This window comes from Canis lupus, chromosome 29, assembly GCF_048164855.1.
Source record: "Canis lupus baileyi chromosome 29, mCanLup2.hap1, whole genome shotgun sequence".
NCBI classification, from domain to species: Eukaryota; Metazoa; Chordata; class Mammalia; order Carnivora; family Canidae; genus Canis; species Canis lupus.
In genome coordinates this window covers 10,883,057-11,027,235 of record NC_132866.1, presented here as the reverse complement: position 1 = coordinate 11,027,235, position 144,179 = coordinate 10,883,057, and the positions used below count along the sequence as shown (strand labels likewise).

The following is a 144,179-nucleotide window of genomic DNA, read 5'->3' as shown; positions in this document are numbered from 1 at the left end:
GGGCTGGAAGAGCCAAACACGAGATACCCAGCATCTTATGGAAGTAAGTTTGCCATCTTGAACCTCACAGAATGAACTCCTCTCAATGGAGAACAGAAAAGCATGCTGGGCAAACAAAAACTAAGGGAATCTTCATTCTCCACATTGAGAAGAAGCTGGAACCAACGTCCGTTGACATTGAGCCTTATTTTCTTCTCCTATGGTTTCCTGAGGTTTAGAGCTTGTTGTTGCTGTGACCACCGACACCATATTTTATCAAAACCTTTCAAAACTTACACCTGAAACTATATATGCCTGGCTTTTAAGTGTCTATAAATAGTTTCTTTAATTTGAGCATTCCTTACAAATCTGAGGACATTTTTAGTTATTTTTCTTCTACCTCCTATAGGTAATTTATCTTATGTAGTATTTAAAAATTACCTATAGAATGCCATGGCTCTTAGATCAGTCTCAAATGAATCTCTGGGTATACTTTTATATCTCTGGTGTTAGATTTATACTTTTCCCATTGGGTCCTTGCATATCCTCTTCTATAAAGTTTTCAGGTCACAACTGATGGGCTTTTATAGATATTCAATTCACTCAATCAATTTCACCTTGTGTAGAGAGAATTAGTCTTCTGAGTTTTCTGACATTAGCAATACATAAAAATCCTATTAACAAAGTATGCTCTCATCTCTTTGAAAATGAGTAATGAGGCATGACAATTTCTTTCTGAAGCAATAATCAAGAAAAAGAGCCCTGCATTTAATTCATTATGTGAACCCATAGAAAGAGCAAAGGAAAAATAAATATTTTCACCCATTTGAGTCAACTTCAAGCCTAAAATTATAGGTTCTTGCTACTTGGACTTAATTGCTGTGACAAAGAAGCACAAGTTGCTGTGATCAGATCTCTCATGGAATACAAAAGCACGAATCCTTGACATTTTGAAGAGTAATATAATATAATCATCTTTGCCTTAACCTGAACTGATTTTCTTTCATAGTGTTTTTTTTTTTTAATATTAGAAATGAAGACAAACCCAAACCTCAGGAAATTTAAGTGAAAGTCCTGTTACTGAAAGATAGTCTGTAATAGGTGAGAGGAACTTAGGTCATACCATTTTGCAGTACTCAAATTTATAATAAGTAATGAATATTCTTATGAACATCAGGATTTGGTTAATTTGAAAGTTGCACACTTTCTTAATACCCCCAATTTAAATGTCAGTCTTTGTTATCAGCATCAGTATGGTGGTTGGAACTGGGTGGGTCTCAGAAACAGTCTCAGGTTGAGGAGAAGAAAGGCCCCCTTACAGGGTCATGAATAACACTCCAAGGAGGGGCAGCAAGGAGTGTGGACAGTGGTGTGGGGAGTGGAGTTAGTCTCTCCTTGCCCCCTCCAAGTCTGTCCCAAGAGAACCTGCTTTTGCATCTTGGGGTCCTCTTCTGACTCTATCCTTGTTTTTAATGTCAGAGTTTCATTCTTTTTTAAGCTTTATAAAAATTGTGAAATAGTTCAAGCATGCAGAAAATTTCAGAAAATAAATGCATGTGCCTACCACACAACTCTCTCAAATATTATGATTTACCATAGTTGCTTCAGGATGTTTTTCTTTTATTAAGAGAAAAAGCCTCATTGTATGCCTGGTGTGGGGTGGGTATGTGGAGAGAGTAGGGCAGGACTTCTCTCCCCTACTCCTAAGGCTTTTTACTCCTGTAAGGGGCTTTTTCCTGCTCTTGTCATTAATGTTACTTTGGGGCTCAGCCAGCCCATGATCTTAACCACCCCATACCTCTTGGATGCCATCTGCCAACTCCTGGTCAATCGTGAGGCTGAGCATTATTCATTTATTTTTGGCAATTCAGGCTTTTCCCGGGTTGTCTTTTCTCCTTATTGATTTGTAAGGATAAAGAATCTTTAATCCTTCTGTGTGATAGGTGATAGATATTGATCCTTCGTCAGTGAAACAAGCTGCAAATATCTTCAGCTGCGGTTCGCCTTCTAACTTTATAGCATCTTTTCTTACCAAGACCTTTAAAGTTGCAGAGTGCTTAATTATACCAATCTTTCCTTTTATGGCTTCTTGTCTGCGTGTTCCTTCACAGGCTAGTGAGGGAAAGGCAACAAAGGTGCTGAGGCCGAGACCATGGTTGGGTCTTTCCGGGCTTGGGTCAGTGGGCTCACCTAGTGGCAGGAGCAGAGGGGTGAGCTCCATGCTGTCCTCAGAGCCCGGGCCTGCCAGGCATCAAGCTCCCAGCTCTCTGGCCACCTGCTCTGGGTCCCCAGCACCCCAGTCTGCTGGGCACGTGAGCACAGGAGTGGCTTGGGGGTCAAGCTTGTCCTTTGGGGGGTCCCTATGCTGTGCAGCCAATAAACTAACAGGCAGGCTGCACTTTTGGAAGCAATAAGAAAGTTGGATTCAAATGTCCTTGGGAAAAAGCCTTTATAAAATGCAGCCAAAGAATCTATACTGACAATATGACTTTGCAAGGCAATCCTAAGAAATCCATTTATGTAATCAGAGCATGAGCTCTCTCCTTGTCCCAAGCAGCTCCAAGCTCGATTCAGTCTGCACAGTGAATCGAGAATCCCACAGCCTCAATTTACTGCTTGCAGCCGAGGCCAAGGCCATTTTTCTCTCTTCAGAAGCATTCATATGGCCTTAATATTGCAGAGGTGAGGGGCTTTCTCTGCTCCCCCTGCCTGGTGGTGGATCTGTGTCAAAGCAGAGATTTCATCTCTTATCAGCTGCATGTCCCCACAGGCCCAGCATAGGCCTGGGGTGGGCACGTCGCAGCTGGCAGCCCCGCCTCTGGTCAAGCTTCCTGTTGCATTTAAGAGGACAAGTGGCTCCTTGGTGTTTGTAAATAATATGTGGCCTTGGGAATTGGTGGGACGCTCTGTTCTGTATGTGAATGCTGCCAGCAGTGTGACCTGATCAGAGACAATTTGAGCCCGGGAATAAGGGGTGATCTCTATAGTCACACCCTGTAATTTGATTTTGGTTTTCAACAGGTAAGAGGACCCTAACATTGCTTTATTTATCTTTTTAAGAAATTATTATTAGCTGATGTATGGGTGACCTGATGGAAACAAACCTAAAAGCGGGTGCTGGTATCGAATGTAGCAGAAGGAATGGGACAACATGGGACAAATAAGGACACATCGAGGAAGGCCAAAGTAGCAAGCCAAGGAGGCATCCATTCAACTAGCATTTGTTTCTGGAACTTTCAGCTAAGTTATCTCACTGGCTTCTTAAAGGAACTGACCTTTATTGAGAGCCTTGTACCTGCCACCTACCTCCCACTTACTCTCCTCCAGCCCTCCAACAGCCCGGTGAAGGAGCAGATGTGGTTCCATTTTTAAGATAAACTTTTAGAGCAGTTGTAGATTTCTAGGAAAATCACTAAGATAGTGCAGAGAGAGCCTATGCACCCCAGACCTAGTTTCTGCTATTGCTAACATCTGACATTAGTATGGTACGCTTATCACAATAAACGAATCAATAGTGATCTATTATTGGGATGCCTGGGTGCTTCAGTCGGTTAAATGCCTGCCTTCTGCTCAGTTCATGATCTCAAGGTCCTGGGACCCAGCCCTGTGTCGGCTCTGCAATTAGCAGGGAGTCTGCTTGAGATTCTCTCCCTCTTCCTCTGCCCTCCCTCTCGCTCACTGCTCACTTGCGTGCGTGCACTCTCTCTCTCTCAAACAAATACATACGCACATACATAAAATCTTTTAAAAAATATTGTTGTATTATTTATTATTATTATTATTTTATTATTGACCAAGGTCCATACTCTACTCAGATTTCCTTAGTTTTTTACTCAATGCCCCTTTTCTGTTCCAGGATCACATGCAAGACACCACATTACATTTAACCATCATATCCAGTTTAGGCTCTTTTTGGCTATGATAGTTTCTCAGATTCTCCTTGTTTCTGACATTAATGGATTTGAGGAGTATTGGTCATATATTTTTAGAATGTGCCCCTCAATTGCAGACGGTATGTTTGTCTGATGTTTTCCTCATGATTATAGGTTTTTGGGTGGAAGACCACCCAGGTAAAAGGCTGTTCTCATCATGTTGTATCAAGGACACTTCCTTTTGCTGACAAAGAAACTGAGGCAGAGAGGGGGCAGTGGCCTGCCCAGGCCTCCAGGAAGGTCCAGAACCCATTTGAACCTGGCTTTGTCTGGTCCTTTTACTCCATGACCTTGTTCTCTTGCAGGGCTCGAGAGGGGCATCGAGATTCCAGGAAGGTGGTCCCCTCCCTCAAATAGCTACCTCTTCCCATGCTGAGCCCTTGCTTCTTCATCTAGCCACTATAGGTGTTTCAAGTCTGTGAAGGAGGTGGAAGGGTGGGGAGGTGTGTCCTAAGTGGGGATGGGGTGACCCGGCCAACTGAAGAACCCAGATGTCCCCTCTGCCCTTAGTGAGGGCCCACCCCACCTTCAATGGTGTTTGAGATTAAAATGTTTATTTCCTTCAGGTTTTCTTTGTTTTTTTTTTTTTAAGATTTTATTTATTCATTAATGAGAGAGAGAGAGAGAGAGAGAGAGAGAGGCAGAGACACAGGCAGAGGGAGAAGCAGGCTCCAAGCAGGAAGACCAATGTGGGACTCGATCCCAGGTCTCCAGGATCATGCACTGGGCTGAAGGCTAAACCACTGAGCCACCCGGGCTGCCCTCCTTCAGGTTTTCAATTAACTTGATACACTTACAATCATAGTCTGACAGAGTTAATAGCCAAGGCAATGTCTTCCTACTACCAGTCATCTGGCAGGAGGAGTTCTGGATCAACTTTCTAGGCTGCTAGGATTCAGCTATGACTTTGAGAATCAGCTACAATGACTTCTAGTCTGTCTCTCTTCTTTCTAAGTTTCCAGTTCTTGAGAAAAACCATTAAACTGGCTTGACTTTGATAAGCTCCAAACAAGTGGCAGAGTCAAATGGCACAAACATAGCCTCTGGGGGCCCATCCTGTATACTGGGACCAGAGAGGGTTGGGGAATTGCTCTATGCTTACGTTTCTGATGTACAAATAATGGTTTTCAGAGCATCATCCCTGGACCAGCCGCATCAGTATCATCTGGAAACTTGATAGAATTACAAATTTATCTGCCCTGTTCCAGGCCTGCTATGTTTCAAACTCTGGGGGATGGGATCCAGATGTAGACATCATCGTGCTTAGCCTGTATTTGACTTTTTCATTTCGTGTCCCTGGATATTGCAAATAGAGTCTCCTTCAAGGCAGGTGCTCGGAGCCTTTGCGTTAGTAGATGTGCTGTTAGGGTGTGCTTGGTTGGCAGGAGTCCAGCCCTGCTATCTGCTCTGCTCCTTCCCATTCCCTCCTGGCAGGTAGCTGACAGTTTTTACTTGATAAGAACAAAAACTAAGCCAGAGCCCCACGGTCTACTTAAATCCTACTTGGGATGGTATGTAGGTCATATCTTTTCCAGTTATGGAAGGACCGAAACAAAGGACTTAAAATTTGTCAGGCCCCAAAGGGATTTTTCCACCCATGAATCTGAAAACTCCAGGAATTGGTTCTCATTTTAGGAGAATCTGGAGCACGGTGCTCAAATGATGTCACCAGTGCCCCTGCCTCTAATTTCCTTTTGTGCAAATTTCTCCTTCTGACAATTCCCTCCATGTGAAGATCCCCAGCAACTTCAGGCTTATATATTCGTCTGGCTTACGATCTCAAGGAAAGAAAGCTCCTAATGCTGCCTAAATCCACACTAGTCTTCTGGTCAAGCATCTCTGATTGGGTCTGTTTGGATTATGTGACCTTCCCTGGGACCATCACTGTCTCCAGGAGCTATACCCCCTATGTGGTGGATGTGGGACCTCCTGCTTGACAACTATGGAACCATGCCCACTGGAAGTGAGTTAGAACCAGTGGTGTCCTAAATGTCTACCAGCCCACACTGCTGAAGGGAAATGGAAAACCCTAATTTGTGTCATTGGCTGATTTCCACAGTGTAGTTGTTCTTACTGTGGCTGATTTCAAGTTACCAACATGGTATCACTGAAGGTGGGTTGGGAAGAAATGCACTATAGCACGGTGTTGTTATAGATCATTTTCTCTAGGCAGATACCTAGAGATCATTTTCTCTAGGCAGATGTAAACCACCTCAAAAGCAAAGATAATGAATTGCAAACTGTAGTAAAATAATTAGGAAGTGATGAGTTTGGAGGTACTGTTGCCTTTGTTTTTCCATAATTTGTTCAATTGTGAATCTACATAAGTTAGTTTTTCAATAATAGCAGTGTTTAACAACTAGCTCACAGAACTGGAAATTTTTTTTTTTAAATTTTTTTATTTATTTACTTATGATAGTCACAGAGAGAGAGAAAGAGAGGCAGAGACACAGGCAGAGGGAGAAGCAGGCTCCATGCATCGGGAGCCTGATATGGGATTCGATCCCGGGTCTCCAGGATCACGCCCTGGGCCAAAGGCCGGCGCCAAACCGCTGCGCCACCCAGGGATCCCAGAACTGGAAATTTAACGGTCACCTCTCTCAAGCTGGTACAAGCCAGGTCCAGCACACCACTGGTCATAACCCAAGAGAGCAGATAAAGAATGGTGTGACAACTCTACTAGCCATTTTTTCCCCTTCTTCCAGATGGGGACAATGTCAGATTTCCTCCTGGTAGGTGACTCATCAAGGTCAATGTGTATTAATAATTTAGCGCCCCCAGGTCCTTATAGATACCCTGGCCTGTAGCCAAGTGGAGCTCAGGTGTGAGAATACAGCATCAGTAGCTTTTGGGCATAAGGTACAGTTCAACATAAATTTCTCAGCAGAGAGAGACAGCATTACTTTATTTAAGTCTTAAATGCATTTCACAAAGTTTGAACTAAGCAGAAACCTCGTCTCTTGCCAGTGCCTAGCTCATCAGAATGATGAAAGTTGCCAAGATTTTCACTTATAAAAATTCACATGTGGAGGAAGGAGTATTGAACTTGTGCCTGCTAATCTTCTCATTGTTGGCAGTCTTGCTCTTCTTGAATTTACAGGGAAGGTGCAACACTTCATATCTCCTGTTTACTCCACCCCTCAAGCTTCCTCCCGCTTAGAGGGGCTGAGGCCAGAGGCCAGGAAACCAGTGGGAAGCTACTGCATTAGTCTCTGCAAAACACAACAGGGCCTGAACTTGAGCATGCCAGAGTGGATGGAGAAAGGTGCCGGATGACAGGCTGGGTCAGAGCAATGACCTAGTGACCTACCTTCTAGCCAGAAGAGAGCACAGGACACAGATTCGCATGCTTAAAAGAAGTAGATCACGTGAGTATGAATGTACTCTGTATTCCAATAAATTTAACACATTTCTTGGAAAAAGCTACTTACCAAGAAGAACTTAAATTATTTCATGATACAAGTCAGATCCTCTCCAGCCCCATCCCCTGCCTCCCATGCAGCATAAAAATTTCACTTGTACATCAGGTAATGTATAAGATTTAGAGATGCAAAAAAAAAAAAAAAAAAAAAAAGAATGAAGCACTATTTTACTGGGGATATTTTCAGTAGGTAAGAGAGTTAAAGAATTAATGCATACATAGTATGTGGTATATCTCAGTAAATATAGGACCACTTGCAGATGATTTATTATCTACAAGATACCTGGTAAAGGTCAACAGTAGACATTAAATCAAAGAAAACGTGTGATCAAAGAAAACTCCTAGGGCAGCTTGCTTAAAAAAGAGTATTAATGTAACAAAGCTGTGTTATTTTCCCTTGAATTGGCTGAAAGCATCAAACCATTTCTTCTATGGAAATTGAATCACCTCTTCATCTAGAGAACAAAGTGGTCAGACAGGGACCAAACTCAGGTATAAACTCAGAAAGGGCACTGAGTGTTTCTGCCAGAAGCAACACGGCTCCAGCTAAATCATGGTCGCATGATCTCTATTAAAGAGAAGTAAAAGGACAAAAGAATAATCCTTTAGTGCCTTTGAGAAACTGTTGAAAGTCTTTCTAATGTCAATCAAAAGCCCTGCAATGTACGTCACTGTACGCCACCAGCAAACACCCTTCCAGTGCACCCTAGAACAATCTTTATAAAGTGAAACCTTCTTGGGAATATGGAAATGTACCAGCAATATCTAACATACCAATAACTGAATTTTTAAAAAATGGCAGGTACATCTTTCCTTGGATCTTATTTCTAATACGTTAATGAATTAGTGTCAATTTGTTTATGTTCAGATTTGGCTTTGGGGTTCTAGGAAATTCTGCTTCTGCAGAGACCAGGTAGGATATTAGAGCTCCTTCTTTGGTTATGCCGCAGCTATTACTGGTTGCCACTGGCTGGATACCAAGTTTTATAAGCATTTTCTATGGGAGATATCTCATATATGTGGTAACTGGGTCCCAGAGAAGTCAGGTAACCCCTGAGTCAAGAATTGATGGCTTTGGGCTTTGAACTCACATGGATCACCCTAGAATTTGTCCTCATAATTACTACCTTATATATATTATACCTTGGTTTATACTACCTTATATACTAGTAAATAATAATAATACCTAACATAAATGGTGTACTTTATAGTTTGCAGAGTGCTTTGCCAAAGACGCTCAAATTTGAGCATAATTCCGTGACTGTGGTGATTTAGAATTAATTGCTGTAGCACTCATTTTAATTGTTAACTTCACTTCATCCCTGGGGGAGAAGGTGAAATGATTGGGCTCCAGAGTGAAGGGTGTGTGTATACTCACCCTGGGATGACAGGATTTTGGTGGGGCTCTCTGTGTCTCTTCCCTTATTCCTGTAAAGCTACCTCTCTTGATATCACACCCAGCTCTTAGGCATCCAATTGCTGGCTGACTGCTCTACTGTTTTCAGCATTGCCCTGGGGCATTGGTTGCCCCACATCTGTTCCAACTTAATTAGGCCAGGGCTAGTTTTGGAGGCCAACCTTTGAGGTTTGTTCTGTCCCCTGTAGGCTCTTCTTAGCTGCTTCTTTCCTTGGTTCTCTCTGATGAAGTGGCCGGCCTGTGCTTTAGCTTGTTTTCCTTAATTAAGAGGAGCTATCATCCCTCTCTTATTTTCATAGGATCAACATCTCCTTTGTTTCCAAGATGACCCTTAGGCTCAAACTTTCCCTTCAAATAAGGTCGGTTCCTTTGAGGACTGCCCCCCCCACTCCCCATTCCTTGCCCTTGCTGCCCCCTCCGCCCAGGCAAATTCTCTGAGTCACACTCCAGGCACTGGGTGGGCAGGAGCTCCTAGTCTTCTTGGCTTCCCTCTGTCAGCATGGAGCCTCTGCTCTCTGAGTGGGCTGAGTAAGGGCAATGGGGGCCCCACTATTCTTGCCCGATGAGCCCTGAATAGTGTCCACCCTATGAGCAGGGGATTTGTGGAGGAAAGAAAGACCCTGATCTTTTGACTGAACTCACCAGGAATTTAGCCTCTTCAGTTGGAATTGGAGAGGATGAGAAATGCTGGCAACCTGCTCCCCCTAGTGAGCTGTACCCTTGTTTAGAAGCTAAGGGGGAGGGGGAGTTCTCTTTTTGGCCACAGTGGACCAGAGTGGATGGGTTGGAGTAGGAGCTGAGATGGTGGGGGAAGAAAAAGGGTTATGGCTCAAGTACTATGGTCTTTTACAGTTCTTAGTAAGTTCCAGTAGATTTTCTTGAATAAATGTTTATTTGCTACATGCTCCTAAAACAATTTTCAGAGATTTTAAATAGTTGTCTGTTTTTAAAATAGTTTTTCACCGGTTACACTTATTTCACCAGGAAGCAGGTCTACAGAGTTCCTCACTTTGCTGTCCTGGAAGTGGGACTCCCCAGTACTACTCTTGTCATGAGCATTTTATAGATGAGAAATCTGAGGCACAGAGAGGTTAAGTGACTTGCCTAAAGTTACACAGTAAATGGCAAAGCTGGACTGCAAGACCATGCAGTCCAACTCATAAGTGGGCACTGGGCTGAAAGCAAGGAAATTTCTCCAGGAGATGGGACACCCATATCTTCAGGTGGAGGAGAGGCTTGAGAGCGAGTAATACATGGAAACTGTACTGAAACCTTTGCCCACTCCCCCAGCACATCTGTGTGTTGAGGCCTGTGTCACATCAGGCTGACTTCCTTTGATCAGCCTGAGGCATCCTGAGGGAGGCCATGTGCATTCGTTTCTAGCAGGCTTTTCTTTTCTTTCTTTTTTTTTTTTAATTTGAGATTTATTTATTTTTATTTATTTATTTTTTAAAATAAATTTATTTTTTATTGGTGTCCAATTTACCAACATACAGAATAACACCCAGTGCTCATCCATCAAATGCCCCCCTCAGTGCCCGTCACCCATTCACCCCCACCCCCCGCCCTCCTCCCCTTCCACCACCCCTAGTTCGTTTCCCAGAGTTAGGAGTCCTTATGTTCTGTCTTCCTTTCTGATATTTCCCACACATTTCTTCTCCCTTCCCTTATATTCCCTTTCACTATTATTTATATTCCCCAAATGAATGAGAACATATAATGTTTGTCCTTCTCCGATTGACTTACTTCACTCAGCATAATACCCTCCAGTTCCATCCACGTTGAAGCAAATGGTGGGTATTTGTCGTTTCTAATGGCTGAGGAATATCCCATTGTATACATAAACCACATCTTCTCTATCCATTCATCTTTTGATGGACACCGGGGCTCCTTCCACAGTTTGGCTATCGTGGCCATTGCTGCTATAAACATCGGGGTGCAGGTGTCCTGGCGTTTCATTGCATCTGTATCTTTGGGGTAAATCCCCAACAGTTCAATTGCTGGGTCGTAGGGCAGGTCTATTTTTAACTCTTTGAGGAACCTCCACACAGTTTCCAGAGTGGCTGCACCAGTTCCCATTCCCACCAACAGTGCCAGAGGGTTCCCCTTTCTCCACATCCTCTCCAACATTTGCTGTTTCATGTCTTAACTTTCCCCATTCTCACTGGTGTGAGGTGGTATCTCATTGTGGTTTTGATTTGTATTTCCCTGATGGCCAGTGATGCAGAGCATTTTCTCATGTGCTTGTTGGCCATGTCTATGTCTTCCTCTGTGAGATTTCTGTTCATGTCTTTTGCCCATTTCATGATTGGATTGTTTGTTTCTTTGGTGTTGAGTTTAATAAGTTCTTTATAGATCTTGGAAACTAGCCCTTTATCTGATATGTCTAGCAGGCTTTTCTTTAACTGACATCTTTGTCTCTGCAGTCAGGGATTCGGGCTGAACAAAAGCTGGTTTGGTTCAGGTACATGCAGGCCTTCATTGACACTCCTCCTGAGATACCTCCCACTCTGGCCACTTCCTAGGGCTGGCCTCAGACTTGTCTCTGGTCACCAAAAATGTCCCATCATGTGCCCTCCTCCCTCCCTCCCTCCCTCCAGGCTCACAGCCTCCTAAGGAGAAAGCTTCAGATCCCATCACCTGAGCTATAAGTACCCTGTGAGTCCTAGTACCCCCCTGGAGATCCAAAGCTTTTCCCCAATGACATGAGGCCAGCAGTGAGAATTTCAAACCATAGCAACTGCTGGAAAAGTCTTTTGGGGTGGGTAGAACTCTGTGGCATCATCCTGCCTTTCAAATCATACATGGCCTATTTTGCAGAGCTGTTTAGATACCTAATAGCCACCTTAGCAATGTTGAGCTCTTGAACTTCAGCCCCAAACCTGTTCTACCAGGTTTCCTTCTACCCTTCACACCTCCCTCTACCACTTGCCAATCCATCGACCATCTCCTCTAAAACATGTCTCGCATCTCCTCCTTCCCTCCGCTGCTGACCCCATCCCCACCATCGTGCTTCCAGAAAACCAGTCACCACCTAACTGGTCTCTCCACTTAATACACTTTTGCCCCTCCCCCATCCATTCTCTACCCAGCTGCTAATCATTAAAAAAAAGTGAATCAGGCACATCTCCCCTGCTTACAAGCCTTTCACAGCTTCTCATAGCCCTTAGAACAAGATCTCAACTTTTTTTTTTAAGATTTTATTTATTTATTCATGAGAGATACACAGAGAGAGGTAGAGACACAGGCAGAGGGAGAAGCAGGCTCCATGCAGGGAGCCCAATGTGGGACTCGATCCCGAGTCTCCAGGGTCACACCCTGGGCTGAAGGCGGCACTAAACCACTGAGCCACCTGGGCTACCCAAGAGCTCAACTTCTTAATGGCTAGCAAAGCTTGTGGACTCTGGGCCCTGGCCTCCCTCCAGCCTGGGCCAGCCCTCTTTCCTCGCTGTGCCATCTTGCTCTCCTCTGGCCACACTGGCCTTCTTTTAGCACCTGTGCCAGTGCCAAGGCCTTTGCATGCTTTGCTCCCCCTGCTTGTGAGGTAGGCAGAGGGGCTTCCAGAGACAACCTCTTCCTAGTCCCCAAACCTGTGAGATGTTTTTTGGATGGCAACAGGTGTTATTAATGCAGATGTTATTAATAACAGGTGTTATTAAATGTTTTGTATTTAAAACAGTGGCCTCTCTCATCCAGGTGGGTGCAATATAATCACGTGAGCCCTTAATAGCAGAGAACCATGTGGAGTTGGGGGTAGAAGGGATGTAGTATGAGGTGGAGATGATCATCGTGTGCAGACCCCATGTTCTGCTGCTGGCTTAAAGCTGGAAGGGGCAACAGGATGAGCTGAGAGGGGCTGAGCACTAGTGAAAAGAAGGGAACTCGGCCCTCTAAGCACAAGCAAGAAAGTTCTGCCACCAACCAGAATGAGCTTAGAGGCTCATTCGCCCCCGGAGGCTTTAGATAAAGCTCAGCCAGCTGATGCCTGGATTTTGGCCTCGTGAGATCGAAGCGGAGAAGCCAGTAGACGCCTTGGATTCTGACCTACAGAACTGTGAGATGGTAACTTAGCATTGTTTTGAGCTGCTAAATGTGTGGTCATTTGAACAGCAGCAATAGAAAACTCAGTTTTCTGGAATGTTCTCTTCCTATTTTCTGGAGGTAACCCCTTCTCATGCTTTAGGGCACAACCATTCTCTGATAAACTTATCTAGTGTGGGTGCACCTGTTTCATGCCCCCCTACTCCTTTTCTCCCTAACGTTTTAATCACATTTGGCCTTTTGAGAGGCAGTTTGGTACAGGAGAGCTCGTGTGGTGCCACGCAGCGCCCTCCTAGGTAGGCTCTGGAGCTGCAGGGCTCAAACCCTAGCTCATCCTATTTGCTACTTGTTTGACCTTGGTTTGAGTTATTCACCTTTCTATGCCTTGGTTTTTCCCATTTGTAAAATGGGCATAACACTAGCCCAGAGGGTTGCTGTGAGGATTGCAGGAGGGAAAATCTGCAAAGCATGTCCAACAATACTTAGGACACAACAGGCTCCAATCACTGTAGTTACTGTGTGTCTGATGGCCTTCTAGACCTGGGGTGTGACAAACCTACTTAGCCTGCAGGTCAAATCCAGCCACCACATAAAGCTTTATATGCCTGTTCATTTACATACTGTCTTCATTTACATATAGCACGTCCAGGTCCAGACCTGAGTAGTTGTGACCATGTGGCCTAGAAAGCCTAAGTTCTTCTTCTCTGACCTTGAACTGAGCCGGGAGGGTTGGGGCCACGTGTCTTGTTCATCTCTGCGTTCTCCGTCCTCAGCACACTACCAGGCACACAGTGGGTGCTTAGTGCTAGGGGCAGAGTGATGACTGGGGTGGGGGGTGGGGCTGGCGTGCTAATCCAGTATTCCCCAGCCAGGTGTGAAAGAACCTGAGCTGTGCAAATCTCCCCCCCCCCCCCCGAAACCAGCCAATCGTGGCAGGAGAGCTGGTTAGGGCCTCGCTGACGCCTAGGTGGTCTCTAGGCTTTGGCAGCAAGCACCGTCCCTACTTTCTAAATTAAAGCCGCTCTGTTGCTCCTAGTTAATAAGCTCTGTGTCCCTCGGCCGTTCATCTCCAGGATCCCTACCTGAGTTTCTGGGACGTTTCACAACGTCAAACTGGCCAAGTCCTAAATCGGTGGGAGTCCTGGAACATGAAGCTTTAATGAAACTCTGATAAGAGCTTTCAGTTGCCTGTTCAAGAGCTTTAAATCGCCCCTGTAGAGGCCCAAAGATAGCACCTGCCTTTGACCTGTGCTGCTGGAAGGGTGTCGCGTCTGAAGCTTTCCTCAGTCCCACCCCCCGCTCCGTGCAGCTGTGTTTTATGGGGCTGGTCGCCTGCCACCCAGCAGGGTCCGTTCAGGTTTCTATTCTCGTGCTCTTTCATTTTCCCCTGGAGCTTGGAGAGTTTTTAATGATCAAGTATATTCGACTCGCAGGGAAATCAGGTTAGAGACGGAGAAACCGCGGTTACTTAATTGAGTTGTTTGCCACCAGGATCTGTGGGTTCAACAACAGCCCCGTTGGTTTGAGGGGGTGGAGGCTGGCAAGGCCCCTTCTCAAGCATTCCCTCAGCTGATGCCAGAAAGGCTTCCCCTGCTTAATAATGATCTTGCATTATTCATTGTCTATTTATTTGTTAATAATGCTGATCTATAATAAGGCTTCACATCTTTCACTTCTAGAAATGTCTGCTCACACACAGATGGGTGCTGTCAAATACTGGTAACCACCCATGAGCCTCGGCTTTTCACTGAGCACACGCATTGCTTGGAAGGCAGATCACGTAGATAAATTAGGCATCACTTCCTCTGAGAAGCTGTTCCTTGTTCTCATGCCCCCCACTCCTCGGTGTGTCCTCACTATTTGCTCCTGTGTTTATTATTGTCTAGGGAGATTGCTCTTTAAAGATTCTTGGCATAACCCAGGGCGAGGTGTTTTAGAGTGTCTGCTTCTGGCCTGGCCCTGACAATAACTTGCGGTGTGACTTCAGGCATGTTGCTTTACGTCTCTGTGCTTTGGTTTCCATATATTTACAGCCTGTATGGCTTTTAGGACAAACGAAATAATTTTTGTATACCTTTCACATACACGTGCTGTTCTTCCGTATAATTTTATGTTGAATTAAGAAACATGATCAAGTATGCAGGAGGAGCTAATTTCCAACCATTAAAAAATGGTAAAAACCATTTTTTAGCTGTGGATCATATGAAAACAGTAAAAGGGGACACCTGGGAGGGTCGGTGGTTGAGCAGCTGCCTTCAGCTCAGGGCGTGATCCCGGGGTCCTGGGATTGAGTCCCACATCAGGCTCCCAGTAGGGAGCCTGCTTATGTCTCTGCCTCTCTGTGTTTCTCAGGAATAAATAAATAAAATCTTCAACCGAACAAAACAGTACAAGGCCAGATTTGCTGCATAGTCTGTAGTTTGCTGATTCCTAGTCATGGAGATGTTGGGATTGTGTTTTTACTGTCATATGAGATTTATATATACATTTCTATATACGTAAATCTCAACATGTACATGTTTGTTGGAATTTGGTATTAGCGCTAACTTTGAAGAAATAACTGGGAATTTTTGTCATCTATTTCTGTACTGTCCAAACTTCAAGCAGATATTGCTTATAAGGTTTACTAGAACTTGCCTATTAAACATATTAAGCCTAGAGTATATTTTAGAGTATACCTTTGACTACTCTCTGTTATAGTTGCTACCAGCAATTTGTGATAACTTGAATTTAAATTACAATTAAATAAAAATTCAACTCCTCAGTTGTACTTGTTAGTTAGCAATATATCAATTACTCAATAGTGGCTTGTGGCCAGTGGCTAACCCTTGACAGTGCATGTAGAGAATAGTTCCATCTTTGCAGAAAGTTCCATTGCACAGTCTTAGAAAATTATCATTTTAATTGGGTTTCCCAGTTTTTGGCATATAATTATGGAGTATTAAAAAAATCTATTGAATCTATTTAGGTGGCGTTGTTCCTTTTTGTGTGCTTAATGTTTATTTCTATCTTCTCTCTTTGCCAGTCACAAATGCCAAGTTTCTTTTCTCTTTTTTTAAAAAGATTTTATTTGATAGCACCAGCAGGAGGTGAGGGGAGGGGCAGAGGCAGAGGGAGAAGCAGACTTGCTGCTGAGCCCAATGTGGGGCTCAATCCCAGATTCCCAGGATCATGACCTGAGCTGAAGGCAGACACTTAACTGACTGAGCCACCCAGGCAGCCTGGGAATGCCAGGTTTCTTTACTGACTTTCTCAAAGAATGTTTGGTTTTATTGACTACTTAAAACATTTAATTCATATTTTAATTTTTAATATGACTCTTTTAGAATTTGGCTTATTTGGTTCTTCTTTTAATCTAGTTTCTTGAATCAAGTGCTTTGTTTTCTTTCATTCTTTCCTGGTTTCTTTTTTTTTTTTTTAATTAAACTTTTTTTTTTTTTTTTTTTTTTTTTTACGATAGTCACAGAGAGAGAGAGGGGCAGAGACAGAAGCAGGCTCCATGCACCAGGGAGCCCGATGTGGGATTCGATCCCCGGTCTCCAGGATTGCGCCCTGGGCCAAAGGCAGGCGCCAAACCGCTGCGCCACCCAGGGATCCCCTCTTTCCTGGTTTCTAATAAATAGTAGGAACTAATAAGCTAGGAACATTCCTTAATTTGTCTGCATGCTATGGACTTTGATATGTAGTGTTTATACTCCCATTCATTTCTAAATAGTTTGTAATTTCAGTTCAGTCTCTTTAACCAGGAATCCTTTAAAAGGTTTGAATAGTCTAAGAATAATTTGTTTTTGTCATTAATATTGTATTTATGGTCTGGCAAAGTAGTTTGTATAAATGTCAATTTGGAGAAAAAATGTTTTCATGGTTTCTATTGGTGGCCTGTTGTCACCTAACAAATTGCCCCCATACCTTAGTAGCTTAAAACATTTGTTATCTCTGTTTCTGAGTGAGGGTCAGAAACCTAGAAAGAGCTCAGATGAGCAGTTCTATATAAGGGTCTCATGAGGTTCCAACCAGGTGTTGACAGAACTCCAGACGTCTGAAGATTTGGCTGGAGATGGAACAGGAACTTCCATGGTTCATTCACTAGGCTGTTGGCAGGAGGCCCTCTGCGCCACCCCATACACAACCTTTTCTCACCTAGTGTGAGTCCAATGCCATCACATCTACCTTATCCTGTTCATTAAAAGGAAATCTTCTATTGTATTCACTAGAAGGGAATCACTAAGTCCAACCAGTATTTAGTGGAAGGGGACCACAGAAAGGCAGGATTCTAGGGAGATGAGGGTCACTGCGACTCATCTTGGAGGCCGCCTGCCATAGCCAGGTAAACATTCAATTTTGGATATTCCTAAGGTTTGAAAAGAACTTTTATTTTGGTCTCTGTTGGGATGTGTTCCGTGTAGGTCTGTTGGCTCCAACTTGTGTTAAATCCTCAAAATTATTTCTCATTTTGCTGGCTGTATCAGTTGATTTTGGTCTAGGATGAATATTTACCTTGTGGTACCTTTGAGAAGATTGTGCATTCCAGAAATGTTAGTGAGGTGAGTTGTTAGCTAGTATTATTCAAGTGTTTTCCATTCTTCCTGAGTTTCTATACTGCCCCCACCCCCACCCCTGAACAACCACAGAATGAGGAATGGCAAATTCTCTAACTAGGATGGTGGATTTATTTCTTCCTTTAGTTCTGTCCACTTCTGCTGAATGTGTTTTGAAGCACTATTATTACATGTGTCACATTTAGAATTTTTGATGAACTGACTGCCTTATCATATGAAATGATTCTCATTTCCCTTGTAATATTCCTTGTCTGCTCTGGCTGATTCTTATGATCACCGTTTGCATGCCATATCTTTTTCCATCTTGTTATTTTCTACCTGTCTGCATTTCAAAAATTTAAATTCTGTCTCTTAAAGCATGTAGCTGGAGCTTGCTTTTTTTTTTTTTAAATCCAAACTGATGATTTTTGCCTTTTAATTGTAAAGTTTAAGATCAGTTGACTTTTAGAAACAGATATATTGAAATCTCATACTGATGATTGCTTTTTTTTTTTCTTTAACAAATTTTGTGCATCTTTCAAAGCTAAATAGTTATACACCTTTTGAATTAGAAATTACATTTTGTTCCAGGTTCCAGGGTAATGGTTTGTTTTTCTTTCCTATAGAAGTCTGGCTGTCCAGGCCTGGTATGGTGGCTCTGTAAAGTCAGGAGGGACCTAGGCTCCATCTGGCTTTCTGCTCCACCAGCTCAGGATGTGACCTACCATCATCTCTTGAACACAAGATAGTTGCTGGAGCTCCACCCATTACACCCAGTGCAGAAGGGAAACGGCAAGGGACTAAAGAGAACAACCAACATATTAACCTCACCTAATGACTTTCATTTAAATGTCATTGCTGGGAATCCCTGGGTGGCTCAGTGGTTTAGCACCTGCCTTCGGCCCAGGGTGTGATCCTGGAGTGCTGGGATTGATTCCCATGTCGGGCTCCCGGTATGGAGCCTGCTTCTCCCTCTGCCTGTGTCTCTGCCTCTCTCTCTCTCTTTCTATCATGAATAAATAAATAAGATCTCTTTAAAAAAAAAAATGTCATTGCCTAAAATGTGGCCACTGTAGCCACACAGTCAGGAAGTGAATTTTAAGGTCAGGAAATAAATGTTAAGGGCTGGGTATATGATAAGTGATTTCTTTTCCTCCTTTGCTGTTTCACCATACACTTTCATGGACCTACCTTTAAAAAAATAGAACTTCATGTATTTAAGGAATTCTGTACATTTTTTTACTTGGATGTTTTACTTCCACTGGTTTGATCTAACCTAATCAATCATGTCGAGATTTGTGTGGTCTTTCAGGTTTTTTTCTTGCTGTAGTAAAAGAAGTTTATACAACATATATTTAATCATTTTATATAGGAGTTATTAAATTTTATATAACTTTTATATAACTTGCATCGAGTTGTAATACCAAGATTATGTAGATCTCCTCCACATCTCTGGTCTATCTGCTTCTAGCCTCGAGGTCTACACTGGGAGCTGGCCAAGACCTGTCCCCAGTTGGTGGGTTTTAATTCAATCTGGTACTGTTTCTCAGAGAAATTGGCTGTAAAGATACATGCTTTGGAATATTGCTGAGATTATGATGCATTTCTATCTGTATTATTGTCTGTCAATGTCCTCTACTAACTACTTAAATTACAAAATTGGGTAGTTTCCCCTTGTAAAATTTTTCAAGTGTTTTCCATGGGTTAAAAATGGTGGGTTCTTCAAGAGAAGGTAAAATAAGGCCTGACCTTCTATGGCATGATCTCCAAGGCAAGGTATCTCGGTTCATATGCCAGCACCCATTTTTCAGTCTAGAATGTATTGGGGAAGCAGGGGGCAGAGGGGAGGCCAGCATCCTTCCTATAGGGGCCCTTTAACAGTGGCAGTGATCATAGCAATCTTGCTTGAGGGATGCCTTGGGTTGCTCTGACACCAGGAACCTCTGACATACCACGCATGGGACACCACCTGGGAGTTGGGGGTGGGGAAGGAGGTGGATTTTCTTGGTAATGGACCTCTCTCTTTAGTTCCCGAGGACTCTCCTTTGGAATATCGCTTAACCCACTGGAAACAATTTGGATTGCAAAATTTAGGAAACATCCTATTGAGGCCATACAGTGCCTGTCAGTTGGCAAACAGGCCTTCTCTGAATAAACCCAGGTGACTGGAGGAAACATATGCCATCCCTAGCAAAGGATTCTCGGGTTCTCTCTCCCTGTTCTTCCTGATAGACCCAGGTTATGTAGCCATACCCGAGGGGCTTCTCCCTCATTTCCTGGGTTGATGGCTATAATTGGATAGCCAGTGGTCTTTTATCAGTCTACCTCAGGATGGGAACTTTAAGGAATATTCCCAAGTAACTGCTGAAACTCCTTTGTTTTGGGGAAATTCCCGGTCTTCTCCAGCCTGACATGGACTGCCCAGTCCCCCTTGTTAGCAGGGAAAACATGGTGTCTGCTCATCTGAGCTGACGAGGCTTAGAACCTGGAACCCTCTTTCTTCTGCCTTCTAGCAGCACCCCTCCTCTTCCGCCTCCCCCTCTGTTTCTCCATGACCTTGGATGCAGCCTGCATAACTGACTTCTATACCATCCTTGGTGTCTTCAGCACCACTGGCTCCTCCTCCTCCCCTTGCTATCCAGGAGCAAGAAGAGCACCCCCTGGACTTAACACTGCCCACTCTGGATTTCCCTATCAGTGTCTGAAGTAAAAATTAACCATGGGGAACAAACTGACTTTTAAAGTGGATCCAGGTGGAACATAGTTCATATTTAAACTAGTTTAGTTTGTTGCTTTAAGTTAGACCAGTCTTTAAAGTTATCAGCATTAAATGTGAAACTTATTCTACCAAGATCTACTGCAGGTCAAATAAGCCCATATTCTCTCTGTTGCAATTTGTTAGTAAAAAGATGACTCAAATGATGGTTGTCTGTCTCTAAGTTTTCCTGGGTAATTGTTAAGGTTGTTTCCAAAGTCTTTGGTAACCTGAAACTTTTTCTTGGATGATAAATGGGATCGAATTCACTGGACAGAAGTCTTTCAGAAGTAGGATGAAGAGCTAATGCATTGATTACTGAACAAAGATTTGTGCTTTTGGCTTCTTATTGCAGAGAAACTAAGGATATTTGAGTCTGATGGAAAACCTGCTTTGTGCTTTGCCATCTAAAGAATTCTGGTGTAGAAGTTCACATTGGTTACCTAGCTTTCACTAGAGACTAAGTTTTCTAAGAGTTAAAATTCTGCTAAATGTTATTAAGACTGATTAAAAATAAGGGAAGCAACACTATGTGTAAGAAAGATCTAAGGAGGGACGCCTGGGTGGCCCAGTGGTTGGGCAGTTGCCTTTGGCTCAGGTCACGATCCCAGGATCTGGGATCCAGTGTCGCATCAGGGTCCTACGAGGAGCCTGCTTCTTCCTGTGCCTGTGTCTCTGCCTCTCTTTCTCTGTGTCTCTCATGAATAAATAAATCTTAAAAAAAAAAAAAAAAAAAAAAAAAGGAATGGGAATACATCTTTGTTGAAGGTAAAAGAAGGTAATTTTGTCCTAAATAAGACTGGCTGTTTGGAGAGAAAGGACTTGGGATAAAATCTGAATGCAAAGGAAAGTTGTAGAAGGTTTGTTGTAGGGAAATCTTTGGAAAGGAATTTTATGTGGTTAGAACAGACTAAGATTAAAGTGAAGGGATTCTAAAAGTATGTTGGTATAAGATTGAAATCCTGCTTTTCTCTGTTAAAGACAAAGCTTTCTTGAATTATTGGTCTACTTTTGATAAGAAAATGTAAACAAAGTTTTTTTTTTTTCCCCCCTCTTTTGTTTGCCCAGAACACTACTTTCTGTTTTGTCTTTATCAGGTCTCTGATCACTTAGCTTCATTGATATGGAGTTCTTTTTTTTTTTTTTTAAGATTTATTTATTTATGAGAGACACAGAGAGGCAGACTCCCCATGGGAACCTCGATGTGGGATTTGATCCCAGGACTCTAGGATCACGACCTGAGCCAAAGGCAGATGCTCAACCACTGAGCCACCCAGGTGCCCCAGCACTGAGAAGTTCTCTTTTTTGAGAAGTTCTAACTGAATTTTGCTAAGAACTGTATAACCCTACATATTTGCCTGTGGAATCTCTTATTGTCACTTTGGTTAAATAAAAATGAATTTTATAATAATCTGTAATCCTATTCAGGCATGTGCTATAACTTTGAGGTGTTTTTTGTTTTGTCTTGTTTTGTTTTAAACAAACCTCCCAAGATTTCAGTCGTAAATGAAGTCTCTGACTCATTAGGTCTTTTTATAGGGTATGTTAAGTTAGTCTGGAAGCATTATTAAATAATAAGCCTTAGTTGTATTGCTTGGGTAAACACTATAACTACTCTAGAGATGATTTGCAATTCCTAAAGTTTTAATATTTTCTAATATAAGGTTATCACTTAATCTTTTGATGATTGAAAAGTTATGTGTCACAGAAATAACTGAATTTCCTTGTCAATTGTTTCATAACGACCCCTCCTATCAGCTCGTTAACAGGGTCCATGGTCCATTTCTGAGTTCTTGTCATTTATAATTGCTCTTATTCTCTAGCAAAATGAGTTTCATCTTCAAGGAGATTCATATAAAGGACTTTAGAACAAATACAGGTATTTGATATCTTGAAGATCAAAAGAAAAATGGGTAAAAATTTCCAGAACTAACTAAAGCTGCATTCAAACTGAACAAGAATAGTAATTTGGGATTAAGTGAATTGGGAAAAATGAGTTGTGTTTTGTTTTGTTTGTGACTCTAGTTTGAAACCTTTCTGGTTCCTTAATGTTTGTTCTTCCAGATTAAGGAAATTTTCTCTTAAGATAAAGTACTTTCTCTTAAGATAAAGAACTGTGATAAAGTATTCATTTGTGAACAAATTGAAGCATTTAACTTTTCTCTCTACCTGAACCCTCTGAAATTCAAAAGGTCTCAGTAAGTATTCTTTCTTCCATGGCAAGCAGAGTCCTTTGCATAAGTTCAATAAGAATCGGTTCTGCTTGTAACAGGACACCATTAGAAACTGGTTATTCTGTATGTTAGTAAATTGAACACCAATAAAAAATAAATTAAAAAAAAATAAAAATAAAAAAAATAAATAAAAACACACACACACACACACACACACACACACACACACACAAAAAAAAAAAAAAAAAAAGAAACTGGTTATTTTACCAAGGCTTGACTGCAACTCCTATTTGAGAGAGAGAGATGTGTAGACTCAGATGTGACCAACAGCTTTAAAGAAGTTAGGTTGACTTTATGAAACCTGGAGCCATAAAGCGACTTGGAACTGTTGGGCTGATATTACTTAGAGTTCTCAGCAACCTCACCAGGGGAGTAAAGAATGTCACTTCCTGGCAGGTGCAGGAACCTCAGGATATATTGGGGGGTGACGGAAGAGGAATCCACCCCACCCACATCTATAGGTATTGTAGGCATGTCTGCTGGCAAGCATTTGGCTTGGCCTCTGGCCTGGAGAATTTACTCAAAGTTCAATCTAAATTGCTTATAAAAAGTTCCAGCAAAGATGATTTGAAAAGATCTGTATGGTCAACTGCTCTTCTTGCTGAACTATAAGCATAGCAGTTGTAATAATTAGGCCTAATGTAAATAGGCCAAGTTTGTTAAAACTGCACTTGTTTCACAAATTAGTCCTGATTTGGCTGTCTCCGATTTAAAATGAGGGTTATAGAGAGAAAATGTTTCAATAACACATCTTTGTAGATAATTTTAATACTACTATAAACTAGACTAGATCCTGAATTCCAGTTTCCTCAAATATTTGGCTATTGCTCTCCAACTAAGGTTTCCAGTCTTATTCCATTCTCTTGACTTAGTCATTAAAAACTAAAACTGCCTTTTTCCCTAAAGCCCTAAACAACTGATGCTGGGCAACAGGGAAATTGCCCCAAGAAGTTTACCTCAATAGCTCATGTTAGATAGTTGTCTTGTTTCTTACTCTGTAGGTATAATAACAGGACCCCATGGGCATAGAGTTAAACAACTGGAAAATTGGGTCGATTCCCCAATGACCGTATAATTCAACTAGAACCTTGACCAATTCTGTGTAGCTGGGCTGATGAAGATTTTCCTTAAAAATCAGGGCATACCACACCCCATAGGGTTAACTATGGACTTGTGGAGATAATGGATGACTCCACTTTCTTCCTATTTGGATTTAATGATGCACTTGGGTATGCCCTTATCCCTTGAGACAAGTCTTCTCCCACTTGCCAGTGATTTCCTCCTTAATTAGTGTACTCTTAAGGCTAGACTTCAAACACAGAGGGCTTCTTGAAGTTTTTATCCCTAAAGCATATTTATTCCAGAAGCTACCTCTGAGTGCAAAACTGTGAATAGGGGTTTTAGTCAAGCATACAAGGACTACCTTTAATTAAGCCTGACATGCAGTCACCCACAAATAAAAAGGTGGCCCTCCAAAACTGAATAGCCCTTGATAATCCTGACTGCAGTTCAAGGAGACCTAGTCTTAGATGGCTGACTCTAATGGGACCCATGGCTATGTGGCTCTAACTTGTGTCCATAACTTTCCTCAGGCTGGATAGGCTGCTGTACTCTGGGCTTTGCCTAGATGCATGGACACATTATTAAAACCATTACCAACCAGCCAATCATCCATACTTGGAACAATGGTGGACACATGTTGTGTTACATTGGTATAACCACCTAGCATCCATCTTTGTTCCCTCTTTGAGACTGAAGATGTTTGGCCCATGAAGGCTCTTAGTAAGAACATGGTCAAAGCCCTAAATGACACGCAAAATAGCATTTCTTTATTAAATACTGAAGTAACACAAATATAGAAAGCAATTTTACAAAATAGAATGGCAGTAGATGTTTTAACTACTGTACACGGTGAAATGTGTACTATCATAAAAATGTGTATACCTTCCAGACTATCACAAAAATATTTCTGGGTTTCTGACCTGAATACTCAAAATCGGTGCTTTAAATAATCACTCTTTCCTTCAGTGATTGCTTTCCCTTTCTGGACTAGAAGAAAATCATGGTTAACTATTGAAGGCCTTTTATTCAGGCTTCTTTGTCATAATAATATTAACCTTACTTTGTTGTCATTTCTGGGGTCTCCCTGCCTGGTGCCCAGACCTCTTCACTGCCATAACTTCCTGCTGACAGATGATTCTTTCCACTCAAGGGGGTTCATATATGTTGTCTGTGTTGGGTTCAGCTGCCTCTGCCTTTTGTAACTAACTCCCTTATACGTTCCCCAACTGACCAATGGTGACCCACAGGTAGGGACATCTCTATACCCTTATTCAGCAGGAGGAAGTTACAGAAGGTGACACCTTCTACCCTCAGCAACCTTAAAGATTTAACGATCCTAACTGTTGGGGGGGGGGGGGGGAGAAGAATGACATGGGAAACCAAGGCAGAGGGAAGTGTAGATAGGATTTAAATGTCCTTATAACCAGCAGCCCATTGACAAATATTTGAGGCAGGCAGAGTATAATGCTCCTCCAGGAAGTTCCCAACTGTCTCAATGTTAATGCCTCACTAGATGGAAAAACAACCTTGGTTTGACAACAGCAAGGCCTTCTCCTTCAGCATATGAAAATCCTTTTGGAACTTCTCTTATCTTTCCTTCCCCTGACCTCAAAGATATAATCAGTTGCTCCTCACAATCCTGGGACAGCAGCTCCTTCTGCCAATAGGTTCTGTCCTCAATCTATAATAAAACCACCATTTTGCACCAAGAATTCTTTTTCGGCCAGTGGCTCCAGACCCCACCCACCTCACCTACATTTCAAAACTATATCTGGTGTGTTGTAATATTTTAACTAGTGTTCAAAGCAGAAGAGCATTAAGTGTAAGTGTGGTGTGAAGTTAATATTCTTTTAAATTAGAACAAAATCACATGGGACCCAGAGTATGAACTTCCCTCTTCCTTAGTTTTACTCAGGCTGTATTTGCTAAAACCTGCTCTCAGATCCCTCTGCTAATAAGGGTGACTGCCGTCTGTTTTTCTTCTTTATAAACAAAAGTTCTGTGTGAGAGTGCTGCTGTAGACCTTGTTGGAAGTGGATGGGCAAAGTGAATGCTGGTGGCACTGGAGGCTCCTTTCCTATAAGTTGGAAGGGTTCTGCTCCCCACTCTGGCTGAGTTCTTAGTGCTGGGCTTACAACATGGCAGCCAGCTTATGCTTGGCTTTTAGATCTAGAAGGGAATGATAAGTCCAGTTTATTTTAAAATCTTTCTCTTAATATGAACAACAACAACCACCCCTTCCCCCAACAACTAAAATGTCACCAACAAATGAAGTTGAAATGGCTCAGAGGAAATGGACCCACTTCAGTAGAAGATTGTGTGAGTCACTGACTTAGGGACTCTCAGCTCCAAATTCAGACCTTTTACCTTCCCTGTAAAGATGGATCTGGATCCTTTAAGTTTTTTTTTTTTTTTTTTTCTCCTTTGAGCCAGCCAACACTGACAGAGACTGTCCACAGTGGCTGCTGGAGAGCCTTTGCAGGAGGAAAGGATTTTGCCCCCTGGATCTGGTGAGCTTGCTTGGCATGCACAGCTTTCTCCAGCATCCACGGAGCTCCTGCAGCGTTGGCAGCTTCTGCAGCTCAGCTCAGTAGCACACAGCAGCAGGGGGGCTTCCCTGGTGTCCCCCTTGGGAGGTTTTGTAGCAGAGGGGCTTGGACTCTGCCACTAGTCTGCAGCCAGCAGCTTCCCCAGCACCTGGTGCTGACACAGGGGTGCCTCTGGCGAGAACAGGTTTTCCCAGCACCCTAGCAGCCACCCCCCCGTGTCTCCCCTGCCACCATTCAGCTACAGCTCTGCCCTTCCTGACAAGGTTGGATCTCAGCCCTTGGGGGAGCTGGGGAGAATGCTTCTGTCTCCTCTCCAGGGGTTGTGGCTCCTCCTTACATCTGCTATGCCTGTTTTCTTAATAAATTTATTTTATTTTTTATTTTTAAAATATTTTATTGGTGTTCAATTTGTCAACATATAGAATAACACCCAGAACTCATCCCGTCAAGTGCCCCCCTCAGTGCCCGCCACCCAGTCACCCCCACCCCCCACCCACCTCCCCTTCTACCACCCCTAGTTCGTTTCCCAGAATTAGGAGTCTCTCATGTTCTGTCTCCCTTTCTGATATTTCCCACTCATTTTTTCTCCTTTCCCCTTTGTTCCCTTGCACTATTTTTTTATATTCCCCAAATGAATGAGACCATATAATGTTTGTCCTTCTCCGATTGACTTACTTCACTCAGCATAATACCCTCCAGTTCCATCCACGTTGAAGCAAATGGTGGGTATTTGTCGTTTCTAATGGCTGAGGAATATTCCATTGTATACATAAACCACATCTTCTCTATCCATTCATCTTTTGATGGACACCGGGGCTCCTTCCACAGTTTGGCTGTTGTGGACATTGCTGCTAGAAACATCGGGGTGCAGGTGTCCCGGTGTTTCATTGCATCTGAATCTTTGGGGTAAATCCCCAACAGTTCAATTGCTGGGTCATAGGGCAGATCTATTTTTAACTCTTTGAGGAATCTCCACACAGTTTTCCAGAGTGGCTGCACCAGTTCCCATTCCCACCAACAGTGCCAGAGGGTTCCCCTTTCTCCACATCCTCTCCAACATTTGTGGTTTCCTGCCTTATTAATTTTCCCCATTCTCACTGGTGTGAGGTGGTATCTCATTGTGGTTTTGATTTGTATTTCCCTGATGGCCAGTGATGCAGAGCATTTTCTCATGTGCTTGTTGGCCATGTCTATGTCTTCCTCTGTGAGATTTCTCTTCATGTCTTTTGCCCACTTCATGATTGGATTGTTTGTTTCTTTGGTGTTGAGTTGAATAAGTTCTTTATAGATCTTGGAAACTCTTTATCTGATAGGTCATTTGCAAATATCTTCTCCCATTCTGTAGGTTGTCTTTGAGTTTTGTTGACTGTATCCTTTGCTGTGCAAAAGCTTGATGAAGTCCCAACAGTTCATTTTTGCTTTTGTTTCTTTTGCCTTCAGTGGATGTATCTTGCAAGAAGTTACTGTGGCCGAGTTCAAAAAGGGTGTTGCCTCCTCTAGGATTTTGATGGAATCCTGTCTCACATTTAGATCTTTCATCCATTTTGAGTTTATCTTTGTGTCTGGTGCAAGAGAGTGGTCTAGTTTCATTCTTCTGCATGTGGATGTCCAATTTTCCCAGCACCATTTATTGAAGATACTGTCTTTTTTTCCAGTGGATAGTCTTTCCTCCTTTGTCGAATACTGGCACAAGAACAGACACATAGATCAATGGAACAGAATAGAGAATCCAGAAGTGCCCGTTTTCTTTAAGCTGCCTTTCGCTTCTTATTGGCTGGTCCCTTGGAAATCCAATTGCTTTTATTGTTACCATTTATTTATTTAGATTTTATTTATTTATTCATGAGAGACCTAGAGAGAAGCAGAGACACAGGCAGAGGGAGTAGCAGGCTCCATGCAGGGAGCCCGACGGGGGACTTGATCCCGGGTCTACAGGATCAGGCCCTGGGCTGAAGGCAGTGCTAAACTGCTGAGCCACCCGGGCTGCCCCATATTGTTACCTTTTAACATTAACCTTTTATTGTTGAAATTACTGTATGATTTCCTCTTCCCTGATTCTACTGCTTTGGAAATCTTCCTAGTTAGATGATTAATCCCTGATCATTGTGCAACAGATTTCTGGGAAGTTGAAAAGGGAAGAAAACAATGACAAGAGCATGGAATGGGAGGGAAACAAAGAACCGGGCCTCTTTCTTTCTCAAAGTCACTGTTTCTGATTTCGGGTCATTTGTCACAGGATGTTGTTAGTCACTTTTATTGAATTCTGATCTGCAGTTGAAACCAAACAAAGGACCAGCGAAAGATCTGTCCCTGGATTCCACCCTCCGCTCTCTGCTTACCTCTCCTGAGCTGTCCTCGTCGCTCCCAAACTTCTGTCTCTAGCTCTGATTATTCTCCTAGGTCTCCCAGCCCCACATCATGAGCCTCCTGTTGGCAGTTGCAAAGTAGACTATAAAACTGTGATCTCCGTTCAAGTCCCTACTCTGCCACTCCTGAAGGTGACCTTGGCCTCTGTTCTCCCACCTGTAAAAAAAGGGATGCTGGGCTTCTCTCCTGGAGCTTCCTTGATGATTGCATGGGCTAATATGCACAAAGGGCGGAGAATGTAGTTGGCCCATGGTGAGCTTTGAATAAATGAGTGCTTTATTGCTGGACATTTTTCTTCTAAAATTTGCAATCATCATATTTACTCTGCTTGAATCTGAACTGTGTTGATTAATGACCCCAGTCATCTGGGTCTAAAAATACAGTGTCTGCTTTCTTCCTGTCTCTGTCCTCCCTATCCAATCTGTCTCCAAACCAGAACATTCCTTCTTTTCAGGATCTCTTAAACACCTCCTTCCTCCTAGCCCCTTTGTCACTGCTTTGGCTTACGCATGATCTACTTTAGTAGAGTTCTATCATTCTCCCCCCCTCCACCCATCCTGTATTTCATGTCCCCACCCCTGCATTTTGTACAGTATAGGAACATTACTCCTTCTAAATCCTGACTAAATCCTCCTAAATTCCTTTGCTCAGCCATCTGCTTTCTTGCAGTTGTCTCCAGGACACTACCCAGACTCCAGCATGGTGTGAAGTGTCCTTCATTCTCTTGTGTTGACTTGTAGCTCTAGTCCCTTTTCCACCAAAGTTTCACTCCAGGTAAAGCTCTTTGTTCTGTTCTCCATATCATTGTACTTTTTGTTTTCCTTATTCCCTTTCTCTCCAATGAAGCTTGAAAACCTCTCTCCAGTTCCTGCCCTTTCCTATTCCTGCCCATCCTGTCCTATCCAACCATACCCACCTCCCTTCTGACAACCTTGGAGGAAAAGGATCATTTATCCCGTATGCTGCTTTCTGTGGGTATCTTTTTCCACAGCTTCCTTATTTTCCCAAGTTTCACTGAGCATTCAGCAAAGATTTTACAGACCTCTGGCAGCAGAGACAGCTTTTCAATTTTGTTGTCATTCTGCAGTGCTTCACCCATTCTAGGTGTGCTGTACAAATTAGGTTGAATTAAAATTTCCTCTGTATCACATTGAATTTTAACCATTGATTGAAAGTCATTCCCCTCAGTATATATTAATTAGGTAATTTTACCTGCTGTCCTTCAAGCAATACCCATTACTACAAGTTGTGGAAGAAAATGAAATGTGAAACTGGGAAAATTGTACCTGTTTTTGTTTTCCCTTTACAAGTTAGGGAAAGGTAGCCAACATTGGAAGCATTTTAGTCTGAATCGCAGCACACCTGGGCACTAGAAGGCAGAACTTGGAAATCCCTGGTGTTAGGTACAGATTTTTAAAAAGTAATAAAAAAGGAGGGATCCTTAATTGCAGAAAACCTATTTAAAGTTATGAGGTAAAATGAAATGGTGCCAAAGAATTTTGGACTTGTGGTAGCAGAATCCTTTACATTCCTAATGAGACAGTAGGGAAGTTGTGTCTAGAGGGCTTTACATTTGCATCCAATAAACCATTGACTTGAGGGCGTTCTACATCTAGAAAGTTCCCATTTGTAAACATGAACATAATCACTGGCAAATGAGAAGCATCTTGAGCAATATTCCTGTAGACAGGAGGAAAGGACCCTGGGTTCTTGCTGGCTGTGAACACAGTGCAATGAAAAGTATTCTTAGTCATTATTTCAAAACAGATAAAGCCTGGGGTAAATCCCACCTCTATCAGGCCCTTGGATTTACTCTTAGGCTGGCAGACCGTGTGGATCTTCAACTTCCTAAAGGGACAGAAAGGTACCTGTGGTGATTTTGATTAATGAAATAACACCAGGTAATTTCCAAATTGAGTTTCATTAGAGGCTTAAAATTTTCATAGGGAAGTCTAGACTTGAGTGATTATTTTGCAAATCTAAATTACTTACTTTTTGTTTTAAATGGCTTCTGTGCTCAGTACGTACCAATGATGATGCTGACAACTGAGTTTAGAAAAGTTTTAAAATTACACAGATATTTGATAAAAAGTGGGGCACTCCAGAGGCCTCTGAGTGGCTCAGTCATTATGCCTCTGACTCTTGATTTCAGCTCAGGTCTTCATCTCAGGGTCATGAGTTCAAGCCCTGTGTTGGGCTCCATGCTGGGTGCAGAGCCTACTTAAAAAACTTTTTTAAAAGTGGGGCACTCCAGTGGAAATCCCAGCATGTAGCATTTGTTTACTGGACTAGGGCCATCTCTTTGGTGCTGGGAGGCAGCTGGAGCATCTACCACCATGATGAGCCCCCTTCACTTTCACCAGAGGAAGAGACCCAGATTCTTTCATGTATTACCATTGAACTTTATACCTGTGGGTATTGGAATTATGAATGGCATGGCAAGACTTATAAAAGTCTTACTAAAAACCTGATGACCAAGGAGAAGATATCTCTAGCAGGCATTTGAATTTTTTTCAAGTATGGATACGTTGATCATAGTCATGAAATTCAAGCATACGCGTTGTCAAAGATGGCTTTTGGAATAGGACTTAGGCTCATTAAATAGATACAACAAGTAAAATATACACCGAAAACACCTAAAGCACTCATAAAATGCAATCTTATTGCTAGGGATATTCAAGGAAAGGCTCCTGCAGGATATGTTTGGTTCTAGGACTCTGGTGCTCAGCCCTGTCCTGTAACCTTTTCATCCCTTAGCTATGTAGGGTGAAGCTATTACTTTATAACAACTCATTATTTTATCTGCCCATTTGATACAGAGCTGAGCACTAGAGATAGAGGACTAAAAGGAGTTCTTCCCAGAAGAATATGGTTATGGGGACCAGTCACTAGAGTACAGTGAACTAAACACTAAAGAGGAGACATGTACCAAGAGCCATGGAGTATAGAGAAGGGAGGTGAATCAGAGAGGGGCTCCCAAAGGAGATGACACTTACGGAGGCGATGTTAAGTCAGTGACGGCCTGAGGACTTCTATGAAATTAGCTTAAAATTAAGTAAAAGCTACAGAGATTTATAGAATCACCTGGAAAGACTTTAGAGGTTATTTCTTTATTTTACAAATGGGGAAAGTAACTCATAGCCACTTATCCAAGGTCACATAACCACTCCCTCTTAGATCTCTACTGAGACTTTTCTCTCTAAATTCTATGCTTAGGAATCCAATAAAATGACATCTGTTCTCTCAACAGCTCTATTTCACTACCAAATATTTTCTTTGTAGAAGAAAATAACTAAATTCAGTAAGCATTATGGACAGAAAACAAATGTAGTCTTGGGTTGTATATTAGTTTTCTCTTGTTGCTGTAACAAATTACCACGGACTGGGTAATAACATAAATCTATTCTCCCATGGTTCTGGAGTGCAGAAATCAAGGTATCTGTGGGGCCATGCTCCCTCTTAAACTCTACACTCTTCATTTTTCTAGCTTTTCTGTGACTCTAGGCATTCCTTGGCTATATTGCTCTAATCACTTCTACCATCTTCACCTTACCTCTTCTGTGTGTAGAATACCCTCTGCCTCTCACTTATAAATACTCTGGTGATGGCACTTAGGCCGCTCACATGATCTGGGATAAACTCATCTCAAAGTTCTTAATTCCTTAATTTCATCAACCTCTGTGAAGACCCTTATTCCAACTACATTAACACTCCCAGGTTCTGGGCTTTAGGATGTGAATATATCTTTGTGAGTCCTTCTTCATATCTCATAGGGTGCCTTAGTGGTTGTGTGTGGGGGAGTAGTGTGAGAACAATGCAGGTGCTAGTTCTACTCTCTTTTCCTCAAGCCTAGACATCAGCATGATTTATACATTCACTTCTGAGCCCCACAAACTTGAAGAACAAGGAGAACCTGGGGATCATTCAGAAGTAAATAGGATGGTAAAGGGCCTTTCCAGGAAAGGACAATGGGACATTTAGTAGGGAGAAGTGAAGGCTCAAGGCAGCAGGATGGGGCACATGAGTGGAAATACTGAATGCAGGTTGAGGGATGACCTCTGTGAGTGAGGCTGGAAAGTGGCCCGTGGCCTTTGTGTTTTTGCCGAAGTGGCCTTGTGAGGTAGAGTCCAGAGGAGAAGTTGGAGGAATGGACTTTGAGATTCCCTTTGGTCTCTGGTTCCTGTGATTCCAGAGGGTTTTCATCCATTAGGGAGCTCAGCTCATCACCTTAGTTTCAGGACAGGGACTGCATGCTGGCAACTTTTGGATGCAAAGGTATTTTCACCTGTTCTGGGAGAGTTATGGAGCCATCACAAATTGAGAAGAGAAAAGCAACAGTATTCAACATATTTTTTGCAAAAGTCTGTGACCATTTAAATAGGTGTATTCACTGAAGAAAGGACTCCAACATGAAAGCATTAAATACATGAGGAAGTGCTTCTGTACTAAGAACTGCCTATGGCCAAAAATGATTTTTCTAGCATCACTGGAGAAGTTTTAAAAGAATGCTCTCCTGAGAGCATAAACACTTTCAAATAACTATAGAATAATTTACTGAAAACCTATAACTAGACATAAAAATACAACTATATAAAACTATATGTAACTATATATATGTGTGCACATACTTTTTGCTCTAAAGATCCTCAGTGTAGGTCTTTTGTACTGAAAGCTGCACAGATGTTTCTGCGCATCTATCTTCTCCAAATAGAATGACTCATTCGTCATATGCCTGGCACTTGGTAGGTCATGGTGTCCCCTGTAGCAATAATTTGGAACCATTTCTGTGTTGTCATTCTGGCCACAGATTGGAGGACAATGGGGAAGTAAGAGGTCTTGGATCTTGGCTAAGAGACTGTTTCTGAGTGCCCCTGGTCTTGGTCTAGAGGCCAATTTCCTGTCCCCAGCTGACTGCATATTTGTGTGGTTGTATTGGGTGAGATTGGAATTTTAGCTGTGGAGAGATGAACAGAGAGAGGAGCAGCTGTCAGCAGTGGGTAGACGGTCTCCTAGGATTACCTGGGTGTCCAGCAGTGTTCCAGCAGCATTACTATATCTGCACAACAGTCACCCACCCCTGGAAAAGGTGTAATCTCTGAGCCCAAGGAGTCCAACTCATTTATTTGCTGAACTTCTTAGTGAAGGATTGCCCACTTTCAGGTAAGTAAATAAAGTCTAAATGTACAGCCTGAGCTTTTCCTAAGTGTACTCAGCCTTTCCTGAGCACACCTTCAAGTGAGAGAACACTACCATCACCCCAGAGATTGTTTTGGTCTCCTCCAGTTCCTGGACACCAAGAGTGATCAGTTTTTTGACTTTCTGACAGAGTATATTAGAACAATCTTACCTGTTTTTGTACATTATATAGATGGAATCATGCCCTAGGCACTCTTGGTTGTCTGGCTTTTCTGCCCGTGTATGCTGTGACATTCAACTGTGTTCTAGTGGCTGTTTGCACATTCTCCTGCAGAAGAGGAATCCAGTGGTGAGTATACCACAATTTATCCTTTCTATTATTGATGGAGTGGTCAATTTCTCTGTTGATGGCCAAGTACTGTTCGTTCTACTCTTTGGGTTGTCTCCGGTTTGGGGGATATTACAAAAACTATAAACATTCTTGCACATGGTAAATGTCTATACACATATCTGTTGGCTACATACCGAAGAGAGAACTTGCTGCCATGGTGTAGGACTATGGTCACCTTTAGTAGACATGGGGGCCTTACATTCATGGGGGCAACAGGGAGACCCCTCAGCAACACTAAATGTAAAGGATGTGAGGACAAAAAGTAAGTTTGATGAACTAACTGCATTCTTTTCCTTTCTTCTTGCACAGAGCTTTCCATCCTTTCTGCTGCTCTGATTTTTGGGCACTTACACACTGTGTCAGGGGCTGGACATGCAGTCATCTTGTTCAATCTTCATGATAATCCTAGGACTCTGGTACTACTTCAAATTTCTATTTTACAGATGAGAAAGCTGAGGCTGCTAATGACAGAGCCAGATTCAAATTTGACTATTAACTCATGTATATGCTACTTTAAAAAACCCCATGAGTTTAATTCCTTAAGACAGTCCAGGGGGAATAAGCCAGTGGGTTGTCATCTGTATACTTTCCTCCCTCCATTCTTAGACGTGTTTATGTAAAGATGAAATAGGATTAGATCAGTAATTAAGGCACATGTCAATTTTTAAAGAGAATTAAAACCATGACGTGAGCCCATTGGGACTTTTCTATCAGTCTATTTTCTTTCCAGCCACCATCCAGTTTTCTACAAACACTTTAGGATGATGGACATTTAATTATCACACCAATTTTATTGCTCAACAGTGCATGGGTGAAAGGGAGCCTTCACCTGCCCTTTGCACCTTTTAGCAAATTTGCCTTATGGTGTTTTGAGCTGGGAAGTGAAAAGATAATTACCTATCTAATAGAGTTTATAAGAATGAGTGCAAATATTTCAATGGCCTGTTTATGAAACAGGCCACTGAGATTTCAGGAGTCAGGGAAAAGTCACACTTTCCTTAATGCAATTAAAGTAGAATTATGCTTTAAGCTTGTTTTCTGTTAAAAGTTTATAAAATTTAACAGGTTGTAGTATCCTGCAATGTATCATACTGCATAGTAGCACCCAGATATTACTTACAAATGGAATGTATGTAATTTAAAAAGGTGGCCGGGGTTTATAGGAGAATCTTATGATAGTATAGTCCAGTTAATGGACTGCCTGGGTATGGTATAACCCAATCAGAAGAATGTCTCATTTGGCAGATGTGATCTAATTCCCTGGCCAAGAAACAGTTGTGGGCCTGCTGTATACAAAGCCCTATACTGGGAGCCCTGGAGTCTAGAAAGTGAAGAAGAAACAATCTCTTCCTTTAGGAGCTCATATTGTCTTTAGAAAGATAGGTGTGCAAACAACTAAAAGTAATATGAGGTACAAGAGTGTTGTACTAATGGAATCCTAAGGATGTTAGAATTTCTGCCCTTCCAGCACCCCTTTCCAGGGGAAAATGCCCCACTTGCATGGGTAGGGTTTTCTAGCAACAGATCTTGAGAAAAGAGTGTGACTGCAGGTAGTTCATTTTGGAAGGTGATCCTAGGACCCTGCAAGGAAGTAGGAAGAGAGACCTGGAAGGCAGCCAGTAAAGGGTGTTATTAAGCAAATAAATGATTCTGCTGGGCAGGTCTGGGACAGTGTGATAAACAGCCTGCATCATTATCCCAACAGAGCTCTAGAGCTGGGCTAGTTACTATTAGTCATTGGTTGAAAGTTTTGATGGGGTACCAGTTCCCCAGCACATCTGACCTTCTCTATGAGGCAGCCAGAGAAAGCTCTCAGGACAGTGCTTTAGGTGCTGGCAATAGGGCACCATTGGATTGGTGTGCAAAGGAATGGTGGGAGGAAGGGAAATGAGCAGGGTGTCCCCAGCAGATGGGCTTGTCTTAGGACACCAGTCAGTGGTGTACCTAACCTAGGAAGAGGCAACATTGGTGGGGTGAGAAAATGGGCTTCTCTCGGAATGTGAATAAGTGGCAGAGACCTGTTGAGGTGGCACTGGACATTAGTCTTCCAGAAGGGTGGGAGCTAGAGTAGGGACCACAAAAAAGATAGAAGGCTAGGAGAAGGTAGAATGTGGGCAGAGAGAAGAGCTTTGCTGAGAATGTCAGTCTATGGAGGGAAGCAAGTGATGGAGGAGAGAGAAGTAGAAGGGACATGGGGAGAGTCCAGGAGATCTTGGGGAGCCAGCAGCCTTGAATCCCCAGTTGATGGTTTGAGTCTTCATGTGGCTTGGCTGCCCTTTATTTCTTGTCCTAAGAAGCTGTGAGACTGAAAACAGTGTCCCCTGGTGCACATCTCCTTTACCTAAGCTACCTGGGGAGGGTTTCTGTTTTTTGTAGCTGGTCAGTCTCTAACTAGAACCATAGTGCCAACGCTGCCAGCACAAGGAGTGGACTGGAAATGATGTTTGTCAGTGTCTGACATCTTGTAAGTAGTCAATAAATGTTGTCATAATTTGATATCCTTATCTAAGAATTATGGTCTAAGAGTAGCTAGCTATTCCAGGAGGATGTAGAATGAATAGGATACTGTTGTTACTCAAATGAGAGCCTGAACTATTAGTGTGACTGAGAAGGAGGGAATGAGTTTGTTTTAGGATTACTGGATTGGGAGGAACAGAAAACCCAATTCAAATTAACTTAAAATATAGAGAGATCTAGGTAATCTAAGTGGAGTCCAGCGGGAAGCCTTCAGGCAAGGCTTGATCTATCAACAGTGTCACCTGGCTCCCTTTTCATATTTCCAATCTTCTTCAGGTGGGTTTCCTCCTAGACTGGCTGCCCATGAGGTCACAGGATGATCACTGGCAGTAACCAGTGGATAAGTGTTCTCTTATCCATCTAACAGGAGAGAAAGCATTCATTTCAGTAGTTCCCATGGAACACTGAGAATATTCCTTTCCCTGGTGCTTTCATCAAACATCTCACATTTCATTGGTCTGAACTGGATCTTGTGCTCACTGTTTATACTCCTTCCTGGGGCTGGTGGTGGCCAAATCCACCTAACTGAACAGCATGATTGGGAAATTCAGGGTCCTGTTGGGAAGGGGAAAGTGAGGAAGGGGAGGGTGGTGGGATCACAAACCATTCCAGGAGTTAAGACACATTTCCGAAGGATCCTCATGAGTATGACATGGGAACAGATTGGCTGGGAGGGAAGTGAGAGAGAGGTGGAAGACAAAATGCAAGTTTCCAGCATGGGCATCTGGTAAACAGATAGGTTATTGACTGATGATAAAAACAGGACAGGTTTTGTGGAGAGCAAGTAGGGAACAGGCTACTTTGTTTAACTTTAAATGTATTGATTTCTAGTTATCAATTGATCACTCTCCTTGGTCACAAAATATCAGATTAATTTTAATCAATGGAATGGACATACAAACCACCCTGAAGAAGTGCTTTGTATCACTTTTGAAGTAGAAATCCTAAATATATGAAGAGATGAGGTGTTCATGTGCTTTCTATTTCAAGCTTTCAAGGGCTTGCAATTTTAGAGCGAGTGTCCATTGGCACCTTAGCGTGGTGTTCCTCAGGGGCTTTTTGGCTTGCTCCTGTCAGGATTGTGCACACATTCTCTGAAAGGCTCAGGCTTTACAGAGATAGCAGGAACAGAATAGGTCCTCTGGGCGGATCTGTCCCCACAGTGAGCATTCCCTCTATGCCAATGGAGCTTTGGTATGGGGCTTTTGAAAACTGAGTGCTTAATGTGTTCTCATAAATCCTTATGTGGCACCTGAATGGTCTGAAAAACAGATTCTGCTTTGTAAAGGACCAGAGAATATATTTTTTTCAGTAGGTTGAAGTCCAAGGACATTGGACTCAAGTCATGCGGGGCAAAGAGCCCTGAACTAGGAATCTGAAGTCCTGACTGTAGCCCTGGTTTTACCACTGACCAGCTTACTGGTTTGGGCAAGACAGACGAGCTCTCTATGCCCCACTTTTACTGCAACACAGCAGCAACGAACTGGATTTCTACCGTATTCTATCTCTCAAGTGTGAAGGTCTATAATTCTAGTGCTTTTCTTAGACATAAAAACCTCACCTAGGAGAAGGTGAGTGATAAGTAAATGGGAGATATGGGCTGTTTGACACATATACCACCAAAAAAGAATGAAAGGGCAATATGGAAAGACATAGCCCTTATGTTCTTGGTAAGTTAATAGCACAGCAAAATTACCATGTCTGTATCTATCTAGACATAAATAGATTCATCAGCCAGCTGCTAATGGGTCTGAAACAAATTTTCAAAATTGCGTACCTGAGAAGCATGTTATTTCTGAGGACACGGAAAGGTGCTCATTACGAAACAGTGATGGAGGAATTATTACTAGTATGAAGTCCATCTCAGAGACCACACTTTTTTTTTTAAGATTTTATTTATTTATTCATGAGAGACACAGAGAGAGTGAGAATGAGAGAGAGAGAGAGGCAGAGACATAGGCAGAGGGAGAAGTGGGCTCCATGCAGGGAGCCCCACGGGGGACTCGATCCTGGGACTCCAGGATCATGCCCTGGGCCAAAGGCAGAGCTAAACCACTGAGCCACCCGGGCTGCCCAGAGACCACACTTTGATGCAATGTGCTTACAAGGCTCTTGTTAAATCACTCAAATTTCAGGTGTTATGTAGAAAACAGTCTCTTAAGTTGTTTCTTCCTCCCTGTTTTTTGATTATAATATGGCTCCTGAATGGCTAATCTTCCCTGGGGAGAGTCTCTCATTACATACCCAACTTGAATGTTATGCAGATGGGTATAAGACAGTTAATGGAAAAAACATAGGTTGCCACACCCTTGGGCGTGATTAATCGAATAACACTAAAGACATTGTTGAGTTCATGAGTTCATGAGGTTATGTATAATTTGGATGTTCATTCTTGCCAACAACAAAAGATATAGAAAGTAGAACTCTTCTCAGGCGGTATAGCTGGTTGAGATCAGAAGCATGCATTCTGCAAAGCTCGCATTCGCAGTATCAGTAGTTCTAGACATCCTTGCAGTTGTTAGGTGAAATGAGAATGCTAAAAACTAGAGAAAATTCAGTTCATGATGATTTTGTACTTGAAGCCTAAACTCTGAGCAACTGAAGTCAAGACAGCACATTCCTGACAGCTATCATGAAAAGCCCAGTCTGAGGAAGAAACCATTGGAGCATTGACCAGACTGATGATGTAGATCTTTTTCTTTCACTCATTCACTCATTTATCCAATTTGATGCATTCAGACGTACTAGGTTTGAGTTTTCCCTAGCACGTTCAGAGGGAGATGACACATAGCTATAAAACAGCTACTACCCTTTGGTGAGGGCATGTCCAATGGCACAATAGCGTCCAAGCTTCTTGAGAGTTTATCCTAGGCTAAGCCATGTGATTTCCATTTCTCAAAAAAGGGGCAGAAACTTACAGAGTCCTAATTGCTTGTCCCAAATCACACAATTAGAAAGCTGGCAAAGCCAGGTATTTTTTAAAAAGGCTTTTTGTAACATTCTTTAACAAGATTTTTATTCATGAGAGACAGAGACAGCAGACTCCCTGCGGGGAGCCTGATGCGGAACTCAATCCCAGGACCCCAGAATGACGCCCTGAGCTGAAGGTAGATGCTCAACCACTGAGCCACCCAGGCGTCCCTGTAACATTTTATTATAGAAAATTCCAATTCTCACAAAAGGAGAGAAATAACCCACGTTATTTATATAACCCATATATTGATACTAATGTGGTGTCACTCAGCTACAGCAATGATCAGGTTATCTTGTTTTATTTATACCTACCATTGGATTATTTTGGTAGCAAATACCATTTCATATATAAATATTTCAATGTGTCTCTAGAAGATAAGGGCTTCAAAAATCCCTCTAATCCTATCTCCCCCCATTAACAGTAATTTCTTATCAGCAAAGGTCTAGCATATGGAGTCCCCATTGTCTCATACTTTAAACTTTTGTTTAAATCAATCTCTAACAGGGTCACATATTGCAGTAAATTGATGTCTCTTGTCTACTTTAATTCATGGTTTTCTCTTTTATAAATTGTTGAAGAAACCTATAGAATTTCACTTGTGTATTTCTCTTATTTTCTTCCCACAGGGAGCCACTTTCAAGAATTATTTAGTCTAAGATCTTTTCATGCCTTACATATACACATATACAAAATATGTGCATTTTATGTGTAAATGTGTATGCCTTGACAATCTCTGTGTGTTGGAGGATACAGATCCATATAATTCTTTTTAAAAATTTTTTAAAATTTTATTACTATTATTTTTTTTACATTTAAAAAAATTTAAATTCAATTTGCCAATGTATAGTGTAACACCCAGTGCTCATCCCATCGAGTTCCCATCTAATCCTTCTAGGTGCTCTATGGTAATTCCATGGGGTGAGGTCCTATGCTACAGTGTATTCCAGTGAGGCACATTTGAAAAAATTTTTTTTTTAATATCTCTAACTCTGGCTATGGAGCATAGTGGGCAGGCTCAAAATCTTTCTGTTCTGTTGTCATGGAAGTAATAGAAATAATAACTGTTAGAATTTGTAGAGGGCTTGATTTCTTTACTAAATAATTCTATACTAAATATTTTCATAACCCTTTTCTTGTAGAACTTTGTAACTTAATTAAAAATATTTCTCTTACTCATTGGAAAGTAGGTTTGGTATAGGAATGAAAATTCTATTTTGGAATTATTATTACTCCAATCTATTTTAAAGCATTTGTCTGCCCAGCTTCCAGGGGCAATATTAGCAAGAGTACTATTGGTGGGGCCCTCTTGTGAGAAAACTGTATTGTCACCCAGGAGCATGGAGGGCAATGGGTCAGGCAGTGAGAAGTATGAGCCAGAATCAAGGGGACAGAGGCAAAGGTTGGTCATTTTGGTAAGAGTCAAGGAAGGAAATAGCTCGCCCTTGGTGATTATAAAGACGCAGGAAAGTTTATCATTTCAGAAGCCCAAACTGGGAAACTGAGGCCGGCCCTGCCTCTCTTCTACTCTTACTGTAGAACTGTACCCCCATTGTTATCCCCATAACCCAGAGTCTCCGATGCTATCACCAAGATCCTGACAGTACCTGCCATGTGCTAAGAAGAACAAGAGAAGTCAGTCTAAATTACTGAAAACTCTGAATGGCATCCTACTAATATAATAATGTAATAGATTGAACCAGATGAGATGGTAATATGTCTATTTTTGACCTACAAAAATGCCAAATTTGGGGGCATCTGGGTGGCTCAGTGTGTTGAGCATCTGCCTTTGGCTCTGGTCATGATCCCAGGTCTTGATCTCAGGGTTGGGAGTTCAAGCCTGGAGTTGGGCTCTATGTTGGGTGTGGAGCCTACTTAAAAAGTTAAAAAAAAAAAAAAAATCTGTATTGCCCTTTAAAGAAATTACCATGGTATCATTATATTGTACACCCAAAGCTAAAAAAGTCTCCCACTGCATATTAACTATACTGGAATTAAAATAAGATTTAAAAAAAAAAGAAACTGCCATAGACAAAAATCATTTAAATCAAACTCCCCCAACAGTTGATGGGAATATAAGAGCATTTTAAAAAAATTCTTTTGAATAGACAAAATTCTTGAAAATGATGGAAGTATGCTAAGTGGAGTAGTATTCAGACTTTTTTAGAGACATGATTAAAAATGTTTCAGATGATGATAATGTTGAGGCCTGAAATTGCAGAAGAGGTGAGAGGCAGTTGATGTGAAAATGGGACTTGTGTATCAGAACACATTTATGTCTTAATGACGTCTCACAGGTAGTGTGAGAAAATCTACCAGCCTATTGTACTTTTTTTTTTTCTTTTCTTTCAGGTTCTGGTTTCCAAGAGCTGTTTTTATCCTTCTATAGATCCTTTAAGTCTATCTTATGTATATGGAGTAGCCTCAATCCCCTGACTTCGTCTCTTTCCCTTTCGACCTATTGTCTATGCTACAGTCAGAATGACTTTAAAATACAGTTCTGATCACACTACTCCCTGGTGATGAGGCTTATCCATACCCACACAATAAGGCCTAAAGCCTTAATATCTGAATCCAGGCTTTTCATCCTTTGCAGTAGAGAGGTATGAAAGAGCCTGGTCTCCAGAGCCAGACGGCCTGTAGTGTACGCGTGAAGAGCTGAGGAAAGTGCTGCACACAAGGAACACTTAGCTATGAGGATGATCTGGCTCTGGCATATTTCCCATCTCCTTTCCATCCTCAACCCCTCATGTCATCTGTCTTTCTAAGCACTCTCTAGACACTGAGTATTTATTACTCACCCCTCACGACAACCCACAGAACTGAGTTTTTAAAATCAACTCCTATTTATAGTGAGCTCTGGGGCTCATATTGTATTGGGATCAGTTGGTACCCTTTTAAAAATGCTGATGCCTCATCCCACACCTATTGATTGTGGTGTAATTGGTTTGGAGAGGGACTCAGGCATTGGTTTTTATTTTTTTAAGCCTCTGATTGATGCTAATATGTGGGTAGAGATGCAGCATTCTGGGTTACTTTAGAGAACTGGCCCAGTTCTTTTTCCCTCTGTTGGACTTCTGGGAAGAGAAGTTCTAAAGTCTTGTTCTGAACATGACCTGTATTATCCTCCACTTGATATTTTGTAGGTCAAATCCTTAATGTAGGAAATGAGTCTGAGTTTTCATTTTCCTCTGGGTCTTTGGAGGGAGGCATAGGTAACAAAAAATGTAGTTTCTTACCATGTCCTTCAAGAAAAAGTCTGGCTATTTTTCTTTCCTGAGAATTTCAGGGTCTCTGAGAAAGATAGTTGAACTTATGAAAAGCAGCAGTTCAGGAGAAGGAGAGATTGGACTTGTCCCTTGGGAACAGAAGACTGTGTTGTGTGGGTGCTCTACCCTGGAGTTACTGTCCTTCATCTCCAGCCACGTGAGAGCCGATGGTGTCCTGTGGTTCTAAGCTTTGGGAAGGTTGCTGACATAAGAGCCTTGTGCTCAGGGGGGGGCCTTGTGAAATTAAGATGCCAATTCTGCTTGGAAAATGCAGTTAAGATACTCTGTATATCCAAAATAAGATTCCCCAAGTCAACAAATTGTTTTTCTTTCAACTGTAAGATTTATTATTTTATAAAAAAAGTTGAAACAGGGACATGCAATGATGATTACTTACTGTATCTGAAAGAGAAATTACATTGTTTTCAAGTTTATATCAAGAGAAGTTGATTCTCTTTGTGTGTGTGAAACCGTTAGGGATTATAGTTTTGGCATGGTAAAGAATATTTTCTTACTGTGTTGACTATTCACGTTAAAAAATTACCATAAACTATGAATAAACATTAACGGAGATGTTAGAATGTTATCCTTTCAAATCCTCAGGGTGTATTTGTGGAAAGCTGATTATTTTAACCCACCTTAATAAGTTCTAATTCTTCTAATAAAACAAAGGTGTTGAGAAAGAGTGGCTCGAGACAAGTTTTAAATAAATGAATCAGCTTTCTGTGAATGTTTTAATAGATAGTTTTGTGGGGTTCAAATTTTAATAGTGTTCTAGTGCCACTATGGATTTCTTTTCCCTCATTAAGACACTTTGATTTTTATAAAGCTTATTGGAGAGGTTTGTAGAGCGGAGAGACACACAACTTATATTGATGTGTCTATATAGGTAGAGGCATTAAAAGTGGCTACCAGGTGTAGAAATAGCTGAATTTTGGGTGCCCAGCCATCTGCATTATCAGCTATGCAATTTAGGCCTGGGTGGACACATTTGATCTGAAAGGTTCTCCATGACCCATTTTGTAGTGATTGTTTTGTTTTGTTTAATCTTTTTTTTAGCGAAGTTGACAATTATTCTTAGGTGGGTAGCAATCACTTTTTTTTAAATAATAAATTTATTTTTTTATTGGTGTTCAATTTGCCAACATACAGCATAACACCCAGTGCTCATCCCGTCAAGTGCCCCCCTCAGTGCCCGTCACCCATTCACCACCCCCCCGCCCTCCTCCCCTTCCATCACCCCTAGTTTGTTTCCCAGAGTTAGGAGTCTTTATGTTCTGTCTCCCTTTCTGATATTTTCCTACCCATTTCTTCTCCCTTCCCTTCTATCCCCTTTCACTATTATTTATATTCCCCAAATGAATGAGAACATATAATGTTTGTCCTTCTCCGATCGACTCATTTCACTCAGCATAATACCATATGCCTCTTGTGTTTCAGTGAGTTAGTATTTTACCACCATCAGATTGGGGTCAGTTTTATTTCAACTTAATGGCAAAAGCAGAGTGGTTGGTTACCTGAATCCCCCTGAAAGACATAAGACACTCAAGGAAGAACAGTTTGGCAAATATATTCTTCACATGCCATAAACAGGGATCCAAAAAAGTATATCTCCCTCCTGCCCAGTGACTAATGTGCTTGCCAGCAAAGATTGTCTCAGGATGGGGCTCTTGTATTTCTATCATAAATTATACTTCTCTTGGTAACCTTTTTCATACCAGACTTCTTTTTTTTTTTTAAAGGCCAAACACCTAATCGAGGCACTCTTTCCACCTTAATTACCTTAAGATGGTAGTTACAATAGCATCTAGAATTTCCTTCTAGAATTTTCCAATCTTTAATCAGTAGGGTAGAAATAAGTGTTTAATGATATTTTTAATAGAAAACTTGGTTCCTAACCATTAGCTTTTTGAGAGTTTCTTTGGTTTCTCCATGCTTCACAGAGTTTCTGGGGTCTTTAAGGCACCTAACAGGTGTTTGTTAAATGAACAAATCTTTTTGCCTGGCTTAAATCATAGGAAAAAAATAACTTTAAAAAAATTTTTATTACTTGACAGAGAGAACACAAGTAGGCAGAGTGACAGGCAGTGGAGTGGGAGAAGCTGGCTCCTCGCTGAGCAAAGAGCCCAATGGGCTCCATCCCAGGATCCTGGGATCATGACCCAAGCCAAAGGCAGATGTTTAATTGAGCCACCCAGGTGCCCAAAAAATAACTTTTTAAAAGCAAAAAATAGAAGTGGGATGGAAGTGTTATAAATATGGGGATTTTCTTTTATCTGCAGCATGATACAATCTGTGGTAGAAAATGTGAGGCAGGTCCTATATGATTCCTTGCTCCTTCTTCCCACCCTGTTTTTTCAAAGTCATGCCCTTTAAATTCTTTGGTAAAGAAGGAAATTGTAACCATTAGTTAGAAGTTGACCTATTCATCCCCTTTAGAAGTGCTCCTGTGAAATACAGACATGTGATTAGTTCACTGGTTCAGATTTAGCATGTGTCAGATCATGTTCCCTAGACAGAAAGAGCCTAAGAATGTGGCAGTTGCCTAGGGTTTGTTGTGTTCCTGTGAGAGGTATTGTGCTCTGTAATGGCATTGTGGGAACCACAGGGAGGAGAAGGGAGGTTACTTTCTGCCTTTCAATGGCAAATTTTTAGACCTCTCCATTTTTTTAAAAGATTTTATTTATTTATTCATGAGAGACACAGAGAGAGGGGCAGAGACATAGGCAGAGGGAGAAGCAGGTTCCCTGCTGGGACCCTGATGTGGGGCTCGATTCCAGGACTCTAGGATCATGACCTGAGCCAAAGACAAATGCTCAACCACTAAGCCACCCATGTGGCTCAACCTCTACTTTTTAGAACAAGCAAAATTCCTTATAAGGACTATCTAAGCTATTTTAACCCTAGAACTTTGTATTAGTTGTCTAACCTATCTGGATTGAAATTTCTTAGTTTCTATGAGAGATATGTTTATATGGCTACATTAAATATTGTCAAAATTAATGCTTAAGTAGTTTAGAAATATGAATTTTTGTAAAAAAGACACGAACTCATTACATTTAAAACTCAGAAAAATATACAGATGCAAGGTAAAAAATTCTTGCCACCTAGAGATAACCAGCTTTTAAAAATATTTGAACATATGTATACACAGAGTGACAGATGAGCAAAAATGGCTTGGGAAAAATTGGATTATAGTACATTTGCTTTTCATTAACAGACTATTAAATTACAATTGTTTGAATTTAATTGAAGAAAAATAAGTGAAATAAAATGAAAGGATTGCTGGATTTTAGAAAGATGTCTCTGTGCCGCTGTTGGTGAGATTCTTATTGCTCTCCATTGTATCCTGCAATACCGTGCCTAAAGCAGTGACCTTACAGATGTTTGTTGAAAGAGTGTATGAATATGTTTCTGTATTGTTTTTTGAGAATTGATTTTTTTCTCAAGACAATAATTCAGCCTTGCGTGGCTTTGAACTCGAGGTTGATTTTGTGTTTGTTCATGGTTTATTATTTCTTTTGTAAACAGTTATGGAGACCTTATTTCTCAGGCACCATGCAAAGGACTGGAATGCATGTTAACATGTCCCCTCCATCCTCGTGTGATTTATTCCTAGATCCCCAAACTCCTGCTAGACCTGCCTCTGCCCCTCTTCCACCTCAGCTGTGGTTGCCCGGCCCCGCAGTCTGGTACTCTGGCCACGCTGACTTCCAGTCTTCTTAAATCCTTCTCCCTTGAGGCTTTCAAGTAGGTTACTCTTTTCTTGGCATGCTCTTCCTTATCTTCTTGCTGAGAGTGAGGCTTAACTATTTGCATCAGCACGACTGGGTGCCTAAGTATTTGGTTAGGCATTATTCTGAGTGTGTCTGTGACACTTGAATCAGTAGACAGAGTAAAGCAGGACTGCCCTCCCCAATGTAGGTGAGTGTCCTCCAATTCATTGAGAGACTGAATAGAACAAAGATCAAATAAGGTAACATTCACTCGCTCTATCTTCTTGTTGGGACATTGATCTTTTTCTACCTTTGAACCTGGATGTGAACTTATGCCATTGGTTCTCCCAGGTCCCCAGCTTGTCAACTGCAGATCTTGGGACTTCTCAGCCTCCATCACTGCATGAACCAATTGCTTATAATAAATTTCTTTGTCTATGTCCATAGATCTATAGTTAGATACATAAATTTATATATAGATATATATATATTGCATATGTATTTTCTTCTTCTCTGGAGAATCCAAATATACCCAGCTTCTCTCAATCCCTCCTTTAACTTAAACATTTTTTCCTGAGGGAAGCCTTCTAGAACAAACCAAATCTCTTTGTGGTACACCTTGTACTTTTTGTGTATAGGGTTTTCACAATGTATAATTGCACAATTGTTTATGCGGTCATTCCATTGTCTTTCTCCCTAACTACATGCCATGTGGGCAGGATGCCAGGGTCCTCACATTGTAGTCCCAATGCTCAGTGAGGCTTGGCCATGAGGTAGCTACTCAAACGTTTTATTTTCTAAAACACATGAGAGTTAGATAAAACGTGGTTCTTATCCTCCAAGAACTTATACTCTGCTGAGATCAATGAATTAATTATTGTAGCAGATGTGAAAAGTGCTAGAAGAGATGTGTATTTGTAGATATTGTGGATTGGGTAATTTGGGTGTTTGAAGGATAGCTAGGGAGGTGCTGGATAATGAAGTGTTTGTGTGGAAGTGGAGGTAGAAGTTGTGTTGGGGGGAGACATGGGATGAGATCATGCAGAGCGAAAGCACTCTGGCCAGAGCCACTGTGTGAAAATGCTCAAAAGCACTGAATATGTCAGGGGTCTGCAGGTCATTCAGCACTGCTGCAGCCAAAGTCAGGGAGTTCAAAGGGATGAAGGTAAAGAGGATCATGGGGCAGAATATGATAGACTTTAAATGCTCCTGGAAACTTATGCTTCATAATAAAAATGTTTCCAAATGGAAAAGAATCCTTGCATTTAGGAAAAAAAATATGCATAGCATAAGAAATTTATTTATAGGTTACAACAGGTCACTTCATTTGTCTCACTAAAAATTAAATTAATTTCTTATAATGTCAAGTTTTATTTTGGTATTTATATGAAGCCATGGAAGTAACACTTGTTATAAAAATTAAAACCATAATTAAACCTGTGGGTGATGGATTTAAAATTAAATGTAGGGAACTTAATAGAGAGCTAACCTGGATGCCTAGATAAAAGAAGAAAGGAGAAGGTAAAGATCTCTAATTTTTTTCATGTAGGACTTTTAAGAAAAAAGTTTCCCTTTTGCGTCAAATTAGACTCTTTCTGGTGATAATTTAGAGGATTCTATTCTTGGAAAAATGGAATAGTTGGATTAGAGATTCATAAGAGGAAACTTGTTGTAGGGAGGGACATTACCTAAGAAAATGATGACATGTAGTGTGTGCTTGCAGCTTATTACTTCTAACAGGTGGACTGTTAAGCTATACTTGTTCTGTTTATGGAGAAAGTTTCTTGAAAATACTAAATTGCTTCCCTGTTAGAGTTTCTGACACTAACATTCTCTTAGGAAATATATTTTCAACCTGTCTTTGCCAATAACTAAGGTAGTAAAACGAGGGAACATAATCAATTTCTGGGCCCCACACTCAGACTTTGGGTTCAGAAGATCTATGATGGAGCCCAGGAATAAATTTTTAAAAAAGATTTATCTATTTATTAGAGCGGGGAACAGGGTGGGGGTGGGGGGTGGAGAGAGAGAGAGAAAGAGAGAGGGAGAGAGGAAATTCCCAGCAGACTTCTTGCTGAGTGTGGAGCCTGATGCCGAGATCAATCCCAGGACCCTGAGACCATGACCCAAGCTGAAATCAAGTCAGACGCTCAACAACTGAGCCACCCAGGTACCCCCAGGAATCAATTTGTTAAAAGCTCCTGACTGGGGGCTTGATGCCTTAATCTTAAACTATAGGATAGGAGAAAAAGTCTCAGTGCCATGCAGGACAGAAGTCTGTGCAATGCTGGGAGCCAATAAATGGGGTATGAGAAGTTCCACTGACCTGCCTGTGGAAGGAACAAGAAATTAGGGGCTATGTATGGAGTGATAGAAGGAAAATAATCTACTATGAGAATGTGGACACTGACCAGAACATTAGGACTCCCGTGAAAAATGATGTCACTTAAAGATAAGCTCCCCATGTAAAAAAATTAAAAGCTCACATGAGAAAGCACCATGAAGGAGGAAAATTATCACCTTGGGAATTTACATCATAAGAACTAGAGATAGTAGCACAATAAGATATCAAGAAGACAAAAGAAGAGCTAGAAAACAAGGCACGAACAGGACAGGAGGATAAGTGAATAGACAAATTTGAAAAGGAACTGAATAGAAAGGATAGAAACAATTACAGGTAGAAAAAGTCCCTCAAATGAGGAGTCTAAGTATAGATTAGACACAACTACAAGAGATTGGCTTACCTGGGAGAAAGATCTGAGAAAATTATCCAAGATGTAGCATAGAGAGGAAAAGAAAATATGAAAGAGAAATTAGAAGACATAAAAGCAGAGATTGAAGGAGTACATGGAGTCTCCAGTAGGAAAAGAAAACTCACAGGCAGATGTCATACATAGGGAAATGGCCGAACATGAATATCCAACAGAAATCCTAGATGCTGCCAGAGATAACACATAGATTATCCACAAAGACTGACTATAAACTGTGATGGTAGGATTCTCATCAGAAATAAGATGCCAGAAGACCACAGAATGATGGCTTCCTAATGGTGAACATGACACTCAATTAGAATTTTATACCCAAACTATTCAGGAGAGATGATTGAAAAAAAGACACATATAAACCTACAGAGCCTGAGAGTTTGTCTCTTGCAGACCCGGTGGATAGGGATGCCTGACAGATGTTTCCCTCTTGCTGAAGCACAACACAGAAGGAAAGAAAAGGATGCAAGAAAAACTTGATGGGGATTTTGTTAAGAATGTTAGCACTTCTAAATAGAAGTTGACTTAGGAAAGACCAATTTAAATGGGTTTTAAAACCAAGTGAATTCAAGAGCAGGCTATGGTAACAAATACAGGAAAGAAAAAAGAGCCTTGGTAGTTAGGAATTATTCCAACCTTGTATTAATGTAAGCAGGATTCTTATTAACTTATTAACTTTAGATCTGTCTAAATGTTTATGGAAAATATGAGTAGCCACAAAGAGAATAAAAATGGGAAGCATGACTTCTAAACCAGTATGTTTAAAGAGACAAAACTCAATAGAAGACCAAAAAAAAAAGTAGCAAAGAAAAATCAAGGTAAGTAAACACAAAATAAGATTGTAGAAACGTTATGTTATTATTCACAACAATTGTAAAATTCTTGATTCAAAGACAGCCTCAAAAGTCATGAAGTTAAAAAGAATACAGCTTAAGAGATATATCAAAAATACAATGACCATTTCAATGAAAATAAATGAAATGCATCTTTATGTATCATGGATAAATTTAGAATAAATGTTCAGTAAAAAAAATATGTACAGCACTATATGTATATTTTAAAACTCAAAACCTAAAATAATATAATATGTTAGGGACATACACATTTATACTAAAAATCTAAAAATACATATGAGAAGGGAACATACCATCTTCAAGATAATAGTTGTCTTGGGAGAGAAGCAGAAACTATGGAGGGATGTAAAGCATACTTGAAACGTATCTACTGTAAATGTACTGATTTTTCATGTAAAAAAAAAAATCCTGAGAAAAACCTGGAAAAGGGGACAAAGTGTAAGTGATCAGGGCTGGGAAGTTGATTACATATACTGCACTTCTGTATGTTTGAAATGACCAGGGATATTTCAAAGCTCTAGAGTGATTCTTTTGTGCTACTAGTTTGGGAATGAGTAGGACCAATGACCCTGTGTCCTTTTCCAGTTCAAATCTTGTTCAAGTCCACATGTTATTTGAAAAGTGCCTTGTTGGTGCTTATGTAGACCCAACTGTCTGTTCCTGGAGAAGCTAATAAGGATAGGGCCACAGAACTGCTGAAGACTTAAAGGGAGCAATTTAATCGTGGGCTGTCATGTTGAATTGGTGGCTTCTGCTTGAGCCATCTGTTCCAGTCATAGTGCGTTGAATCCCATCCTGCGTGCTTGGCAGGGTCTCCTTCCCATCATTATCCTTCAAAGAGCTCCAGATTGGAATTTTAAAAAATTTCAAATTGGATGTGAGGGAGAAATCGGTGGGTGAAAGGCTCTAGATGACATGTTTTCACCCCTGGCATTTTGCATGGGGAAGAGTAGGGGGTGTGTAAAAGTATATAATTAGATGGCACTTCAAAATTTTGTCCAATAGAGCTCTGTGGGCAATTCCCCCCCTCCCCCAACCAGAATTATCTCCATTTCTTGCCAATGTGTTCTTTTCAGTTACTCTTAATATCCAATCCAGAATTAGAAATGGAGAAAATAATTGGGTCGGCTCATTTTTGCTTTGCCAATGCAGGTGTTTCCCAACAACATGTTTTTCATGGTGCTGCCCAGTTCTTAATAGCAAGCCTAAGCACTGTGCAATTATTGTGAAAGGAGATGATAAAGCAGTGCCTGTTTTTGTTCAGAGAGGGTGCTTTCATCACAGCTGTTGTACGTAACATCGTTGGGGAGCTGATGGATTTCCATATCTGCTTTGAAGGCCTTTGACAAACTCCCCTGCACATCAGGAGTGAGAAGGATCTGGATGTTTGAGATAAGCAGAGCTTCAGGTTGCCTTATTTTTGAAGTCTTGCTCTAGCCAGATATGGCCATACTCCTAGAAAGTAGTATGACCCTAATCTTAAGTATTTCAAGACAGCCTTGATTTGACAGGATCTGTCCGATGGTTCTTTTAGTACTCGACAGATGATGGTCGTTTTAAGTATAATTCTTTCCAAAATGGAATCAACCACCTTCAGTGATAGACCTATCATTTTGTGTTCTGGTGATCTATCTGCCTCTCCCATTATATTGATAACAGAGATTGTGTCTTGTTTGTCCCTATTTTCCTAGGACCCTAGCACAGTACTTGGTACATAATCGGTATTAGTAGATATTTTTGAGTGGACGAATTAAGCCTTAATTTTAGACACTCATGAAAGGGAGGTGGTTAGGATGCCCTGATCTATTACGGGTTACCATGGTTACATAGTTAGTGCTGGCAAATAACTTCAGAAAATATACAAATTTTACTAATCACAGTAAGAATTTGAGTGTTTTTGAGCTAGTAAGATAAGGTTTTAGAGGCCATGCAGGGTATAGAGGAGACCTCTTCCCTCTCCCACAGGGAAGATAAGACTTAAATAAAAACAAGAGTAATGAAGTGATGCTAATTGGGAATGTTGACAAGAATGCTTCAAAAGGCTAGAAGGTGATAGGAGTATTGGGCTAGTTCAAAATAAGTTGGTATCATCTCTTTAGGTACTGCAAGTTGGAGTTTCAGGTGGACAAGAAGTGGCATTCCTTTTTCCCCATTTACATTGTAAAAATATTTTATTGTGAATATGAACACTTTTATATGACCACAAAGCAATGATTATCTCAAAAATTTAAGATGGCACACAAAAATATTATCTAGTATAACATCCATATTTCTAGTTGCCCAATAATGTCCTTTATAGCTGACTTTCCCCCCCATATATTATATTTATTTATTATGTTTCTATAGTTTCCTTTAATCTAGAACAGTTCCCTTAGTGTTCATGACAGGATACTTGGGAAGTCCTGACCTGGGTGTCTTGTAGAATATCCATAAACTGGATTGGTCTATGTGTTTCCTTATGATCTAATAAAATTAAACATTTTTCCTAAGACCTCCATGCAGGTGATATGTCCTTCCTATTGCATCACATCAAGAGGCACAAGCCAGAATTTTGTCCCAGTGGTAGTAATGGCAAATTCTCTCACTTAGTTCTAGTATGCCTCTCTAGATTACTGCATTGTAAGAATTCCCTAATGAATTCATAATCTGCGGGGTAGTGCTTTGAGACTATCTGAATATCTTGTCCTCGATGAGCTTTACCTGATAAATTTTACAAAAGGATGTTAGCGTTCACAGATGATCCTAATTGCCTAAATCAATTATTACATCAGTGGTGGAAAAACAGTGATTTTCTAATTCTTCCTTTTACATTTCCCAGTTGACATTGTTCAATAAAGATCTCTCTCACTAATTTTTTAAGTAGTAGTTTGGATTAATGGGTTTGTTTTTAAAAACCATGTCATTATTCTTTTTACTCAATTTGTTTCAAATTTAGCCAATGGAACCCTTAGAACTGATTCTAGTGTTCTTTAGATATGCCTTCATTCTTTAGGCATTTCCTGGTTATTTTTTGCCCAGCAGGATGGTCTAGGCTCATCTTATACTCTCCCTGTCCCAGATATGGAATCAGCTATTTCTCCAAGGAGCCCTGGCTCCTTTTTTTTTTTTTTTTTTTTTTTGAGAATAATATTTAGAACAAGAACTGGACACCAGGTATGCTTATTGCTGCTAAGGTGTATTTGATTCTAGACCCTTTCAGTGGACAGAGCTAGGGGAAAAATGTTTATTTTAACTCATGAGCTTGTATTGATACCTCTACTTCAAGTAGACTACCATAGAGGGCTTTTTCACTGTCACTCAATATTTCCCTTCTCCTTTTGATAACTGGTCTTATCGCAAGTCACTATTTATGAATTTGTTCTATCTTTTTTAAAAAAGATTTTATTTCGTTGAGAGATAGAAAGAGAGAGAGAGAGTGTGCACGAGAGAGCGCATGAGAAGGGGGATGGGCAGAGGGAGAAACTGACTTCCCACTGAGCAGGAAGCCTGATGCAGGGCTCTATCCAGGGACTCCAGGATCTTGACCTGAGCCCGAGGCAGATGTCCAACTGACCCAGGCACCCCATAGTTTCAGGATTATTATGCTAATATCACTGCCTTTGACAAACTACCAACTAAAGTTCAAGACTTTGGGGCAATTCTTTTTGTTCTTAAAATGTATCCTAAATCTGTGCAAAGGATTGTGCTATAAAAAAATTGAATTAATTCTTTATCTTTTCTATATGGCATTGTTATCAACTTGATACACAGTTATATTAATGTGTGTCTGTGTTCAGTTTTATAATTTGTTTTTCATTCTGTTTAATATTAGTTTTGAAAAAGAAAAACAGCTATATAATTCAAAAGTCAAAACTACACAAAAGGTATAGTTAGAAGTCTCCTTGCCATCTTTATTCTTTCTAGAACTCTATTCCTGCTCTCCCCCTAGATAACTTTTATTAGATTTTGAGCAATCCTTGTGTTTGTGAAAAATGAAGTAAAATGCATACATGTGTTCATGTATGTGTGCATTATTTTCCTTTACTGTTATGCAAAAAATGATGCTAAGTAATTATTTTGAACTTCACATTTTTCTTTTTTAAGATTTTATTTATTTATTCATGAGAGACACAGAGAGAGAGGCAGGTTCCATGCAGGGACTCCATCCTGGGTCTCCAGGATCACGCCCTGGGCTGAAGGCGGCACTAAACTGCTGAGCCACTGGGGCAGCCCAAACTTCACATTTTTCATTTAATAATACATTCTGGAAGTTATTCCATATCATTTTGTAGAGATCTTCCTCATTTTTTTTTCAAGGGCTAATATTACTGGTATGTATATGTACCATAGTTTATGAAACCAGTGTTCTGTGAATAAGCATTTGAACTGTTTCCAATATTTTGCTATGTCAAACAACACAGCAGTAAATAAGTTGTGTGTATGCAGTTTCTCACTTGTAGAGGTGGCTACTCAGTGTAAATTCTAGAAGTGAGATTTCTGGTAAAAAAGTTACTCACTTGACTTCTGAGTCAATTTGAAATAGAGAAATCAAGAAGTTTTAAATGAAAATGTCAGCTCCATCATTCTTAGAGCAGTTGAAAAGCCATGGCTTTGGTCCTTTCTATTGCAAATCCCCAAGTTGGCAGACTTAATCATCTAGTCCAGCTCATTCTGGAAAACTGTGGATTGGTCCCTGTGGGCAAAGTTTCTACTGCTAAGCCTACAGCTTTGCCCAGAGGAGACCAAAGCACTTAACACACTGCAGGAAGGCGATGCTAAGGGAAAGCAAAGAAGCAGAACCACAACACCCAAGTCTTTATTCCAACCTCACCCATCAATGAAGCACCTCCTCCTCCCATAGATAGGGAAGGTGAAGATCAGAGAGAGGAAGACGGTGTTACTCTGACAGATTTCCTTCTATGTGGAAACAGGGAGAGAGAGAGCGAGAAAGAGGAAAGTCTTCCTTCTTTCCCAATACCCTCTAGCATCAGAGTCCTTTTGGTGGACTCTGGTAGAGTGAATGAATGCTAGGAACATCTGAAGGATGGATAAAAATGAGTAAAACCTAGGAAGCATAGAGACTGCTATTCACATACTCAGTTGAATGGCCTAAGAAGCTCTGTGCCAATTTCCCTCTGTTTGCCCAGGTGGTATAATTAAAATGTAAAATTCTCTGCCATAATGGCACCTGTAGGGTGGGGATGGGACATCTTCATGGACACCACCATGCTGGAGGTTTAGTTCTTTGCTTGCATGTCATGTGCTACCATGATCTCAGGGAGGATTTATCATGGTACCCATGGGTTCTAACTGAAAATTTCCTGCATAGGTGGGTGGGAGGTGGGTAGGAGGGGAGCACTATTCCTTCTTGTCTATAGAGTGTTGCTGAGGCATTTTGGATGCTGGTGTGGGGGAGGGGGTGATGGTGGTGGCATTTGGGGTTTAAATTCTCCAGAGGCTGTTTGGCAAATAGCTATGGCTTTTAAATATTTTGTATAAAGGAGGGCAGTGCTTTAACTTGTCACAGTCACACTAGTACATTGAAAAATATACTCCAAAAAAGTTTAAAGAAAACATTTCCATGTTTTCTTTTAGATGATTAAAAATTAAACATTTTCAATAATGTTTCATTGCAAATATGAAAAATTCATACCTGGAACCTGATGATAAGATTTTGGGCTTTTTTGAAGTTTTATTTTGAAATAGAGGAATTTTTTCTTACTCATGTGGTAAACGTTGAAACCCTAGAGAAATGTGTAAAGGAGAAAGTGGGAATTCTCCATAGTCCTGCACTATGGAGACCATCTTCTTTATAGTTTGGTTAGAGCCCTCCAGCTTTTTGTCTATTTTCTTGCTAGTTATTTTTTTCTTACAGTTGGATTGTTCAGTCGAGTTCCTTTTTCTTGGATTATAGGTACCAATAAACTCCTTTTCTCTCCTAACCTCATTTGGATTGTGTTCTTGCTACTTATACTCAAAATTATCTTTACTGATACATATTTCTATGCTAATAAAATTTCTATGCTATGTCTGTTTTCCTCGGTAGATTTTCTTAATATATAAACTCCTATTTTAAAAATCTATCATTTGTATTTTGAAGTTTTGACTTTAGACAATGAGGCAATAAGTAGTTTTATATACTCACACAGTTGTTGAATAGATCTCTAGAGAAAAAGCTAGTAGAAAAGTAAAAAGGTTCAGACATTTTGGGGATAGATTATATCAAATTACCATAGAAGAAAATGGCACCAATTTATGTTCTATCAATAGGGCAGAGAGTGCCTGTGTCTTCCCAGCTAGATGGTAGTTTAAATCTTTGCAAATATAATAATAATAATAATAATAATAATAATAATAAATAATGTTTTATAGTTTTTACTTATATTTTAAAATTCTGGAAGAATACCTTTTAACATACTTATTACATATAGTGGGACAAAGACAAAATGATAGCAGATTTCTTGTTGAAAATGATACAAACTAGAAGACCATGGAACAATATCTTAAAGTACTGAGAGAAAAACCAACAACCCAGAATTCTTTTTCCATTGAAACTCTACTGGGCTTTTTTGGTTATCATATAAATCGGTAGGCTGATTCAATGCAATTCCAATAAAAATGTTAATAGGTTTGATCTTTAAAGGAACTGACAAGTGGATCTCAAATTCATATGGCAATGCAGTGTCTGGCATAATTAAAACAACTTTATTGAACAAAGTTGGAGGACTTACACTATCTGACTTCAAGTCTTATTCTAAAGCTATAGTGATCAGGGCAGTGTGGCATTGGGATATACAAATGAATGGAATAGAACAGGGTCTAGTAATAACCTATGTGTAGATGGTCAACTTATTTTTTTATAAAGCTACAAAGGCAATTTAATGAAAGAAGGATAATTTTTTTCAACAGATGTTGGAACAATTAGACATCTCTCTGTAAAAAATTAACTTTGATACCTGTCATACACATGTACAAAATTAACTCAATGGATCACAGACCTAAATGTAAACATAAAACTACAAACCTTCTGAGAAAAAATACTTGCGACTTGGGATCAGGCAAAGATTTCTTTAAAATGGCATCAAAAGCAAAATCCATAAAAGAAAAATTAGACCTTATCAAAATTAAGAACTAGGGCAGCCCAGGTGGCTCAGTGGTTTAGCACCACCTTTGGCCCAGGGTGTGATCCTGGAGTTCCCGGATTGAGTCCCGCATCGGGCTCCCTGTATGGAGCCTGCTTCTCCCTCTGCCTGTGTCTCTGCCCCACCTCCTCACGAATAAATTAAAAAAAATTATGCTTATAAAAATTAAGAACTGCTCTACTTTGGTGGACACTTGTAAGAGTGAAAATACAAGCTCTGGAGAGAAAACATTTGTGAATCATTCTGACATAGTATTTATGCCCAGAGTATAATTTTCAAACTCCTAAAACTCAGTAACCAGAAACAATGTGTGAAGATTTGGACACTTTGCTAAAGAAAATATATGGATGGCAAATAGATGTATGAAAAGATACTCAACATTATCCTTATTGAGGAAAATGCAATTTAAAACCAACAGAGGCCATCACACCTTGTAGAATGTTCAAAATTAAAAATGACCATCATATCAACTATTGGCAAAGATATAGAGAAACTGGAATTGTCTGATACGCTGCTGGAAGGAATATGAAATAATGACAGGACTTTGGAAAATAGTTTGGTAGATTCTTTAAAAGTGAAGCATGCATTTATGATCCAGCCACTTCACTTTTAGGCATTTACTGAAGAGAAATGAAAACATACATCTACACAAGTATGATGGCAACTTTGTATGTAACAGCCAAATCTGGAAACAATCCAATGTTCATCAATGGATAAATGGAGAAACAAATTTTGGTTGTATGTATGTAATGAAGTAGGCAATTCATGTGATGCATTATTGATACTTGCAACAATACGTAGGCCTAGTGACAGGAACCAGACCACAAAAATGACATGTTATGATTCCATTTATGTAAAATTCTAGAAAATGCAAACTAGAGGGATAGCAAGTTGTGGAGAGTGGGAGAGAGGGCAGAAAATGAGGGGAGGATTATAAAGGGATAGAAGGAAACTTTGGTTATGTTTAATGGATACACTCATTATCTTGATTGTGTTGTTGGTTTTATGAGGGTGTATATGTCGAAACTTCTAATGTATTCCTTACATTGTGTAAGTACAAGTGTATAGTTCATTATATGTCTAGTATATAAATTATATACCTCAAAGTTTTTTGTTTTATTTATTTTAAAAAGATTTTATTTATCTATTTGAAGGAGAGGGGAGAAGGGGCAGAAACTGAAGCAGGCTCCCCACTGAGCAGGGAGCTCAATGCAGGTCTCATTCCCAGGACCCTGAGATCATGACCTGAGCAGAAGGCAGATGCTTAATCTAGAGAGCCACCCAGGGATCCCAAGAGTTTTTTTTTGTTTTAAATATGGCACCAAAGAAACCAATATTAACCACAGGTGCATTGATCTAGAACATAGACTTAGAGGCTGATACACTGGGGTGACAGACCCAACTCTGTACCTTGGACAAATTTCCATCTGTAAATCTCCATTTCTTCATTAGAGAGGATAATGGTGAATTAAAAATGTATTCTCACAGAATGGGCATAATGCTTCAACAGACTTAGGACAAAGATCACTTGTACTAGTGTATATAAATCTTATGTAATTATAGAAGTGGGAACCCAACCCCACTGTTGGTGGGAATGTAAATTGCTTTGGCCACTATGGAAAATGGTGTGGAGATAACTCAGAAAATTAAAAGAACTGCCAGATGATCTAGCAATTCTATTGAGTGTGTATCCAAAGGAAATGAAAATATCAAAGATACCTATACTCCATGTTTATTGCAACATTATTCACAGCAGCCAAGATATGGAAACATCCCAAGTGTTCATCAGCGGATAAATGGATAAAGATGACATGGTATATGTACATATAGTAGAACACTCAGCCACGAGAAAAAAGAAAATCCTGCCATTTGCCAGAACATGGATGGACCTTGAGGACATTATGTCAAGTGAGATAATTCAGATATAAAAAGACAAATATTGTATGAAATGATTTATAGGTGGAATCTGAAAAAGCCAAACTTGTAAAAAGCAGAATGGTGGTTACTGGGAGCTTATAAGAAAAGAGGAATAGGAGTGGGAAAAATTAAAGAGGGAGACAAACCATGAGAGACTTCTAATTCTGGGAAACAAAGAGTTGCAGAAGGGGAGGGGGGTGTGGGGGTTGGGGTAACTGGGTGACGGGCACTGAGGGGGGGCGCTTGATGGGATGAGCGCTGGGCGTTATATGTTGGCAAATTGAATTAAAAATAAAAGTTTTTTAAAAAGAGGAATAGGAGAAATGTTGTTTAAGGGTTTAAACTTGCAACTGGCAGATAAGTAGGTCCTGGAGAGTTAAAGTACGGAATAGTGATTATAGACAATACTGCATTATAAACATTCAGCTTGTTAAGAGACTAGATCTTAATTACTCCTTTCACAATGAAGTGAAAATTGGGTGATAGGTCAGCTAATGGTACAGGGTGATCATGCATTATTTGGGTGTGTTGAACCCCACATTTGTACACCCTAAACATACACAATGATCAGTCTATTACATTTCAGTAAAAAATTGCCTGCACGATAGTAACTACTCAGTAATTAGCCTTTTATTGTTAGACTGGAAACTGAGGGATAATTCTTAAGAAATACACTTTTGGATCAGTGGGGGACTGAGGCCATGCAGTAAACACAAATGCAAGTGTCCGTGAAGTTGGTGTCTGTCTTTGCCACATAGTGAAATTCAGCTGCCTCACTGCTGCAAGCTTGCTCCGAAGCTTTGCAGAAAATACAAGTTGCTCTTGTACCAGGAGCCAGTCCCTTTGGAATCTGCATTGCTGGATTGATCTTGAGAATTCTATAAAATAAGTTATAAACAAACTCTTTGCGTGGTGAATGCTAATCAGCTGAAAATGAGACCAGTGTCTAGAGCCTGGTTTAGAGATCCTGTTCCTCTGCTGCACAAATCCTGCCTTGTTCCTACAGATACATCCTGTAAGGATGGATTTTGAGGGTGGACGGAAGTGGCTTTTAACACAGATGGCAGAAAGGGAGATGCCAGTCAATTTAAGCCTGACCCCCAGGGGCCTCATGAAGGCCGTCTGTGCTTTCAGATTTTAGAAATTGTAGTACTTGAGGCTGCACTTTGGATAGGGTAGCATTTGTGCTGGATTTGTGGGAATCATGATAATATGTTATTTGTGAATACTTCACTTTGGGTGCACTGTGGTCAAATTTTCATCCCAGTACCAAGGAGCAGTGACTGCTAGTGGGGGAGAAAATAAACTTAAAAAAAGTGATAGACTAGAGTTGTTTATAATTACCCCATAATGCCTTCAGTTGGAGTGTTCTTAAGACCAGTCAGCCTTCAAAACCGTAATGCATCCATCATCTTGTTACTCTTGTGTTTTTTTCCACAGATAATTGAGCTGATGACACATATCCTGCTCAATCCACATCAAGATGGCAGTGATTTGAGCATGTCCAGTACATGGAGACTTCATGCTTTCTTGGAAGACAGCACTGAGGGCTCTGTGAAACTAAGAACCCAGTTTGAATGGTTGTGGTCATAACCATAGCAACAGGCCCAGAGCCTGCCTGAATTTCCTAGGTGTTGAATCAATGCTTGTTGAGTGGCTGATTGATCTCTGAAGCCTGCTACTCTCTCAATGACTTATTTTTAAAAATCTATTTATGCATCCTCTGTCCACTCATCTACTATATTCCTTCATGGAATAGAGGTGCTTTTCATGTATTCATGCATATAATTCCCACAACCCTATGAGGTGGGTACTATAATCATATCCACATCTCACAGATAAGAAAACTGAGACACAGGGAGATTAAGCAATTTGAGGTCACGCAGCTCATGACTTGTGGAGCTTGTACGAATAACTTTGCGGCATTTTCCATACCTTGATTTCATTCATTTGTTCACTCATTTATTTTTACAAAGACCATCTTTCTCCAGAGGCCAAAGACAAGGTCCTTGGGATGTAGGAAGAACTGGAGTAGGATAGGTTTTCTCCCTCTCTCTTAAAAAAAAAAAAAAAAAAAAAAAAAAAAAAAACAAACAACAACAACAACGTTTATTTATTTATTTATTTATTTATTTTAAGAGAGGGCACTTACAAGTGGGGTGGGGAGGACAGACAGAGAAGGAGAGAATCTCAAGCAGACTCTGCTGAGCCTGACGCTGGGCTCCATCCCATGACCCTGTGACCATAATCTGAGCTGGAATCAAGAGTTGGATGCTTAACAGACTGAGCTACCCAGGCATCCTGAGATTTTTCTCTTTTCACACTTATCCTAACCTATGATTTTAATTTATACTGAAGGTAGAAAAGGCAAAGGCCCAAAGAAATTCAACTATGTGTATGTGTATTCAAATGGTGCATGAGTCCACAAGGTATGCCCTGTTTGGGGGCGGGGGTTGGGGAGGCATGGTGGAGAGAAGTATAGAGACTCAGAGTAACCTTAGGATCCTAGTGAGAACTTGGCAATGAATCTTTTTGGAAACATAAGAGTAAGACTTTTCTGACATTAAAAATTTTTGTTCTCATGTCTTGGGTGATGACATTCGCCTTGAAGAGAAGATTAACATTAACATAGCTGAAAATTCTCTTGAAGCTCAGAAAAGTAGCATTTAATAACAAATTTTGACCCTTGAGCCTTAAAATATGTACCAGTGACTATACATAATCAATTAGATTTGGCTTTTCTGTAACATTAACCATGGTGATGTTTGGATTTTAAGGAAAAAATAATTAGGCTAAAAGCAGCAGTAGTGATTGTAATCCATATTCCATTTTCTAAAACTTCTGTGGGTAAACTTCCCCTAACAGACATGGTTTGGTTTTGCTGATGGCATAATCTTAATAATGAATAATTCAAAGAAGCACACAGCAAATGTTAGCTGAAGACAGGAAAAAAATACCTTTGAATTCCTATTCCTTTTATGGGTCTTTGGAAACCACTGCCTATCTATATAGAGCTTCTCTCTAAGGGGGAAATGGGCGCCCTTCTTAGGCTTAATGAGAAATAATGGTGTGATCTGTGAAGCTCTTTTCCTGGAAGCCTAAAATAGAGATAAACCTGGATCTCTCCACATCTCTGCTCTAGCATTTGGAATATTAGCAAATGAGGGATGTCTAAGTAGCCTGCTTTTTCCAGGGGAAGCCAACAATCCACCTGAAGTAGTGCTGGTCTCTGGTGTGCAGGTCTGGGGGGAAAACCAAAATGAAAACGGATCCTGTAAGTGCAAATTCCAGCTTGCGCTGTTGTTTTCCAGTTTCTCCATGCCCAGAATGAAAATCCTTTGCTTTCTGAATTCTGAGACTGTTAGGCAGCCGGCTCGCGGAGGGGAGCCAATGGGATTGCATGCGGTCAATCAGAGAGCCTAACTCCCTCCTCCAGTCATCAGGGGGCACAAGGCTGCTCCAGATTTAGCTGACCCCCTCCTGTAAGTGATCTTATACTTTGTTGGTCACATACATAGAAGCAGACATCTCTGCAGAGGCAAATGTGTTTAAGTGAATCAAGTGGATGAATGTCTTTCTCTCCATATACTCACTGTTTCTGCCTTTGCTATGGAGCCCCAGTTTCTTCTGGACGTGTTAGGAGCCTTTTAGACTGATGAATTGGCACCGACAGAGGAAAAGGCAGGGGTGATGGAAGCTTGAGGAATTGGGAGCAGGAAGGAAAACTTTGCTTGTCCCCTGAGCAGTTGTGCTCAGTGGGCTGGATGCTCCCTCCCCTGCAGTGAGCATTTGAAAATGTGGAGGTGTTTCTGGTTGTCACATGACTGGGGGGCCGCTACCAGACCTTTCTGGTAGGTCCTGTAATGTGGAGACAATTGTATAAAACAAAGACATGCTGTATCAGTTTCTTATGGCTGCAGTAACAAATTGCCACAGACTTACTTGCTTAAAATAACATAAATTTGCTGTAATTCTCAGTTCAGCCTGGGTCTCTGGTTGGGCTAAGGTCAAGGTATCAGCAGAGCTGGCTCCTTTCTGGAGGCTCTAGGGGAGAGTCTCTTTCACTGTTTTTTCAAGCTTCTAGAAGCTGCCGGCATTTATTCCTGGATCCTGGTCTCTTCCACCATCTTCAAAGCTGGCAGGGTAACATCTTCAAATCTCTTTGAATTCCACCTTCCATTGTCACATTTCCTTTTCATGCTCCTGTCTCCCTCTTTCCATTACAAGGACCCTGTGATGGCACTGGGCCCACCCTGATATCCCAGCATTATCTTTCCATTTCGAGATTTTCAACTTAATCACATCTAAGTCCCTTTCATTGTATAGGTAACATATTCAGGAGCCCCAAAAATTAGAGCAGAGAAATCTTTGACAGAGGGCATTACTCTATCTACCACATATGCCTTCCCCCAGTGCCAAAAGCCATGTTGGACTTGATTTGCCAAGAGTTGGGTGGTGGTCTTTTCTTTTTGGTGATCGCAGGAGTTTTGTTTCCTTCTGATTTGATAGACCCGATGCTTTGGCAAGGGCTTTTGAGTAAATGAGTGGGATGCATGAGTAATGAGTGGGATGTTCCAGGCCAAACAAACTTTCTGGCCTCCTAAGACCAGTGCTGGGCAGTACTGATCATACCCATTTACCCCATCTTTCTCTGAACTATCAGTATGAGGTCCCAGATATTTTTCAAGTCTCAACAACATATCTTTGACTGGAGATTCCATAGTATGGCCAACTGAATTACTCTTTCTTCCCAGAAGCAACCCTCATGACTTCCCTTCATCGCCTGGCGCAGCTATGTTGGCCAGTTTCCTTACTGGTTTCACTTCCATCCCTGCTCAACCACTTCCTCCACACGTACTTAAATTTGTCAACCTAGATCACTGGTGGGTTTTGTATTCTTCTCTATGCTCTGTGTAATGTCCAGGTTTTTTTCCAATAAGTATTTAAATAATTAGAAACCCCTTTAACAAACTCCCTGATTAAGAACCATCAAGGGTGTCTTCCCTGTCTTCTAGGATTTGACTTTCCTTTCCAGTATGAGCTGTGCTTTTTTCTCAGGGCCCCTCTGGATCTTGCATTCCACCTCTACTATAACACCCACTCATTTCATCCATTTGCAGCAATTATTTGAGTATGGGCTGTGAGCTGGGCCCTGTGTTGTCACACTGCAGAACGTATATAGTTTACACTTCTGTCTCCCTTGTAGACTGAGTTCCGTGTGATATATAAATTTATGCAGACGGAATCTCTCAAAACTATACTGACATAAAGATATCAAGTTGACTACAATGCAGGAGGAAACACATTTTCTAAGAGGAAGACAAAGTTTTACAGCTGCTCTAAGCTGGCATGCTATTTTGCTGTATAATAGCTTGACTATATAATTGCCAAGTGGTTGGTATGAAGTGTTGGGCTCGAGAGATATCCATCTTGAGATCTCCATTTTGGTTCCTTGGCCTAGATATTCTCATATCTTTTTCTGAGGTTAAAATCGCCAGAGTGACCTTGAGCTCCTAGTCCAAGGCCAGCTGATAAGACCTTGAGGTAGCTCTGGGGATAGAAGTCGAGGTTAGAAATTCAGTCAGGGGTCTACCCAGCCTTGATTCCAGCCCTGCCCTCCCCTGGGACAGCCCTTCTACTGGAGTGGACAATGTGTAGAAAGGCCGTGCCCAACAACTCATGTAAGGGAGCCATATTGGGCACTTGGACCATTTGGAACTTAGACTGAGACTTGTCAAGGGGAGTAGCTAAGGTCTTAAGACTCCCAATCTGTGACAACTATTGTATCCCTGGCTTTGTCCTTTCTTTATTCTACATGTTTCACCCTCCCCAGATCTAATGAAATTCTTGATCTGTGGCTTCTCATCAACCAGTTTACCACTTGTCGTCTAGTCCCTTCCCGGTGTCCCTGTCTTTCCTTATCTCATCTCTCTTCCTCTTCCTCAAACATTTAATGAGAAACTATTCCTGTGTCAGGCAGGCAATTTGATAGACAGAGAATGGCCTCATAAATAAATGGTTGATTTCTCTCTTTACCAAATATGGGTATTGAGGAATTGCTGTGTGTCTGACATTGGGACTAGCATGTTCAGAAGGTGAGAGATGAGAGATGATGACGAATTTGAGGAACTAAGACAGGTCCAGCCTGACTAAGCACAGAGTAGGAAAAGGGGGGCAATCTGAGCAATGATGCAGGAGGGGTAGCTAGCAGCCAGGGCATGCAGGGTCTTGAGAGCCATTTTGGACACTGGCCTAAGAGCAGTGGGAAACCATGGGAGCATTTAAGCTGAGGAGCGACATGGTAAGATATGTATTTTGTTGGTGTTTCTGTGGACAGCTGAGCTAAGAGGTGGGCTCAAGGAAGGTGGGGCAGTGGGAATAGATGGGAATGCAAAGATTCATGACATGAACAAATACTCAGGAGTGGGGCCCACCTCCCTTGGGAACTTATCAAATGTGGAGCCCCCTGCATTTAATTCTGTTATGTGCTGCTTAAATTTTGGTAACAGATCTCTCTAGTTTCTGAGGCTGTGTCCATGATTGGGGATTGGGCAGATAGGGGATAGCTGGGGTAGGATGGTGAAGTAGGTGGGAGGCAGTCAGGTGTGCCAAGTGAGAAGCTGGGGGTGAGTGGAGTGATGGACCCTGCATGTCCTTCTGGAGATGTTCTTGGGAACACTGATAAGGATATCTTTGGTGGTGGTGCAGAAGGGAGCTGAGGTTATTATTACTTGGCTATTAAAGGAATAGTGGCCTATGGAGGGCTGTGAAACTCAGTTCTCACATGTTGTCATAGAGGACTGACTCTCATGTGACAAGAGGAAGGAGTCACCAACTCTTAGGATGCATTTTGGTCCCAGAATATTTGTGCATTTTCTGGCTGTGCCCCACCTGTTTGTTTTTCACTGGAATGCAGAGCCTCAGGACTGACTCGGTCTCACAGCCTTTGAAGACTGCCAGCCAAAGGAACTGGAATCTAGTTCGGAAGCAATAAGAGGTGATTATAAAATACGGAGAACTTATGGGCATGGAGTGCTTCCGTTCTAGGTATTGTGCTGTGGATTCTCATAACTTTTCTATAGGGGAGGGGAGGCTCAGGAGAGGTGAAGGCTGCCTGGCTGCTGGCAGGGATCTCTCAGATCCTGAATCAGGTTTCAGTCAAGTGGGCTGACTGTGACTAAATGCTCAGCATTTGGAAAAGTGAACCCAGGCTGGGTGGGCTCCCACCCCAAACCTGTGGCCAGTTCATCCATGTATGAGAACTGAACTCCAGCCCCAGAGCCCTCTGCTGGGACCCCTGTGATCCTCACCTTCTGTCTCCACTACTGACCAGTGGCCCGTCTGCCCAGGGGAAACCCTGGTCAAGGCCAAGGTGTTCCTTAGGTAGGCTTCCTGCCTGCTGTCTAGGAACCCCAATGCACTCAGCTAGCTTGGTTCTGCCTCCCAGGCTCAGGAGCCACAGGTGTGCTGTGCTTGGCACAGCCCAGGTGAATATTGCTCCTGCAAAGCAGGTGCTCCACAGAGAGTTTTCTGGCTTCTGCATGAAAACAACAAATCACAGTCCTCCTTAAGGATGTAATAAATCAGATCCCTTTGGCACCTTTGTGAGGTAGACCAGTTGGCAAATCGTGCTGTGGAGGAGTTGATCAGCACTTAGGATGCTTATTGCAGAATGAATGGACCCAGTCAAAGGATCTCCAGGAAATAGAGGACCGTGGTCCCAGGGGTGGAGATGGAAAGTGATCATCCTGGCTGCAGTATGGAATTTCTGGAAGGCTATGGGTTCACAGGATGCTTTGTAGACTGTGTAAACTGTTGAGGCTCCTGGCCCCAAGGATTGCAGGCCTCACCAAGACCGATGTCATTGAGGATCGAAGTTCAAATATACTGACAACCTTGCGAGATCGTTACCGGAAATACTTTAGACAGAAAGGCTAAAGACAGCTGTTGGCTTTGAGCAAGTGTTTAAAGGAGATTAAGAATGATGAGCTACGAAGAAAGGCAAAATGTTAACTTAGAGTAAAAAGGAAACGTCTGTATGTCTTGAATGCCTCAGAGACACGGAGCTATATTAAATGTCAAATTAAAAGCCAAGTAATCAATGATAATAAATGCCAGCATCTTTAAAATGCAGCAGAAGTCGGCCATGGGCTCAGTGAGGCATGGATCATTTCTGTTCCACTGATCAAATTACCTTGGTTATATCTTCTCTGGGGGCAAAAGCCTCCACATTTGGAAAGATTGTGGTCAGACATTTAGGTGAACCTCCTGGCATGAAGTAAGAATTTGAGAACAGGGAAGGAGAGTGCTTAACACACACATCCTTGTAGTGAACACACACCACTGAGCTGCTTTGCTAAGTCTGATAAATTATAAAAGGCCCCTCCTGCCCCTCCTCACTTCCACACCATCTCCCTTCTAGAAGTTTTGAAAAATTAGCACTTGATCACGCATCATCTGGTAGATGTGACACATCTTTAAGTCATGTTGTAAAACCTCAGAACATATTAGTTGTGCCTACCATTACCCGCTGAAATCCATGTTTCTGTTTTGAAAGCTGCAATTTTCCAACAAATGTGTATTCCAAAGGATAGGCTGGACCGATAACTCCTGACCTCACTCCAGCTGAGCTCTCCAGTAGGTGGGGAAAAAGGAAAAAGAAAAGCTTCACTTGGTGCTCATTAGCTTAAGGAAAATGCACATTATGTTTTCCGGGCACAGGGTTTTATGCATCGCCCATATCCTGCCATGTTGAACTTTGTGCTTCCAAATGAGTCTGTGGAATTGGAATCCTATGTTTCTGCAGTTCTGAGTGGAAGGAAAATAGTCTGGCAAGCAGTACCTGGGCTGTGTCCTCCCCTCCAGTGTGAGCGCTCCTGGCTCTGACATTTGGAGGGCCAGTGCTGGGTCCCCCCAGGGAAGTCCTGAAGGTGGTTCAAACACCGTACAAGACTCCGGTCACTGGCTGCTGGTCAGAAGTGATCCTGTCTACCTTCCCTCCTCCTCTCTCTTTCTCTCTTCTCAATTCTTTACCCCTATTTCCCTCTTTTTAAAATATCACAGTTTGAAGGGCAGGTTGGATGGCTTTGGAACTCCCCTCAGTTGGCCTTGGTCCCAGTATGCCCCCGTCACCTGATGTCCAGGGGGCACCATAGCACAATGGCAGAGAATGCCCTGTGTGCTGGTTGATTTTATGTGTCCCCTTACCTGTGATAAGGAGTGCCCAGAGGGCAGGGAAAATAGTTCTGGGGGTGTCTGAGGGTGTTTCTAGAAAAGATTAGCATTTGAATTGGTGAACTGAGTAAGCCTGGCTGCCCTCTCCCATGTGGGTGGCCCTTCAGATCTATGGAGGGCCCCAGTAGAACAAAAAGGTGGAGGAAGGATGGACTCACCCTGCTTGAATTGACCTCCCATTTTCTCCTGCCCTTGGACACTGGTACTCCTGGTTCACAGAGGCCTGTGAATGACACCACCAGCTTTCCGGGTTCTGACAGATGGCAGGACTTCTCAGTCTCCATAGTTGTGTGAACTAATTCCTGCAATACGTCTCTTCTTATATATCCCTGCACGTATTCCATTGATTCTATCAAGCCCTGACTAGTATACCCTCCCGACACTCGATTATTAGTTGGTCTTTGGACCTAAGACCCAGTACAAATCTCCCTGGTAAGTGACATTTGATCTTTGACCTTTGTTTCCTTTCCTTTTTTATTTTTTTTAAGATTTTATTTTATTTTATTTATTTTACAGAGAGAGAATGAACAAGCAGGAAGAGTGGCAGGCAGAGGCAGAAGCAGAATTCCTGCTTCTTGATCCCAGGACCCCAGGATCATAACCTGAGCTGAAGGCGGTCACTTAACCAACTGAGCCACCCAGGCATCCTGAGGCCATTGTCTCCTACACCTGAACAGCTTCAGAAGAAAGCCACCTACCATTGCCACCATCTCTAGGGACCTCATACACAGAAGCAGATAGCAAGAAAGAGCCCTATGTGTCCCCACGCCCAGGGCTACCATGGCCCAGCTCCTGTGTAGAAGACAGAGGAGCCCTCATACCCCTGCAGCCCTCAGCAATAAGTGTGGCTCACCTTGGCCTGGAGGCCAAACAGCTGGCCCTAACAGGGCCTCGTCTCCACCGCGGGCAGACAGGGATGGAGTGTGATGGACAACCCTTGAGCTGCTTTCTCTAGAGGCCACTGAAAATCACCCGTCGGAGGATCTCTATTACTTCCACCGTGCAGAATGGTGCCGAAGTAAGGATTTACACAAATCTTAAAAAACATGGAGTAGTGTGTATTTTAGATACTGTTGCCACATCTAATTAGCCATTGAAGTCAAAATGTTTCTAACGAAATAGGGAGTTCGCAAACGATTAAATGCGAGGTCCCATTTTTTCCTTTTGTACATTAGAAACAATTGTACTAGCCCCATAATGTCGTCTTGAGATGTTATCTGAAGATGAGATTGCTTTATCAGGATTGTTCTAAATAGTCAAAAGAGCACACAGCTTCATTTTCCAAAAGCTGTGAATCAAATCTGTTTTATACAATCAATAATGAGGGCGCTGACCTCATTTCTTTGAATTTGCACCAATGTAGTGTTTGTGAGACTTCGAGGCATGGATTAATGGTGAGAAACAAGGTGTTTGCTTTCCTCCCTACTTCTTCCAGCCAGCTGGGTGGTGGCTGTGCCCATCTGACCCTGAGACACAGGCCAGAGCAGATCCTGTGAGGCCGCCAGGGCTTCTCTGCAGAGAACCTGACCTGGGCCCTGCTGCTGCGAGCCTCCTGTTCATCTGTGGGACAAGTCACCACAGCTGAGGGCCTTACAGCAGCAAACCACCCACATGTAGGAGCTCCCAGTTCTGTAGGTCAGGGGTCCTGCTGGGCCTCACTGGGCTAAGGTTGAGAGGTCAGCAGGGCCCGCCCTCCTTTCTGAGGCTCTAGACAGGAATCTGCTTCCTTACCTTCCCGCTTCTGGAGGTTGCCTGTATTTATTTCCCTCTAACAACTTCAAAGCCAGTGACAGTAGGTGGAAGGGCGTGTCCACGGGAAAACCGAGCAGGGAGCCTGATGCAGGATTCGATCCCAAGACCCTGAGATCATGACTTGAGCTGAAGGGTGATGCTTAACCAACTGAGCCACCCAGGTGCCCTTCTCTTTCCACTCGTAAGGACTCAGGCAATTAAATGGATCCCACCCAGGGAATCCAGGATGACCTCCCATCTCCAGGTCAGCTGGCCAGCAACCTGCATCATGGCATCTGAACCCTAAGTCCCTTTGCCATGTGACACTCATAGGTTCCAAGAACAGGATACGGGCCTCTTGGGGAGGCATTATTTTGCCTGCCATGCTGACCGCAGGCCTACGTTTCTGCGTGCTCCGTGCTGCTCAGTCTACCTGCTCGGGGCCTCCTGGATTCTTTGCTTTTCACATGTAGGTCAGCTTCTCTACCTGGAGCCCGAGTAGCTGCAGCTTTGGGGAAGCTGGGCCAACTGGAACACAACCCGGAGACTGCGGGGTGTGGGAGCTCGGGGCCTTTACAGAGAAGGTGGGAGGACCCGCAGAAGGTGTGGTCCTGTCTGGTCTGGGAGGTGACCCAAGGCCATGGTGGAGGGGTGGGGCTCTGGGTAATCTGCAGGGCCAAGAGCCCACTGCCGAGTAGTGAGGCCTTAGCTGTGCTCGCCTGGACTCAGCAATGCCAGACAACCCGTCTCTTCCTGGGGACCACGCCGCGGTGTATACAAACCATCACAAAGACACAGCAAACAGGGCAGCCCGGGTGGCTCAGCGGTTTAGTGCTGTCCCTTCGGCCCAGGGTGTGACCCTAGAGACCCAGGATCGAGTCCCACGTCAGGCTCCCTGCATGGAGCCTGCTTCTCCCTCTGCCTGTGTATCTGCCTCCCTCTCTCTCTTTCTCTCTGTCTCTCATGAATAAATAAATAAAATCTTTAAAAAAAAGACACAGCAAACACTGGGATTATGAGGTGCAGTCTGACAGCAGCTTAACTCAGGAGAATAATTTACTTAACTCTGGATGACTAGGGGCTGGGTCTCCCCTTTCCCACTTACCGGAAAATCTATACTTGGCTGAAATTGATGTTTGATTTTTTTTTTTTCTTCTGTATTCTTACATTCCTGAAGGTGACAAATAGTCTTTTGGCAAATACTGAATCTCTCTGAAATCCTGCTGACTGTGGCCTAATTTTCTTCCTCGTGCACATTGACGAGACTCCCTGCAGAAGAGATTGATCCAGCTTGTTTACAGTGGGGGGAAGCAATTGATTTTAATTAAATCCTCTTTTTAGAAATCAGCAGAACGTGTCCATTTTGGGGCCCCCTCTTTTCTCAACATTAATCAACTTGTTAAATAATTTCTTCTAATTTATGGGCCCCAATTAGCCTCTCTCTGGAGACCTGGAGAATTAAGTGAGACATACCATTCATTTCCAGTAACCTTGAGTCATTAATTTTGAATCCTCACATTCAGAGTTCAGGGAAATTATTCAGTAAGACTTTAGACCATTTTCTAGTTTTTCTTTTTTTCATTTTGCATTCCATGTGTCAATAATTGGCACACAGTGGGTAAAAGTGCTGTGGATTAGAATCCCTTTGTTGAAAGGGGTCCTACTACTGGCTCATCTGTCTCTCCACTGCTGGACTTCTCTCTGGTGGTTTCTCTGTCAGGGAACCTCAAACTTGAATGTACATGAGAACCGCATAGGGATCTTGTTAAAACAGCATTACAGGTCTCTGGTTCTGCTTTACTGGGTGGAGGTGAGGCTTGAGAATTTGCATTTCTTATTTTTTAAAATAAAATCATATATTTGAGGTGTATAATGTGATTTGATACAGTGAAATGATTACTACAACCAAGATCATTAACACATCTATCTCCAGTTAACCACTTTTTTGTTTTTTTTGTCATGGAAAGTATCTGAAATCCACTCAGCAAATTTTCAGTGTTCAAATTTTCAGTGTATTAATTATAGTTCTCATGCCCGGACATTAGATCTCTAGACTCATTCATCCTACACAACTGCAACCTTGTCCCCTTTGACTTCCCCCCACCTCCTCACCCCTGGTAACCACTGTTTGACTCTCTGGTTCTTTGACTTCAAGTTTTTTAGATTCCATATATAAATGAGATCATGCAGTTAAAAAATATTTTTAATGATTTATTTATGAGAGAGAGCATGAGCAAGTGGGGGGGAGGAGCAGAGGGAGAGGGACAGCAGACTCCATGCCGACTGGAGAACCCAACACAGGGCTCAATCTCAGGACCCTGAGATCATGACCTGAGCTGAAATCAAGAGTTGGATGTTTAACTGACTGAGCCACCCAGGTACCCCTGAATTTTTGGAAAAAAATTCTGTCTGCCTTATTTCACTTACCATGATGTCCTCCAGGTTCATCCATTCTACAAATAGCAGGATCTTTTTTAAGGCTGAATGATCCATTATGTATACACCACAATTTCTTTGTACATCTGTCTATTTACTTAGGTTGTTTCCATGTGTTGGCTATCGTGGATAAAGCTCAATGGACGTGGAATGTAGATCTCTCTTTGAGGTACCGATTTTAGTACCTGGAGAATTTGGATTTCTTTTAATTTTTAATTTTAATTCCGTTTGCCAACATATAACACCCAGTGCTCATCCCATCAACTGCCCTCCTTAGTGCCTGTCATCCAGTCACCCCATCCCACCACCCTCTTCCCCTTCCACAACCCTTTGTTAGTTTCCCAGAGTTAGGGATCTCTCATGGTTTGTCTTCCTCTCTAATTTTTCCCCATTCATTTTCCCTCCTTTCCCTTATAATCCCTTTCACTATATGAGTGAGACTATATGATGATTGTCCTCTGATTGACTTATTTAACTCTGCATCATACCCTCCAGTTCCATCTGTGTCAATGTAAGTGGTAGGTATCCATCTTTTCTGCTGGCTGAGTGGTATTCTATTGTATATATAGACCACGTCTTCTTTATCCATCATCTGTCAAAGGTCATCATGGCTCCCTCCACAGTTGGGCTATTGTGGACATCGCTGCTATGAACATTGGGGTGCAGGTGTCCCATAGTTTCACTACATCAGTATCTTTGGGGTAAATCTCCAGTAGTGCAATTGCTGAGTCACAGGGTAGCTCAATTTTTAACTTCTTGAGGAACCTCCACACAGTTTTCCAGAGTGGCTGCACCAGTTCCCATTCCCACCAACAGTGCAAGAGGGTTCCCCTTTCCCCACATCCTCTCCAATATTTGTTGTTTCCTGTCTTGTTAATTTTAACCAGAGAACTTGAATTTCTAACAAGCTTCCAGGTGATGCCTATGCTTCTGGTGCATGGCCACACTTTCAGCAATGCTGGTATATCTAGACAGAATGTTTTTGGAGATCTGTGTAAGGAGGAACTTTGATGGGCTATGGGGAAGGAGGGCAAGGTGATTCTGTGTCATCAGACATTTTAATGCCACAAATGGCTACTTCTGAGGGACTCTAGGAAGGAAACATAAGATACTAGGTCTCCAAAAGGTAGAAATTGAGTAATGGAGGTGAGCTAAAAAAATAAATCTTATCATTCTTAACTTTGGTAGCCCAGTTTTCTCTCCGTGTGATAGTATACATGAAGAGTTTCTGTGTATTATCCCTCGTTACTTCTTAAAGTTTCTTTTGAAGTAATAGTTGCCACTAAATGCATCATCACTTTTGCTCAGATCTTTCGTGGTAATCCAGATTCATTGAAGTTCATCTGTATGCATTGCCTTTTTCTCCAGACTTTTCCGGAGAGCATAATTTGGGGAAGAAATGGAACTTCATTTGAGAATATAAATATCTTACGAAATTGCCTCTAAGGTAGGTAAAAATTTAATTGGCTTAATTTTCAGAGGTGCCTTAAAAAATCATTCTATCACCAGTTGATGTCAATGAATAAGGACACCCCTCTGAGTTTGAGATTTCCTGCCTATACTTTCCATGTCTTATAAAAAAAATTTGGAGACCGATGTTTTGCCATGTTTGGGGAAGAAGCAATGATTTTGATGGAATGAAACTCTTTATAAGGCTTATTTTTAATGAAAATCATCAATGACTATAATAGGGACACACAAAACTTAAAGAAGTTAGTGAAGGTAGCATCCTGATTTTTTGATACTTAAAATATGACTTATAAAACAGATTTGTGAGGGTGCAAATATTTATAGGACACTCTGTGTAGTCTGTAAACTATTTTAGTTAAGGGTTTTCCTTAAGTAGAAAGATACCCATCTGTGACGTAGGGTCTGATTCACTTTTCAAAAATTGAATGGCACTATTTTTGGAACAAAATCATTGTGAGACATGAGGTAAAGATGTGCTGGGCAGTTGGAGAGAGAAGGGGTGAACAGATAATCATAATTAGGAATTTGTGGAGTGTCAAGGGTTTCAAGTTTTTCAGTTACGTTGGCCATGACTCAGCACTGTTTTTTCTCCTGGAAGTGAGAGGAGTTTGAAGAGACAAAGCTTAAAGAAAGTCCCTGGGCGACTCAGTGGAAAGTGCTTGGAAAACCTGCAGATGATCTGGGGCCATAGTAAGGAAGAAACAAGAAATACGGAGAACCGTCAGAAGGGAGGAGTATGTGGAAGAGGACACGAGCCGGATTCATTGCTGCAAGTTAGTGATCCACACTCTGAATTAGGCTCTGGTCTCTTGAATTTGCAGCCCAGTTTTAGCTTTCCTTCCATATGTCCTTTTAATCGTCATAGTTGGTTATTTTTAAGCATAATTCCAGATTTTCAATGCCACCTCTACAAGGCTTTGTATAAATGCCAGGAGAGCCAGGCCAAGGAGGAGAACCAAGCAGGATTCTTCAGTTCACAAGGTGACTTTGTCAACTCCTGCTGGCTTACTTCCATGTTTTTTTAGTTCTCCTTTTCCTTTTTTTTCAATTTATTTTTATTTATTTTTTTTAGCAGTCCTATCAGGAGCAGAGAACTGCTCCTGGGCTCCAGAAATATAGAGTGACAGAGAACAATTCCTGTTAGAATGTTTAAAGATTTTATTCATTTATTCATGAGACACACACACACACACACACACACACACACAGAGAGAGAGAGAGAGAGAGAGAGAGAGAGAGAGAGAGAGGGGCAGAGGCACAGGCAGAGGGAGAAGCAGGCTCCGTGCAGGGAGCCAGACGTGGGACTTGATCCTGGATCTCCAGGATCACACTCTGGGCTGAAGGCAGTGCTAAACCACTGAGCCACCCAGGCGTCCCAATTTCTGTTAGAAGGTTAAAGGCTCACCGACCCCTCTCTTCTGGACTCTCAAAGAATAAATAATGACTGCCCCCTTGTTCTGGGACTGTGTGTTTTTTGACTTGCAGCTGGAGCATAGAAGAGCTGTTATCCATGCTCCATTCGTTTCACGAGCCTGGAGGCCTCCGGTGCCTCACCTCCAGATTGCTAATTCAAACCACACTGCAGAGAAGGAGAAGGAGGGTCAGCCTTGCTTATTAAAGAGAACTGGAGCATTCCTAACAGGAGCATTCCTAGCGCTTCCCCTGGTTTCCTCAGGTTCCTTTTAAATACAGACCTTTCTCAGTAACCACCTCCTACTGTGCTTTGAGGCTCGGTTCAAAGAGTGCTTCCTCTGAGAAGACTCAGCAAGCCACTCAAGCACAAGCTGGCACTGTCCGTCTGCGTCACCCTCCAATTTTCACAAGTATCTCTAGGGTGCAGTGGCCTCGTTGTTTTAGGTTGTTTGCACTTCTGTGTTTACAGCTCCTAGCGTAGCACCAGGCGTGCAGCACTTATTCAGTATGTGTGACCAAACATGCTCCTTCATCCACGTTCAGCGCACATAACACGCATCTCAACACACCCCTTCAACTGGACCAAGGCCAATGTCCAAGGATAGAAGTATGCAAACTGAAACTTTTCCTCCAACTATGTTGGAGCCTTCATAGGATGAGTCCAATTCTCTTTTTTGAAAGGGCCAGTGTAAATAGAAGGACAGAGGTATCTGGGGTTAGACCTGGATGCAAGTCCTAACTTTTCCTAATAGCCACGTGCATTTGGACAAGCATTACTCCTGTTTGTGGCCATTTCTTCATCCATGGAATGGAACAGAAATAGCATCCATTATGAGTTTAATGGGAGGATGACATGAGATAATGCATGTCATGTGCTTGGTCTAGTGACTGGGATTTCTCAGCAGGGAATGGTGACTATTCTTAATATAGAGGCCATGGCACTTGGATGCTTGCTTTCCCGTCTTAAAATTTCTCCACAGAACACACACAGGCACACTCACACTCCTGTTTCTTTTTCTTTTTTTTTTTTTTTTTTAATTTTTTGGGTATAGCTCAGTCTGTTTGCTTTTGTACCCTGATCAGTTTAAACCATTTTGCTTTTACCCCAGTCCTGAATATGGTTGTCAAGGACCACGTGCCCTTTCATTGTTTTTCAGTCTCAAAATTTGCTCTAGTCTTAAGAATGCGTTTCCAGTAGTATCCTTTGTGAAATGAATCTGTCTCCCTGGTGTAGGAAGGGTTTGAGGTGACAGGTTCCCACTGGGAATCATGCCCTCTTGGCTCTGTCCTGCAGCACAGATGGACTTGTGATTTATCCATCTGGTGGCCTTAAGGGAAAATGACAGAATAATGGTGTATCCAGATGACTCTATTCCTGAGACTGAAGGAAACATGATAGAACAAAAATCAGCTGGAGCACAGCAGTGACAGCATCCTTGTTTTGCATCTAGGGTATAATCTCAGGGAGGGCTAAGACTATTCCTCTTTGTGTGAAAAAGTCTAGTGTCCTAGAATGCCAGATTTAGAACTAGAAAGAAAACCTGTTGTCCTCAAGAGCACCCCATCCATCCCTGACCACTTCTTCCATTTTACAGACAATTAGACTGAGGCCTAGAGAAGAAAGGGAATGGGCCGCCCAAGGAATTAGTGGGAGAAACAGGAAAACAGGGCCCAGGTCTCATGACTCCCCTAAACATAGTTTTTCCATGGAATTTAAGGCTCTTTGGCCAAACTTAAAAATATTTGGAGATCCCCCCATAGACCTGGATTTCTGTGAATACCAACAATGAAAAGGAAAATAGGCTTAGATGACATTTTTCTTCCTTTTCTAAACTCTCCTTTACTCAATCTTTCCATTTCTTAGAAAGTCTGTCTACCTTGGTTTTTAGGAAAATGCCACATCCACTCACTGAATGCTTTATCTCTGCTTATAGACTCAACACTCTCAGGTCTTAGTTTATGTCCCATAGACACTTCACCCATACAGTGCTCCTAGCAAATATTAGCTAAAGGTGTGAAAGAATATGTGAACGTACATTTCTCTTACCTCGTCTTTATAACACCTCATCTGATTACTTTAGCATTGCTCTCCTATCCTATATGAGCTGAATATAAATAATTTTCAATCATAATGCTTTTAAAACTAGTACTGGAATCTTATGCTCTTCTGGGGATTTGAAGCAAGTTATGGTACCCCTAAATTAGCATAAGTATTAAATTTAGATTTTTATGATTCCAAATATTCTTTAAAATGTTCCCTTCAAAACCAAATTCATAGATTCTATGCTTTTCATTTGTGAATGATTTAGGATATTTGAATCTTGTTTGAAGTTAAGGTTATTACAGCTTAGTGATTAAGAGAAAGGACAAGGGAGTCAGATTGACTGTTTGGATGCCTGCCCAGCCTCTTACTCTCTGTACAGGCCTGGAAAGCTATGTAACCTCTCCGCAAGCTTTAATTTCCTCATTAGTAAAATGGAGACATAATAGGACCTACCCCATAGGATGATTGTGAGAATTAAGTGAACTAAAGATGCAAAGTATTTGGTTAATATCTGTCATATAGTAAATGTGTGATGAAGATTAGCTGTGATGATGATCATAATAAAACATAATAATTGTAGTCAAATGAGTATGAATGTCAAAGAAAAAAAAGTGACATTGACTAGGAAACTTATTCCTGAAAAACTGTTCCTAGAGGTTCCCAGCAATCTAAGGAATGATTTCCATCCTTGTGTTGGCTTTATATCATGTCAATGTAGGTGGAACTTTGTTTCCCAGAATTCCTTGCCATGTCTTATTCTTGATTGAGGCTGGTCATCAAAGGATTTTGCACAAGATTTACTAGCAGAAGTGAAGTGGCAGCCACAACCCTCTGAAGGTCAGTGTAGCATGCCCCTGCTACAACAGGCCCGTTGCCTTGTTGATAGTTCACTTTATTGGTGCTGGTGAGCTCACAACTCCTCCACCTTTCCTAGGACCGCTTCCACCAGCTTGTCCAGGTCCTGGGGCGGGTGCATGTGCAACTCAGTGGCAAGGGACACCAGCTTCTGCCAGTTACATCATCGGGTCTGATGATTAGATAGATACCTGTTCTAATCTGTGTGTGGGTTCCAGTTTGTCAGTGTGTGTTCTAGACAATATTTATAGTTCCCATTATATCCTTACCTCTCCCTCTTCATTTTTCTTTTTTTTTTTTTTAATTTATTTATGATAGTCATACAGAGAGAGAGAGAGAGAGAGAGAAAGAGAGAGAGAGGCAGAGACACAGGCAGAGGGAGAAGCAGGCTCCATGCACCGGGAGCCCGATGTGGGATTCGATCCCAGGTCTCCAGGATCGCGCCCTGGGCCAAAGGCAGGCGCTAAACCGCTGCGCCACCCAGGGATCCCCCTCTTCATTTTTCTTCCTGACTTTCATCCCTGTCACCCTACAGTTACTTCACCCTACAGACCCATCACAAATGTGAAGTCAGCAACCTTCCATAGATTTCTTTACCTGCTCCCATAGTTTTACAGGTAACCAAGTAGTTGCTGCCACAGAATATTTTAGTGAAAATAAGGAGCACTGGATAACTTGAGGCAAGTTATCCAACTTGTGTGTGTTTTTCTTGTTGCTGTTTTATCACAGATATCTGCAAGTGCTACTGGGCAGCACCAGATATTTAACCGCAGGCCATTAAGTGAGCATGTGACCTGAGCCACCTACCATAAATTGGATGTTACCCACCCACCAAGCCATAAGGTTGGGTGTACCTAGTAGCATTCCATCATCCAATATAAGCAATGTATATGAGATTAGGATAGAGCAGATAAAGTGTCAGTAGATGCATGCTCATGGAACTTACTCATTTAACCATATCCACATTGCCCTGAAGCAGCTAACCTGGTAGACCCTGAATTGCCTTTTAGAATATCCATTTACAGTGCCAGTTGGGCAAAAACACCTTGTAGGGCTGGGATCATATGCTCTAAGTCAGGAGCCAATATATGGTGCTGTTTTCATTACCTTCTTGGGACTGGGAATCAAGGAGTGAATGTCAGAGTGGCTCTTCTTATCCCTAGTGACCTAAAAGTTTTACTTTCCTGTCTGAGGCTTTGGGCCTGCTTGTCTAGAAATCTTAGTTCCCAACGGATGATTGCTTCCACCAGGAGACAAAGCAATGGTTCCATTAAATGGGAAGCTGAGGCCACCAGCCAGCCACTTTGGGCTCCTTATCACAGTGAATCAACAGGCAAAGAAGAGTTTTATACTGACTGGACTGAGTGATCCTCACTGTCAAGTGTTGCTTCTATGCAGTAGAGGTAAGTACCTTTTGATACCTCTTAAAATACCCATGCCCTATGAATAAAGTCAATGGAAAAGCACAATAATAAAATTCAGCTTTGACTTCTAATAGCCTAGACCCTTTAGAATCAAAGGTTTGGGTCACCTTGGCAGGCATCATGACTAGCTGACATACTTGCTGAAGACAAAATGCATATGGAGTAAATAGTGAAGGAAGAAAGTTATGCCAGCTATAACCACATGGTGACTTGCAGAAATAAGTTACAGAAGCCATAACAGTTATGAGCATTTCCTTGTTATGACATGTCCATACTTGTGTATGTATTGCTTTGTTCCTCTCTTCCCCTTCTCCCACCATCCTACATAAGACGTATTAATAGTAGTTAACTTTATATCTCAGTATTTAAGTTACAGGATTTCAAAAGGAAAGTATGACTCAGAAGAGGAATGAAAATGACCCAAAGATGCATAAAAAGATTCTGTATCCTCTTTTTTGGGGGGACTGTGTTTTCAATGGTTCAAGGAATATTTGCTTGAGGGCAAGTGGAAGCATGATTTTGCTATTGTCTCTATTTGGAAGTTAAGTATGGTTTAGAAGAGGTATGTACGGATGCTTAGCTGACAAAGGGTGGACTGTGGTGGTTTTATACTCTGTCAGTTGACCTAAGCTAAAATGATCAGTGAAATTTCAAGAAATGAGATGAAATTACTATACAACACATTAAGCTGCTGTAGATAATTTTTGCAAGGAAATAGAGTTTAAATAAAATAAAACCTTTAAAAATCCCATCACACGTATTTTGCCCAGAGTCTCTGAAACATTAGCAAATGGGGAAAATTGTAATTCTGATTAATAAGTGTTGTGGAAAAGTTGGGATTTGGAGCAGTCAAGAAAGAATTCTTGAGATGTCTTTGGGTACAAAAAGGTGGTTTTATCAAAGCATGGGCGCAGGACCCATGGGCAGAAAGAGCTGCACTGGGGTTGTGAGGGAATGGTCTATTATACATTTTCAAGTGGGGAGAGGGTTAGGGGTAGCATAAATCTCCAAGATATTTTGAAAACAAGGCTTCCAGGACCCTCAGGGGGCTAGCTATTGTTAGGAAAAGGTCATTTATTACTGTTTAGTAAAAACTCAGTCATGGGACCCTTCAGATGTATCTCAGGGGCCATATGCTTGCAGGGTGACTGCCAATGTATATCTTGGGGGGTTGAGACAAAGGAAGTTTTTGAAGGAATTTCTGTATGTTTGAAGAAGACTCACAGGATCCTGGGGGGGTCGGACTGAGATTACCTTTTACCTTTAGCAAAGTGTCAGCATTGAGGCAGCTGAGCAGCAAGAGGAAGGTCACTCTGCCTATTTCAAGGACTTATCAATGGGCTGTTAAGTAGTAAGGAGATTCAATTTTTTCTTTTGCCTTTGTTTCCCACATCGATAAGCACTCAGGAGATAAAATGAAACCTGGCGAGTTTTGGCAAAAGAAATTGGCTTCACTGGGTTGTGTATTGAATATAGGATTTTTTCAGAAGTCTTGAGAAACAGATGAAGCAAACCTGATTCCCCATGGTCAGAAAGCTGAGCTGAAAATAGTTGAATATCCAACAAACTGAAAGACACAGCAAAGTCAGGGCTGTGTCTGCAAGTGCAAGATGAACAATGACCGTGAAGCAGGCTCACATGAGAGAGGTGTGAATTAAACTCCTCTCTTCCTTGGCTGGTTGGGGTGTCTTGAGTCTGTAAGAAGGAGGGCATTAGCAGCCCTACTGATCCACTCTCATGATATGAAAGTCAAAAGAAGGTGAAAGAATCTTTTCAACAAATTGTGCTGGGAAAACAGAATTTCCTAACACAAAAGAATGAAGTTGGACCTTTTTCTTATACCACTTACAAGAATTAACTCAAAATGCATTAAAGACTTAAATGTAAGACATCAAACTTACACAAGAAAATGCAGGGAAAATCTTCACAACATTGGACCTGGCAATGATTTTTTTTTTTTTAGATATAACATTAAAAGCATAAGCCACCAAAAGTAAATAGATGAATGGGGCTATATCTAGCTTAAAATCTTTTGTGCATCAAAGGACACAATGCCTAGAGTGAAAAGACAATCTTTGAAGTTGGAGACAATATTTGCAAACCCCTTTCTGATAAGGGGTTAATATCCAGAATGCATCAAGCAGTCCGGCAAGTTGTCAACAAAAAAATCAAATAACTCAATTAAAATATGGGTTTAAAACTGAATAGACATTCCTCCAAAGATTATATACAAATGGCTAATAAGCATATGAAAAGATGTTCAACATCACTAATCATCAGAGAAATGCAAATCAAAACCACAATGGGATATCACTTCATACTCATTAGGATGGCGACTACGGAAAAACCCCTGCAGAAAATAACAGGGTTGGCAAGGATGTGGAGACATCAGAACTCTTGTGCACCGTTGGTGGGAATGTAAAATGGTGCAGACACTATGAAAGCAGTATGAAATTTCCTTAAAAAGTTAAAAATATGATCCAGCCATCTCACCTCTGGGTATCTATCCGAAAGAATTGAAAGCAAGGCTTCAAAGAGACAGTTGCACACCCCTGGTCATAGTAGCACTGTTCACAACACTTGAGAGGTGGAAGCAACTTGGGGCACCCAGGTGGCTCAGTCAGTAGAGCAAGACTCTTGATCTTGGGGTCATGAGTTCAAGCCCTATGTTGGGTGTAGAGCCTACTCAGAAACAAAGGTGGAAGCAACCCAAATATCCAGAGATAGATGAATGGGTAAATAAAATGTGGCATATACAGACAATGAAATATTGTTCAGCCTCAGAAAAGAAGCACTGTCACATGCTACAGCATAGAAGAATCTTGGCATTCTGTTGTATGAAATAAAGCAATCACAAAAAACCAAATACTGAATGATTCTGTTTATATGAGGCATCTAAAGTTGTGAAATTTATAGAAACAGAAAGTAGAGGGGTGCCTGGGTGGTTCAGGAGGTTGAGCATTCGACTTAATTTCAGCTCAGGTCATGATGTCAGGGTTGAGAGATTCAGCCCCTACACGGAGCTCCACACCCAGCAGGGGGTCTTCTGGAGATTCTCTCTCACTCCCCCCTCCCCTGACCACTTGCAGGAGTATGAAACAGAAGGGCGGCTGTCAGGGGCTGAGGAAATGGGATATGAAGATGATAAATTTTGCTGTGTTTACAACAGTTTTTTAAAAAGGGAGAGATGGTGTTCAGTGGAGTTTTTTTTTCTTTCCTGCAGTATCTCCTAAAGAGAAAACTTTATAAAAGTCTTCCTTCTGCTAAGCCTCAGGGAAACCTGATCAGAAATGCAGCAATTCATATGCAAAACAAGTTGCCCTGGAGCATTTCACCTTCCTTCTCCAGCTGTTGCTCATCTTGAAGGGCCTGTGTACCAGGTGCCATCTGCTAGCTCCTAGAACTCTTTTGTCATCTGTGCCCTAATAAGACTTTCACTACCTCAGAATTAACCAGAAGTAGCTGTTGCTTCTTTGTACTGAGGCCAGGGAAACAGCTGGACCCCAGTAGTTCCCAATGATCAAAGCGTTTCAAGATGTTTTGATACATTCAAGAGCCAGTGATCTCACCTCCCATCCAGTTGAGTAGATCCTGATGAACGTAGGTATAAGTCTTCTGTAATCTAAATTGGAAAAACGATCAAATGGTGAACCCAAATATAAGATGGAGTAAGCCTTGTCTAACTGGTATCAGTACCAAGACATAATGTCTTGGAAGCCAACTAACTGGATATACTAACTGACCAGAAATTCCCCCTGCATTCTGTTTCATTTATTTAACAAATTTAAGCAGTAGTTACTGGGTATAGGTGCCACTCTGTTTTGCAAATACTAGTTCATTTAATCTTTTACAAGAGTCCTAGAGTTCACTACAAACATGATCCCATTTTATGGATGAGGAAATTGAAGTACAGAGAGGTTAAGAAACTTGCTTGGGTTCACCCAGCTACTAAGTGGTGAATCTGAACTCAAACCCAGGCAGTCTTGTTCCAGAATCATGTCTCACAGGGGAAGAAAAACAGAAGATCTCAAGGAAAGCAAATATCAAGGAAACAGACATACTTTAAAAGTAAATTTCTGCTTTAGGATTCGTTTATTGTTTCCTTTCCCAGCTAAGGTATCCATAATAATGACTATTAAATTTCACTTTAGCTAATATTGCTTGAAGCCCTACTATGGACCAAGCATTGTGCTGTTTCTTCCATGCATTTGTTCACATTTTATGCTACAGCTGTTTAGTTACTTATCTTTATCCTCCTTTCACAGATTACAACACTGAGGCTTAGAGAAAGAATAGAAAGCCCAGAACCACATGGATGTGTATGAAGAATCATGATTGGAACTACCTGCTTTTGGACCTCATGCTACTTACGTAAACTCTGTAAGATATCAAAGAGAAATGGGCAGTCCTGTGCTTTTATATATATGAATGCATTCTTTAAAAATAGGGTGTTAGAGAGGGGTGACTAGAGTGCTGGCCCCATGAGAAGAACAGGCTCTGGCAAGCACTGGGCATGTATAGGGTCTGCAGTCTCCAGTGGAACACGGCACTAAGGTGAGTGCCACCACCTGTGCCAATCATCACCTGCCATCCTGGCTAAAATGGTTGTCAGTGGTGCCACCATTTATCCGTTCATTTGACATTTTTGGAGCACTTGCCATGTTGCAAGGGATCAGACACAGGAGGTATCTGCTTCATTAGTCTCTTTGGAGGATTAAATGGGATAATGCAAGTACAAGTGTTTGGCTCCTTGTAAGTGCTCAGTAAATCTACTAAGTAAAAGCGCCAACCCTCATTCCAGATTATATATGTTCTAGATCCACTCAGTGTTAGACAACAATCCAACGGCAGATCTACAACAGCTGCTTCAGCAGGTGCTGTGACCATCTCCATATCACAGGTGAGCAGACTGAGGCACATAGAGGTTAAGTAACTTGCCCAGGGTTACACAGCTTAATGAAAGACACACCCCCCTAATTGACTGATCCAGGGCTGGAGATACCTTTCTCATCAGGCCAGTCCAGTAGCTCATTTCCCTGCTAGCAGGGGAAGGGAAGGGAGATAGAGGTGAGACACCTTGAAGCTCTCAGAAGGATCTTGGACACCAGCTGGGCAGTGGCACTTTCCGGGGTCCCCCCACCCCATTCTGCTTTTCCCAAACTCTGGCTGTTCAGTTCTGCCTTTGATTCTGTAAGCATCCTACTATCCTTCCAGAAAGCTTTCCCCTTTTGTTTTTCAGTTAGTTATAATCAGATTTGTGTTTTGTTTTGTTTTTTGAACTCATGAACCTGAGGTAATGTGGGGCTTGAACTCATGACCCTGAGGTAATGATCTGAGCAGAGATCAAGAGTCAGATGCTTAACTGACTGAGCCAGCCAGGCGCCCCTGTAATTGGATTCTTTATTTGTACCCTCAATAAACATAATGTGCCTATGTTGAATTAGAAATTTGGAGGGTCAGCCTGGACATTTACTTTTGGAAAAGGCCATGGGAATGACTCTGCTCAAGGTTAAGAAACACTGCCCAAAATGACTGAGAAACTATTTCATGCATATTTAAAGATTTCTAACTACACTATGATCTCTCTGCACAAATGGACTCCAACTAATTATGTCCAATGGAAACAGATTGGTCTTGCTTATAAAGCTATGCATCAGGTATGGGTAAAATTTCATTTACACGACTCTGTTCTTTTTGGGAAGAAATGCCCTTTGAATCAGTGGAATTTAGCTGGCTGTGTCCTGTCTACCGCAGTTCATAGTTCAATCCTACCCAGCAAAACAGGCCTTAGGGACATTTAGAGATAGGAATTATTGGCTGTGGTAGAGGCTGCTATAGTAAAGTCATTCTTTGAGGTTAAGAAACAAAAAACAAAAAGCACCTAGGTTCTAGGTGACTGACTAATGCACTGCACAGGATATCATTGGATAACTAGCCATGTAATTTCGTCGCGGCGCAGGTAGGTTTCTGCATCTAATAGAATATAGCATCACTGGGCCATATGAAAAGAGTGGTAGGATTATTTACTCTTCAATGTCTGTTGCATTCCCCGACCCCCGCCCTCACCCCCTGGCAGTTAGATTTCCTGTTCTGGCCAATGGGTCATGAGTTAAGGTGAACAAGTGTCACCTCTAGTCTGGAGTATTTAAAAGATTGCATGTAATTCTCCAGCTCTTGCATCCCCTTCCTTAGCATCCTGGTGATGTCACCTAACGGGAAGGTCTGGATTGCCAAGTCATGACAGAAAGGACAGTCACCAGTCCGCAGTAGATTTGCAACAGCAAGTTGCAAACCTTTGATAAGTGTTAAGCCATTGAAACCTTCAATTCATTTTTTCCTTCCTTCCTTCCTCATCTTCATTTCCATCTTCATCCTTTTGTATTACTGCCTGGTGTTATCCTAATGTGAAAGATAACTCAATTTTCTCTGAATCAAATTTTCTAAACCTTGGTGCTATTATTTTGGGCCAGATATTTCTTTATCATTGGGGGGCTGTCCTGTGCACTATAGGATGTTCAGCAGCATCCCTGGTTTCTACCCTCTAGAAGCCAGTAGCATCCACCCTAACACCTCTACCTGTTGTGACAACCAGACATTGCTACGTGTCCTTTGGGGGCCAAAATTGCCCCAAGTTAAGAACCACTGCCCTAGGTAATAAACTAGCTTTTTATTTATGGTATTAGTCCTGCCATCTTTTCTGTGCTGGGTAAGATATTAATATCACTACATCCTACTGCATGGCACAGTACAACCAACACGAGTGATCTTTGTTCAAGACTGAGAGCTTAGGCAAATTGCAAACATATTGTTAGGTTCTTGGTCATAAGCAACAAAAACTATGATTAACTCAAAGAAGAGAAAACAGATCTGTTGGGAGCAGACTGGAAGTGTTGCAAAAGAAAAGAAGATTTAGGCAATCAGGCCACTCCAAGGATCTTAGGCATTATGGTCTGTCCCTCAGTTCCAACAGCCTTGTGCCTTGAGTTCTCTGCTTGGTTCCAAGTTGTGGGAGACAGAAAGTCTGATTGGCTTTTTTTATTATTATTTTTTAAAATTTAAGTGACGACCCTCTCAACATAGGTGACATAGGAAGTAGCAGCAGTGTCTTGTGATTACCAGCCTCATGGAAACCAAATGTGAGGTGGGTGGAGGTTTTTCCTAAGTGAGAGGTAGACATCAGTATTAGAGAAGGGAAGGGAGGTTTGATGAGCAGAAAAGTTGTCTACATAGAGCCTTTGTTTTTGTTTTTAAGATTTTATTTATTTGAGAGAAGACAAAGAAAGTAGGAGTGAAGGAAGGGGCAGAGGGACAAGCAGACTCCATGCTGAACAAGGAGCCCCAATGTAGGGCTTGATCTCAGGACCCCAAGGTCATGACATGAGCCAAAGTCAGACACTTAACTGACTGAACCACCCAGGTATTCCAGGAGCCTTAGTTTCTGTATCTCTAGGATGCAGATGATAAAAACAGCCCTTCTTGCTTCATAGCATTTTAAGGATCAAATGGGATGAATGTGAAAGCAGTAAATATCAAACAGAAAACTGGACATGTCAGAAATGAACATGATCCACAGATTTGTGTTAACAGGATGTTGCCATACAATGGTAAGTCAGGAGTCTGGGACATACTAGAACTTTTTCATTCTCAGTGCTTGCGGATAGCCAGAAGTTTTGGTTTCAGGTGAAGTTTTATGAGATTTAGGGTTTCTTAGGACATCTGTGAGAGTAATGAGGAGTATGAGAAACTTGCAACTGTTCTTTCCCTTCTTTGGGCCCCAACATCAGACCGAGGAACTAGGCTATGGGGAGGACACATTATGAAAGCAATTCTATCATCCCTTCTGTTTAGAAAAAACAGTATCCCATCCTGTTCTGTGTCCTTCCTTTCTGTTGAACAAAGCATATACATGGTGTTAGAGCAAAATGAGAGATTTTTAGAAACATACAATTTAATCCCTTGAGGTAAAAAAAAGGTAAAAATAAACACAAATGCCAAAAGGAGAAAGTTAATTTATACTCAACCCCAAATCCTGAAAGCTATTAGAATCAAATGAAGTCATGAGAAACAAGAGAAAGGGCCGGGGAGATTGTAGGATTGGAAGGCTGTGGCCTCTGCAGGCTGATCGTGGGTCAGTGCAGAACAAAGAATGTTTACCTGAGATCTATTTGGCTCAGGATTTAGAGGGAGTTCTATTATTTATTGACAATGATAAAATTAAATAAATGAAAGTCTCTATTGTTGTCTCCAAGATAGGAGAGGTGGAATTAAAGTTAGCATCAGCTTTGGGGTGCCTGAGTGGCTCAGTTGGTTAAACATCTGCCTTTGGCTCGGGTCATGGTCTCAGACTCTTGGGATTGAGCCCTACATCAGTGTCCCTGCTCAGTGGGGGAGTCTGCTTCTCCTGCTGCCTCTGCTCCTCCCTGGTGCTTGTGCTCTCTCTCTCTTTCAAATAATAAGTAAATAAAAATTTAAAAAGAAAGCTAACGTCAGTTTTTCCCAAATCCTAAATGTATTTGCATTCATTTGGAATGACCACTTTGATTCAATTGTGCTCTGTCACTGATTCATAATCCCATCAGCCTAATTTCATGTACAAAAACCTCAATCTGAGCTCCAGGGAGGATGTGGTTTGTAAAAATCCATTTAGCCACAGAGGCAGACAGGAGACCATGACAGTAAAACTATGTGCATGGAAGAATGACAAACATCACACTTTGGATATTTGATCAATTTGTCATGGAGCCAAAGAACAATTGTTAAAAGAAATCATGATTAAAATACATCAGAGATTGAGACCCTCTAAGCATTAGGACTGAAGATGGTTCCTCAGCACTTTGATCCCTCAGGTGGGAAGTTTCCTGAGGAAGGAAGAGTAACATATCCGGTGAGAGATGAGAAAGCTAATATCCATTTTGCAGTCCATCATATCACTCCTATCACTCATCACACCTGGGTTACCAGGCTGATTGTTACCCATTGAGTGAATGCCTATTGAGGGCCAAATCAATAGGCATTCACTAGATGCTGAGGACACAAAAGTGAGACAGAGTACTTGTTTTCAAGAAGTTTAAAGTCTAGTGGAGCTCAACACTAACCTCAAAAACTGTACAATGAACACAATATTGTCATTGTGACAGGGACTCTGGAAGGGCAGGCACGTTTTGCTCTTGGAAATTATAATGGCTTATTGGCAGGTCAGGCAGGGGTGACCTCCTTGAGAAAGAGGGAATTTAACTGAAACCCGAAGGAAGTGTTGGAATCCACTAGGACTAGAGATTTGGAGGCTGCGGGGACAGAGAGGACTGTAAGGCTGGGAATTGAGAGATGCTTAAATGGAAAGAGGGTGTAGAGCCCATGTCTGACATTCAAGGAAAGGCAAGAAGAGAACATCTTAGAGGTGGAACAGCATGAGCAAAGACAAGAAGGGAGAGGAGTAAGAGCTGTGAAATGGCCAGGGGTCCGATGTGGGATTGAGAGGCAGGAGAGTAGTACCTATGGGCACACACTGTGGACCCAGACTACCTCAGTGCCAACCTCTACTATAACACTCCTGACCTTTGTGACCTCAAAGAGATTCCATTACTGCCTATGGCTCAGTTTCTCCACGTATGAAATAGGAAGAAAACCGTTCACTTTATAGAATCATTATGAGCACTAAATCTTCACAGATAAGCACTTGTATAGGTTTTAGCTGTTATTATGGCAGTAGAGACAATATTATTATAAATAGTAGTTGAGTCTATATTATGAAGGAGTCAAAAGCCAGGCTGCAGAGTTTGCGAATAGTAAGGATTTCCCAGATATTCTGTTATTTCTAATTCAAATCATTCAAAGTATATTCTCTCATCAGACTGGAATTAAATTTAAAATTATTGAGTCCTTTATGGCTGAGGATATTAGAAAATGTTCCATTTTCATTTGAGATCAATGTGTATTCTATGATTGTTGGATAGAGTGTTCTATAAATCTTGATCAGGTCAAGATGGTTGATAGTGCTATTCAGCTAGTCTATTATCCATACTGATCCTCTGTCTACTTGTTCAATCAGTTGTTGAGAGTGGAATTGAAATCTCTAACTATAATTATGGACATGTCTATTTCTCTGCACATTTCTATTAGTTTTTGCCTTATGTTTTTTAAATCCCTGCTAATGGCAGCAGCATGAATATTTATAACTCATATTCTCCTTGATGAATTGACTCCTTTATCATTGTTAAATGGCTTTTAAAAATCACTGGTAATATTTTTTTGCTCTAAAATTTAAATTAAATATGCCACTCCAGCTTTTTTTTTCTTAGTGTTAGTATATATTTTTTTCATCCTTTCAATCTTTTAGTGTCTGAATATTTAACGCATGTTTCTTATACACAGCATATAGTTGGGTCTCTCTTTTATTTATTTTTTTTTTTGGATCCAATGGGATAATCTGTACCTTTTGGTTGGAGTATTTAGACCATTTACATGTAATGTAACTATTCATATGATTAAGTTTAAATAATTTTGCTGTCTTCTATTTGTTTTGACTGTTCAAACTATTATTTTCCTGTCTTCTTTTACATTAGTTAAATTTTTTTTATTTTTATTTTTACTATTTCATCTTCTCTGTTGGCTTATTAACTATACTTTGTTTTCTTGGTGGTTACTTTAAGGGTTATGGTATGCATTGTAACTTATAGTCTATCCATACTAAAGTGGTATTATGTCATATAAGAACTTGACAGGGGGATCCCTGGGTGGCTCAGTGGTTTAGCACCTGCCTTTGGCCCAGGGTGCAATCCTGGAATCCCGGGATCAAGTCCCATGTTGGGCTCCCAGCATGGAGCCTGCTTCTTCCTCTGCCTGTGTGTCTGCCTCTCTCTCTCTCTCTCTCTATCTCTCTCTCTCTCTGTGTGTCTATCATGAATAAATAAATAAATCTTTAAAAAAAATCCCCCCCCCCCAAAAAAAAGAACTTGACAGTAGTTTACTTCCATTTCTTTTGTCCTGATACTTTTGCTGTTTTGTCATACATTTTAGTTTTACATGTTATAAATATTATTGTTATTGTTCTAATAGTCAGTTATCTTCTAAAAATTTTAACAATAAGAAAAAAATCGTTTACCCAGAAGTTACCATTTCTGGTGTTCTTTACTCATATTTCTTTTTTCTTTTTTTTCACTCTTATATTTAGATCCATATTTCCAACTTTATATTTTTTCTTCTGCCCAAAACACTTTCTGTAACATTTATTGCAGTGTGATTTTGCTGGTTATATACTCTTCCTACTTTTGTATGTCTTAGAAAGTATTTCACTTCTGTTTTTAAAAGATATTTTTTGCTGGTTTACAGTATTTTCTGTCAGTACTTTGAGGATTGTTTCTACTGTCTACTTGCTTCCATTGTTTCCTTCAAAAAAATCTCAAAAGGATTGTTGATCCTTTATATTTAACATGTCTTTTTTCCCTCTGAATGCTTTTAAGATTTTATCCTTATCATATCCTTATCATTGGCTTTGAGCAATCTAATTATGATGTTTTCTTCATGGTTTGTGTGTGTGTGTGTGTGTGTGTGTGTATGTACGTACGTATACACACGTGTGCTTTGGGTTTATTGAGATTCTTAGATCTGTAGGCTCTAGTTTTCATCAAATTTGGAAATTTTTAGACATTATTTTTCAAATAGCTTTTCAGTCTCCTCTTCTTTTGTCTCTTTAGGAATCTCCAGGAACCACATATAGTAGGCCACTTGAACTTTTCCTGCAGTTCACTGATGCTCTGTTGATTGTTTTAATTCTCTGATTTTGGAGAGTTTCTACTGTGATATCTTTAAACTCACTAATATTTATTTCTGCCATGTCTAATCGGCTATTAATCTCATCCAGTGTATTTTTCACCTCAGACATTGTAGCTCCTGGAAGGTGCTTTTCATCTATTCCTTATCTCTACATAGTATTTGAACATATGAATTATCATTGTAACAACTATTTTAATGTCTTTGCTAACTCTAACATTTATGTCTGCTAAGTGTTAATTTTGATTATTTTTTTTCTCCTCTTTGGGGGTTATATTTTTCTGCTTCACTTCATGCCTGGTAATATTTGAATGTATGCTAGACATTGTATATTTTATTTTGTTGGGTGTAAGATTTTTTTTTTTTTTTTTTTTTTTTGCAAATTTTGTTGAGCTTTGTACTGTGACAAATTTAGGTTACTTAGAAGCAGTTTGGCCCTTTGGATCTTGCTATTGATGTTTTAGGTGGGACTAGAGCTATATGCAGCCTAGGTTTAATTATTTTTCATTAGTAAAGTAAACTCTTCTGTGTACTCTACTGAAGGTTTCATGAATCATGGAGTTTTACAGTCTGACTAGGAGAGACATATTCTCACTCCCATGTGAATACTAGGCACTATTACCTCTAATCCTTCCAGATGATTTCCTGGCCTCAGGAAGTTTCTGTACACACATGTGCTGACCAGGATTCAGCTGATGAATGAAAATAAGGAACACTGTACAAATCCAGAGTTCTTTCTGTGCATCTTTTTTGTCCCTGGCACTCTGTCTTGTGAACTATAGCTGTCTTGGTCTCTCTGGACACTCAGCTCTGTCTCTTCAGTTCAGGGACTTTGCCAGGCTCTGTCTGGTATCCCCAGCCTGTGTTGTGGCCCAGAAACTCTCTACAGTATAGAGGAACAATTGTAGGGCTCACCCTATTTCCTATCCCTCACTGTTTTTCATTGGCTAATGCTCAGTGTTTTGGAAACCATTATTTCCTATATTCTGTATTTTTTTTTTTTGTTAGTTTGGATGGGAGGGTAAATCCTCCTGCTACTCTATCTAGTCCAGAAATGCAGTAAATTCCTTGCTGCAATACTTCAATGTCATTCTATAGATGATGTGGAACCATCAAACTTAGAGAATGATGAGCAGTCCTAGGTATCCAGAAAGTACTTCTAGCAATGTTTGGAGGAGGGACTGGAGAAGAGAGTCAGAGGTGGGGAGGCTTTGCAAACCTTAACTACAGGCAGTGAAGACCTAGAGAAGGTATGAATTTGAGAACCCCTGAAATCCTATATGGGAAATATCTATCCTAAAATAAAGTGCACAGGTCCAAGCTTGCATAATAGAAACAATGCATATTTATAGCATTTTGTGTGCCCTGACAACACATATTGAAGGCTGGATTAAGGCAGAGATTGTGTTTTCCACAGTGCCTCCCAAATGCTAGGTACTTAACACCCTTAGAATTGGAGATTGAAGGGAATCATCAGAAGCAGTCCCAAAGGCTCCTGCCGATTTGGATGGCTGGAGTATCTGTGGACTTATGTAACCTCAAAGGGCTTCCAAGTGGCTTTTCTTGTTTGGACAACATTTTAGGCTATTTCCCATGAGAAATCATGATGTTTTATTCATGGGCACTTATAAACTTTGTGAATAGCAGAGAATATTTTCAGATTTTAGAAGGCAAATCTCCACATGTGCTTATCACAAAGGCTTTGAGTTTTCAAATCACATTGGAATGATAATATTTTTCTTCCAAACCACAGTCTAAATCCAGCTGGGATCTTTACATTTGAACATTATGTTTCTTCAAGTGACTAGTGTGCTAAATGCTAAAATAATATATTTAAGATAATAAAATGGGCAATAAAAAAGTACAAGCCACAGTCAGATAAAATCAGTCTTGAGAAAATGTGCCTGCCCTTCCCACTTTGAGAAAGCTTGGGTTCACATGGATCGTCCTTAAACTTGAAGCAGGGAACGCTTGTCCAAGAAACAAGGATATGAGAACATTAGGAAATTAGTGATGGAGAAAAACCATTAGTAACATTTCAGCATTCATTGCTTTGGGGGTAAATCAGTTCTAGTCCCAAAGATGCTCTCTCTCTGTTCAGAAATGAGGATGGTAAAGAATATTGGGTGCCAGCAGCCTGTGGTGGCTGTGTGCTGGCTTCCTCTCCACTTCAGGAGCCTGGGGCCAAAGCCACACATGTTCACCTTGAATTCCCATAGCTTTCAAAACGATTCACAGACCATCCCCCAAGATTCTTACTGATAACACCACAAGAGGACCTCCAGGAAATATAAACACCCTCATGCACAAACCCTTTACAAAGAGAAAACACCAACAAAAATAGTTCCCTTTCCAGAAGCTTAAATTTCAGGAAAGAGAACCTGCTATTTCTCAGACTTTTAAAATTTTTTTTTTTTTTTTTATGATAGGCTCACAGTGAGAGAGAGAGAGGCAGAGACACAGGCAGAGGGAGAAGCAGGCTCCATGCACCGGGAGCCCGACGTGGGATTCAATCCCAGGTCTCCAGGATCGCGCCCTGGGCCAAAGGCAGGCACCAAACCGCTGCGCCACCCAGGGATCCCTATTTCTCAGACTTTTAAAGATAGTATAGCCATCAAATAACTTTTCATTATGAATAGGGAAATGGGGGAACAAGGCAGCAGGAGAAAGAAGGAAGAATAACAGAGAACCTGGATACATCAGTGAACATGGTAGAAAAAAAGTCCTAAAACTTCCTTTAGCGTGGTTACTGATAATATACACTTGACGACCATAAGACAAGGAACATGCTGTTAGCTACTTTACAAGATTGCTGCAAAACCGTGGCCCCCTGTGTGGTGCTTTTCAATGCTGGGGTGGTGGAAATACCACCCCCGCCCCACTTTTAATGGGAATGTCTTATTTCCTTTCCCATCCTTGTTGATGCTCTTGGAAGCATCATGTTTGAGGGCTGGCGTGATGGTGGCAGCTACAGTTCCCACTGAAGGTTACAAAGCTGGCAGGATCTATGAGTCCAGTTGCTGGCTGAATGCAGTTGAGGGAAAGAAGGATGCCACCAGGGAAATGTAGATAGTGGAATCAGAACCTGTTTTTATAATTTTGTTAAATACCCTAATGAAGCCTGTTTTGTAACAGATGTAACAGGATTTTAAGGATTAATGATTTTTTAAAATAGCTTTATAATTGCAGACACTTATTTTTGATAAAAATATGCTTTCTATCACGTGGATTAAAACTATCATTCAATTGCTTTCCTGTCCACCTGTCAAGATGACAAATGACCCATATCAGAAAAGTACCAGCTGGCAGGAGCTGTCAGCCCATAATTTCACCACTACATCAAGGGCGGTGGCAGTGGCTGCTATTGGCGGGTGTTGGTCCCTCCAGGAATTGATTTCTCTGTGGAAAATTATTCCCTAACATCCAGTGTACATGGATAGTTGGAACAAGAAGCAATCCTCTTACATAATTGGTAAAGTTTAATAGAAATTGGCTGCCCTTCTAGTGGTTGGCTGTTCTTCATGAATTGTGTTAGCTGAGAAGAAGGCAGAAATCTACAATTTCTGAGAAGCTAGAATTTAAATCATCCACTAAATGCAGGATTGGCCAAACCCACTACTGAGCAAAGCAGTGATATTCTTTACAGTTGGTTTCCATTTTGAGTATGTGCAAGGGTGCAGGGACCATGGGCTGTGTTTCTAATACTTGAGGAAGAGAGAACCTGTTTGGTGTCATTTGTCAGGTTGATACAGGATGAAAGATGCAGATTCATTCTCTTTGGAGGCCCATCCAAGGCTATGAACCTTGCTCTGTTCCCCAGGAATCTTTCTTTTCTTGGTTGGCTGAGCAGTCATGGGAAGTCTCTCGAGGTACACCACAACTCATTATCTGTCATTGTCATGAATGAGAAAGGTGCGTCTTTTCCCCTCTTGTGAACACACACACACCCATTGGTAGCACATGCTTACTCTATGGCAACCTGGGGAGGAGTCAGAGAATTTGGAAGATGTCATAGAAAGGAGTTAGTACTAGGATTGGCTAACTTTTTCTGTAAAAAGCCAGATAGTAAAGAAGTGACATGGCCGTGTGCCAATAAAACTTTATTTATAAAAACAGATGGCAGCTGGATTTGGCCCATAAGCCTTAGTTTTCTTACCCCAGCAAGTCCTATGCCCTAAGTAAGGAAACTGAAAGTCAAAATGATCTACTTTGCCACATTGCTAGTAAGAGGTCCATATTTCAGACCCCTGAGGCCCAATCAATTCCATTCCTACTGTCTTATATAGCAATTTTTGTACTTAAATCCAAGCAGGTGAGTTATCTAGGCCTTCTTTCGATAGAGAGTTAAACACAGGTGTGGGGGATGAATTCTCTTAGGCTAAGCACTGCCATCTGGGTGCTTATGGCTCTGTTCCCATGTATGTGCCGTGTGTTGGAGGCTGGCCTGTGTCAGGTTACAGCACAGCCTTTAAGGGAGACCCAAGAATCAGAAGGTGTCTCTAATGTCATCCCTTCCTGGTGAGTGGGGACTAATGCTCTAATACACAACTTGTACCTACTTATATAGGCCAACCTCAGAAACTGCACAGTTACTTCTGTAGATAATTCTGCAAATTCCTGCAGAGGGATAATTTTGCCTTCTAATGGAATTAGCAATATTCACATTTTTTTCTGAACTTTCCTGCTCTCTTCTTACCTACTGTGCCTCTACACCACCCCAGAACCTCTTCACACAGTTGTTTATTCCTTTTAGGTAGTCAGACGTGCTTATCTCTACACCTTTACTCTTTATTTAGCTTGGCTGTAGCATTAATTATTTTAATCTTGTCTCATGAATCACACTCCCCTGATTTTGAATCACTAGCCTCTCTTTGCCTTGAATATTCTCTGGTTCACTTTTATTCCAGAAATGGAATTTGAACTGTAAATAGCTGTAGGAAAATACATGAAAGTCCAAATCTTCCTTCCACATACTAGAATTTTGTCTTATGAAAGACTGAAAAATATTTTATTAATTTAAGGATTTGCAGATAAAAGGAATGCCAGGATTGTTTTGGCCCATTTGATGTCTTTTTTGGCATGAGCTGAAGGAGATAGAAATGTCATTAAACCTAATTCTGCTAATCTGTTTAGGGATCATTTGGTCATAAGGAACAGACACACAGCCAAGCTAACTTTTAAGCAAAGGTCAAAATCAAAATGAAGTTTACTAGAAGAAAATGATACAGACCACACAGACCAGCTAGGTGTCCACAGGACCCAAACCAGGATTTGGTATGTCATGGCCAGGATCACCTTCTACGTATCTCTGGGACTTTATTTAGCTCTTGCCTCCTTATATCTCTGCAGTTTACAAAGAAACTGGAAGCAGCCTGGTCTAGAGCTCAGGTCTCTAACTTTGAGCCCCATCCTCTGTATTCTTCACCAGTATTTACCAACTGAGTTCTGCAGGAATGCCACAGAGCATCTCCAAATAACTCCAGAATCTCCAAACCAGTGAAGATGCAGACCACCTGGAGAATCCCTTCATCACTTCCCTTAGCTTTATATGTCTGGGCTCTATGTAAGAGAGGCATTTGACAAAGGGGTTCTGCTACCTATTTTGTGCTCCCATGGAATCAGTACTGGAAAGAATTGAGTTAAAACAAATAAAACAATCAAGAGCTATAATTTATTGGGCAACTTTTTTGATAATTATACTTGATGGCAAATGAGCTAGTTGTCTTGTTAGCCTTTAGAATGTGTTTCCTTTTAGTTTCTTAGGGCAAGAGTCCATCAGTTTTCTGGCTCTCTAAATGTAGGGCAAAACATGACTAAAGCAGCACACTATAGTCCTCGTATGAAATCCGATAGCTGTCTGTTGACTAAGTTTTATTAAAAGACACCATGGCCATTCATTTACATACTGTCTATGTTTGCTTTTTGGGTGACAATGGCAAAGTGGAATAGTCGTGACAAAGACTATCTGGCTCACAGAGTCGTAAGATATTTACTGCCTGGCCCTTTACAGAAAATTCATTGGTCTCTGGACTAAAGACATAAAAACAAGAACAACTTTTTGCTTCAATATATCAGACAGAGAGATGTCTCAGATGGCTCTGGAGCCAAAAGACAAATGGTGCAAGAGTCTCCAGGGAGGAAGCCATGGACCCAGCATCCCAACTTCATGGTGAAATCTGGCCATGGACTTGTTTCAAGAGGTCTGCCTAGGTGATGTGCTAGATCAAAGTTTTTCAAGTACAGGCTGCAGTTCAAATGGTTTGACCAGCAATAAATAAGCTACAGGGGAGTGTGAATTATGACCAGATTCTGGGTGTAGGTTATTGTAACATCATAAACTGTGGATTGAATAGTATCATCCCAAGCCTTGCTGAAACTGAGATGTACGTTCTAAGGTAAAATCTGACAGAAGGTACAAAGAAAACATGATGGGTAATGAGAATACAACTTTTAGGTGGCAAACTGGATGATTCAGACAAAAATTTTGATATTTTTATTTCAAGTGTTAAGGAACAAACTTTGCTTGGGGCTGGCAGGGATAGACTGTGTGGGCTTCCATGACAAAGTACAGCCACTGCTGTTCTTCTACAAGTAGAACCTCCACGAGCACATCCAAAGGAAAATGTTGTCTGGATCCCCTCTTCCTTCTGGCACCTGGTTAGCACCCCCAGTCTCTTACCTAAGGGAAACTTTCCTCCTTATCCAATTTACCTCTCTATGCCTTCATTTTAATCTGATAGATTTCCCACATTATTAAGTATTTCCCAGAGGTCTCTTTATCACATGGTTTACCTTTTTAACTGTGTTCTCATTTTAGTTTTAATATTTGAATAAATTAGCTCGTTATGTCCATAATATCAATGATAATGATATTAGTTATTAGTTATAACATGGCATTCGTCTCTCAAACACCTTTTATGAGTCAAGCATTTAAAAAATACTTCATCTCATTTGACCCTAATGTTGGCCCTTGGGAAATGAATATAACTATAATTTTTATTTTACAAATGACAGAGGCTTAGGGAGATTAACATCGTATTCAAACATTCAACCTATATATACTTACCATCTACACGTGCCTGGTATAGTGCTGGATGTACTGCAGTGAGCAAATATTCATAAAGCAGGAGGTTGTACTGGAGAAGAACAGAAAGATAATAAAGAAAAAAAAAACCCACACAATTCCAAAGTAGGATGAGGGGTCAGTAGGAAAGGACAGACTTACTTATTTGAGAGAGCATGAGTTGGGGTGGGGCAGAGGGAGAGAGAGAACTCAAGCAGACTCCCCACTGAGCGTGGATCCTGATGTGGGGTTTAAGCTCATGACCCTGAGATCATGACCTGAGCTGAAATCAAGAGTCAGAGTCAGACACTTAACTGGCTGAGCCACCTAGGTGCCCCTCTGAGATCTCTATTCTTACACACCTGCCTGTCCTTCCTCCTTCAGTGGAACATTCTAGCCTAGAGTCAGATGGGATCTTGAGATCCCCTGGTTCTGCCTAATTAACTCACAAGGTGAGTTTCTCCATTATCTGTTTTTGTCTCTGTCCTCTTTGCATATAGAGACCCTTAAATCTTCCCAGAAGACTTTTCTACTAATTTTTTCTTTCTCATTTTTGAATGAGCAAGTTCCTTCCTTCCATTTACATTATTTTATTTCTACCAGGGAGTGTAAGGTATTTAATTCAATTCAGCCACTATGAGAGATGCCTGGGGCTTCTCGGAGTGCTCTCCATAAATATTTATTGAATAAGTGAATGTATTAGGCTTCAAACAAATTTAAACCAGATGGGATCCCTGTCCTCAGGGAGTTGACCACTGGCAGAGCAGACCGACCCATAAACAGCTCCTCATAGTCTAAGGCAGGGAGAAGCAGGCATTGATGTGGTCCATTTAGGGTGGCTGTGCAAAAATTGTACTCTTCACAGTTCCAAGAGATTGAGTTTGTCTTACGATTCCATTAAGAGCTCACTTCGATGGTCAGCATTGATTTGTCTTTTGTCCCTGAATTGTGTCGAATGATCTTTTGACTTGAAAGGAGGACATTTTTCCAAAACTCAGATAAGGCTCTGCAGGTCATTGTCCAGGATGGATTTAATAGCACTGTTCTCAGTGGCATAAATTTGTTCAGGTGACATTGCTGGCAGCAGTGAGCAGAGAGGTAGTGAAGGGGAAGGGGAATGTGTACATGTGAAACTCCCTCAGCTATGGGTGATCGATTTGGTTACACAGGGCTCCAAAGGTAGGGGTTTTCATTTGCATCATCAGCGCTCCAAGGAAGGGGACGGGGAGCTGCAGCTGGGTATGTAATTTATGGCCACAGAAAGTTCCTTCCATCATTAGGATATGTGTTCCCTTTGCTCTAGCTCTGCAGAACTCCATACCATTCTCAGAAAGCGTGCTCTTCTCTCTCACAATCTTGTACTAATTTCCCAGGGCTGCCAGAACAAAGGACTACACACTGGGTGGCTTGGAACAACAGACATTGAATCTCATACAGTCTGGAGCCAGAGTCTGAAATGAACGTGTCACTAGGCCCTGCTCCTCTGGAGGCTCTCGTGAAGAACCCATCCTTGCCTCTTCCAACTTCCAGGGGTTGCTGGCAATCCTTGTCTTGTGGCTGCACCCATCCAGTCTCCCTCCCTGCATTTCTCTGTGTCTTCACATCTGTCTCCTGGTGAGGACACCGGCCATTGAATTTCGGGCCCCATCCTAATCTGCTGTGACCTTGTCTTGATTGTATCTGCAAAGGCTCTACTTGCAAAAACGATCGTGTTCATAGGTATTGTGGGTTAGCACTTGAACATCGGTTTCTGGGAGACACAGGACAACCCACACAGCCCTTCCTCCTCTGAAATGTCTGGAATCTGAGCCATTTCTCATTATTTCCAATGTGACCAGCCCGGTCACCACCACTGTCTTCTCTCTCCCAGGTCAGGCACCCCTGCTTTGTCTCCGGTCTCCCACAGTCTGTCCTCTGCCCCTCAGCCAGTACAACCTGTCTAAAGTACAGATCACAGTGTTTTTTTTCAGGGACTGAAAACCAAACTAGAACCACCACCACAAACAACCCTGTAGTGACCTCCTGCTGATACTGGAGAACACCAAGTCCTTCCTTGGCCTCCCATTGCTCATTGCTGCTGGCCACTGTGGCCACTTCTGCTCAAATGCCCTGAGCTGCCTCCTGTCTCCAGTCTTGGCACTTGCCATGGCTTCTGCCAGGAAATCTCTGCATGACTTCTGCAAGTCAGGCTCCACCTTCCAGATCTCATTTCACATGTCACCTTCAGAGAGATCTAGAAGACTTGTCCTGCCCCTGATTCCCCACCGACTCTTCTCATCCTTCCATCACTTGGTTTTCCACACAGCAGTTATAACCGCTGCATCATTTTGTTGATTTAATTAGGTGTTGTCATCTCTGCTTTCCACCAAAATGTCAATACCATCAGACAGGAGCCCAATCTCTCAGTGCCTTGATGTCCCCAGTGCCTGGACAGTGTCTAGCACAAGCAGATGGTGGAAATCATCCGTTGAGTGACTGAACAGAGGAATAAAGTGTGCCTTTGTTTTGCTCACAAAAGAGCTGTTCAAATAGTTGGTGACATTTGGTTTTCTGATTTCCTAGACAGGAAGATCCAAAGAAAGCAATGAGGAGAGGAGAGCTGTGAGAGGGGAGTGGATGGACCCAGCTGGTGAGGCAGGAATCCAGGAATAGTCATCACCACCAGAGCTCACACGGATAGTGTGATGGGACGTTTCATGGTGGGGGGTGGGGGGTGGGGAGGAACTGACCTCCCAACAGCCCACAAAAATGTGCACAGTGAAGTTGCAGGCATAGTGGGGACCATGATGCACCTGTTCCTGTCCTCACCTTGCTCTGCAGTGACCCCCCTGTTATGGCCGGCCGGCCCCATGCCTTCCTGGTTTCCACTGGAGTTGCTCTGTGGGATTGCCATCTCTGTGCTGGAGGGGTCCCTCTCCTCACCACCTAAATCACCAGTCCTTGGGGGCCCCTGTGTCCTGGGTCCCAAGTGGAGCTGGAGGGAAAGATCTATCAGCCATGGCAGACATGCCCATGGCTCCTTCTCTGTGCCAGGCACTTTATAAACTCAACACATTTCACCAAGTCAAAGACCCTTCCCCTTCATTCCTCACATTTTAACATCTTGGCATCTGCAATGTGGTAGAGCCAGTGAAATCCAGCCTTCTGTCCTGCCAACGGCCCTGTGAGGAGGGCACTATTACTGCCTCATTTAGGGAAGGTGCCCAGGGATCTAATGTAACTTCTGGTATGTGGCGGAGCTATGATCGAGTTAGAGCCCAGGCTCTTTCTTCATGGTCACACTTTCTGCCACACCTGGACACCAAGCCACACAGTTACCTGCCCCTCCTTCCTACCCATCATCTTTGTGAGGCAGATGCCTGTGAGTGAACATCTACACTCTCTTTCATCATTCATAGTCCAACGAAAGATCACCTTGAATATCAACTTGTGCAGTTACTTGGAATGGCTGCTGGGTCACCTGTTCCACAAGTAGTCTGGCTCTGAACCCCAATTTAGCCTCTCCTGGAGACCTTGCCTATCAGCTAAGCACTTTTAGATGCAAGAAAAGGATCCTCCTGACTGCAGTGACTTTGCAAGAGGATATTTATTTTCTCACCTGCCCAGAAATCCTGGGTCCTATCCAAGCTTAATTCAGTGGTTTAGTGATGCTTCCAAGCACTCAGGTATCTGTCATCCTCAGGGTGCTATTCTGGCCTCCCTCACTGCGGGCTGCGACTATGTACAGAAGAGCATCTTTGTTTCCTTCTCATCTCTTTTTGTTTGGACCCCAAACAGTAAAACCCTCAGTTACTCCCACCTTTTCCTAATGTGCCCCAGAATGTTCCATTGGCTAAGTTTGGGTCACATGTTTAGGGTGCAGCTGCAATGCAGGGAAGGCTAGTGCCTGACCATATCAGCCTGGACAGTGGGTATTCAATAGTGCTGAACTTGATTTCCCAAAAAGGTTTAATTGAGCTCATTCTCAAGATAAGCAGACAGGGAAACAGGGCTTATATTTTGGAAAGCATCCAATCCTTCAGGCTTAAAAAGAAAGTTTTCATCTTTGTCAGTTTTCTGGAAAAACCGTAGAATCCCTCAGCCTCTGACAATTTCATATCAGTTAGATATTACTGTAAGTGAACAAGTTGCTCTTCCAATCGGCCAATCACACCAAAGAAATCCTAGTAAGTGATTGCAGATTTCTGAGCTCTGACAAATTTATACAGTCTGGTCGATTGTTAAAACAGACTTCACAGATTGCTTATAAGGCTTCTCCATATTCTCCATTCTTTCAACTTTTCTAGCAGAGTAGCAGAAAATGGATAAAAACTGAAATTTAAGTAATGCCCAGACATTTTTGCTCTGGATGGAGTATTGATGGAGTGGAATACTTGAGACTCATGGTTTCAGAGAGTTTTGGGCTTATTCTTTAGTGGTTGAGTAAAATATGTCTATTTTTTTCTTATTCTTAGATGCCTATTATCAAGTAGATGAACCATTGTGCTTTATTTAACTTTAATTTAAAAAAAAAACCATTGTGTTTTAGGGTGATAATGCACACAAGTTCAGAGTTTTTAAAAGATGAATGATTAAAAGTACACCAACAATGCTTGCTATTTATATAATCTTGAATATTTTTTCTTGCTGTTGAGGAAACTGAGGCCTAGATGACTCATTTGAAGTCATAGGTGGTTGCTGGCAGAAGATTATGAACTTAACCAAAGCACATTGTCACGCCTCTGCCTGATGGGAACACGTAATGAGCATTGCAGCATGATAATGTTTTCTTAGCCTTTCTCTCATTTCCTTCTTGTGTTCTATCTGGAAATTCATCTGAGAAGCAGAAACACCAAGAGCCAAATAATATTTAATTATGAATAAGAGTCACAGTGGCCTCCTTTTCAGTGAATTTGTTTTCTTCTAACCTTCTAAATGTACTGCCCAGAATAAATGAAGCTGGATGGGCCTGTACAATCACATTTAGTTCCCTTTGTGACCTTATACTGGAAGACCTTATGAAGGGGTGTTTTTCTAAGTAGTGTGTATGGGGAATGGTATAGGATACAAGATTTCTGTCAAAAAGCCCTCAAATGATTTTTAAACAATTGATGTTCAAATATGAACTGTTTAGGATCATAAATATTTACAAGCCTGACATTTGATTATTTTTTATGAAAATTGAGAGAGTGCTTTAGCTGCCACTTAAACTTTGGAGAGAAATTTGCCTTTGCTTTTCGAAGATAAATGTGTTTGTAGTAGCCTTTGTTATTGATTGTCTCATTGGTAACCTTCTTCCGGCTTAAGGAAGACACTAACATCATTAACGCTTTAGAGAAATGTGCCAGTAGAAGCCCCCCAAGTCAGACCTTGCAGCACTTAGCACTCTATCTAGTTAGCAAAAATTTGTATTGAGCCCCTTCTATGGGCCAGGCCCTATGTTATACTCTGGAGATAGGGATGAGGGAGACACATTCCCAAACTCTCAGACTTCATGGGCCTCAGCATCCAACATAATGTTGACCACATCCCATCCAATTCCTTATCAAAGTCAGTAAAGGAATGAAAGCCTTTTTTCCTTTGGTTGTAATTTCATTAGCTTCCATAGCTTAGACAAGTGGGATGGAGCTCTCACTATCATCGGGTGCATTATTGAGTGCTTATTACTCACCAAGCACTATCTTACCTTATTTTATTTATCCACTCAATAACTCTAGGAAGAAAGGACTGCCAGTTACATCCCCACTTTGAAGATCAAAATTAGAGGCACTGCATAGTTATATACCTGGGACGAGGTCACAGAGCTAGCAAGTAGAGGAACTAAATTGAAACTCAGGTGGTCTGACTTCTGAGTTATCAGAGGTATAGCCACTGGACTATACCACCTCCCATTTTATCTGCTGTGTTCTCTTTTCACTCATTGTCTAGCTGTTCTTCTCAATGTTTGGCCATGTTTTTACAAACCTGTGTTTTCTCCTTTGTGTTATGGTTGGGTGTTCAATTGCTGAGGAGGCCTGGAGAAGGTTGAACAGGAGAAGTATATGAGCAACAGATCCCTTCAAGGTCCTTCTGGGAAAGCCTTAATCTGGAGACCTCTCCATTGAATGGGACATGATGATTTTAAAGGATTTAAAGGAGCATCATAATGGAGAATGAGAAGCCAGGGTGTGCTAAGCCAACTGCTACTGGCTCGTTTCCCAGATCTGCATCTAGTGGCTTCCTGTAGTTTGAAATTGGCCATAGTAGGCGTACTTATGCCAGGAAATTTGTAAGCTGTACAGATTAGGCCCTCCCCACAACCAGGCCAGTAAACGTTTACTAGAGTACCCCTGGAAAAGACTGAAAGTCCCCCCAAGTCAGTTTAGATTTAATTTCTTCCCAACCAGCAAGATATCCCTTCTCTGGAGGCAGGCTACCAGATTCCCAACCACAGCTACCCCCCTGGGACTCCTTCATCAGCTTTGCTCTCCTCTGTCTTCTGAAATGTATTCTGAAGGTGCCTTAGTCCTTTCCATCTCCACCCCAGTGCTTCAGCCCACTTTTGAATTCCCCTCTAGAGAGTAGTCACAGCTTCCTACCTTGTGCCTCTGGACCAAGTCTTGCTTTGTCTAGCAACTGTCAGCCCCCTGCTTAAGCAAGGGGGTGGAAGGATGATCTTTCTAAAACACCGATTCCATATATTGCCAGTCACCTATTTTAAAAGAAGATCTTGGCTCTTGTTGAAGACTTTTCAGAATCTGTTCCTGCTTTTTCTGTCCAGTTTCATCTTGAGCTAATCCTCTACTCTACCTTATATTTCAGCCTCACTGAACTCTGCTGATGGAAGGGGTCACTCCCATAGGATTTTGTGCAGACTGAGATAACTACACTCATCCCCTTATGTTGAAATCTGTGTATTTCTGCATCTTCCTCTGGTCTGTGTGGCCCTTGAATACCAGGGCGATGCCCTACTCAGTCACTGTTGTAGATAACTAGTCACTGCTTACTCATTACCATTCCTTCACCTTTTTTGGGGAACTGCTTACCTCACTGTTACTCCTATACCTTTTCTGTGGCTCAATGTGGCAGCCTCTTTGAACCTCCAGCTAAGATCGTGGCTCAAGATGAACCAAGCAGTGTTGTCTATGATATCTTGGAACTAGAAGAGAGTAAAAGCAAGATAGAGAATAGGCTCCCTTTCTTGATGTCTGGGATGTAAGATATAACATTCCATGAACTGCTGGCAGCCATATTCTGAAGCATGCATCCAAAATAAAGGTACTTAGTCTTCAGTGGAAGACACAATCTGCTGATGTAGAGCAAAGCGCAGATGAGAGGCTGGGAAGGAGGGAATCCTGGCTGGGTTCTGTTCTTGAGGCTAGGCTGCCTTTAAATTGCTGTGATATCATGGCATCTTTATAAAAAAGAGACCTGTTTGCTTAAGCTAATTTGACTTGAGGTTCTCTAACAACCTTGATGAGGTAGAAAGAATAATGCCCACTCCAAGATGGCCACATTCTAATCCCTGGAATCTGTGAATATATTACATTGCATAGCAAATGGGAATTGTGGGAGCAGATGGAATCAAAGTCGCCAATCAACTGACTTTAAGATAGGGAGATTATCCTGTGTTATGTGCATGAACCCAATGGAATCATAGGAGTCCTTCAGAGTGGAAGAGGGAGGCAGCAAAGGAGGTCAGAGTGATGTGATATAAATAGGATTCTGGGTGTTGCTGATTTTGGAGATTGAGAAAGGGACCATGAGGACATAGGTGGCCACTACAGAATGGAAAAGGCAAGGAAACCGGTTCTCCCCAAAAGCCTCCAGAAGGAACACAGCCCTGCATTCCTTGATTTTAGCTTCAGAAGACCCACGTTGGACTTCTCACCTACAGAACTATAAGACAGTAAATACGTTTATGTTCTTTTAAGCCACTAAGTTTGTTACAGCAACACTAGAAAACTCATAGACTCTAGCATCCTCATAATTACTGAGAACATCTCTACCCTCAGTATCTCTAACTTTAAAATTCCTTTCTCTGAACTCCTGTCTCCATTTTTTTGCTCTATAGTCTTAATAAGTTCCTTAACTGTTACTATGTTTTTCAGCCTTTGTGTCCACACACACACACACACATACACATACATTTCCTTCTCATTCTTGTGCAAATCTTCTAGCAGAGCTGCTGGCACATGGAGAAGTATCCAACAGAGTAGCAATAGTAATAGTGGTTTTTACTGTTATTACACCAAAGGGACTTACCTCTACAGAACCTAGAAAAATGCTTCTCATAAATAATTCTTTGGGAAAACTTTGTTAAATTGAATTGAAAGTGTGTTGACTAAAACAAATCAAAACAAAGCCCCATAAAAACATAAAATAATTCCTTATAATTTCTGGCAAATTTTAATTTAAAAAACTTAAAAATATTAAAACTAGTCAACGCCCCCCTTTTTAGTGTAAATTATAAAACAATTTCACTATAAATGCCTTACATCTTCTGTTAATTTCTTTTTGAGAATTCAGATGTTTGATCTTTATCCTTCTCTGGCTTTTGTCTTTTTTTTTTTTTAAGATATTATTTATTTATTTGACAGAGAGCGAGAGAACGAGAGTGCGCACAAGCAGGGCGTATGTATAGCAGAGGGAGAGGGAGAAACAGGCTCTCTGCTGAGCAGGGAGCCCAACATGGGCCCAATCCCAGCTTAACTGACTAAGCCACCAAAGTGCCCCTGGCTTTTTGTCTTTAAATACAAGCTACATTGGTTATAGTCTTGTGATGTCTCAGTGACAAAGTGAAATCTATGTTTCTTAAAGGATAAAGTGAACCCATCAATACATTATGTAAATTGTTTGAGAACTGCTTCTAGCTTATATTCAGCCAAGGTGTATGTCTTGAAGACCTTCATATTGATCTTAATTTTATTTTCTTCAATATTTTAAATATTGATAAGACACCCCTTGGCTCAAGAGATTTACTAACTAGTTTTTCTTTCTCTAGGATTTTTTTTTATTGCCCTCCTGAAGCTCGTCTCTAAGATCTTTGTTATTAGTGTGGGACCATCATATTAAGAGCTTGTGAGTAGGATGCCTGGGTGGATCAGCTGGTTACATGTATGCCTTCAGCTCAGGTCATGATCCTGGGGACCCTGGGTTTGAACCCCATGTTGGGTTCCCCGCTGAGCAGAGTCTGCTTCTTCCTCTCCCTCTGCCCTGCTTATGCTCTCTCTGTTTTTCTTCCTCTCTTAAATAAACAAATAAAATCCAAAAAAAAAAAAAAAAGAAATCTTTAAAAAAAGAGATTGTGAGAACTCAGAATATAATTAATGTAAATAGCAACTAAAGTTGTAATGCTAAATGAGCTTTATTTAAATTTAATTCAGAGCTCTGCATGAACATACTATAGATGGGATTAGGTTAATTTGCCTGGGTTTTAATTAACAGATCACTGAAATGAAAGGACACATGGTGAAGTTTATAGCCAGGCTTGGGGGCTGGGTCTGAGATCTCAGTTGGATATAATTTGTGATCTTACAAAAATTACTGGACCCTTCATTTTTATGTTATTGTTAGTCTAACTTTTTTTTTATTGTGGGATGCTGCAAATATATAGCATAATATAGAAGACACACTATCCAGCTTTAATTTTATTTACCATATTCGCTATGAAATTTTTTTGGTAAGAAATAAAACATTGCAGATCTCTGTAAACCCCATTTTTGCCCCCTCCCTTACCCCTGTTCTTTCCTTCTTTCTAGTGAATAACTTCTGTCATGAATTTGGTGTCATTCTTATGCTTTAGATAATCTTACATGTTTTTAAACTTTGCATAAGTAGCATCCTACTGTGCATATAATTTTTCAACTCCCTCCTTTTGTATAATATTTGAGGCTTATCCATGTCAGTGTAGTTATTTATTCATCTAAAATGCTTTGTCATTTTCTGTTATACAAATATATGACAGTTTATTTTTCTATTCTCCTTTCAATGGATTTTGAAATTGCTTCCAGTTTTTCACTTTGAGAAAAAAATGCTGCAGCAAACATTTTCCTACGTGACCTTTGGGGGAGAGGTTTCCTAGACCAGAAACAGATATGTAGTTGTTGGGATTTAGCACACATACATCTTAAACTTTCTCCGGTCTCGTCATATTGTTCTCCAAAATGATGGGCACAGCAGCTGTGTGTGAAAGTCCTGTTTCCCCACATTCTCACTGCTCCAATGGTCCCCAAGACCATTGTTGGTTCAGTGATTTCCTAGAAGGATTCACAGAACTCAGAAATAGTTTCAACTCATGGCTATGGTTTATTACAGTGAACAAGTACAAGGCAGGATCAATAAAGGAGGAAGGGCACATGGGACCAAATTTGGGGAGACCAGGTATGAGCTTCCAGAAGTCCTCTCCCAGGGGAGTTGTCTAAGACATGCTTATTCCTTTGGCAACTAACTGCAGCAATACTTGTGAAGTGCTGTCTGTCCAGGGAAAGCTTACTTGAGCCCACGGGTCTGGAGATTTTAATGGAGGTTGGTCATACACACATGTTGCCTTTGTGACTAGTGATAGTTACTGAAACTCTAGACCTGCAGAAGGAAAGTGGCTGTGCACTAAAAATCACAGTGTTTATACAAATTACCTAGAGAGCTGATAGAGCATAGTTAGGGTATATAAGATGCTCTATCGCTTAAAGCATAAAGAAGATTCCAGCAGCTCAGTTCTCAGGAGCCAGCCAAAGGCTGGTCATGTAAACAGGCCCTCCCAAGAATGTATAAGATTTGAGCAGTCAGGCCTGCTGAGTTAATTTTTCTGCACACTTGCCAACTTGATACTTTCATTCTAAACTTTTAGCCAATTTGATGAGCGTGAAATAGAATCTCATTAATATTTTAATTTGCATTTTCTTGATTACAGGTGAGGCTGAGTTGCATTGTCTGTTCTGTGAAATGTTCGTTTTTAGTGCCCCCCCTTTTTTCCATTAGGATTTTGGTCTTTTCCTTATTGACTTGCAATTCTTTCCACATTTTGAGTATTAATCCTATGATGGATATGTGTTGTGAGAATCTTCGGCTCATCTGTAAATTGACTTTCCCTTATATTCCTAGTTTTCTGGAAGTTATTTTCTATGAACTCATGTTGAATACTACTGAATGTATTTGTTTTGTGGCTGCTGTGACACATTACCACAAACCTGATGACTTGAAGCAACAGAAATTCATTCTCCTCCTCTCTTCCTTCTGGTGCCCAGAAGTCTGAAATTAAAGTGTCAGCAGGTTGGGTTCCTTCTGGAGGCTCTAAAGGAGAATCCATGCCATGCCTCTCTCCTACCCATAGTAGCTGCCAGCATCCTTGACATTCCTGGGTTAGGAACTGCGTTTCTTTAATCACAGAATCTATTTTCCCATTTTCCCATCACCTTCTCTGCTCTATATTCTCCTAGCGTTTTTTTTTTTTTTTTTTTAAGGACACATTGAATTTAGGGCCTGGATAATCCAGGATCATCTCCTCATCTCAAAATTCTTGATTATGCAAAGACTTTTTCCAAATAAAGTAACATTCACAGGCTTGAGGATTAGGGCAAGGACATAGCTTTTGGAAAACCACCATGCAGCCTACTATAATCGAAATGATCCTTTCACTTTGCTCCTTTAAATCTGCTAATATAGTAGGTTATATTTATAGATATTCTAACATTGAACCATCTTTGCATTCATAGGACAAATCCTATTTGGCCCTAATGTTTTTATAGTCTCTCTCTCTTTCTCTGTGTGGGATAGGGTCAAATTCAATTTTCCTATATTTGATCTAGCATTTTTGCCTCTGTGTTCATAAAGAAGATTAGAATATAATTTATTTTCTTGTCCAGTTTTGATTTCATAGTCTCATGAAACAATTCAAGGCACCTTCCCTTTTTCTTCTAGTGTGTAGAATAGTTTGTGTAAGGCTAGGAAGCTTGCCTGTCAAAGCCACTTGACTTTACTGAGGCTCAATTTCCTCTTAGGTCAAATGAGGATAATGCTGGTACCAGCTCTGGGGATGGTTGAAAAGGTTTAATGAGATAAGGCTCGTGGTGAAGGAGCCACCAGGGAGTGCTCTGTAAGGTTGGCTGTTGGTACTGAAGGGGACACCTGTTCTGACTTGGCAGTTGTTGATGCCTCCTGACACAGTCCTCTCTGGAGATTTCTCTGATCTTAGCCCAAATTCAAAATGGAAAGTGGCTGGTTGAGAGGAAAGAATATGGGACCAGAAGTCAGGAAGTCTGGTGTGGCTGGACAGTCCTGATAAAAACACTTACCCTGTACTTTTCTGCCTTTGGACAGTTTTCATTTTTCATTTTGAGCAGTTTTATCTTTACTGCTTCCGGGGGGTCAGCATGAGTAAGTTACAGGGAGATTTTCTTTTTACAAAAATAGCTCTAAATCCACAAAATGCTCCCAAGTGACTTTTGTTCTCTGGTTCTTAGTGCATTCTCTTCCTGCCCGAGGAGCCAGCCTTGCAGGTCACTTTGTCCCCATCATCTCAATTCCTTCCACTCAAGGAAAAGACTTATCTTATCTCAAGGTGACAAAAAACTTTGTCCATTAGTGGACCAAGCAGATTTGTCCTTCAAAAGTGTTCAAGTTGCATTAAAAACAATATTTAATGAATAATAGCTGTTTATTGAGATATTATTCTGTTCAATGTACCCCACTGAGGTTACTAGATAAAGTCCACCAGCCCCCCTGAGTACTCATTTTATCAATGGGACACCAATACTTGAGAAATGAAATAAGTTGCCCAAGGTCACAGAAATGAATACATTTATTTAATTCTTACATTTATTCCCCAAATCTCACTAAGCCCACAGACTTGCCCAAAAGTAGCCAATGGAAATCCCAGAAAGTCTCACTCAGAGAAGAATAATCTGGGTGCTCCAGGCATCTCTGAGCAGCCAATGTTGTGAGCTGGGGTCTGACTGGGTGGTGGCTGGAACATCATGGGGTCTGCTAGGTGAGTGTCCTACTTACTGATCACTATTTACTCTGTGCTGTTTGCCATGCAGAGTGCTCCCGTTTGCATTAATTCACTTGATCTGAGCATCAGTGCTAAAGAAATAGAGACAACTGAGCTCATCCAGAAGGATCCAAAGCACTAGTTTAGGCTATTTGTCTCAAATAGTCACCGCTCTACTCAAAAAAATGGGAGGAGGGGCACTGAAAAACATGAGCTTGCTGCTAGTAAAGCATGAGTGCAGATTCTTTCTTTTCTCTTTTTTTTTTCTTTTTTATGAGTGCAGATTCTAACCACACCTAGCTTCATTAGAAATCTGACGTGCAACATATGACAATGATGGCTCAGCCAGCTCCAAAGGTCAACAGACCCTTCACTGGTGGCCCCAAAGCTATGAGGACTGATTAATATGCTTCATTAGGTGGTGTAATTGGGTGTTATGGAAGTCACAGCTTCTGCCACAATGGGAATAAGAGGCACCCACTCAAATGTGTGGATCGACCCTGTTATTAATGAGGCTCATGGAAGTTTTAAGGCACTTTCAAAAATTGCAACCTACCTCCTATTTGGTTGGTTCAAGGAGACATGAAAACAAATCAGACTGTCAGATTGGGTAGCTCCTTACAACTGGTGGAAAGAATTCAGAAGGAGTCATTATCCAGTTGCAGAAGCCTTTCCTGTTCCATTTCTTAACAATGGTAATGGGGGAAATAGATGCAAAAGGAATGGCTTAGTAATGATGTATGTCATCTGAAGCCTTTTTATCACAGAGTGCCAGGATGTCTGAGAGCCTGGCAGTATTGCTTCTAGAAGGAAATTCTTCAAGGAGTCAGGATACTTTAATTGCCATTTGTTTAAAATAACACCTTCTACTTAAGCTAATTTCTGGGGCCATGTCTTTGGCCTTTCAGAGTGACGTGTACAGCATTTCTTTGGGATCATCACTATGATATATGCTTTCATCAGAGCTGGTTTCGTAAGTGTTTATTGAATGACTCTAGGATTCTGGAAGTTGTAGGCCACGTTGGATTTGGTTCTGTATTCCCACATGCATGGGGGAAGTGTGCTGAGTGTATATTAAAGTTCTAGAAGGGAAAATTCATCTAGATTGCTTTCTGTCTCTGAGACAGGGGCTATGTGGGATGCAAAGATGCAGAGGACATGGTCCTGCCCTTCAAAAAGTCCAGCGTTAGAATTAGGATGAAAGACAGGCTTTGTGTCACATGCCACTGCCATTCGGTTGGCTGGTTGGTTGTGGATGCCTGGAGTGCTATGTTGAGAAAATGTTGAAACCTAGTCTGGTGTCAGTGAGGAGAAAACACTACGCTCAAATATAACATCCATCATGAGCAAGTAGGTGGCAGATATCACAGTGCAACATATTTTCCACCCCCCAGTTCAGGGAGCATAAATAAACCTAGTGCAATGTAGCAGGTGTCGAGGAGCACAGAAACTATATGAATAATCCTTGGTGGTGGTTCCACTGAGGGTGGGAATACCTTCCCCCTCCAGGACCGCTGGTTGTGATGGTTCTGGCCCATTATGGGCAGACTGCTTGCACAGCTGGGGGCACGATGCAAGCTTCCCTCACAGCTCAGGCACACAGAAAGGCAGCTGGTTAATGGAGATGCTCCCGCAAGCCAGGCAGAATGACTCTGTGGTCACCTTGCAACTGGTCACACACCTGCTTCCCAATGCTGACAACACTGCTTGGTCTTTATAACTTTATAGAATCTGTCGCATAGAAGAGCTTGCCTTTTAGAATCCGACGAAGAGGTTCTGTTTCTTACATCCTGAATGCAGCTTTGAGAAACCCTCTGGGTTTGTTGATGGGGCTGGATTCTTATGGGGACTGTATATACTGAAAAGCTTACCGCCCCATCCAGTGTATGGAATTCAGAACAAGACTGACATGAAACCATAAAATTATTTATGTTTCAAAATGACATGCTGGAATTTAAATGGTTTCTTGCTGAATTTTATTTTATGTTTATTTTTTAAAAAAGATTTTTAAAAAAAAATTATTTATGATAGAGAGAGAGAGAGGCAGAGGCACAGGCAGAGGGAGAAGCAGGCTCCATGCAGGGAGCCCGACGTGGGATTCGATCCCGGGACTCCAGGATCATGCCCTGGGCCAAAGGCAGGCGCTAAACTGCTGAGCCACCCAGGGATCCCCTCTTGCTGAATTTTAAAATCTCCTTTCTGTCTCCATGCTTGGCTGGTGCCCTGGACATGTACTTGTTTTGGTCTTTGGATATTTAGTCCTGGCTGTGGACGTCCCTCTCAGACAGGTTTGGGGGCGGTGGGGCAAAGTGCAGCACCTCTGTCATTCTTGTGGCCTTGCCCATATTCACCCTCTGCTTTGGCTGTCCTCCCTCTGATCTCTGAAACCCTTATTGATGCTGTTCCCAGTGGCTTTTTTTTTGCACTCCCCTACCCCAGACAGCAAAAGGACCACCAGCAGCACCGACAGGACAGGATCAGGGCCATGCTTGGCACCCAGAAGGAACGTGATTCATCCTGACACCTCTGCTTCTCAGACAGCTGAGGCTGCCAGAGTGGGGCACCTCCGGGTGGTCTGGTGGCTTCTCAGGCTGCCCCCACACTGCATTAAAGCTGTCTTGAGTCCTCAGAAGGCCCAAAGCAGCATGTCTGCTTGGCTGAAACTAGGCATTGGGGGAATTCCTTAGCTCTAAATAATTCCTATTGTAATACTTGGAAAAGACAGATTTCTCCCCTTATGTTTCAACAAATACAGAAAGTTAGTTCCATCTGCCACTGCATCCTTGAATAAAGAGGTCATTTGTAGCCAGCACTTCTCACGTCCACCTGTGCAAGCTCAGAACGTACATGATGTCTCGTGAGTATCCATGCAGAGAAGAGAACCTAGAGGGCTGGGTAGAGATGCCCTCCTGGCCTGTGACTTATTTTTTCCCCAAGTGATGTCAAACAGCTTTTCTCAGCCTTCCTGTTTGTTAATAAAATTCATGGCTGAGATACACTCAGGCTGACCATCAGACTCAGCACACATTTCTTGCTCGTGGGTCCTGCCCTAGGCTGGATGTTGGGAATCCAGCGGCAGCTTCTGTCCTGGGCATCTCGCAGTGCAGTAAGGGTGGGGGGGGGAGGATGCATAAACACTTCTGCCCCAGTGCAGCAAGGAGGGATGGATCCCAAGTCATCCTTTACTTCTTTCTCTTATATTTCATAATCCATCCAGTAGGAAGGTCTATTAATTTCTAAAATATCCTGAATCTGACACCCTGTGCTCAGAATCCTCTAATGTATCCCTGTTTCACTCATCAAAACCCAACGTTCTGTGAATGGCCAACCCGGCTGCTGCGGCCTGTCTCCCGTGTTGTCTCTGCACATGTCGTCTTGCTCACCCTCTCTGCTCTGGCCAAATGCACCTCCTGCCCTAAGCCTTGTCACTCTCTGTTCCTCAGCTTAGAATGTTCCTCCCCAACATGGGTAGCTCCTACCCCTCCCTCAACTTCCCCTCAGCTCAGATGTTACCTACTCGACAAGGTCTACCCTGTTCCCCTATTTTAAACTGGAAGCCTCTTTCACACTTCCATGCCCTGGACCCATCTTTCCCTGCTCTGTTTTCTCTATTGCACAAATCACTGGCTATATTTCCTTTATGTGCTGTGTATTTTGTCCTTTGTTTCCAGCTGGAGTGTAATCTCCACATGGCAGGCACTTTTGTCTGTTGATTCATGGGTGTCTCTTAGGGCCTAGGGTGGTGCCTGGCACATGGTAGGTTGTCAGTGAGGGTTTGCTAGAGGAGTGATCGGAATGATCACATGAATGCAATGTTGTGTAGGAACAGGGAGTGACCATTAGAAGGGACAGGTAGGGATGTCGGAAGGGTTTCAGTCGTGAGGACATGGCTTCTGAGCTGGGCATTTTACAGGCAGATGGAAGGCAATGACAGGGAACAGCTGGGTTGTGTTCAGACAGTGGGAACAGCACTCAGAAAGGCACAGGGGCGTGGAAGAGAAAACTTAAGAAAGCACACCTGTGGGGATCCCTGGGTGGCTTGGCAGTTTAGCACCTGCCTTTGGCCCAGGGCGTGATCCTGGAGTCCTGGGATCGAGTCCCACGTTGGGCTCCCGGCATGGAGCCTGCTTCTCCCTCCTCCTGTGTCTCTGCCTCTCTCTCTCTCTCTCTCTCTCTCTCTCTCTCCCTGTGTCTATCATGAATAAATAAATTAATTAATCTTTAAAAAAAAGCACGCCTGTGATAGTGACAATTTTATGACCTCTAAGTAACCTGTCTCCAGACTCTTTATCTTAAATGACTTATCATATTCTTATAAAGTTTTCTGTAGGCTTAGCTTAATCTGAGCCAAACTATTATCAGAAGATTGAAATTTGAAACTTGAAAACGTGGGGGTATTCTCATCCATTCTAGACAGATTCCTAAGATATTCAAAGGCATAAATCTATACACATAAAGCTGTATAGCTGGAAATCCAGAGACTCAGATTTGTTGGTATTGATTCTTACAGGGATAAGGGAATGAAAATGTCAGTTAAGGCAGCCGGCTGGTTGGGGAGGGTCTCCCCAGCCTCAACCTGACACCCCTCAGAGGGGAAACTGGTTGAGTCTGATAGCGTCCAGGCTGAGTCTCCACATAATGGGATGAGGTGCTATACAAAATGTTGGCTTGGCCTTTCACTCCACAGGGACTCAAATATCATGGATGAAGTGATACCATTCAAATTCCTTTAGGATTCTTAAGAAAACTAAATAAATTGTCAGGAATTCAATGTACGATATTTAAAAAACAACAAAACTCTGCAAACTTGTCACATAGCATGGAAGACAAAGTATTTGATTTTGAGGTCTAAACTCGTGGTTAAAATCCTGGCTCTATCCCTCGGACTTTTGACCAAATGACTTTCTGAGTCCAGCTTGTCTCCATTACAAACAATAGGTCTGGTGTGTGAAAAGACTCAACACAGTCCTCAAAAATTATTAGTGAAATCACACCCTGGAAGTTATAATTCAGGCAGACATGCATGAACATTTTGTAAATAAAAAGGCAGCTAAATCTAGAAAATATTAGTCAAAATGATGGAGTGCAGAGATTACAGAAAGAGATGCCAATGGCTGGAGAACAGCATTTTATATTTTCTAATGTTATTGATGAAGTTGGTGTTCATTATTACAACATTGATTCACTTGGGATTGAAAAGGGATGCCATATGCCTTGCTGCAGGAGCGAAGTCATAATTCATTACTGCTAAAATGAAATCATTAGAATGACATATTGTCAACATAAGGAACATAGTCACAAAGCTCCAGAAAAATAAACAATTCGTGAACGAGCTCCCATTGGTGGGAATGCCTGACCAATTATGGTCCTGTGGCTCATTCTTTATCTCAAACTTGCCACCAAACACTGGAAGAAGAAAACAAGAAGGGGAAAGGTTATGTTTGGGGAGAAAAGACAGGAGCCCTGTGTCCTTAACTGCCCTATTATTTATAACCTCTGTGCTGGACAACTTGTCCTGATTTTTGGCTGACAAGTATCCAACCCCCTTTCCATGTCTCAGGAACCCCCTACTTTCTGTAGCCGGGGAGGAGGCAGGGTCCCCTGGGAGAGGATGACAGAGCCATGTCCTCCTCTTGAAGATCCCAATGACAGAGATCCATCTCTGGTTTCATCTGCTTCCCTGGAATATAGGATATTCTATGATTGACCAGGGTTTGGAAAATTTGGCGGGGGGTGGGGGTGGGAATACTTGCTATTGGCAAGACACCTGTATCCACATGGAAGTGTGAAGCAGCATGTTGAATTTAGAGAATGAAGCCTGCTGGCTTTGAGTATGGTTTGCAAGGGAATGAGTGATAGGATTTGGCCATAAACTGAGGTAGGTCATGCAGATGAGAGTGCTTCCCAAATTGTAAAGTACTAGAAACATGCTGGCTTGTTTTCATTTTCTACCTTCCTAGATTTTTTACAGACCAAATGAGACAGTACCTACCTAGAGTTAGTTGGCTTAATGATGATATGATGTCCACTGCTGGCAAATGTGTGGAAGAATAAATGGAAATCTTCATTAACTTGTAGGAGGATGAGAAGTTGGAGAGGATGGGAAATCAGTGCTGCTATTTTCGGAGGGCAGTTTGTCAGCCTTTAGGGAAACGGAATATGCACATACTCAAAGACCCAGCAATTCCGCTTTGGGGGAAGTTTCTTCCCTATACCAAGACCCATATACAAAGATGTTTACCACAGCATTGCTTGTAATAGCAAAGGGTTGGAAATAAGCTAAATAGCCATCCATAAGAGGAATTGATAAATATGGCACATGTGTAAAATCTCTGGAGTATCATATAGCAGTTAAAAATAATCATCTATTTACTAATCAAACCCAAGAAAAAGCCCAACAGAGAAAAAAGACTAAAGACTTCAACAATCACTTCACTCAATGATTGATAAATGTATTAAAAAAATATTATCAAGTTCATTGGTTATCAAGGAAATTCAAATTAAAGCCATAGTTTAGGGATGCCTGGGTGGCTCAGTGGTTGAGCATCTGCCTTTGGCTCAGGTTATGATCCTGGAGTCCTGGGATCGAGTCCCATGTCAGACTCCCTGCACGGAGCCTGCTTCTCCCCTTGCCTATGTCTCTGCCTCTCTCTGTGTGTCTCAAATGAATAAATAAATAAAATCTTAAAAAAAAAAAAACATAGTTTACAGTTATAATACTGACAGAAGTTTAACTCTGACAGTATCAAGCCTTTGAGAGCTCGGAGTCATTGGCACACTTATCCTCTGCTGGTGGAAGCTCCAGTTGCCGCAGGCCCTTTGGACGTCAGCGTGGCATCAAGTGAAAGTTGGAGATGTGTGCACTCCTCACCCAGCAATTCTGCTTTGTGCTAGAGAGAAGCTCCTGCACATATGCTTAGGAACATTCATACAGCTTTGTTTGTAAAACACTGGAAACAATCCAAATGTCTGAGGCTGAAGAATGGATCGATAATGATGCACAGTTATGAAAATTAATACACAAGACTTATAAGCATCTGTAGGAGGGAATTGTGCACATAATATTGAATTTTTAGGGGCACCTGGGTGGCTCAGTAATTTGGGGTGTCTGCCTTTGGTTCAGGTCATGATCCCGAAGTTCAGAAATCGAGCCCTGAGTTGGGCTTCCTGCTCAGTGAGGAGTCTGCTTCTCCCTCTGCTCCTCACCCCACTTGTGCTCTCTCCCTCTCAAATAAATAAATAAATAAAATCTTGTAAAAAATATTGAATTTTTAAAAGTTATATAAAAATGTATGTAATTCCTTTTATGTAAAGTTGAAAACCATGAGAAACCAGACAATATATTCTGAGGAGTAAATGATATGTATGGCAAAACTAATAAAGATAAGGAAGCAATAAAATTTGGGGTACAGTTACTTATAGAGGGAAAGAGGCTGGTTGAATCTGATGGGTCCTCTGGGTGTCCGTGGTACGAGCAATCTAACAGCACGTGGGGGACCACCAGATGTTCATGTTATTGTCAACCTCAATACTCCTTATATATACATAGAAGAAACATTGATAAATCTCAAACATAACATTCAGTGAAAAAAAGTAAAAAGTCAAATGAGCTACCCAGCACAATCTTGTTTGTGGGGAAAAAACCCACACTAGTAAAATATTGTTAATTCCTTTAGCTATAACTAAGGTCATTCAGGAAAGTTAAATGTGAGATAAGAATTTTACATATAGTGGAATGGGATTAGGAGTTAGGTGAAGGGGACAAAAGTAAAATTTTGAAATATTAAGGATAAAAATGGGGATGTTTCTGGACTCTTGATGCTAATATGCCATAAACTGATTTGAGGTGGTGGTCAGATGAAGCACATCTCTCCAATTCTATGCACCTGAAATCCCAAAGGAACGAAAGACTGATTTGCAAACTGCAATGATTGAAATCAAACTTGAATTCTTAAAATATGTTGTGCTTGTTGGTAGGTTAAGGGCCACACTAGATAAAAAGCAGAAAGTAAAGGTGTTTGCTATTTTGTCATGACTCCTTTAGTCACAGATCTGTCATAAACTAAGCTGCATACTTAATCTCTTTCTCTTCTCTTTTTAAGATCTCAGGATTGAGTCAAACAGAGCTCTTTTCATGGTTTTGTGGTCAAGGAAACCACTAGCATTAGGAGCCATGGTCTATGTTGGCTTTGTCTTCTCAACCCACCATTTGTTCATCTAGACCCTCTCTCAGATAGGATTCTTCTGCTTCTCAGTTACCACCAGCCATTGTCCCATCACACCCAAACTACTGACGTGGCCTCTGCTGTTTGCTCTGGTGACAGCTGCTCTAACTAACTCTTATCATTTTCAGCCTGGCAAAAAATTCGACACCAGTATCTTCTTTCTAAAGGACATTAAAATAATTTCATAACTGTAAACGTGATAAGGCAGAAAAAAATCTGTTATAACAATTAGGAAAACATAAAAATGTCCTATTTTCAGAAGATATGTATTTAGAAAACCCTGGCAAATTAATGAAACCACTATCTTAGAACAAATAAGACAATTCATTCAATGGGGAGGGGTAGACACCAAATATATATGTAGGTATCAAAGTCTTCTGTAAATGCCAGCAGTAGGTTAGTAGGAAGCTTGATAGAGAAAGTGCCATTCTTTTCTTTTTTTTAAAGAATTTATTTATTCATGCGAGAGAGAGAGAGAGAGAGAGAGAGAGAGAGAGAGGCAGGGACACAGGCAGAGGGAGAAGCAGGGTCCATGTGAGGAGCCCGATGTGGGACTTGATCCTGGGGCTCCAGGACCACACCCTGGGCTGAAGGCAGGTGCTCAACCACTGAGCCACCCAGGCATCCCCATTCTTTTATTTTTTTTTATTTTTGACTGCTTTAATGATAATAGCAATAATAACGATTGTTTAATGTTTACTAAATACAACATAAATACATGCTAAGCACTTCACTTGTATTCCCCCACTTAATCCTCACATCAACATCGTGTGGTTATTATTCCCATTTACAGATGAGCAAAACCAAAGCTCAATGACATTAAGTCATTTGTCCAAGGCCACACAAGTAATCAGTAGCAAAGTCAGCCTACAGGGCCATATTGTCTTACTCAGAATCCTCTGTTCATTTTCTTTTTTTCCCCAAATAGTATTTTTTTTAACTTTTTATTTAAATTCAATTTAGTTAACATATAGTGTATTATTAGTTTCAGAGGTAGAATTTAGTGACTTATCAGTTGCATATAACACCTAGTGCTCATTCCATCAAGTGCCCTCCTTAATGCCCATCACCCAGTTACCCTATCCCCCCACATTCTTTTTATTTTTTATTTTCTTTTTATTATTTTATTTTTCCCCCACATTCTTAATAACCACCTTTGCTGAGGATGCTTGTCTGAGTCCAGATTGTCACAAGGTCCCTCATAAAAATAATCCCTTCTACTTTGGGCCACTCAACCCCTAACCCTGGATGGCTGGTCCCTTTCCAAAGGGCTCAGGGTGGAGACAGGTGCTAGGGCAACCCCTCTGCTGTCCTTCACATGTTTTTTTTTTTTTTCCTTCAGTGCCTAAGAGCTGCAGCCCTGCATCCAGCACAGAAACCTTTCACATCCTCCCAGTGCAGTTTCAGTCCCTCAGAGTCACATTTCCATCCACTTTGTCAATGCAGAAGGCTGTATTTGCATTGCTAAAAAGGCCCCTTTGGCTGGCTTTCCTAGGGAAATGGAACAGTCCCCTCAAATGGACAATTGGAGTCTCTTCCTCCTGCTATGCTGAAATGGATTATTTAGAGCTCTCAATTGACAGATAAAAAAATTTTTTTTAGCCTAAGTGTTTCAAAAAGCAATAGTTCTGGGGAAAATTCTGTATGAACATAGAAACTCAATAGTCTTGGCTTTTGGGGGTGGGGTTGATTGGAAAGGAGCAAAAGACGATTTTCTGGGGTGATAGAAATGCTCCTGTTTTAAGGTAGTTTCACAGGTGTACACAACTGTCAATTTCTAAACAGGACACTCTGTACATTTTATTGTATGTAAACCATACCTCAATTTAAAAATAGCTGTAGTTCTCAAAAACTAGGGTACATCAAAATTGGCCAGCGGGCCATGGATGGGGTGAGGAAACTGTTTCTTTAACGAGAACTTGCAGGTGGTTCTTTTGCCATTCTATGGGAAAAACGATCTTGGACTCTGAGTTTCAGTTGGGGCACCCTAGGTATGGCTCTTGGAATTGACAAGCTCCAGGGCAGTATATTCGCGTCGGGTGGGCTGGCTTCATTTCCCCCACTGTACCCTTGACCTTGCTGGGCATCCATCCATACGGAAGCATCTATGGGCTCATTCTAGTGACGCAGGCCTAGAGAGTCATTGGCCACCTATACTCCAGGCAGAGGAGAAGCACAGCCTTAGCTAAGTCAGAGGAATTGAGTTACCTGCAAGAAAGATCATGTCAATTTGCTTTAAATTTCCAGAAAATGATGATGTCTCAGCAGATGTCCTCACCATTCTTCTGAGTGGGTTTTGAAGTTTGCCCTGAATCACGTCTTCTTAACTTTTCCTTCACCCACAGTGACACATGGCAGGAAACTTCTACATTTAAAGTCAGTGCTGTAGGGTGAGATGCAGTTTCTTTCCAGTAGATCTCTGTTAGGATGCAAATAGGAAAGTGGCAAGGAGCAAGACAAGGCTATGGGAATCGGATGCAGGAAGAGATGTCAGGTCATCTAAGTAGAAGATAATCAGCACAAGCAAGGAAGAAGTTTGCCCCACAGTGCACCAGAATCAGCAACAGGCCCAAAGCATAGGAAGAAAAGAGCCCACTCCTGTTGGGGAAACACACATGTCTTGGTAAGAAGAAAAGTTTGTAAACTAAAACTCAAGTAGCCCCAGAAGCTCAAGGCATTATACTAGGGGTTTCTATTAGTTATGCATTGCTATATAAAGAATCATGCCAACATTTTTTTTTTTGTCTTAAAAACACTCAAGCATTATTTCATTGTTCCTCCGTGTCAGGAATTATTGAGCAGCTTAGCTAGATAGTTCTGGATCTGGGTATCTCATGAATCTTAAGGCTAGAGTCACAATGTCAGCCAGGGTTACATTATCTGCAGATGTGACTGGGCTGGAGGATTCACTTTCCAAGATGGTACAAGACTTGTTGGTAGGAGGTCTTAGTTCTACGTAGACCCATCTCTAGCGTGCTTGGGTATTCACAACATGACAACTGGGCTTCCCTCAGAGCGAGTGACCCAGGAGAAGACAGCAAGGAGAAAGCCATGGTATCTTTTGTGACACAGTATTGGAAGTCACACATCATCATGTCTACCACATTCTATTTATTAGAGATGTGTCACTAAGTACAGCCCACATTCAAGAGGAGGGCAATCGGGCTTTACTTTTTGAAAGGAGGAGTATCAAAGAATTTATCAGTATATTTTACCACTGGGACAGGATCTCACTCCCTCCTCTGTCCCCCACAAAGAAAGGAGGAGAGGAATATAAGTGAGAAGAAGTTACCTACAGTTTAGAGAAGTAAATATCTGAATTAACCCTATGTGTTACACTTACTCTGAATGAATTGATAAACTCTCCTCATTGTTAAAGACCTCTGGAGTTAGGTTTTCTGTCCCCACAGCTGGAAAACATGCTAATGATACAGAGTGCAACAAGTTAGGGATCATCCTGCAAGTGGACAGGTAGGGTAGAGGTCAGCAAGGTGAGACCCTTGTGCTCAGGAGAGGTGGCTCCATACCCAGCCCAAGGGAATGGATCAACAGTGGTCATTCCAACCCCCTTGTCAATTGATTGGCTTAGGCCAGTGGTTCTCAAACTGGAGCAACAGAAGCAGCCTTATCCTGAGACAGTAGGTCCAGGATGGGCTGAGAGATTGCATTTTGGAGGTGCTGCTGGTGGTGGTGGTCCAAGGACCACACTTTGAGAACCACTAGATCAGGCCTATAAGAGGGTAGAGGGGGCAGTCTTCTAGGGGGCTCCTGGAGGAACTTCCTACATTTTAAAGAGATTGAAGAAGAGGCAGGGTTTTATTTGTTTTTCTGCTTTTGGATGTTAATGTGTGAAAATGTGCTGCTGGGGCCATCCTGTGACTGACCATGGTAGGAGTGAGCCAACGAGCTGATGTGGGCAGAGCAGGAGGCTAGTGAGGATCTGGGCCCGTGAAGACATTATGGGGGACCAGCCCTGAAGCTCTCTACAACCACACTTGTGTTGCAAGATAATGAGTTTCCTTATGGATCAAGTCATTAGGAATTGTGTTTTCTGATTTCTCACCTGGGAAAAAAGATCCCAAGGAAAAAAGAACGCTGGAAAAAAGATCCCAGCATTTTAAAACTTTGTACTTTCAGGGGCTCCTGGGGGCATAGTTAAGTGTCTAACTCTTGGTTTTGGCACAGGTCATGATCCTCAGGGTTGTGAGATCAAGCCCCATGTCATGCTCCTTGCTCAGCACAGAGTCTGCTTGAGATCCCCTCCCCCTCTCCCCCTTTCACTCAGGCTCTCTCTGAAATAAGTAAATAAATATATATATTTTAAACTTTGCACTTTCAAAGGTGAAAAGTGACATCTCAAAGTTAATTTGCATTTCCATGATTACTAGTGAGATTGAGGATTTTTTTAATACCCATTCTTCTTGAAGCAGATGGATTGTAGACAAGAGACTATAAGCATAATATCTCCATGATAATCGCCATTCATTACTTTTGCTTACTCAGGTGGGACTGAAAATATGTGGCTTAGGCTATTAACTCTGATGCAATCTGAGGTACACTGTGGCACTTGGCAATACCTGTGTTTGGGCAGAGGCTTCGAATTGGTCCTGAAAGAAGCGTTTCATCCCTGAGTTTTATTTTCTTCCTTTGGATCTTTTTAGCTTGAGAAATGTGCTTCTGTGGATACCATTTCTCTTCACCAAAGCAGGCAAGAGTATAAACCGTGCTGACAAAGGCTTCCTTTTCAGATTTAAAAATTCATTCTAAAAGCAAAGAGGAAATCCTCAGACATTTCGCTGCCTCATGAAGAAATGGCAGCAGATGACTAAGAGCCGACACATGCCTCGTTGAAGATCTTTACAGCATGCTACTAATACCCCATCTTGCCTCTAGTATCATGCATCAGAGCAATTGAGCTTTAGAAATGACATTTCTGACTAGGATGGGCAGGGGCCCAGACATTGTTGGACAGTTCCTGCCAGTTCCTGGAAACAAAACCTTGTCAGGATTCTTGTTCACTGTCTCTTCCTGTTGCACCCTCTTATATGTGTGTGAAATTGGAGGCGGCTTGTTGACTAAAGACTAAGAAGTACTCTTCATTGAAGAAGCCAAAGTGTCAGGTTTGATGAAGCCACTGTGAGAGTGTAAATTATATTTTCTTTATTAATGTCTCTCAAACTCACACTCTGCCTGGAACACATCCAGTGCATAAAACTATATATACAGTGAAAAAAAACCAAAAAGTTCATGGATTTATCTTTGGGCATTGCCTTTTCTTGATCTATTGTCGGGTGAAATTTCTGTTATTGGAACAACTGGAGTGAAGCTCCCTGGCTTGTCAAATAATTGAGTTATTGAGCTTCCCATGATGACAGTGGAAAGCTGAGGCTTCAGCCTGGCTGAAAGAATGGTACTGGGGTGGTTTGTTGCCCAAGGATGAAGGCTACTTGGTGGGCTGTTTCAGTAGGGCTCACAGGATGGCATTTACTGCTTTTGCCACGATGGAGAAATTGGGCATCAGCTGTGTGAGTGAGAAATTTCTCATGTCAGAGACTTCTGGTATGACTCTGTCTGTCCGGGGTGACTCACAGGGACCAAGCATACAAAGGCCGACTTATAGAAGCAGAAGTCTTTACTCATTTACACTGAGGAGTGTTAGCATGTACGTGTGTGTGGGGGTGGTGGGGGGTGGTGGGTGGTATGCAGTTGGATTATGTGGCCAGATTGTTCTTTCTGTCCATGAAGTTCCAATGGAAAGCCAAATTATCATCTGAAAAGTTATTCTTCAAATACGAAAGTTAAAGAAGGACATGTCAGGCAGAGACGAAGGCACTCAACACAAAGCCATGAGGGAGCTTCTCCTGTTTGAAAAGCTATAGTTACCCAACTACTATTGGTGGGTGAAGGACCAGGGTGGAAGTGGCAAGGAACGAAGCTGAGGAGGGAGAGAGGGGCCAGATCCTGAATAATGGATCAAAAAGTTGGGAGTTCCCAGCTCCCCTCCTCACAGAAAGAAATTCCTCTGTTTATATCTTTATATATCTTTATTTATATCTTTATATATCTTATTCCTTTATTTACCCATTGTAATGAATGGGTAAAAGCAATACCCATTTATTTAAAAAAAATACAAGCAATTTAAAAATTGCCAACCATGCCTTCCAACCAAGGAAGACCAATCTTTTTTTTTTAAATTAATTTGTTAATTTATTTTACATTTTTAAATTTAAATTCAATTTTCCAACATATAGTATAGCTGCCACGCTCATCCCGTCAAGTGTCCTCCTCAGTGCCTATCACCGGGTCACCCCATCCCACCACCCACCTCCCCTTCCACAGCCTTTTTGTTTTTGTTTTTAAATAAATTTATTTTTTATTGGTGTTCAATTTATCAACATATAGAATAACACCCAGTGCTCATCCCGTCAAGTGCCCACCTCAGTGCCCGCCACCCAGTCACCCCCACCCCCCGCCCACCTCCCCTTCCACCACCCCTAGTTCATTTCACAGAGTTAGGAGTCTCTCATGTTCTGAAGGAAGACCAGTCTGATGCCTTGATACTTGTTCTTATATGGTGAGTGATAAAATACTACTTTCTAATTAGCATTTGCACTTACCAACATATCTCAAACATATTTTATATCAGTTTATATATTTCTGCCACATTTTATAAAATGAAACAGTTATTGTCTATAATCATTTAAATCATTACAGCTCTTTCCTATTGTGAATAATGCTGAGATGAATCCCCTTTTGCATATGTTTTTGGCACATGACTGCGGCTTCCATAGTATAAATTTCCACAAACAAGACTGGTGTGGAAAAGGCGTGAACAGAATTCAGACTTTTTGTCATGTCCAGATCTTTTTAATGTTTTCTCTGAAATCCTCATGGTCCATTCTGAAAGCTGAGTCCAAAGTGGCCATCCAGGTATAACATTATTTTAAAGTCTTGGCTTTCCACTCAAAGTTTTATATAACTTTTGCATGTAACCCTATGTTGTGGACACAATTAAATTGTTTTCCCTCCCAAATCTTTGAGTAAAATTATAGCTTCTGAAAGACGTTTAGTGTTTGTTCTGCAGCTTCCTGTATTCTTGGCATAACTCTTTGCACCTAGTGGGGAGGTGCACCCCGATATTATAGAAGCTAAGTGGAGACACTGAGGAGCCCCAAAGGATGTCCACCAGGCAATGATGTGATCAGATGGTTGGACTCACAGGCCAAGAGAGGAATCAGAAGGACCTGGGAAGGGAGGCTTGGGCAGAGGGTTCCTGTAAGAGTGAAGGTGAGCCACCTGACACTGAGCAGCAGTGGCCGTGTGGGAGTGCAGAAGACAGATGGAAAGAGGGAAGTACCATTATGAGGCTTTACTTAACCAGTTGTGAAGAACAAAGGACAGTGAGGAATCTAGGATGAAGGTGTGTTTCCTGTCTTTAGTCTGACAAATGATCAAATGGAAATTATGTTCCCATCATGTTTCTTGTTTTGTGTTGACCCACAGGAAGCTCATAGGTCAGTTTGTGGTCGGTGACAGTATTTGTATTGTTTGTTGTGGTGGTTGACGCCGCTGGTTCTAATTTTTTGTTTCCAGAAGACATCTCTGATGTACAGCTGAAACTAGGCAGTACACAGTCTGTGGGTAAATAATAAGTACCACCTGGCTCTTAATCTGGGCAAGTCCTTTCCACTCATGACTTGAACCCCAAGGGAGAGGAGTAACCAAGCACTTGGATTAAAGCCAGGTTTAATGAGGGGTGGGGGTTGTTGTGATGGAGTGGATGGATCCCTAATATCAGATAAACTGGTTTGACATTTTTTAAAAAGATTTATTTATTTATTTTAGAGAGAGAATGAGCATGAGTGGTGGGAGTTGGGGCAGAGGGAGAGAGAACCTCCAGCAGGCTCCTCATTGAGTGCGGAGCCCGATGCAAGGCTTGACCTCGTGACCCTCGAGATCATGACCTGAGCTAAAGTCAAGAGTTGGAAGCTTCATGGATTGTACCACCCAGGCACCGCTGGTTCAACTGTTTAAAGCATTTACATTTTTGAGACTTAGTTCAGCCATACAACTCTTTCTTCTTCCCTCACTGTTTACCATTACCGAAGAGCCAGTTTCACTAGTTTTTGACATTTCTTTAAAATATATCAGCTAAGCTCTCTGGAAATCTGCCTTTAATCATAATCTTAACTTATTTTAGATAGAAACTATCAGTGTTCTGGAAACTTGCATATTTCCTTTGATTTGATTCTCGTGGGGGCCACCCCTTTATTTACTTGTGTCTTTGTAATCTTCACCATTTAAATTTTCTCTTCCCTTTTGTCTGGAGATGGAAAGCAAGGCTTCAGCTTGACCCTGGGGCACTCAAAGCCTGGGACTCAGGGAAGCAGCTGCTTGTCCTGAGGCAGACATTGGATCTTCATTCTTTATTTCCCTTTATTAAAAAATGTTTTTCCCCTTAGTTAATGTTATCCTGGATTTTATTTTCAAAATTGCAAAAAGCAAATTGGATTTCCTTCAGTGATCATGTAAAAGATGCTTCTGTGCCTCCCTCCCTTCCTCCCTCCCCTCTTTCCTTCCCCAACTTTTAATGATGTTTGCTCTGTTTTCACTTTGATCTTTCATTTTTTTTTTTCTGAGGAGGAGATAGACCGCCTGCTTTTTTAAGAACCCTACCTTTAACCCTAAAGAAATGTTGATCCAGTCACTCTGCCTTCTGTGAACTTCCCCTTCACCAGTTTTGTTTTTTGCTGGGCTCTTTTGGGCAAAATTGTTGGGATACCTGATAATTGCATTTAGTCATATCTGTTAATTCAACTGCTGAAAATCAGCAGCTAATTCATTGTAAACAGGATCTCTGTGCATTGTCTTCAAGTATTAAAGAGATTATTCTAGAAAATGTCAATCACTGCTCAGATGATCAATATACTGATATACTGATATCTACCAATGAAGAACTTTTTATGTCTTTCAAAGGTTTCCAGGAGTGTGGACAGCGCCTTAGCTGCCAAAGCGAAATGTTTTAAATGTAGGCTTTAACCAGCCTAAGATAGTGTTAACATTTTGTGAAAAAAATATTTGGAAATCATGTTATCTTTTGAGTCTCTCATAAAACAGTTCCCTGATATTTTGTTTCTGTTGATTCACTTATGCCTCTCTCCAGGATGAAGGGACTAACTTTATAATAAATGTAACACATTTTAAAATATAAGGGGAGTAGTTTGTTCTGGTTATATACTTATTATAAAGATCTCTGTGGGATTCTGTTTTTAAATTCATCTTTCAGTTATTTAATTTCTTAAGACCACAGATAAACTGGTAAATCTAAATATTGCCTTGTTGCAAAGGCTTTCATTAGGTAGATTCCAGATTGAGTGGAAACGAACATAACTCCAAATTATTTAAAAAAACAAAAAAACAAAAAAAAAAAAACAAATCCAACAAACCTCCAATTATCTGGAGTATTCCCTGACCAAGCAAAAAAAGCATTCCAAGTTCATTCTTGAGAGGTGAGGCATGCAAACTGTTTGGTCTCCTTCAAGGCCAATGAGAGGGGATCACAGATTTAGGTTGTGTCTGTGCCAGCAAATGTTGTATGTTGGTGAAAATGACCTCTGGAGGTACCAATTCAAAGGAGAGAAAGAAACAGGCTTTGGAAAATCCAAGGAAGTCAGTTTGTTTCTGAGACACTGTTGGTGTGTGGGATGTTGGCTGGACCCAAAGAGCATGTTATCTTCACCAGGTGGGAGGATGAGGGGAATTAATCAATTAATTGGTAAATGAAGATGGAAAAGGCTACGATATTTCTTTGGTTTTATGAGAGTCCAGAGGTGAGAGTTATAAACAGGCATTCCCAATGGCAGGCATTTATGCCCTAATGTTGCAATGAATCTCTGGAAGGACTGAGCACAGGCAAGTGTTATTATTAAAGCTAATTAAATCACTCTGGATTATGGTTTGTCCAGGGTATTATCTAACAGAATGATAGCCATAAAGTCTGGAGAAAACAAACAGATGAGGATCGGTTAGTCAAGGAGTCTTCCTGATTATTCTTTCACTTTAAAAACAAGCCTTCCCTCAATACCAGGAATTATTATTAAGTCTCACTGTGCTTTGAATCTTACTAGTACTGCACACTTGCAGACTGACCTGTGTTTGTTGTGGGGAAGCAGGCATGGATTTTCTGATTTTCTTATCTAGTTTTTTTTTTTTTCTTTTTTTGGAACCACATTTGCCAAAGTAATTAAGTAAGAGGTTAATGGCCATCAAATGTCCTGCTGCATTATAGTCACAGCTTCCATATGAAGTGGGATAGCTTTTCTCTTTCTGCATCTCAATATGGCAAAATCATTGGAGGGACAGGGTAGAGAGCAGATTGGTTTTCCAGGCTCTAAACAATAACTACATAATGGTTTGAAATGAAAATGCAAGTATATCATCATCTGAAGAAAAAAAGGGAGATGTAATGAATCCAGGGCCATCATCCATAGAAAAAGTAATTTAAAATATTCACTTAAAATATAGCCAGTTTGTGGAGGAAATGAGCAAAATAAGGCTCATTTTGGAGCACACACATTTGAAAGTTACGTTGTATTAGATTTTATATATATATATATATTTATAATATGTGTATAATTTTATATATATGTATATATATATATAGAAAGAGAGAGAGAGAGAGAGGTATAATGTGTGTTGTAAAGTGATAAGTAATGTTGGCAAAATGAATGAAATGGAGAATGTGATTAATCAAATTAATTTTTATGATCCGTGTAGCTTGCCAAATAATTCACTTGGCTGGATTGTGGCAAAGGTTTGAAATGAATTGTTGAGTTCTGCTAAGCCTGTGATGATGGTTAATTTTATGTGTCAACTTGGCTAAGTTATAGCACCCAATTATTGAATCAAGTGCTAGTCTAAGTTTTGCTATGAAGGAATTTTGTAGACATTGCTAACATCTACAGTTAGTTGACTTTAAATAAAAGATTACCCTTGATAGTGTGGGTGGCCTCATCCAATCAGGTGAAGCAAAATCTGAGGTTCCCCAGAGAAGAAATTATGCCTCAAAAGTTGAACAACAGGGGATCCCTGGGTGGCGCAGCGGTTTGGCGCCTGCCTTTGGCCCAGGGCGCGATTCTGGAGACCCAGGATCGAATCCCACATCGGGCTCCCGGTGCATGGAGCCTGCTTCTCCCTCTGCCTATGTCTCTGCCTCTCTCTCTCTCTCTCTGTGACTATCATAAATAAATAAAAATTAAAAAAAATTAAAAAAAAAAAAAAAAAAAAAGTTGAACAACATTCCTTCCTGAGTTTCTACCCTGCCGGCCCTATGAATTTCAGGTTTGCCAGACTCCACACCCACTTGAGCCAATTCCTTAAAATAAATTTCTCTGTATATTATATATATATAATATATATAATACACACACAGACACACACACACACACAGACACATACACATACATACACACATTATCTACCCATCTTTGTGTCTCTCCTGGTTCTGTTTCTTTGAAAATCCTGGTTTATACAGTCTCAGGTAGCCTTCTATATATACCAAATAATTTCAATCGTCCTTCTACATTTCCTGATTGGAATCTGGATTTTCAAAGACCTCACTGGATTCATATTGAAATAATTTTAAATTCGTTTAAACCCAAACATTAAAATATGGATGGAATTCTGAAGAAGGATTTTATTAGGAGGGAACATAGCTGAGATAACACAGTGTAATTCCATTTTGTGCTTTTTCTTCGAAGATCCAAATTTGGGATTTTTTTTCCACTTATGGTTTACTTTCTGATATAGAAATGCAGGGCAGGCATTTTTTGGTAATGCCATTTCGGCAACTCTTAGACTTCCTCTGCACAATGTCTAAGAGAAATATGGTATGGTCAAAGGAAAATGGATAGGAATCCAGGAGTTCTGACTTCTGCTAAGGGTTTTGACTTCTTTGGTATGAGGCATTAAATGAAAACTGTTTCTCTACTCACAAAACTTCTGACAGCAAATGTGTAGATTTTCCACACCAAGCAGTTCCCCAGATTCTATGGGGACACCAACTGGGTGTGCTGAAATTTAATCCAATTCTGACATTAACTGCCCAGAGTAGTGCAGTCCCCACAGGTTAACGGCTCAGTACCAGAAGACTGCCCCTCTCTTCAGATGCCAACGGCAAACACTGGGTCCCCAGGTTACCCACCCTTCTGCCTGGCCTGGCTACAGACTGGGTGTGCCTAGTTCAGGTTCCGTAATTTGCTACAACAGCTCACAGAACCCAGAAAAATACTTTATTTATCATTAGTAGTCAATTATAGAGAATATTACAAAGGATACGAATGCAAATGCAAAGCCAAATGAAGAGGTACAGAGGATGAGGTCCAGAAGGGTCCAAAGTACAAGAGCTTTTGTCCCCATGGAGTTTGGGGTACAGCACCTTCTCAGCTCATGGATGCATAAAGCAACCCGGAAGCTCTCCAAACCCCTTCCAGTAGGGTTTCTGTGGAGATTCTGTCATGAAGGATTGATGAGATCGAGCACTGGTGATTCACTCAACCTCCAGCTCCTCCAACCCTGGTTAATTTCAGCAGAAAAGGAATTTCTGGGCAAGACTTCAGGAAGCAAAATGAGAAAACTGAGAACCTACACTCAAGAGATGGCCTGGAACAGGAGGAGTTGGATACCCAGAACCAGAGATCACCCACAATTACAGGCTGGTTCAGCCCCTGATGCCCACTGGCCCTGGGGTAAAGGATGCAAGCTGTTGTCCCTGGGCTGGACTCTACCCCCACATTTTCTGTTTCTCTCCCTCCTGCTCTTGAATCACAGGTCTAAGTTTAAGTCACCCTTCTGCTGCCTCAAGGATAGTGGGAGCAAGTGAGTAGGCTTTGGGGCTTGACGTCATGGCAAGAAGTTCTTGCATCACACCAATTCTCAAGGAAGAGCATTTAAAAAAAAAAATCAGTGAAGAAAAATCAACAAATTTTCCCCCACCAGGGCTGTCTTATTGCATTTAATCTTCATAGCTGCTATTATTATACTCATTTTACAGATGAAGACATTGAGCTCGGAAAGGTTGTGTGGCTTGCCTATGGCCACACAGCTAAAAAGATTAAAAAAACAAAACAAAAACAAAGGTGGATTCAAACCCTGATCTGTCTGAATTCAAACCCCAAGTACTGAACGACTTCAACAATTACAGCCTTAATTTTCATTCAATACATTTCAGGAGACCCTTCTATGATTAAAACTTTGCTGGAGTCCCTCATCTGGGAAACAATCTCAAGCCCCAAACAGCTCATCTTCTAAAAGCTTTCCAACTATATTTCAACTTGGCAACAGCATCTTCTCACCACATAGTTTAGAAAATCTCTTAACATTCAGCTGAGGATGTGTATGTATTTTTTGTTTCTGGATTAAAAGTGTTCTGCATGTTGCTGAGTCACCTCTTCGGTGTTTACCCAATGCTCAGGGCTTGCCAGTGCGGTTGAGATGAGATTAGAAATTGTAAATCAATGTCTAATCCTACCCACTCTGGAAAACTGAGTCATCGCAAAAAGGCTCTGCACAACCCCTGAAGCCACCTTCCTCCTCTCTTGTCCCACTGTGCTTTTTACTGTGTGTCTGCAAAATTCCAGTAGTCAGTGACTCTCTGGAGCAGGTCTGAAAATTTACCAGATGGAGACAGTTATGTTTAAAATTAATTCCCCTGAAATATAAAGTAGTGTTAATTAAAAAACAAACAAACAAACAAAAAAAAAAAACAAGAAAAACCTGTTTTGCATTTGCCTGCGATGTGATTTTGCCTCCCCTGTGCTCAGCACTGGATGGAGGGCGAGGAGGGGAAGCCTGCGCAAGAGGCCTGCGGGGTGCGGGAGGCCCAACGCTTTGCCCTGCCCACCTTGGAAAGAGGACAGCCTCACGGCCACCTCTTTGCCTGATCCAATGTCGTATTTCGGACCTGAAGGGCAGCTGCCCCGCCTGCATCTTGCCTTAGTTCCCACCACAAAGCATAGCAGTGAGCTCAGGGCAGGGCCGTTTCCCTGGTGGGGTTCCTGCCAGTGTCCCCCCCACCAACCACCCCCACAGCTCTGCTTCCCTAAGCTCTGCTTCCCTAAGCCGATTTCACTGGCCCGGGCATCGGAGCCCCTGGGTGTTTGTTTAAATGCAGATGCCCAGGCCGGCCGGCACAGCTGCATCAGAATCCTGCATGAGCTCCAAGTTCCCCATGTGATGGGGTGCCCAGGAGGGCCTCCCAATGATGGGTACTCAGGAGGCGGTCAAGCTCTCGGCCTCCGGCCAGCCAGCCAGCCTCTCTCAGGCTGAGCTGAAATGTATTGTTTCAGAGTAATTTTCCTAGGATATTAATGCTTGAGGATTCCCTTTAAACTTTCCCTCCCCTTTGCATCCAATTTCACAGAGCCAATGGAATGATCTGAGTTCATGTAATTACCTAGGAGTCAGCAGCCTGTTCTCTCCTTGGAGATGGATGTGGGTGAAGCTGTGAGTGGAAAACCCACTTTGCCCACTGCCAAGTGGTTCTCTGGCAGGTGTAAGAGTTCTGCTGGAGATCCAGCGCCTGCGGGGTGGGGAGCGCGCGCTGTTTCACTCCCACTGTGCGCTGTCTGCAAGGTCTCTTCTCTGGGGAAGCTCCTTCCTCTCCCTGTTTGCAGCAGCCTGAGACTGTTCACCTCCTAAAAGGCCCAGTCCTAGTATTTCTTTAACGGGAGATTCAATTTATTTCAATGTAATATGCATATGTTATGTCCCTACTCTGTGTGAGCATCATGCAGGGCTTTGGGGAGAAGAGGATGGAATAGATATAAAGGTAAGAAAAAGAGGCCTCTGCTGCTGGGAGCTGCCCACCGATTGGGGGAGACATTGCTGCACAACTGGGTACAGTGCCAAGGAATAGAGTCAGTGCAGAGTGGAGGTGTGAGCAACAATTGCAGGGGGATTCATTGACAGAGGAGGGAGGGCTGCTCGCAGGCAGTGCCATCACCGTGGGACAGGATGGAAGAAGTTGACTAAGAGTTGAGGGAATTGTCCAGGGGTAGCAGCAGGGATGACGAACTTGGCAAACATTCTGTGCATAAAAGATGTCACTCTGTGTTTTTTTTGTTTTTTGTTTTTTGTTTTTGTTTTGGTCCCAGGTTTTAGCTTATCCATCTGAAAATAGTGGGACAAATGGTCTTTGAAAAGCTCCGTACCTGGAACCTGAGGTTGTTAGAGGAGTACCATTAGGAGCACCCCCAGCTGTGTTCACCAAAGCCCTGGCCCAGCTGGTCTCAGGTTTTTTCTGTCATTGTTATCAGCAGCCAGTATGCTGCCCACAAATTCCAAGTGCTGACAAATGGAGTAGGTTTAATCACACCCTGGCTTAACCCTCTCATTTGCCATAAATCAAACTAGTTCTAAAAATCACATGGTGCTCAAGTACTCTGAGTGTGCTTGGCATCAGTGAGGTATGATGTACTCTGGGGTTGTAGAAGCAGCATGAACTCACCTCTGCCTCTGGAGCTTGGGGAGTGAGAGTGACATGCAGTCGCACCATGCATGGCCTTTCATTTACATTGATGCCCAAAACCTCTAGTTGCTAGGTACTGGTCAGATTTCCTCTCCCTTTTTGGGACTTATGTGCTCTGCCTTTTATGATGAAGTTTCTTGGTCCATTTCTACCTTCTTCAATGGTATAATGTGTATTAACACACAGATGTGCAATTCCACAATCCATATAGGTGGCTCGTCTATCCGGAAAGAGACCAAAACACACCAGACTGCATAGAAGTCCATTTCTGCAATCCTAGCAATCACAGTAACATGCTGGTCAGGGCTGCCTCCCAAACCTTGAGATGTGTTTAAACTATACAGGATATCCACCACATGCTCACCTTTGCCTGTACCAAGCATTTGCAAACATTACAATATGCTTGTGTCAGTGAAGAATATTTTGATTGCAAGTAACAGGGAACTAAGATTTATTCAAGTTAAAAAAATGAATGCATTAAGATGAATGCATTAACTAGGAATAGAAGTAAATCAGTAAAGGCAATATATGAAAAGCTCACAGCTAACATTATACTCAATTGTGAAAGACTAAAAACTTTTCCTCTAAGATCGGGAGTGAGATAAGGATACTTGCTTTTGCCACCTCTGTTCAACATAAGTCAACTAGAAGTTCCAGCCAGAAACATTAGTCAAAAAAAGAAAAGCCATTGAAATTGAATAGGAAGAAGTAAAATTGTCTCTGTTTGCATGCAACAGAAGTTATGTGTAGAAAACCTTAAAGATGGCTTGCATACACACCTGTGACAGGTAATAAATAACTCAACAAAGCTGCCAGATACAAAATCAACACATTTAAAAATCAGTTCCATTTTTGTATGCTACCAATGAATAACCCTAGAAGGACATGGAGAAAACAATTCCATTTAGAATACTATCAAGAAGAATAGAATATTTAGGAATAAACTTAACCAAGGAGATGAAAGATGTACAACTGAAAACTTGGCAAACACTGAAGGGAATTTGATGAAGGAAATTGAAGACACAGATGAGTGGGAAAACATCCCATGTTCATGGAATTGAAGACTTAATATTGCTCAGAGGTAAGTAGCACCCCAGGTTACCTACACATTCAGTGTAATCCCCATTGAAAGAAAAACAGTGGTGTTTTTTTGTCTTTTTTTTTTTTTTTTCAGAAATTGAAAAAGCTATTCAGAAATTCATGTGGAATCTCAAGGGACCTTAAATAGTCGAAGAGGTACTGAAAAAGAACAAAGTTGGAGGTCTCACACATTCTGATTTAAAAAAATCATTTTACAAGGCTGATTTCTTATGAAGTTTCAATAATCAAAATAGTGTTGCATTAGTACAAAGACATACATACCAACCAGTGCGATAGAAGACAGACCTGAGAAATGAACCCGTTGTGTATGGTCAAATGATTTTCAGAAAACTATGAGACCATTCAGTGAGGGAAAGAAAGTCTTTTCAACAAATGATGTTGAGAAAACTGGATTCCCCATGTGAAAGGATAAAATTGGGTCCTTATCTTACACTATATATAAAAAAATCACATGGATCAAAGACCTAAATGTAAGAGCTAAAACTCTAACACTTAACCCCAGATAAAGGGCTAGTATCTATGATGTATAAGCAACTTCTCAACAATAATAAAACTCAACAATAATAAACTCAACAATAATAAAAAAAAATCAAACAACTCAATTAAAAAGTGGGTCAAGGACTTGATTGGACGTTTCTCCCAGGAAGACATACAAATGGCCAATAAGCACATGACAAGATGTTCAGTATAACTAATCATCAGGGAAATGAACATCAAAACCATAATTAAGTACCACTACATACCCACTAGGATAACTACTATTGGAAGGAGCAAACAGGTGTTAGGGAGATGTGGAGAAATTAGAACCTTGTGCACTGTTGGCAGAAATATAAAGTGGTATGGCCACTATGGAAGAAAACAGTATGGTGATTCCCCAAAACGTTAAAAATAGAAATATCATATTATCCAGCAATTCTACTTCTGAGTATATACCTAAAAGAATTGAAAGCAGGGTGTAAACAAGTTATTTCTCCAACCCTGCTCATAGCAACATTATTCACAATAGCCAAAAGATGAAGCAACACAAATGTCCATGGACAGATAAATAGAAAAACAAAAAGTGAGGTATATGCAAATAGTAGAACATGATTCAACCTCAAGAGGAAAGGAAGGGAATTCTGAGACATGCTGCAACATGGATGATGAACCTTGAGGACATCATGCTCAGTGAAATAGCCAGTTACAAAAAGACAAATACTTGATCATTCCACTTACATGAAGTACTTAGAGTACTTGGAATCATAGACAGAAAGTAGAGTGGTGGCTGCCAGGGGCTGCATGGAGGAGGAAATGAGGAGTTGTGTTATGTGTAGTTTCAGTTCTGGAGATGCTGGTGGGAATGGTTGCACGACAGTGTGAATATACTTAATGCCAGTGAAATATATCCTTAAAAATGGCCAAGATGGGATCCCTGGATGGCTCAGTGGTTTGGCACCTGCCTTTGGCCGGGGGTGCGATCCTGGAGTCCCCGGATCAAGTCCCACGCCGGGCTCCCAGCATGGAGCCTGCTTCTCCCTCTTCCTGTGTCTCTGCCTCTCTCTCTCTCTCTCTCTCTCTCTCTCTCTCTGTGTCTATCATGAATAAATAAAATAAATAAATCTTTAAAAAAATGGTCAAGATAGTAAATTTGATGTGCTTTTCACAATTAAAAACAAACACAAAATTAATACGTTGGTTTATGTAATACAGAATTCAGAAATAGATCTGGGGTTTCAAACAATGGCCTTGGGACTTTGAATCCCTCAGCCCTACTTCACCTGTGTCACTTATTCTCAGGGTGGTTCTTGCCATCCTGGCAGCTAACCTGGCCAGTGGCATCTCTGAGCTTATATGTTCCTCCAGTCAACCAGTCTTAAGCATATAAAATATCATGGGAGGACTCTGATTGGTCCTGCTTGGGCCACGTGACCATCCTTGTGACCAATCCTGGTGGGCAGGGAAAGTAGACCTGAGTTACCCCATTCACTATGGAGCAGGTGAGGCCATGTAACACACAAGGTCATCAAGTAACAGAAAAGAAAGGATGTTCTTCCAAAGAAGAAGTGTTGGAAAGACACCCCGTGGCCTCTGTGATGTCTGTGCTCTATCTTCCAAAGTCATTTCCTCCATTTGAGGCAGGGCATGGGCACTTTGCCTGAGTTATGGAGACTGGCTTTCTTTCCAGTCCACTCTCCTTCTTTTCAAGTGACTAAGCCCTCCAGAGGGTCCCAGGTTCATAGCACACCTACCCCCAAGAGGAGAGGGGTTTCCAACCCAAGTCTCTGCACTGGCACTGAAATTGGGTGTGACTCTGAACAGGGCAGGATAGGCGCTCTCCTGATGGTCTGATTGATTGTTCAGCTTTAATCCTGTTAACCTAATGCTACCTCTCTGGACATTGAGTAATGCCCACCAGAGTCTTACATCTACCCACTTAATTTCCATTTGAGAGATTTATGTGTGAGTTGAATACATTATTACCTTTGTGTAGACAGCGGTGTTTGTGAATTAAGATTGATTTCATGGGTAGCCACCTACACAAATTGCTAAAAAGTCGTTAATTTGTGGTTGGCATTAACATGTTTGATGGATGTCATCAGATACAAATCAGAAAGAACTCTCAGCTCATTTCAGGGAGGATGGAGGCCTATTGCTCCTAGCATTTCTGCATGATGGATTACCCAGTGAGGGGTTACCCCAAGTGTGGTCCCCTTTACCACCCACTTTCCAGGAACCTGAAGAACCGGTTTAAAATACAAATTCCTGAGATTTACTCAGATAAAGGGAATCAGACTCGATGGGGATGGAACCCAGGAATCTGTATTTTTATCAAGCTCCCCCCAGCGAAGTTTGAGGGCCCTACTCTGGAGTTTCCTTATACTGTTGTGTGGCTATTTCACAGGCAAATGTAAGAGGAAGCTTTTTTTCACACTGAGAGAGACCAAGAAATTGTTTTGCTGAGTGCATAGCCAGGCAATTGCAAAATCATGGAATGAGGAAGAGCAGAAAGCTTTTTGGCATTTGGTTTTTCTCAATTGTCTTAGCTCAAAAAAATCGTTTTGCCAAAATGGCACATTTTGGGGTGGCATGTTCTGGTCTTCTGTAAGGGCTCTTTATTATTCTCTCTCAGACCCATCTCTTGGATTTTCTTTCTCTGAATTCCTTGTGAGTAGAGACAATCTGGTGAGATCACCCCCTCATTCCCTGCTTCCTAAGAAACTGTGTTCGGATTGGGGTTTTGGAGCAGGTGACATTAAAGTACATGCCGGAGCTCATATGGTGCATGGATTTTAGACACTGGAGAGATCTTAGCAATCATCCCTGGGATAGTGCCCCTGAACCCTTTGACTTTTTGGTTCATTTCCGATACTGCTGATCAATCTTTGCACTTTCCCCTACCAGGCTTGCATGCAGCTTCCCAATCCATTTTGATATAATACCAAGTTTTGATTGATTTACAGTGAAGCTTATTTATACCCTGGATCTAACCAAACGCCAGCTTTTGCTTATGCAGAAGTGTAGGATCAGGGAGGAAAAGTGCCTTGCTCAAGACCCAGAGCTAGATTTGGGAATACCAGTACCCTGGCTATAAGCAGAGGCTTTTTTTCTTGGCTTAATGAATGGTCAGTTTTTAATCATATTTTTTAGAAACGTTGGAATTGGAGTATAAATTTTAACAGCTAAGATATAAATTGGTGTGGAATATAATATTTTTCCTATATGAGTGAAGATTTCTTTCTTTTTAAAAATTTTTCTAATTTTTTAAAAAACTTTTAAAAAAGATTTTTTTATTCATTCATGAGAGGCACACAGAGAGAGGCAGAGACATAGGCAGAGGGAGAAGCAGGCTCCCCACAGGGAGCCTCATGTGGGAGTCAATTCCAGGATCCTGGGATCATGACCTGAGCCAAAGGCAGATGCTCATGAGCCACCCAGGTCCTCATGAGTGAAGATTTCTTAAGTGTTATGGAAATTGTGAAGAACTGAATATGTAAGTAGCCATTGTTAAGTGTCAAGTCTGAGGACCGGCAACCTGCTAACTTCCAAGAATAATTGGCAGATTAGTAGATTCCGCACCACCTATAACTTAGAGTTGTAGCCAGTGGTTCATGTACTTCATAAAAAAAGGGAGCACAAGATAGCTTAATTTGCAAATACTCAAGTACCTGGCATTTGCAAAGAATAGAAGATGTATCACATTGTTGACTCCTCATCTGTCACACCATATGCCAACATCCCCTAATGGGTACACTTGCTATTATTCCCACTGAATTTAGAGTTTTCACACTGGGGAGCTGTGTTGTTATAGCCATTAACCAAAAGGATGCAGCGTCATATCCAAAATGGCAGAGTGGCTGAGTTCAACAGAGAAATCAGAGGTCTGTAGAAAGACCTCTTGTTACTATTGCAGTCCAGTGGGCTCAGCTCTTTTATGGGATGCTATGTTGTCTACATCCATCATTATTAGACATTAGAAGGAGAACTTTAGACTAAATCAGTGGAGGAGAGTCCTGTTGGAGGTGACAGCAAGTTGTAGTTGAGAATCCTGCCACAAGCTCAACATCAGCGCTTCTGCTGACAGCAGTCCTTCCTCCTCATTAATCCATCTCCCCCTCCCTCCACCACTTCCTAGTTGTTATTTCTTTGCCAAGCCCTCAAGCTGGATTAATTTATAACTTTAATAATGTGGTAAAGAACCCAGAATTATTTTGCCTGGAGAAGGTGTATAAAGTAGGCTACATCATTTTCTCTTGTGCTTCCTCCATAAGCAGCCCATCTGCTTCCTCATCATTGCTGTTGGAATTTTAGCCTTTGCATTGGAAACTACTCAGATTAATTTGAACTTCAGGGATAATTAAATGTATAAAATGCATGTTTGTTGCTTTTTAGGTGAAAGTAGTAAGAAGAAAAAACTGGAAAATGTTCTAGAAAATTAACTCAAAGTAGATTTCTTTGATGTAGGGATGGGGTAGGGAGCACCTGGCCAGCTCAGTCAGCAGAGCATGCAACTCTTGATCATGGATTCATGAGTTCAAGCCCCATGTTGTATGTAGACATTACTTTAAATTTTTTTTTTAATTTATGATAGTCACAGAGAGAGAGAGAGAGGCAGAGACACAGGCAGAGGGAGAAGCAGGCTCCATGCACCGGGAGCCCTATATGGGATTCGATCCCGGGTCTCCAGGACCGCGACTTGGGCCAAAGGCAGGCGCCAAACCACTGCACCACCCAGGGATCCCTGTAGACATTACTTTAAAGAAGTATTTTAAAACTCCCCAAATTCCGTAGGGCTATTAAATACAGCTTCCCAGGGCAACTTCTGAATAAGAAAAATAGAATAGATTACATCAATTTCAAAAAAAGAATCTGAATCTTCTTGCCAAAGAAAACATAATTTCTGTCTTTATTTATTCTTTGCTTTCCAATAAAATGTCATATATACTTCCATATATATGTTTCTCTCTATATATGGCATTATATATATTATATATACATATACATGTATATGTATATACATACCCTACCAGGCTTGTATGCAGCTTCCCAATCCATACATGTATATGTTAACACACACACACACACACACACACGTATACACACACTGAGAGACCAACTGGGAAAAATTTGTAGGCTAAGGCAGTTAGGATCTTATAGATAGTATGTTAAGATTTAAAATTCACATATGGCAGAGATATGTTAATAGATGTAAGTGGATTCTTTATTTGGACTTGAATAAATTGGAAAGAATTTAGAATTAAAATTGGAAAACCATGCTTTTTCTTCTCTTTAGATCAAATTCAGACTTGCTATGAGTTGAGTGCTGACTAGTCCCATAATGTATATATTAGTCTATGTCTTACAAGTTACTTTCCTATCTGTTACAGCCTTGGATATTTCTGTAATTCTAAGTCGTATAGTGATTATTTTTCTTCATGTTACAGACAAGGAAACAGTGCTCCAGAGAAGTTGATGACTATTCATCATGGAGCAACCGATAGTGTGGCAAGGCTGGCCATTGTCTCCAGATCATCATCACATTTATTAGTGTTGAGTATTGAGCATAGGTTCTAGGTTTGGCACCAGCTGGAGCACAGGTGCCAAAGGCAGTAGAAATAGTCCCTGCTACACAGAGCCAGCAACAATGGATGTTCAGAGTAAACAAACTATGTGAAACTGTTGGCTTGGGGAAGATTTATGGATTGATTCTATCTAAGGGGAGCAAAAGGTCTTACAATGCCTCTCAGAGTGAGAGTCCACCTGGTGGTTGATGATAAGCATGATTGATGGGGTGAGAAGTTCGAGGACAGAGGGCAGAGATGCGCATGCCCAGTGGGTGGGAAGACAAGAATGGTCCATCCGTCGTGGCTCAACCCACCGTTTTGTGCTTTTGAATACTTTTATTCATTAAAAGACAAAATTATTATTAAATCTGTTTTTATTTTTTTTAAGATTTCATTTATTTGAGAGAGAGTGAAAGTGAGGGAGATCACAGAGGGAGAAGGAAGAACTGAGCAGAGAGCCCAATGTAGGACTCCATTCCAGGACCCTGGGATCATGACCTGAGCCAAAGGCAGATGCTCAACCGATGGAGCCACCGAGGTGCCCCAGAGATCTGTTTTTATTTTGTTCCAAACTCTACGGTGGAACAGGAAATCTCTAAGAATTGGGATTTCTTATTGATTTCAGAAAGACTAATTCTCATGGAGCCTAGCTGTATGGTTAGACTCCTGGCTCTTACGGATGCTGTCAATGAAGAAAACTTGTCTCTTTGCAAAGTTTCAGTTCAGGTTATGCATGACTTTCCGTGACATGAAAGGTAAAAATCAATCCAGGAAGAATATTGGCAAGCTCAAATCTGTCCTTTTTATTAGTATATCACTTTGAATAACATGTATTTATAGATTGTTTTGTGACAGGACCACAAAAAAGTTATAAATGATATTCTTAAGTTGTAATGAAATTGCCATCAAGTTTTTGGGTTCAATATTTCCTAAGCATCAGATGATAAAATTCGGAAGACCAGTATATTGCAGTTTTTCTGGGCTCTGCTGGAATGATTAATAGTCTGGACTTGATTTGAATTGGGAAAGAGGTGCAAGGCAAGATCAATTTCGGGTGAACTTGGACTTCATTACCACAGGGCGATCACTAATGCAGCACTCTTCTCTGTACATACATGAAAGCAAAGGCTGGGGGCAGAGAGTGAGGAAGGCATGATCTGGGCCAGTGGGCTTTCCGTGTGCAAACAGTGCTTGCGGTGAGGATGCCTCCTCCTCCTTCTCCTCCGGGGGGGGGGGGGGGACGAGCAAGAGCATTCGTGTGAGCAGCGGGAGGGGTCAGGGGCAGAAGGAGAGAGAGAATCTTAAGCAGACTCTGTGTTCAGTGCTGAACCCCATGTGGGGTTCCATCTCACAACCCTTAGGTCATGACCTGAACTGAAATCAAGAGTCCAACGCTTAACCGACTGAGCCACCCAGGGACCCCAAAGTGAGGATGCTAATTGAACCAATACTACAACATAGATTCCTGGCCTTCTTAGCAGCTTCATTTGTTCATTTTTCTGGTTATACAAGTTTATATCCTCACTGCTAAAAAATTCAAATATTATGAAATGTCTGACTTGCAAAGTGAAGGTTCTCTGGAATCACCCCCCTTTTCCCTTATTTCTGAGGAAAACCACCATCAACACTTGGATATTCTTCTTGGAATTGTTTTTGGTTCATTCTACCACTTATTTATTTCAGTGGTGAAAAGATCACGTAACATATTTTGAACTTGGTTGACAATTTAATACATCTTTATATTAAAACAACCATCACCACCTCCGTGGGCCTGGGCCTGCCTTGCTGTCTCGCTGTATCTCAGGCCAGCAGCTGGCCTTGTCCTTGCTCTGTGGTCCTCCAGTAAGGGCTTGTTCAGGTGCTAAAACAACATCGTTCCAGGGATAGTGTTTTCCTCAACTGAAGCCACTTACAAGCTCTGGGCACGAGACAAGAAGCTCGCTCAGGGG

The 144,179-nt window shown here is 41.5% G+C and overlaps 2 long non-coding RNA genes and 1 pseudogene across 2 annotated transcripts; 1 reads left to right on the top strand and 2 right to left on the bottom strand.

The window, feature by feature from the left end:
- The window catches only part of LOC140620622 (ADP-ribosylation factor 1 pseudogene), a 56,049-nt pseudogene extending 14,002 nt beyond the window's left edge, over positions 1-42,047 (bottom strand).
- A 26,659-nt stretch (positions 42,048-68,706) lies between these two features.
- LOC140620535 (uncharacterized) lies at positions 68,707-142,669 on the top strand. Its single transcript, XR_012020295.1, has 7 exons — positions 68,707-69,201; positions 73,719-73,797; positions 74,419-74,593; positions 79,383-79,535; positions 83,822-83,936; positions 84,374-84,456; positions 142,111-142,669. It is a non-coding gene; the product is annotated as an uncharacterized lncRNA (long non-coding RNA).
- LOC140620534 (uncharacterized) lies at positions 116,499-122,576 on the bottom strand. The gene is made up of 3 exons (XR_012020294.1): positions 121,771-122,576; positions 117,330-117,479; positions 116,499-116,743 (listed from the first exon to the last, which is right to left on the bottom strand). It is a non-coding gene; the product is annotated as an uncharacterized lncRNA (long non-coding RNA).
- Positions 142,670-144,179: the final 1,510 nt, after the last annotated feature.